A 139,368-nucleotide genomic window follows, 5' to 3' on the forward strand; every position below is an offset into this window, starting at 1 on the left:
TGGCTGTTTCCAGTATAGCTGGTGGCTCTTCACAGTATAGCTGATATGGTCAATCTCTTTAACGATGGATGGCAACTATCGATGTGAAAGATATGTTTTTTACGATCCCAGCACCAGAGGCAGGTAGGATGAGGTTTGCTTTCATCTGTCAGGGAATCCAGTATGCATTTAGTCACCTACCACGAGGATTAAACCACAGTCTCACTATATGTGTAGCTCATGCTATGCTGGCTAAAGAGCTGGAAATGTTAACATTTCCACAAGAGGTCACTGTGGGGCAGCGCATCTGTGATGTATGTCTTAAGAGGTAGCTACTTCGGGGAACCTGTAAACTGGCTACGGGCACTTGCTACAACAACATATCTACAGTCAACTGGAGTAGATGTACCAGAGGAACAGAAACAAGGGCCCAGTCACAAATTCATCTTTTGGGGAGTCAGATGGATAGCTGGGAGAAAAGCAGCCCCTGATTATAGTTCTTACAAATTAAAGGAATGTATCTTTTCAGCAATTACTAACGGGGGGATATATAAGCAAGTGGATTAGTACCAGGTCAGTCTAGTTTATACACAAAGTAATAGTGATTTAGTAAAGAAACTCCTAATCAGGAACTGCTGTCCTTCTGGAATTAATATCCTGGAACATGCACAATTAATTTAACTATGTTTTGAGACTCTCACTTTAGAGTGTTCTTAGAAGAATTATCTCATTATAACACAAAAAATCATGCCCCGGCCAGGTGAAGACCTAAACCATGAGCATGCATAGTACAAGAAAATGATTGTGTAACTATATTTAAATTACTAGCCAATCCTGGAAAAGGGGTGGAAACATGGGGAGGTACTAACGAAAATCAGAAGTATAACCGGTCTAAGCATTGTGAAGAAGGTATGCTAGTTTTGCAGTTTTACCACCTAAACCCCACATTGCTCAATTTCAGAATAAAACAATATCTTGGCTCTGTGTGTATGATTGGCAGATTGCATAGCAGGTAAAGAATCCTGATTTTGGGACAACATGATGAAGTGCTACAAGAAATCCAATGGTTACCCCTGCCCCAGAGTAAGAAAGGAGTTATGTGCCATGCTAGGGGCTTTAGGATCTCAGAGGGCACATATTCCGGGTTTTAGCGTAATAGCCTAACCATTCAAGAACTTACTAAAGACAAATGCAATCTGGTAATGGATCCCACAACATAATGAGACCCCCAGAGCTGTTAAAGAAAACCATAAATGTGAGTCAGGTACTGAGACTCATCCACCCTATTGCAGCATCTCTCACTACACGTCCAGGTGGGAGAGAACAGGTATTGGTGAGGACCAAAGCAATAGGGGTCACCTGGATGCGCACAACATCTCATCACTTCAGGCTCCAAATCACAGCAGAATTTTGTGTAAGAATGCAGCCATATATAACAAGACTATTATTAAACAATTGTAAAAATAAAACCTAATTTTGAATAGGAAACCAGAGATTGTCTTTGCAGGAAGAGTATGAAACTGGGCAGTGATATCATCATGAAGGTGATGACATTTCCTCTCTAGTAAAACTTTTCGAAAATCCAAAAGTGCATGAGTGTTTCTCTCCATGGTAAGCATGGAGTGCCTCACTCCCAAAGCTTTCTGTACTTCAGTGAAATCTGAATCAGAAGAGATGACAGGTATAGTCTCTCTCTATGCTACTTACTACAATTGCTTAACTGAAACTTTCATTATCTCAATCTCTGAGAACTGCTTGGGAAAATAAGATGTTCTTGAGAGAGCAAGTTGAGAGAGTAAGTTGTCATTAATAAAGCTTTTTTTAATTGTCTTCTGTCAGCTGTAGCAGAGCTAGGAGCTTTATCCATGAGGATTAATTCAGGGATACTAACAGTTGCTCCTTTGAAGACTACCTTTTTGTCATGATCATTAAAAAGCAATGCCTTTAATGCTCAGTATAGTTACATGTGTGCTCCATGCAAAAGCCTGCACACCAGCCCCAAGATCCTGGCAAAATCTCAACCCACTCCCCTCAGTGGGGGACAGGAAGGATCCCCGTCCTTCTCCCCTTTCCTGTGAGGAAAGAGGGGTGTCTCCTTCACATGCTCTCAGGTGAAATAGAAAACTGAAGCTGAAATTAGGGAAGAGAGAGAAAGAAGGGGAGAAAACCACATTCTGTTTAGTGCTGCAATGCTTGAAATACTCGTTTGGTGTCATTCTATCTGAACAGCCAGCATCTTCTGCCAGATGTTTCACAGACTTTTTGCAGCCTCCCCCTTCCCTCATCAGCTCTTTAGCATACCCACTCTAAAGAGAGGTTCCCACTCTGTTTCTCTCCCAGTCCTAACCCTAATCCTAAACCTACACCCTGGCTGCAAGTCAAGCCTTGTCCAAAACCCCCAGTCCTGGCACAAGGTGAAAAACTCTTTGGAAGGGCAGACTGCAGGCCCTCAGTCACATTTAGATGACTTGTTCTGGGTTGTGGCTTTTCTGTATAAAAACTGCAGTCTAAGAGAGCACTTGGGAATCTGGCCTTCTCAACAGGCTCAGGGGGGTTGGCTGCAGTGTAAGCCTTTGCCACAAACACCCCTGTCAGCTGGGGAGGAAGTGTCCTTCCTGGACCTAACTGTCTCTTCAGCAGGGCTCTGACTTGCTGAAGTTATTCTCCAGAGCCTCTCTTGGGTTTCCGAGTAGCTGGAGCAACTCGCCTGTGTAATCTTAATAGGTTTCTGACTGCAGGATGATACCAAGAAATGCACCCTCTTGGTCCTATCAGACATTAAAGAAGGATTTTGCCACTCACCTGGTACATTTTAGAGACAAACTGAGAAACTGCTCTCTTCTATAGTCCTTGCAAACTGGCACTTCTGCAAAACTTCCTGCTTCAGTCAGAGCAATTCCATGCTATCTAGGAGATAGCTTAAAGCCTGGAGTGTTACTCTTTTGCAAATGACCTCTCTGCCTTATGCTCAATGGCAGAGACAACAGTGCTAAATGCCAGTGTATTGTATCCCTATTTCTTGGTGCTCAGAGCCATGTTTAAAAATGTTCCTGGACAGCAACAGGAAATAAATGTGCTCATTTCTCTAAGTAAGGGTCACCACTGAGGTGTGGCACTGCACGAGTACTGCTACCAACAGCTCCATGCCAGAGCAAATAAATCATCTTCGCAGCAGCAGCTGCACTTCTTTCCTCTCACCATGCAAAACCTCAGCTCCTGTAAGCAGCTGGGAGATCATCAGCAGTGTGTGGCCAGAGGCAGACATCACCCTCTCTTGCAGAAGCAGAATTTTTTACCTGACACTGCAACACTAGGTGACTTTCTCATGGGTCTACCAAGGACTTGTACTGATACACAAATACAGGTCTTGAGAACAAATTTCTGTAGGAAAACTTCTTTTTGGAGCAGAAAGCAAATCCTTTAGGAGCAAGAAGATCCATCTCTTATAGTTTCTGAAGCTGAAAAAAGCATTGATGCAACCATCATCTCCAAATTCTCAGTATGCTCTCCTTTTTAAGATATAGATACAAATCCCATGCTAAGAGACTTCTGATCCCTGAGTTAATGAGAACTGACGATGGGGTTCCCATTCTCTGGGGCAAGTACCCTGTATTTGGTAGCACCTTCTGTGGCCTGACTGGCAAAGGCAAAGGGAAAGCATCAGCCCTAAGAGGAGCACTATCATCAGGGCACTGCTGCTCCTTGTGACAGGTATTCAAAGGCAGAATCATCGAATCTCCTGAGCTGGAAGGGACCCACAAGGATCATTGAGTCCAACTCTTGTCCCTGCATATGATGACCCCACAGTTCACACCATGTGTCTGAGTACATTGTCCAGCCTCTTCTTGAATGCTGACAGGCTTGGGGCCGTGACACCTCCCTGGGGAGCCTGTTCCAGTGCTCCACCACCCCCTGGGTGAAGAACCTTTTCCTAATGTTCAACCTAAACCTCCCCTGGCACATCTTCCTGCCATTCCTTCGAGTTCTGTCACTGTTCACTGAAGAGAAGAGTTCAGTGCCTGCCCTTCCTCTTCCACTTGTGAGGAAGCTGTAGACCATGATGAGGTCTCCCCTTAGTCTCCAGGCCAAACAAACCAAGTGTCTTTAGCTGCTCCTCATACAGCTTCCCCTCCAAACCCTTCATCAACTTCATAGTCCTCTTCTGGACACTCTCCAGTAGCTTAATATCTTTTTTATCCTGTGACATGCAGAACTGCACACAGTGCTCCAGGTGAGGCCGTACCTGTGCAGAGCAGAGCAGGACAATCATGTCCGTTGAGTGGCTGACAATACTGCAGAAGCCCCTGCTTATGCTCTTGCTGTGAGACAGGGGGCAAGGTCCAACTGCATAGTGAAAACTGTTGTCATTCATTGCAAGCTGCCGAAGTGACATATATGCCTTTCAAAGTTATCGCAGAAACCTCTGCCATGTCAAAATCCTCCATGAATGTAAAATACCTCGGTGCTACTTCTGTGACTTGTATTGTCCCACTCTCTCAAGAGGAAACAGTCAATAGAACGTAAAAAAGAAAACAAACAAAAAGTAAACAAAAACCCAAGCCCCCCCCAAAAAACAGGAAAGGTCATGTCTTTTGAGGAATGGACAGTTTAAGTGGCTACTTCCTCAGTTAACTACTTAGTTGTCTTTCATTCACTCCCTGTTCAGTTTGAGCTGCTGTTTAACCACATGTCAGCTCTCCACTCTGCACGGCACAGCTCTGCACGCAGGTGAAAGCTGGATCAATTTCAGCCAGTTCTTTTGGGTGATTTTTTGCTTTTATTTTGTCACGGAGGCACCCCGAGGTTAGTCTAAGGGACAACAGAGTCCAAAACAACTTTTATTAAACAGGTGAGAAACAGGGTTTTAGCACTCCAAAAGTGACTTGAATACAGGTTCAGATATCAGTTGAGGAAAATTATTAAGGGGCAGCAACTAATACAACAGGCAGTCCACAGAGTGCACGCACATGGCTTCACCAAAACAATGCCAGAGCCGCCCCCGAGTCCGGGAAAAGTACACACTTGCCTGAACACGGTGTGGGATTATTTTAAAGAGATACACGTACTCGTATGGAGTATGGAAAGTGTACGCTCACAATTCTGCGAGGGCTAAATTTACAATACACTCACAATCCTGCGAGGGTTAATACACGTGCAAATGTGCACGGAATATTACACGTGCTTATGTGGAAGCACAGGAGGAAAATACACTTGCGATTCTGTGACGGTTAATTTATACACGTGCTCGTATTGAGCAAAGTACGCGTGCAAATGTGCATGGAAAGTATAAATACACGTGCAAATGTGTATGGAAAGTAGATACACTCGCAATCCTGCGAGGGTTAATTTTACACGTGCTTGTATTAAGCACCGAAAGTATGCGTGCAAATGCGCACGGAAAGTTACACGTGCTTATGTGGAAGCACGGGAGGAAAACACACCTGCGATTCTGCGAGGATTAATTTTACACGTGCTCATATTGTGCACGGAAAGTAGATACACTCACAATCCTGCGAGGAGAAATTTTACTCACACCCATGGCAGCAAGGCAAGCGGAGTCTCTGTCCCGGGGGGGGGCTCTCGGCAGCAGCATCTTGCTTGTGCTCCAAGAGATCCGCGACAAGGGGCAGAGTCTCAACGAGAGTTCCGTTTCTTACTGGCTGATCAGATCTGACTGTGGGCATTCCAGAAGCTTCTCTGCACCCCCACCTTGGCTGTGGGGTGCCCCTGAAGCCTCCAAACATCCTCCACACTGGCTGCCGGCGCCTAGCGGCTCCCTGGCACCTCAGCACTCCCTTCTCCTAATGGCCCTGGCCAGGGTGCTCTGAGGCCGAACAAAAGAAACTGTTAGCCTCAAACAGCAAAGAGAGAGGTAGATGTGTCTTCTCCTTCCATGATGAAGGACGTAGGGGGAGAGAGGGGGGTTTGCATCCTGCCACACTTTTGCAACAACGGAGCTCAGGAAAGACAGGTGGCAGCGCAGCCCTCTGCTCTGAGACACACTTTACTCCCCAGGGCAGCTATCCTCTTGCCTCAAAAGCACGTTGACCTGTGGGAAAGATGACAAATTGCCCCGATCAGCCCAGTTTTAAGTCCAATTGTGGTGTTACTAAGCCAACTGGGAGGACTTAATTTCCGCTGCCCACACCAGTGGCAGGTTTCTGGTAGGGCAAGCCCACGAAGCTCCCTAGACACCCAGCTGCGCAGAGGCCCATGTCCCTGCACTCACAAGACCTGTGACAGAAGAGGGACACCCGCCCGAAGCGGTACCGGCGTAACGGTCGCTCGCCACCAACCGCCGCCACCGGTGTATGCGCATGCGCGGCGCTTGCTGCCCGTCTCGCGCGCTTTCCGGAGACGGCCGTTCCAGCTGAGGGAACCGCCCGCCGCGGGCCAGACCCTCCCGGCACGGCCCCCATCGATGCCTGCAGGGGCCGCACGCCCTGCCTGCCCGCCCGAAGTACCGAGCACAGCCGGACACCGCGGAGCCGTGAGTGACAGCTTCCGGCGGGCCGCGCCCTCCCGGCACGCCTGGGCCCGCTGCTCTCGCCCCCGGCTCCCCTGCGGCGGCCCTCGCCGCCTTTGCCGGAGCAGGGGAGTCTCCGGCGCGCTGCCGGCAGGCGGGACGCGCCGTGTTCACGACCGGTTAGTCAGGGTGAACGTGCACCCCTGGGCTCTGGGAGCTCAAATCGTTGCTGCTCTGTCACCATCTATCGATGCTTGACGTTGTAAAAAGAAGGAACGTGTTCCTCACACAAACCTCGTATGTCACAGGAGAGTAGTGGTGCGCAGCTTCGAGCGACCCTTCAAGTCCTCTAGGTACTGCTGTGGGGTGGAACGATCTGACCCAGCGTCAGTGTAACCCTCCCTGTTTTCCAGGCTTTACCCTTTTGTAGGGTAGTCAGGGCAGACCTGCTCCTGCGGGGATGGAAAACTCATGCTGAGGGTTTGACACTGGCACAGAGGCAGTGACCAGCATTAATGTTCAGGGCTGCCCAAAAGCCTGTGCTTGTCTTCATCCAGGGCTACACTTTGAGGGTCTGACTAACTGTGCCACCATGAAATCAACCCAATTTGGATTCAGCTCCTTCTGAGGGGAAATGGTCTTGATCCGTCCTAAATGGCAGATGCAATGGTATTGTATATATATGCATATATATAATATAAAATAAAATGTAATAATATTTAAAATTATATATTTTCTTCTCAGTTAAGATGTGAAAATCTACTCCTTTCTATACCTGCTGCTGCAAGCTTCAGGACTTCATACTTCTACATATTCTGCAGACCGCTGTGCAAAGGACTCTGCTGTCTGTGGCAAGACTGCTGCAAGGTAGGACTGTGAGAGTCTTTTCTGCCCCCTCTGGATCTCAAGTGCAGTCCCTCCATGCAGGAGCACTGTTAGGAAACACTCTTCAGGGTGCACAATGCCTGACCCTGGGAAGGGCTGCTGAACAGCGAGCCAGAACGAACCAGGAGACCTGGGTAGTTGCTGTGGTGTGACTGCACCATCTAGTGCTGCCTTCGGCAACTCGCTGCTTGTCTTTTGGCCTCAGATAGCTTCTCACAAGTCAACATGGATTGCATCCCCAATCTGTGTAGAACCATACTTCCTGCTTCATATTAACACCCCAAAAACTGAAGAAATTGATGTGGCAAAGGCAGCAGTTTCTTCTAGCAGCTATCTTCCCTGGTAGGTGAGTTTCAATCCAGCCTGTAGAGCCACTAGAAAGGAAAAAACATGACACAGTGCACAAGCCTGCATCAGTGATGTATGTGTACAAAATGCACACGCAGAATACTAAGCTGCTTCAGTGGGCTCTGAAGGGTAAGTGCAGTATCAGCTCTAGGTTGCTGTTATATTCAGTGCCAGGCTGAATCAAGCCAGGAAACGATAAGGCAACAGCAGAAATAAGGCCAAGACCTGCAGGGGCTGCTCACTAGGCTCCTGCTCATGGCTGCCCTAAGGCACAGCTCCTACAAAGGCCTGCCTGTGTGGGGAGCAGCACCATGTGGCTGCAGAAAGAGCAGCCTGCACCCTGGATACTGTGTCCAGAAAGAGGTAAGAGCTGCTGTCCCTGCAGCCTTACAAAAGTAATTGCTTGGTAGTTTCTGATGAGCAACAAGCCACAGGAAAGGTGTAGACCAGACTTCCAAGCCAGAAGGTAGGTATACACCAGCTTGTCCCAGAAAGCTTTTGGAATCAGATTCACCAGCAGCTGGGATTCCTGAGGTGACAGAGGGGACACTTGAAGTGAGAGGGATGAGGAAAGATGAGCACCCTCATCCTTAGCCAGGCGACTCTTCTGCTTGTAAGTGTGTGGTTCAATGACTTTGTACGTTAATGAACGTGTGAATTGTTGAAGCAATGAGATAGAAAACTGACAGTCTAGAGTAGTTTGTTGAAAGGAGATTGAGCCCTTGTTTGATTTTTACCTGGTGAACTCATGAAATAAAGCACATTTCACAGAGTGCAGTGCCCTGTGAATTTGAGAGGCCTGAGTGAACTGTGACAATCCACCAGATAATTCACTGGTGAAACTGGACTTACACAATAGAGTAGTAACAAAATGGAAAATGCTTTAGCCATGTGGTTGAGAGAGTAAGGAATAGCATTGAAGGAAAGAGTGCAAGAAGTGGCACCAGTTACTGACAGCTGGGCTAAGACTGTGCTGAGATTTGCATCTTGGCACATGTGATCTCTTCAAAAGCGTGGATGTATAGACAGCATGGCAGCAAGTCTACTGCAGAGGAAGTGTGTTTCACGGTTTTGGCTAAATTTCTTTAAAATACGTCATAAATATGTCATTTTTAATGGCAGGCTTGATAGAAGCCCAGGTTTAAGGAGTTTAACTTCTAGATGATCTAGCAAATATACATTGAGGTGTGCTGCAAAAGACTTCTTGCATCTTTCTGCCTTTTGTTCTGGTTTTGGTATGAGTGTGATTTAATTATCCCATGACAACAACAGGCATTTTTACAAACAAAAACAAATGAACAAAACAAGAGCTGTAGAAATGGAAACATACTGCCTCAGGTAGGACAACAGCTGGGCTTTTTAAACAGACAGCCTTTATCACCACTGGAAGTATTTCACCTAGATTTCATTAGGAAGGTATGCCGCTGTAGCTAACAGTGTAATATTTACAGTGTTGAGGTAGGAATGTTAAATGGAATTTGTTTTCTTTAAGCAGCCTAAATACTCCTAATCAATCTTAGCTATGAAATATCTTGCCACATGGAAACATTTATCGACTTTTAGGAAGCAATGAGTCAATGACAGACCTCCAAAACGAACTCTCCCATAGTTGTTTTTCTTTTTAAGATTAAAAGGTGTTGGAATACAATTGAGGAAAATAACTTGGTTAAGAATGAATCAATGTGGTCTTCAATTGCTTGGGCCAAAGATCATTCAAGATTTATGTTACTCTCCGAAAAGTTGAAGTACTTAAAAGAGGTAATCCTGCTGCTAAGCAGATTGGGAAAAAAAACATTGCAAGGGATTGTAATGCCACTGGGCACCATAGAACCTGCTCTTGTCTAACCAGGTTTCCTTTACTTAATGTAAAAAGTTTTTGTAATGTCAAATACGTTATTTAAAGCAAACAAAGAAATCTGCCTTTTTTTTTTATTATTGTGACTGACTACCTTTTGTGACTGAAGCTATTATTTTATGGGATTTGGAGCTACAGAGCCAGAAAAAAAAAACAGATTTTCTGAACAAGATAGCAATTTAAGGCCCTGCAGTGTAAGCTGGAGCACAGTTTAAACTATTCAATGTTTGTAACACTAGCATCTTCTAATAAATTCTCCCCCAGCAGAAGCAGAATTATTATCAGACCAGTGACCAAGAAGGTACTTGATAGAAAGTCAACATTGATTGATTGATTGGTTGCAGAGGACTGCAATCTTCACTTTCAGAAGTGATAATCATCTGTTATTTCTATTGAGCAGATAGATTTGTAGGTGTCTGGTACTTCCTGTCCTGTCAAGTGACACGCCCAGGAAATTAACTTTGAAGTTACTCCTTTGGAAATACGCTGAGCCTTGAATGATGGCAGATTTTCACTGATTATTCAGTAGTTCCTGCAAAGCTGTCTTCTTTCATTTGGTAGAACATTGACAACTTCAGAAGATGAATGGACTGAATGAGTAATGAGCAACTTGGTCACAAATTTCAGTCAAAAGTTTAAAGATAAAGCATGAAGTTCTCTCTGACTGTAATAATAATTCAGACGGGATTTAACAAAGAAGCTGGAACAAAACTATAGTTGTGCTGTAGTTACTCAAATTCTTGATGCATCTGTTAATAACCAGAACATACTTTTTCTAATTTGTTGTAGAAAAACAAAACTGCTCAAGCAATGAGAGGCAATGACTTAAACATCACTATGGAGCATCAGACAATAAAAGGTATTTAAAATAAACCATTATCATAGCTGAACACATATAAAAATAATCTCTTTATTGTGATTTTTTTCTCTTTGCCTGACAGTTATTTCTTAAGAATAAATATTAACAGGTGAAAGTATATCTGCTGAGCCTCCAATTTAATGTTTTTTGCAGCAGCAGCGCTTTCAAACAAACTTCTCCGCTGGCTGCTTGTTCCCTGCCCTACACCACCCCTTCTTTTTGGGCAGTACACGAGCTGGCGAGGCCACACTGCCCACCAGAGGAGGGACCTGCCCCAGTGACAGTCACTGCTTCCCACCCTCTTTGCCCCGGATGTTGCCAACAGCAACGCTGGCTTCAGTAAGCCTCTTCTCTGTTCATCTCTGCCCTTGCACAATCTGTGAGTTGTCTGAAGGCCTCTGCAGAGCTAAAATAGGGAACAGATTTGAAAGAAAAATAGCATTTTTTAAGACTGGTTGTTTTTCAGTGGCATCAATTCACTTAAGCCATTCAACATATAACTGAGCGAACATCACGTTCTCCTAACCATGGAGGTGAAAGCAAGAGTGAAGTAAGGACCCAGGGCTGCTGAATGTCTCACAAAAAATAGTGTGGCTGTATGTACTCTTCTGGTAGAACCAGCCACCTCGGGAGTTGAGCTAAACTGTTGTTCTCTGAACTGGAGCAGAGCTGGAGCTCTGAAAAAAAAGAAAAAAAAAAGGCATCTGACCAAACAGTAATTAATAGCTGAGGTGGCTACAGCACCTTTAGCAGCTGTAGTCATTTTGGAAATAAACTGGAGACTATCCTCTAAACCACAGCTACCTGAAAAGCTGAGCTTATCCTGATTTAGGAAGGATTTTTTTTTTTTTCCTGCCGTGAGAGCATTTCAGAGTACATAAGATGAAATCAAGAACACATTTAACGAAATTACATCGGTCAATGAAGATCCTAAAAAAGTTTTAAAATGGGCATCCTAAAATAGTTCTATAAGATGTTACTTTTTATCTCAAAACACTTTTATACTTTGAAGTAAAATCAATTGATTTTAGATCTATTACTCTAGTACAGAAAGATAATAAACTCAAAACCACTTACAATAAATTTTACAATAATTTTCATGTTATAATAAACTAGAAAAAATGAATATGTAGTGACTCTTGGTGCTAAATCCACTGTTTTCAAGCTTTAGTAAGCTATTAGTTCATCTGTATGATGGAGGTTTTACTCTGATACACAGAATACATTGCTTGGCTTTTAAGTTGATTCAGTAAGAAGTCTTTCATGAAGATTGAAAACCAACAACCTTCCACCTTCAACTCAATAAATCAAATCCCATTTAATTCAGTTTTTATTCAATGAAATGATGTATAAAAACTTACAAATCTGAGAACTTAACTATACACAAAAAGATGATATTCAGTTTAAACGTATACACAGAGAAGAGCTGTGGTTTTGACTTGCCCTCTCCCGCCCCTCCCCCCAAAACACACACTGTCTCCATTTATGATGGGGCACTTATTCTGTCCGCTTACGCCTTCTTTTGGCCCAGTAATTGCTCAGTGGGCTTCATTGCTGCTGTCAGTTTAGGTTTTTAGGCTACCAGCAAAAAATCTGGGCATCTATATAAAATAATAATTAGCAACTTGATTTTTAACACAAAGATGCAGTGCTACCATCAGCAGTAACTAAAACTACAGAATTCACCCTTTCAGTTTTCGCAGACTTTGTGTTGGCTTTGAAAATAACAGGACTCTCATAGAGCAGAATCTGTCTGTCAGCACTACAGATTAAAACAACCATGATCCCCTGTTGCTAGAACATCTCCGCACCACTTTTGTTTCCTCTTAACTCATGCCATTAGACCAAATAAAATCATGGACTTTCCTTGCCTAAGGCCATAAAGCTTTTCTCTCTCCTTTCATCCAGAATGACTCAAACCTATAGCTAAGACCACATGCACGTGCTGCACTAATGATGGTACAGTGCTCACCAGTATGTCACTTCTCTAGTTTCCGTTGTATAGCATGGGTGACAATACTTACCTATTAGGTTCTCTTCAACAGGCCAATAAAAATGCACACAGCTCAGGACATTTTAAATTTGATGAAAAATAACCTGTGCAGTGACTACTTTGGTCAAACAACTAAAAGACTTTCTGGGCTGAACCTGAGAGCAGACGGCCAGTTGCTTAAAAAGGATGTGTGCATTTATTTACCTGTACCAAATATACACACAAACACTTTCTATATATATATATAAATCTTTATACATATACAGTATTTTTATATATATATATAAAGATTGCCATCACATTATTATTACAGCTACTTAGTCAAAATTTGACTAAGTAACTACTTTGCTTAACTCAATGATGCTATCTGAAACAGATACCCAAAGGCATACTTGAAGGAAAACATAAGGCTAAAAGAAACCCAACACCCTCAGCTCTTTTTAAGTCAATGAACAGCGATTTTTGCACTCATTGAGGAAAGTTCCGAGGGTTTTAAGTTATAACCTTAATCAACTTGTACGTGGACTTTTAAAAAGCATGGTGTTTAATTTGCCAGATCTTCTCAAAATGCCTTTTACCAGGGAAACTAATATATATCTATATATATAGATATATGTATATTTGCTTACCAAACTGATAATCCGTTTCTCATTACACTCATCATTGTATCTAAATACACTTTTAAGCAATCTAAATTTTGTTTAAAATCTATTAAATTTGGATTAACTAATACTATCAACATAGCTGGATTATTTTTTTCACACGTTCCTTTGTATTAAAATCAATTGTGTTGTGGTTTGATGCAAGAACTTTTTGCTTGTTTTAGTGGGAGAGGCAAAGTCCAATTTCCTAATGTGCCAGTACAGTTCTAGTTGCTGAAGACAAAGGGTGGGAAGGAGGCTGGTGGAAAAGATGGCAGGGGTAAGTGAGGTAAGAGGTGGGGGGAGGAAAAAATTGATTTAATAAAAAAAGGAGTAAAGAAACTTTTAAAAAATTGATACAGGTTTCACATTCAGTCTAACAACACTGCTTCCTGCTCCTTTTTGATGGAGGCTAACACTGCATTATCAGTCTCTGTGGCTTCTGTGTCCCCACCACCTAGCAGAATGGAGCGATCTTCTTCTAGTGTAAAGACAGAGTTTTGATTTTGGCACGAATGTTTGACCACTTCATTGGGAGTTGAAAACGTTTTGTCACACAAGTTACATTTGTAGGGCTTGTTGGTCTGTACTAGCATGTTGTCCATTTGACTGCCTTCCTCAAAGGTACAGAGTTCCAGAGTCTGTTTGTCCACCATCGTGTATGTGTCCATGCTCTGGTTTAGGCACACATGTCTGGCAGCCTGGTTAGCCCTACAAAAGCTTTTGTCACAAGTGCTGCACTTGAAGGGTTTGCCAGTGTGTATGTACATGTGCTCCCTCCAGTGGCTTTTCTGAATAAATTTGCGACCACAGATGGAACACTCGTATTTGCGTCTTTTTACTTCCCTCTCTTGATCTGCCTGCTCCAAATTGTCTATGTCTGCAATATCAGAGGGGGGTGGTGTCTCCGACTGCTGCTGCCCATCAATTATTGGGGAGTCTGAGATCTGCTGCAGCTCGCTGTCACTAATCATCCCCGCTTCAGGCACTTCCACGGCATCTTTATCAGCTGTGTTGTTACAGAGAGACAAAGAAATATTACTTTCTCCTTGCTGGCTAGATGTGAAGGGAACTCCCGTGTGGATCTGCAGGTGTTCACGCAAACTACTTCGCAAATTGAACCGGCGACCACAGAGGTGGCAGGCGTAGTATTTTGGGAAGCTTCCATTCCTTTTCATAATGCTTGGCTTGACATGTGCTATTGTGAGTGAGGCAGGCTGTTCATCTGAAGAAGATGCTTCCATGTTGGCCTCTTCTCCTGAAGGTGAATTATTTCCAGCAGCAGATACCAATTCTGGAGATAAAGAAGATGGCAATGGGTCAGAAGTGGACATATTTGTCCGGGTCACTTGTGGCAGAGTTGTAGCTAACTGTGAGAGCTGCGACCCTTCAGAGACCTGCTCTTGGTTCATCCGTGATGTCTGTGGCCTTGGTTCTCGCCCGAGTTTGTCAGTCGCTGATGTAACCTTAGTGGGATGTCTTATCTGGTGATCTGCGATCTGAATGCCATATAATGAAGATGCTAATGGAAAAACTTGATCTGGGTGAGAAAAAGTTCCCTGACTTGCAAGGCTGGCCTCTTGAATTAGTGGATATGCATGCAGAAACTTTATTCCTTGTTCTAGCCGAACGGGGTCAATGAGTTGCGGTGCCATCTTCCCAGTGTACATCAAATGCAAAAGATAACTGAAGATATCTGGCTGTATGTCAGTCGCTTTCAAACGGACACATTCACTGAAAGGTGAAACAAAATGACCAGTAAGAGATAAGGAAAATATTTTTTTTTTTTTTTACTAGATCTAAGTTATTCAAGCATTGATAAAAATCAGAAGCATCTACTTAAATTCAAACACAGAATCTGCAATAAATACAGAGAAACACTTTAACATAAAAGAGCTAATCTTATTGGCCACTTGAAAGATGACATTTTTTTTCTTCAGTAACTTCTTCAAGTAACTGGCTTGAAAGACAAAGCTGGCCCATTGCAATCTACACCCTCCTAAATTGCTGTTATGTTACAGATTTGTTGTTACATATTAATATATTTTGTAAATTGCAAAGATATTTTTCCCTTTTTTTTCAGGTGGATTTAAACACATCTGTAGCTAAATTAGAACCTGCTAGCACTGGAGTCTAATTGACAATCCATTAAATTTTTCCCAGTAGTAAGTCTTGAAAACACATAAAATTCATCTGGCACTTGGTTCTTTGGCTTCTATGGCTTACTAGTGTTCACATCTACAGTTCTGCAAATGTGTGGTATCACCTTGTCTCAACTGCATTATGACCCAGAAACCATGCAGGATGGGGTGTGAATCCCCTGAGAGGATCTGATGCAACAGGTGTAGTCTGAGCACATCTATCCCGTGGAGACCAGGCTCCTTACAAAGCAGAGCGGTAGCTTCTTTCCTTCAACAGGGAGGAAGAAAAGGTAGCACCAGTGGTACCACCTGGTCAGCCTAACAGCCCCTTGGTTAGAGTGCTCAACAAAGTGAAATGCTTTGGCTGTGATGCCTTCTTCAGCCCAGGACTGAGACCAACACCGTCCTCCAGCTGAGAGCATGCCCTGTGCATCCACCTTTAGGATACTCTGGACTGAAACACCCACCACTCCCCTGGCTGAAGTTGGATCCCTGTGCAAAAAGAGAGCCAAGGCTCACAGAAGAAATAAAATGAGGAACATATTGGTTAGGCCAATTAGCTAACAGGAGAAGATCTGGGATTCAAATGGGTTTTTTTTCAGAGTTATTTGTAGCTCTAGTATTACACAAACATTAAATAAGACAGAAATCTTGAAACGGACGAGACTGCACAGTGTGGTCTGAATGCTCTAACCACAGTAGGCTACCAAGCTGAGGAGGAAATTACAGCCAATTCTTCTGTTTCTTGAGGTGCATCCTTCTTGAGCAATCTGACTGCTTTTGAATTGGGATATATTACTCAAAAATAAACTTTGCAATGCTGTCTTCCAGAGATGACTATGTGCTCCTGATGGAGCATGAAGACCGATACATCTGCCTGCAGCCCAGCCTCAGAAGTGCAAATGCACTTCTGTCCTTGATGTTTACTTTTAGCTAAGAACTCTTAGCCAAGGAGTTAAGAGTTTCACTCACTTAACATAAACTTTTTGAGATAGTTCAAATAACTGGGAAAAAGAAAAGACAAAAAAATTTCTTTAAAACAGTCTTACACTTTTGTTAGCTTTTCATTGCCCTCCATGTAAGGCTGCCTCTGTGCCCCCCCGCCAAAAAAAAAAAGAAAAAAACAGAACACCACCTTATTTTCTACCACTATGCAGTATTATTTAACTAACTTTAGTAAATTGTAAAAAAAAAAAAAAAGAACAAAAACCACAACAACAACAACAAAACAAAAAACACTTAACCTATTTTATAAGTTCATTTCTCAGAATCTCCTAGCAAATACTAATTGGGTTGTATAAAATGCTACGGAAATGTTAAGAATAGTGCCAAAAGAGAGAAGAGGGTAGTGAGTGGGGAAAGGAAAGTGGAACAGTAAAGACAGAATCCTTTAAATATTCAGTTCTAGGAATTCTATGCTTTTATAATGATAAAGAAATTGTGCTAAATCACAACATTAGTGTTAATGAATCACAGTTCAACACGTTTTCAAGTGAGATTCTAGTTTGCAGATAAAACTGCATTCCATATTCCTTAAGTCATAGCAAGAAGCAAAACCAACACTTTCAGGTTTAAAAATGTTGTTCGACCTCTTTAGCGTAGCTACTTGAACATTTGAACAGTGAACTTTTTTATAGTTACCTGGTTTGATGAACAAACAACATCTTGAAGTAGTTGGAGAAAGAAGCAAGGACCGATTTATGTGCTTTGAAGTAGACATCACCAATGGCAACTGTGCAGTCACACAGGAAACCAAACTCTCTCTGAGCATTTAGTTGCTGCAGCAGAATAAGTCCATGGTTGGCCAAATCCATTTTTTTACACTCTGAAAAGCAAATGACTTCCATGTAAAACTTAACAGTAGATGCATAGATGTAACAGTACTTGTCTCTTAACAGATATTTTCTTCTAAGATCTGTACACTATGCTTTTGTAACACCTCTTCATCCCAAGCTACTGTATACATATCTCACATGTAGACAAAGAATCTCTGGTTCATGATGGGTGATGCAATTCACGCAGGTGCAAGGGATTTGCTGAAGCTTGAAGAGCCAGGACTAAATAGCTCTGAAAAGGCATGGGGAAAACATACACAACAAAAGGGGAGGAAGAAATAAGTAGTAAAAACACCTATTTGTAATGGGAAGAATAAAGTATTTTGGCTGCCACTCGTCTGTTCCAACAGGAAAAATAAATCTCCCTTCTGGTATCAGTTACCCTCACCTAAATGAGTAGGAGAGACAAGAGCAGAACCCAAAAAAAGGCAAATTAGATGCTTTTAACCTGAATTTTCAGTGTCTCTGTCTATCTATTATCTAAAAGTTATGTGTCCATCCAGCTGAACCCAAACCAAACATTAACTAAGCATTTCTGATGGTTATGCCCTCTCCTGGGAAATACCAAATATATACCTGAGTGTCCCTGGGCTGAAAAAATGAAGTCATTCTAGGTGTTGGCAAGCCCTCTGGCCTGTCACAACACGAGGGGCCAATCTTTTCACTCAACAACTGTTTATTAACTGAGACCGGCTACAACAGCATTTTGTAAGGAGCCCACATGCCAGAGAGCCTTAGGCTTACCTAGCAAATCAAGGCACCCAAGGAGTGAGAGGTGCAGTTCTGCACATCACTGGCTGTTGGTGCAAAGGCAGGACAACTAACAGTGCAATATGGCACGAACCTGAGCCCCCATTAACCAGGGCTTCTGTGGACCCCCCTCTCCCTGCACCTCCTTGTACCGGCTGTTGGAGGCTGCCCTCAAAGAACTACCTAAGAGATATAAACATTTTCCAAAGCAGCCTTGGAAGCAAGAATTTATAACTTTGGGGAAAAATAGCTGGAGAAACACATTAGGACTGTTGCCTGTGGCTGGATGGATGAATATTTGGCTGGTGAGATCAAAAAGTGGATATAAGCTTAACCAAAACAAACACAGCTTTGGGCAGAAAAAAAGAAATTATGCAGTAATGTAGCCCCAAAGAACAGCACGAAAAGTCAACAAAATACCTATGCATATTGTGCCCAGAACAATGCAGATGCTCTAGAACAGAAAATAAAGAGAAAGTGAAACCAGAAGTGGATCAAAAATGGTAGATTTGTAAAAAGTCTTGGGTATTTCCTCTTCAAATTTAACAGTAAGTTGTTGAAATTTTAGGTAGGGTACAAACAGCTTATTTCATCTATACACTAACAGCATGGCTTTTTGGGAAAGAGAATAAAAATGTATTACACATATGCCAATACATTTAGTCATTGGAGAAACAAGTATTTCTACTTGCGGGAGAGTGAAGAATGCCCTCGTATTTAAAGCAATAACCAGACTGACCAAATGCATTCCTTTGCATTCACATGAGATCAGAACTTGTTTGAGTCAAGGGTGTAAGGGCAAAGAAATACAATGTAAGACACAGTTGATTATTTTCTTACAGTTAATAAGATAAAACAAAAACACAACAGGTTCCAACTCTCTTCAGTTTCACCCTCTCTTTTCTAAATTACTTTTGGGATAATTATGTTTGTACAAACAACATGCCAAAATCCTCTCTCTCCAAGAGGGAATACTTGCTGTTAGCAGTAGCAAAACCCATGTTCATTGTTATTTAATACTGCAAGATGCTCCACACAGGTAGACCTTGTGATGTTCCAAAAACCACACCAGAGTTGGGTGTTTGTTTGTTGTTTTGGCTTTTTTTTTTTTAGCTTTAATTTAGGTTATTTTCTGTGTGCTACATTTTTTAATTCATGAGCATTGTGTCTGGTTTGTACTCGGACAGCGAAGATGTCAGGCAGAGCAAACCACTGATATAAAGTAGCTCCAAGCCAGAAAGGCATCTTTTGTAGTTATCATCATACTAGATTTGTTTAGCTTGTAGTTTCACCTGTATCCAAACAACAGTCACTGTGGCAGTTGAAACTGTTACCCTTCATCAGAGACCTGAATTAATCTTTTCACAAAATGATACAGTGTTCCTACACATGCACAATACTAAGTTTTTGTGTGCATTTAAAAGATATTTAAATTTTTTGAACTGAAATTATATGGCAGGGGTAAGGAAAACGCTGTCTTTTGTATAGTACAGTACATTACATGTATGCATTTGTTCTGGAGTTCTACCCTTAGCTAATCACAACGCTGTGATTAGCACCAGCAAGGCTGTGCTTTAGCATTGACGGGTTTAACACCTGTGTACAACATTTCCTGTGCCCTGAAACCCTACAGGCACAGTCCCTCCACTGCACACCTTGACAGGCTAGCCTGGCTCCGCTTAATCACAGCTTTTGAAATTACCTAATTTGCTTAGCTGTGGGTGAAAAAACACGCGAGGCCGAGTCCTTTCGGAAGACGTACGTTTACTTCGGACAGCGCGAGGGGAGAAGCGGTGCCAGAAGTCAAGGGCGTGACTCAGAAAAGAGCCGGTACCGGAGCACTCTGGAGACGCCGGGAGCGAGGGGGAAGGAGAAGAGCGCGGAGACCGGCAGCCGCGCGGGCAGGGGAGCCCGTGCTGACAGGAAACAGCTGCCGGCGCGGCTCGGGCACAGCCCGGCGCTTCCGCGCACACCTTAGCGGACACCAGCCCTCCCGACCGCTCCTGGCGCTCCGGCCACTTCAGCGCAGCGAGCACCAGCCGGCCCCGACCGCTGACGAACGCGCCCCACCGGCGGGCAGCCCCTGCCCCCACGGGGCGGGCAGGCAGCTGCCGGGACCCCGCGCTGGGGCCCGCACCCGCCCCGCCCGCCGCAACGGGACCGCGCGCGCGCGCCGGCAGCGGGGGGGAAGACGAGGGAAAGCACGGGCGCGCGCCCCCCGGGCGCTCCCGCCGCCTGCCGGCGCCGTAGCGCCCGGTGGGGCGCCGCTGGCGGCGTGGGGGCGTGGCTTACCACCCACCCGCCCTCTCCTCCGCCCCCCTCCTCCCCAGAGTCACGCTCGGCCTCTGTGGCATAGGTGACGGCGCCTTCCCATTGGCCGCCGGGGCGGAAGGCTGGGTGACCGCGAGCCGCTTCCACTGGCTGCGCTCCTCCCCTCTCTCCGCCCTCCCCGTCCGTCCCCCACCCCCCCCGCGCACACGCCACGCGCGCACGCACGGACGGACGGAGACGGCGCGAGACGCAGCGCGAGCGGAGCCGCCAGGGCGCGCGAGACGGGAACCGCCGCTGCCGCCGCCGCCAGGGCCGCCCAGCCTGCCGAGGAGAGAAAGGCGGGGCCGCCCCCTCCCGCGCCGCGCGGCGCCCTCCTCCCCCGCCCTTCCCTGTGCCGGATGCCGCCCGAGGGGGGGCCGCCCCGCTGCGGGCGGGCGGGCCCCAACCGGCCGAGCCGAGCCCAGCGCCGGAATACACCGGCCCCCCTGCCCCCTCCTTCTCTCCTTCCCTCTGCCCCCTCCCTCCCCCGGCGCGGCCCACCCCCCCAGCCCCGGCCCTCCCCTCCCCTCGGCGCGGGCCCATCCCCCCCCGGGCTGTGTCCCGGATGGAGCCGTCCGGCCCGGCCCGGCGGGGGTTTGTCAGGGGGCCAGGCAGCCCCGGCGGCGCCAGGCGAGGGCCTCCTCCTCCGCGCCCCTCTCGGCCCGCCGCGGCGCGGCCGGGCGCCCCTCGCACACAATGAGGAGGTAGGGCCGAGCAGGCCCCGCCGCGCCCCCGCGCCCGCCGCCGCCGCCTCATCCCGGGCCGCGGCCGGTGCGGAGGGGCCGGGCGCACGTGCGGGCGGCGCTGGGATCCCCGGGGGGCGCGGCGCGGCCGGTGCTCACCTGGGGGACGCGGGCCGCCGAGGCGCCTGGTGCCGCGCGGGCCGCCGCCGTCTCCGCGCCCAGCAGCAGCAGCAACAACGGAGTCAGCGCGGCGGCGGCGGCGGCGGCTTTTCCTGTCCGGTTACGTTAGGGTCACATGACCGAGAGCGGAGCACAGAGGCTGCAGCGAGGAGCCCCCGCCGGGGGGGAGGGGAGGCGGCGAGCGCTGTGGCGGCAGCAGCAGGAGCCACCCAGCCCCCGCCCGCCCCTCCCTCCCCCGCCCGCCGCGCGCTGCGCGGGCCGCACCGGCGGGACCGGCCCCGCCGCCGCCCTCCTCCCGGGCCTCCGGCGGCGAGCGCGTTGTCTCTTTGAAAGTCCCGGGGGTTAGGGGCCGGTGCAGCCTCTCCCAGCCTGTGTTGCTCGCCGTCGCTGCCAGCGCCCCTTCGCCGCCCGGGCTGCGGAATAACGGGCCGGGCCGGGCTGCTGCTGGTTCCCTGGCGGGCCCGGCTCGGGGCCACGGCAGCGTGTCGGGCCGGTGCGGGGCGGCGCTGCTCTGTGCTGCACTCGCCGCCGCCTTCCCGGCGCCTTGCCGGCCTCGCCGCGGCGGTAGAGGCCGCCCGCCGCCAGCACCACCGGTGCCGCCGGGGGCGCCCGGCCTCGACGCCGGAGGACACCGGGTGGCTCCTGCCGGGCGGTGCTTGACGGCCGAGCGAGGCTTTACCCGGCTTCTCGCCCGGGGAGAAGTGGCGGGCGCAGGTGCGTCCCTGCTCTTCCCGCCGAGCCACCGGGCTTGGGGAAGACGGGGACAAACCGGCGGCCGTGCGAGCGGAACGGGAGGTGTGACTGAGCATCCCGGGACTCTCGGGCACGAGCTTTGTGAGCCGGTGTCCTCGTCCGTGGCTCACTGGCTTGTCTCCCGGTGTCGCTTACAGTACAGTCTTGGTTCGGTGCTCCGGCAAAGGGAGGCTGCGAGGCTTTGGAGGGCCGGTCTCTGTGAAGCTGTCCTGAGTACACTTTGGATGAACTGCCAGATGGGAGGTTACAAGTTGACTTGTCAAAAAGAGTGATTCAGAGTGGCAACGCGGGAAGCCTGGGTTTGCTGTTTGGCTGTTTAGGTGGACAAGTTATTTGAACTGAGTATTTTTAACTTGGCTTTTAAGGAGGGGACATAGCAGTCCTCTGTAAAAATCAAATCTGCAACTTTGAGTAACAGCTGATTGGCTTGCAGAGCGATGGCAGATGTAGCCAGGCCTCTTCAAATCCAGATCTAAGGCATGCTATAGAGTTCATGTGTGCTTATAAAGCTGCACAAATAAATGCAGCAATGGACGCTGTGATACATGAAAAAATGATTGGTCTTGCGAAAGTTATTTAGTCAGAGTTGCTAGTGCGGAGCAGGGAGGCCGTCTTCTGTGAGAGGCCGGGAAGTCCCTGAAGAAATGGAAGGGTGAGCCCAGTGTCGGGCTGGAGCATGTTTTCTCTGACTCAGAGAAACAGTCTGGGCATGGTCTGGACGGATCTGTGCCTTGTCATGGGGTGGCATCTGCTACCTGGAGCAGTGGCATGGACAAAACTGTTCTCAGAATGAAACTTTGTTGAAAACCTTGTAGGAAGATATTTGGCCAGCAATAGTTAGAGGGTTCCTTTGCACCCACTAGCCTGGGGGCTGCTCCTGCAGTCATTAACTATGCTTTCTGTTGTGCCTTAGGAACAGCTTGTGTTACGATTTCAGTAATTTGGATTAGGTCAAGATTATTATTACCTTTTTTTAAGATACTTAGCTAAGCAAGCTTGTAGAGGGCTAGCTGTAACTGGGATGATGATTCCTGTTTCCACAGTGATTAAGTAAGATGTGCTATGGAAAAAAGGCCCAAATTCTTTTAACTTAGTGTCTTGACAGGAGGCGTGCTGAGAGGGGAAGGAGGTGTTTTGTATCTTGTCTGGTTTGTAGATGGACAGATGATTGCAGTCATCCAAGGCTATTGTTATTTTTACAGGATCTATATTGATCAAGGACTAGACCAGTTTTATGTGGGTCTGACTCTGCTGTCTCCCACTGAAGCTAATTGAATTCTTGATAGACACAGCTTGAGTCTCTTTGTATTGTATAACATATGAATAATTATTCATCAAGGTTAAGCTGCACTTGAAAACTAGCTAGTTAAGTCATTAAAAAAAAAATCCCCAAACCCAACAACTTAATTTTAGTGGAGCTGAAAGCCGATAGTCTATTTGCTGCTGTTGCAGTATTTTGAATAAAGCAGCTGAACAGAACTGCATCTTTAGGGTGCACCTCAAGTACCTGTGATATGCTGAACTACAAGGGGCACATCTTTAACAGCTCTTTGAGTTCTGGTGTGTGAGTGCACGGCAAAAATTTTTTATAAAGTGTATTTAACCAGTCTGCTTGGCAAATCTTTTCCTTGTACATTTCGCTTGTGTTTCAACTCTGCAAACTAAATGCAAAATAAAGAGAGGGGATGGACTGAAGTTGCTTAGCAGTGGATGATTTGTCTCATTCTCATGGAAGATGGTGAAAGTGATGTAATGATTTTCAGTTAAATTGGGTGGACTGCCAATGGAATACCAGTGTGTTTCTAGCAGATATCTGGCAGGCCTTAGTGGCCTGTTTGTTCTCTTCTGTGTTGCAATTGAGTACTTCTGTGTTGGTGTTCATGTAGGGTTCTTCTCTGTGCTATCTCTGAAACTGGAGAAAAATTAACTTAGTTATGGGTTTTTTATTAATAGCTCATAATTCAGCTTTAAAGCACCTTTGTTTGGATTGCAGTACTTTAATCCAGCAATAATGCAATTCTAAATTTAAAAGTATCCCATCTGATTCAAGATCCATTGAAATCTTTATAAAGATTTATGTGTTGAGTTTAATGCTGCTGAACTCCACACCTTTGATGCTTGCACCTGAGATGTGTCATCTCTATTGCAGGGAGCAATAGGCCGTTCATGTGTTGCGTTTTGGACACCTGACTTAAAATGTGAATCTAAAATTCTACTGCCATCTCGTCTTTTTAGTTTTTTGTTTTTTAACATAGTTACAATCTGTGCAGCCAAAACTCTAATTAAAATTTATCTTTGTGTCATTAAGTGGTATTATTGGGCTTTTATTTTTTCTATGCTGATTTCAAGCACCCCCCTAGTTTCTTGTAGTACTTATTTAGGACTCCTTTCTTAGTTTTATGACTCTTTGAAAAGACTGTTCAGACTAATTCAGGTATTGCTACACACCTAAGAACTTTCTTGGTTGTGCTGCTGTTGATAGGATCAGTCCTTAGGTTTTTGTTTTGCTTTGGTCTGAGGGTACCCAGATTAAAGGCAGAATTTTGTCTGGTAAAATGATATTTTGCATTGTAAATAAGCATACTGCTGATGATTTAAGTTTTAATTGGACGACAAAGGTGTCTGCTAATCTGAGTAAAAATTCACTTGAGCAGTAGGAGGAACTTAATCCAGACAGAACCAGCTCCTGTTAGTGTGTCTTTTTGGTAGAGTTCAGTTGAAATCGGGAAACGAACGGTAGGTTTTTATCATTACAGTCAAAAACCTTAACAGCTCTAGTGGCATTATTCAGGCTCAAACTGCTGAGATTTCCAGTGAGTTTTTGAACTCCTCAGCATTTTTGAAAAATCGGAGCAGAGTCCTTGTCCTGAAGAGCTCTTTGCTCCCCGCTGCCCGTGGTGCTGCTCACCCCTCCCGCAGGGCTGTCAGTGGCTCTGGGGAGCTGGGGCTGTGTGTCCCCAGCCATGGGCTGGGACCCTCCCCGAGGTGTGGGGCACCGCTTCCATGCTGGTACTACTCTAGTAAAATGTGAGTTTATATCAATGCTGTAAATCCATTTTATTAGCACAGCTGCCATTTCTAACACTTCTGCTTCTGATTTATGGTGGTGAGAAGGCTCGGTGGGAAGTGGGACAACTGCTATAGCTTTCTTGCTAGATGAGTAAATATTGCACCTCTGTTAGTCTCCAGCCTTTTCATCCAGTGACATCCTCGCTCCCTGTTAGAATTTTCACACACTCGGTCCAAACCTCACTTGTCTTTCACACAGCTTTGGAAACATGAAGCACGTAACAGTGATCCCCAGGTAAAACCCTGACGTTCAGTTGTGGCCGCAGTTGCAGAGCAGCTCTGCTTTTCCTTGCCTTGGCTCCCTTGGCACAGGGAGGCTGTTTGGGCATAATTGTGATAGGTGAGTGGTCAGCCCCCAGGCACATCTGAGCTTTCACAGTTTTGTTGTGAGCAGATCTGGAGAACCAGGGTATGTAAGCCACTTTTTGTGTACATGGCATAGGTGAAAAAGTGATGAAATAGATCTTCGTTGTTCTGTGGGCTAAGCTGTTTTTCTGGTATCAAGGTGTTCTAATGAACTTGTTTCTACGCCTAGTGAATGAAGGTTTATCAACATCTAGTGAGTAGCTGCAATTTAGACCAGGGGAAAAAAAATAAGGATAAAAGAAAAATCCTTTTGCTAGTAAAATGTATGTCATCTAAATAAATGGTTTAAATGGTTTAACTGTATGTATAGAATTTTTCTTGTAAGGAGTCTCATCTCCATCAGGAGTTGTTAGTGTAACCGAGCTAATACACTTTCTGCAGTGTAGATTAGCCCTCTACTTTCTGGTTTTGCCTTAGTCCCAGATTAGCCCTGGCTGCGTTTAATGGAAAAGTTCAAATGTGACTGTGTGTTTTTGGCTGGAGTAACATTTTTAGTGGAGCATGACTATAAAGTTACAGTAATATATGTTCTTGCATGTTTTTTTACTTAGAAAGAAGGACTGAAACTGCAGCTGTAGTGAGTGCATTTTTAAAGCCCATGCAGTTGGGATATTCTGCAGAGAATGATACTGTAAGTGCAATAGCATTTATACTATGTTCACATTACTATGAAATATAATCTAAATGGTGACTTTAAGCTCATGAGATACTGAATAAACAGTTTTGAATAAATCGAGAGTTTGTCAGCATTGACTCAAGCTTAGTTAGGAAAATGTTAAAAAGTATTTGGGGGGCAATAATAATTGATGGTGACCATCATCTAGTAGTCATTGAACCAGTTTGGAAAATGTGTTTCGTGGAGCTCGAAGACAGACATAAATGGGCAAATGACTGAGCACTAACAGAGGGAAGCGGTGATACTGGTTGTAGCTGTGATGCCTTCAACAGCTCAAAATAGAAATAAGGGGGGGAAAAAAAGCTTGCTCTTGTTTTGTTTAATAAAGCTTAAAGAATCAGAGATGGGGGTGGTTGTTATGCTACATGTGTGGGGAGAGGGGATTTTTTTTGTTGTTCTGTTTCCCCGGTGTGATTAGGTCTGTCCAGTTCTTACTCTGTCAAAAACTGCGGAGGACCCAAAGCTGTTGGAATTGCTTAGTTTTCTGAGATTCAGCCACTGGGGTTTTATGTGTAGTACAGAGTATACAGGTGATGTCAAGAAGTATGTCACTGGCAGACACTCGGAGGATCGGGAGAAACAGGCTACCTCATACAGCCTATACCTCTGGCAAAATACTCTTCTAAAGCTAACAAAGGTCTCTGGTTTCTTCATGATTGTAAAGAATTACAGTCTCTTAATAAATCATTTTCTCAGCTGGGGCTATATACATTTCAAGACACTTTCCCCCCCCTAGATAGTTAAGACAGATAAGCTTGGTTTGTTTTATTTTTTTTCCCAAGACAACAAGTGGTTTTGATTTTTAAACCCCATGCGTATCACTTACTGTATCTGAGTACCTCAGACTCTGCATTTTTTTGGTAGTTGTCACACTAGTATCATAAACCAGCCTGTAGACAAGGATAATGAGGTGCTTGGCAGATGTTAAATGCCATCCAGTGAAGGAAGGTGGAACGTCACAGATCAGTAGTTTCCAGCCTGTAGGCTTTCCTTGGACAGTATCTTGATGATCTGGGGAAAGTGACTGAGAAAAGTAGACTGGCAAACTCAGTACACCAGTGCCTTTTGCAATTTCTAAATTGGTCTACGCATGACGGGTCCGTAAATTGGAAAAAGTTCACCATCACCATTATCACTACCAAGGACACCCATGGGTGTCTTCATGTCTGGTACATTCCTTTACAAGGCAACTTTGTTGCCAGTAAATAAACCAGTTAGGTGGGCACAAAGTATCTGGCTTATATTCTGCCATTATGAAACTTTGAGCTGAAGTTAGTTCAGTTCCTAGGTCTAAGGCAGGATGGGGTAGGAGAGACTCTTGCATGTTTGAGTGTTGTATTTTTGTTTCAGGCAGGTGCTAGAATTTGGTGAGAATGTCATCCTTCTCACAGAAGCTTAGACGTGCTGGCTGGACTGAATATACATTATTTTTGCAGAGGTAGAGGTGTCATGTATATGCGGTTGCTCATCCAGCCAGCAAGACACTACCACTGAGACCAGGGACTGGCTCTGCAGCCAGCAGAGCTGTTACCCCACAAAAATGGGGCTGGAAGTCAGGAGTCCTGACTCTCAGTGTTCTTTGCTGTTTTACGAATAGCTAGTCATATGACAACTTTCTAGCAGATCTGGAAAGAAAATAATCTATGAATTGTCCTTTACCTCAGCTGGTGGAAAAAAGCACAGATAGAAGCAGTCTGTGCAGCGGGGATCTTTATAAAGGATGGTCTAACAGAGATTCCATATGAACAGAATTTTGCCAGTCTTAATTTTGTTAAAAAGGTTAAAATGTTAGCGTTCCGGATACACTAGGATGCCTGTCTGGTTTTCCTTGTATATTCTGTATTTATTGCTGTTGCACCTTTATTTCTCCCCCCACCCCGGGTGACCCTTACTGGTCACACAAACTGTAGTGAAGATGGTTCTTTTCAGTTACGCTATGAAGGCGTGTGGTGGATAAGGCAGATGAAGATGGGTGTGTTCTCATGGCTCAGGCAGTTTTGTCTCACTTCTGGCACTGGAGTCTCATTTTGCCTCTGCCATAGAACTTCCTCCTGCTCAGGCCACACATACACTTGCTCAGGGTCCCCCGAGATCTCCAGGCTCAAGGAGAAACAAGGATTGCAGGTGGGGAGAGATTCCTGAGTGCTGCCTGGTCACAGGAGGGCTCTGTGTCTGTGTGAATTGCACTGTGAAAGCTCACAGTAGGTTCTTGACACACCCAACTTCCCAGGTTGGTCTTGGTTCCCTCTCCATGTGTAATATAGGAACAATAGTCCCATTTTGTAAGAGATTGCAGGATTAGTTGTTAGAAAAAACAAACAAACAACAAACCCCTCATACTTTGATACAGCTGGCACTGGGTACAGTGTGAAAAAGATGGATACAAAGTTTTAAGGTACAGTTAAGGCTTCACTGAAGCTGCAGAACTGCAAATAGCCCCTCAGCACAGTAAATGGCACTGCGGGCTTGGCAGGAAGAGAGTGTGATTTTTACAGCTATGATTTTATGTACTGATACAAACTGATTTAAGGTTTCAAAAGTAACCATGATCTCATTTTGAGTGTTTGACTTGGTAACTCTTAAATACAGAGCGCTTGAGATAATCAAGCCTAGGCATTTCATGCTTTTAAAGAACATATAGGAGTCCTAAAATTACTTTTCCTGATAAATGAAATTGGCCTGCAAATTTACATTTTGGCAATTTAGCTAGAATACTGAAACATTAAATGTGAGATAAATGGGTGCTTATGTTCTTGAGTGTAAGTATTACGCTCATATGAGGGGGAAAAAGCCTATATGTCTAAGGGGTGAAAAATGTTTGCTAGAAAAATTGCAATTAAAATGTAACCTAACTCTCTGTTGCTGGAATTAAGTGGTGCTTGGTAAATTTTTCTACTGCATAAAGGATCTAATGTACTATTTGTATTACATAATAACCGTGTGTAAGTCAGGAGGTGGGAGCTGAGGAGCCATTCCACAAGGTACTATCAGACTTAGTCACCAAGCTGTTCTGCTGATAGATGCACTTCCATGAGCCTGGGCTGAAGGTTCAGGCCTTCTCAGCAGTTTAGAGCAGTGGTAGTTGAGCTCTTCCACAACCAAGACCTCCAGGTATGACTTGTTCTGAGGAGAAAGCTTATTCTTCAGGGGATGCTGCTGCTTAAGAGGTTCTTCTGGTACTAGTAACATAATTTATGGCAAAAGGATGGGTTTGTAGTTGGATGTTTTTCCTAGGTCTGCTGACTCTATTGTCTTCCCCATGAATGTGTTTGATATATTCAACAGCAGTCTAATACCACACTGAGAAATACTGTTACCAGGTAAGAGAAAACAGTAAGCTACTGCAAACATAACTGCACTTCTAGCCTGAATTTAGTCATTGTGGCTCGCTGATGCTGCTTCAGGAGCTTTTAACGAAAGTCTTAGGTTATTTCCCTGAGGCAATACACTAGAGTAACCTGATTCTGAAAATGGTGATAAAATAGCATTGTATTGTATATTAGTTCCTGAAAACATGCTTAGAAACAGAAGTTGCTGGGGAAAAAAATTCCCTCATGCTTTCCTAAGAGTAAGTGGTCTCTGGAGAAAGCAATCTACAGACCTGTAGCTTAGGAATGGATAAAAAAAGAAAAAAACAAAAAACAAAACAGAAAAACCCCTTTTACCTTAGAGGATAATTAAGACATCTTACCCTATGCTAATTCCCTCCTTGCAACTTGTACAGCTGAAGTTCAGCTAGTTCCCCTTTCATATAAAGTATGTGAATATCTTGTGTGATGGGGTAGAACATAACATTAACTGCCAGGTATATTGAAATCATACCAAGTGTAACATAAGGAGAACTGTAGTGCTCTTTCCAAGCTTGGGACAGTGTCATCCAAGGAGCTGGGAAAAATGAGGGAAAACCTCATTGGTCAGAAACACACCAAGTAGCTAAGTACTCAGCATCTTTTTAGCTGTCCCAGGGACAAGGCAGTCACATCCTTCACCAAATCAATACAGTCAGCACAGAAGGGATCCATCCTTCTGTCCTCACTTATTAAGGAGACAAAGCCAAGTCTCTCTGTGCATCAGTCCTGCAAACATCCAGGCCTGGCACTAGAAAAATGTCCCCTACAAATGCATCATAAGTTTCTCAGCTTTACACTACCACATCCAGAAACTGACTTCTTTAACATCGCTAGTACAGCAGTTGGGAATAATGTTCAGAGACTGTTAGGGTATAGACTTAGCACAGACTGATTTTTTTTTTTTTTAATTTGTGTAGATGATGTACATATTTATCAAGACATAATTCCACTATTTTCCAGAAGCATATAATAGACAGGAATTTTCTGGGCCATGTGGTCTTTATGGTTTTGTCAGTTTTCTTCTTCCTGAGTTTATTCCATCATCAGAAAATTACCCTTGCAAGTTCAAACAGAACCTGTGGAACAGTGAACACATTGATATGAGTTAATGATTTAATAATCCTCAAAACAACTTACACTGTAAACAAGATAATCTGAAAAATGATAGCTGCAATTCAAAAGTTACTTGCAAAGAACTGAAGACTAATTCCCTTGTACAGTACATTAATAAAATAATACAGATTCTCAAATTATGAAGTATATACATTGCACTTGTTATTACATTTTGAGTGTGATAGCGGAAAAAAAACCCACCACCAACCTCTATGGTAATGAGTATTACTATCATCCACTCGAGACGTAGGGCGTGCTTTTCGTTCAGGTGATTTCGCATTAGGTCTGTCAGCTCCATGCAGTGTTGAAGCTTTTCATTCATTACCTGTAACAGATCCCAAATATATGGAAGTTCTGGATTCCATAAATGGAATGAGATCACTAGATAAAGGAACAGAATCCACACAAGGGATCGCTGAGCGGAACCAGAAAAGCGTTAATGCTCTTCTGTGAAAGAATAGAACAGAAAGTCCTGTAAGGCAACATGCAAGAGCAACACAAGTTTCAGTATGAGTCTGTTATTTCAACAGGTTCACAAAAATAATAGAAATTTAGATATGCATCTGCAGGTATTAAACTGCTTCTGAGTGATACTACTCATGAAAAAAGGCACAAGCAAAAGATGATGCAGCTTATAGTAATGCCTTGAAATTAACTAAATATTTAGGGTTGCTGTACCACAAGAAGAGGTGGGTTTTGTGCTGCTTATTCTGGTTTAGCAGTAAGAATTATGCCACCCTTCAATGAAGTGACCTGAATGATCATGTCAGTAAGAACACTATTTCACATCTCGTTTTTTTAACTTGTTTTCTTGCACACATTTTAGAACAAGAATTAAATCTCTTATAACTATTTAAAGCCTAATTCAGTGGCTCACGAAACACCCAATCCATTCACGTGAGGCAGTGCTGTTAAGCTAAGCTGGGTAAAAGGTGTGAGCGGGTTTACAAACACATGGAAAGGGGACAGTGTCTACGATCCTGTTATTTATCAAGTTTCTGCAATTAAAACTGACATTCATGGAGCAGTCTGTAACCCTGCTGAGCCAAAGACAGCTGATCGGAGTGTGGAAAATTCTCGTAACAGTAATATACCTACCTTAACTCGTCGATTAATGTTGAGAAACTGGCAAGTCTTGTCATAAAGCTCTTCTAGTTTCTCTCTATCCCAGTAGAAGTCAGGTGTTATTAGCAAGTCTGAACTCAGATTTATACGGTGTCTAAAAAGAATATGTACTACAATAGTTCAAGCTTCCTTTTGGTGAACATAGGAGCAAATATTTACATAGTAGCTAAAAGAAACAGGAAAATTTCCCTGTAATTTTAAGTAGAATATGAAAATAGTATCCTTTCATAATAAAAATACAATTGTAGTGATTGTTTAAAATTGGTCACATCTGCAACATTTTGGACAATACTGTGTAACAGGTTTGAGCATAAACGACTTTTGCCTCATGGCAACACTGCCTCTTCAAGTTGTCACTCTTGATATCTGCAGAGAAGTCCTTGACTATGCTAGTAGCTTGCTGAAGTAGTACCTGAATTAAAGTTACTGCAGAGACCCTTCACAGCTTGTTTGTATCTCAAAATTCCTGACTGGTGCTGCCTGCTGGCTATGTAAAGCAGAGCACAACCTTTCAGAAGGAGACTGTTTTCTCAACATTATGAAGGCTAAGAGCTAAAGTCTCCCACCTACAACTCACTGCTCACATAAATCTTTGGACCCTTAAACATCATTGTTCATACTGAATAGTCATTTCAGTAGGAATATAGAATCTAATGTTTAAAGTAGGAATTGCTTTGTTTTATTTACTTTTCTTCACTGATTTTGAGTTTTGTTTTTATTTTAGGTAAAAGACTGTATAGTGCTCTTTATTCCCAATCAACAAATTTCAGTTGAGAGGGGAAAAACCAACCAACTATTAAATTCTTACAAGGTAGCAGTGGTTTCTGATTAAGTCAAGGGAAGAACAGAACTCGCAGAAAAGTTTTACTAACTCTAGGCCATAGTTAACAGTTCTACCTCCTCCTGTCCTTCCTCCTGGTATCCTTTGCATTCTCTAGTATCTACTGTAATTACTGGTTATGAGACATACATTGCTGGACCCAGGCAGGCAAAAGGGTATGCAATCTGGCCATTTATAATATGCTGCTTAATGCCTGTCTGTAGTTGAGATGCCATTGGTGAGAGCCAGTGGGTCCTCTGACTAACATAACAGCATGCAGTTTCCAGCCAAAAAAAGGCTGAAGGACTTGTCCCCCACCCCACCTGGCTGTGTTTAGTGTGTATTCCGGTCTTTGTGTCATGCGTAACTTAAAAACTAGGTTCTGTGTAATAAAATGTCTTGGGTGTAACAAAAAAAAAAGTTACCTTAATGCAAAGAGTTCTCCAATTTTCTGCATTACATCTGCATGAGACAGTTTCACCTTCCTTCGTGACTTCAGTATCTGCAAAGTAACAAGCTGTTCACTGCTTGATCAAGTAACATGGACTAGAAGTTAAATTTGGAGTTCTACAGCCTGAAGTACGTATAAAATCTGAATGCATATCATACTTATTAACATTTCAGTTCTGTTTGCTGAGTGCCTTGCTTATTTAGCTTTGTAAGAGTATCACCATACAACTGTTCATCCAGGTTTTTCAATAAATCACCAAGTACATCACCAGAACCTATACAAAATCCTGGAGCGTTTCCTATGAATGACTTCCTGAACAAGAGGTAATATGTTTTTGCTTCCTACTATTGTTACTTTTAAGTCATGACAGTGTTGTTTTACCTTGCCACTACTTAGCCTTTTTATAGACTTTTTCCTTACAACAAACAATGTATTATCATTTATTTCCTTCATTAAAAAAAAAGATTATTAATCTTCCGAAGCCTAAAAATCTCATTTTTATATGTGACATCATATGGACTTTGTACTTTAATTGTCTCATGAAAAACTGTGGTTTAATTAATTCACTCAAACTTTGTTATATTCCAGTTCAAACACGTTACTTTCAGCCCAAGCTGACAGTTTGGCCAGGTCTTTAAATGCTGTTTGTCCTGTTAGGCATACATGTTCAACAGTGGCAGGTGACAGTGGCACAACACAGGAAACAATATTCCAATGCAGAACCCCACTCCCACTTTTTAAAGACTGATGATTTCTTGTCCCACCACTTTGCAGGTATTCTGAGCTTCTCTATGTTGATACCATCAAATGTGTTAAGCATTCAAGTGCTTTTTCCATATCCTCAGCTGTGTGGAGGCTGATATTTTACAAAGCATGGGAGAAAAGCAGGGGAGAGGCAGAAACAAGACCTTACCTCAGGAATTGACTGGATAGATTCCACAAAGTTATCCAGTAGTGATTCCCAAATAGCCAGCTTTACTGCAACACAGAGGTGACAAAGCAGAACACTGTGAGATGTATATATAATAATTTTAAATCTGCCAACATGCTGCTTCAAGACGCATTAACACATACAAACATTTGTAGCAAGTTACTGTCAGTGTCATACAATCAATGTTCATACATCTACAGACGAATCTGGCTTGGGCACTGACACAGCTCTGCACACAGAACCACCTTGAGTGCAGCTCTTCTCCAAATAATCAGTTCAGATCCTGGAGCGTTTTTGCTTCAGCTCAAAAGTTGATGTTTAAGTGGTCTACCATATGCACAAAACCTTTGCAAACTACATTCCAAGGACACTGGAGTCATGCTGACTTCATGTCATGCCACTCAAGAGCCTCCAGTGCATTTCTAGTGTCCTGCACAACTCTCATTCTCCTTTTGTCTAGTATTTGATGCAGCATACTCAAACCACAAAGAGTTAGCATGTATAGACACACCACCTGTACTTGTTGAATCTTCATTCAAACTTAAGCAACCTCCTGTTTTGTTTTTAGGTGAATATATTGTTCACTGGAGATGAAACTTCTCTCCTACAGAAGCTGTTCAGCACAAGCAATGGGAACACAAATTCTACTCTTCCTCAGCTTGAGCCTAGAAAGGTGTTTCGACAGGAAGATGATACATCTCAGGCCTCTGTTCTTTAGTTTGCAGATTCCCAGACAAGAATAAAGTAGTAACTGATCAAAAATTAACCCTAGTCACTCAGAAAAAATAATCAGGGAAGATTTAATTGTCAAAATCAACTTTTTCATGGTAGTAATCAATAGTATGATCTAGTCAGGACACCGATAGTAAATCCAATGCTGAGCATTTTTCACACTCCGATTTTTGAATACAGAGGCCCTATCTAAGTCAGTAACTTAAATGACATTTAATTTAGCCCCTGAAAAAAGCCAATAGGCATTTCAGCTATCACTGATTATTTGACCGAGGTTGATTTCTGCTGTGTCATAAATTTGACTTGGACTAGACTTGCATCCTTTATTTTTGTTGAACATTATTGAACTGTTTCCCTTTATGATGTGCATGTCTCACACTAACATGAACTGGCCCCAATTGTCTCCTGGGAATAAATCTGTTTCTCCATTATATATGGCACCACTCTTCCCTGCTTCCATGGCTTTGGGAATAGGAAAACTACAGAGAACAAAAGGCTTTTTTTCTCAATTGCTCTTCTTTCAATGCTCAAGAACCCTTTAGTTTTGCTGTACTCCATGACCAAGTGGTGTATCACTTCAAAAACATATTCTGTTTCCTGATGTCCATTCTGTTTAAAGGTGTGCTTCCCAAAATACTACAGGAATCCTCTAATTTACCCAAAAAGCAGTGGGAGTAGACAGACCAGATTTCTTTGGAAAGGTCTTTTTGAGGACGGCCTCACTGCTGCTCGCATCTACTCCTGCTTCCTACCTCATCTGAGGTCTGAAGCTGCAGAGATGTGTATTTCCTCAAGCAGCAGCACCAGGGCTGAGCCTGACTTCTTCCCAGTGCCTGCCACTGCCTCCTGGCAGAAGTACAGCCTGTGGCCCACAGCCATGCCCAATAAGCCTGGAAAACATGATCTGTGGCTCTGGTTCACAAGTCTGGTACCTGGTCCATCTTCCCAGCTAGGGATCACTGCTGTAGCTGGCATCTAGCTTTGTGTGTTAGAGGAAATGATGATGTCAGGATTAATTACCTAAGACCACTGATAGGTTTTTAACACTACACTTGGTGCTATCCTAGAATAGTTCTCAAGGGTAGGCAACGGGATGCTCAGCAGAATGTGTATCTTTTGCAAAGTATGTTTCTTAATGTGCTTTGTTCATCTTTAAGATTATTTACATTGAATGAGGTAGTTCCAATTTACAGAAAACAAGGTAAAAGCTTTGAAAAAAAATCCTCTCGCTGAAGCACAATCAATCTTTATACAGTTTGCCTAAATCAGACAGAGTCTTCTCCAACCTGTCACTGTACAAGTCCCACTTCTAATGACATCTGTCAAAATTTGCAGCATAAGCTTATATTACAAACAATATTAACTTACCAGAAAGACAAAGGGCATTTGAAAAGGCAAATTTCTGCAGAACAACTTCATCAATATCCAGCTCAGAATTCAACAAGATTTCTCCTTTATGAAGCTTTGACTGGCCTCTGTTAAAATAGGATTGAAGCACCTTCATTGATTAAGCCACCAGCAAAGGCACATTAAAAGAACCACAAATGCAAGAAAGGTTGGTTTATTTCTATATAGCATGCTGTATCTATATGAATATCATTCTCATCCTTGCATTTTACTCTGTTCAACCTAACAATAATCAAAAAAAATCACTGAAAATTAGTTCCTCAGTCTAAGACTAATATTATGACCAAATTTTCTAGGTTTAAATTAAACTGCAGCAAGCTCTGATGGTAGCTACAGCATTACTATATACACAAAGCTAATTCAGAGTAAACAAGATGCTGGCCTCTCATCTGTATCTCCTGTATTTCTGTTTCTGTTTTCCCCTTCTTCTGTCATTTTTATCAACATCACTCCCTCCCTGCTCTGACATTACTTTCCCTGAAACCTCTATCACATAGGAGGCCAGCACCAAAGAAAAGGAGGCATGAGAGTCCTGCAATTTATCATGTCAATTGCACTATGAAACTTGCATAGACACAACGCAATATGTCAGGGATCACAAATTACACAGCTGGATAGTAAGTGCAGTTTTCAAATGGCTAGGAAAAACCAGAAACCTATCCTCTTATCAGGTTACCTTAAATAAGCTCAACCTCTTTAACTCAGCTCCTAGTGTTATAGTGTCCTGTCTAGGAGTTGGTTTTTGGTGCTGTTGGAAAATTACAGATAATTTTTATCATCATTTACACTGAGCAATATTTCTGTAGAGATCATTTGCTCTCCATGATGGAAAAAAAAAAAATATTTAACAAGTCAAGACAACTTGCTGAGTTTATCATTTCAGAATATGCAAGTTACAACTTTCCTAGGAAGTGAAGTAAGTGCAGAATTACATCTTTATATACGAACCTAGAGAGCACTAAGGAAAGCTTATGCAAAAAAATCTTATCAATAATGCATATTTATTTTTTCCCATGTGTTTCTGTTTGGGATTGCTGAAGAACATGTCCAGTTCTGTGGGCATGGAGCTTCACAATTTACAAAATCTAATGCATAATCAAGTCACAAAGGCCATTACTTGCAAGTTCAGCAAAATTTGTAAATTTAGATTTACTGTTTTCTCCTTTCCTTATTTTATTCATTTGAAAATGGGTAAGAAGAAGTATATTTTTACTAGCTGCTTTTGCTTGAATTTGTTTTAGATGCCTGTTAGCTTTTATACCACAAATGCCTGCAAATACTTACTCTCCTATTCTATAGTTCATCTCTTCATTCTCCCAATGGACTAGTGCAACTTCATATGGCTGAATTTCATGCTGTTCTAGTACTTGCATGATATTCTTCATCTAAGAAAAAGACAATTGCACACACAGGAGCAGTTACCATGCAGCATACTATCACTCTACAAAGATCTAGCATACAATAGGTTGATGAATGCCACTTTCATGCTGAAGTTATTTAAATAACAGATAGGTGTGCTAAGTAATGAAGTGATAATTAGCACAGCTTACTTCTGAAGCTATCTGTAGCTGTGTGGCAGAATTTGTGGCTATGAACAACTGCAAAAAATCTGTAAAGAGTAAAATATCATTTAATGTCTTCATATAGAAAACAGTTTAGTTTAAAATAGTCATTCTGGAGTACATTTTAAAAACAATTTTGTCCATTCACAATGATTCCCTACATTCTCTTTTACTTAATTACTTTCATTTTTTGTTCTACGTATCAGTTTTGGTCTGTTTGTTTGTTTGTTTTGTCTTGTTTTGTTTTGTTTCATTTCAGTTCATTAAAATGTGTACATAAAAATAGCTCCTCTATTTGAGCAACTTGTTTGGAAGTTAAAACTTTGATTATGACTTCAATAATCAGAAAAAGGAGTTTTCCTCTTCTAAATAAAGCCAGCAAGGGATCAACTAAACACTAGCACTGACAAGAAGAACCTGGTATCAAATTTTCAAAGGTACTTTACCATGTACAACAAAACAAGATTTTTCAGAGTACTCCAGTGGGCAGAAGCGCCCAACTCTGAAAATCAAGAGGAGTTAGTCAGGCAGTCTTCAGTAATACCTGTGAATCAGTAGCATAGTGACAGCCACAGCATTATAAGTGTGCTACAGGTAAGGTTTGAAGGGAGAACTAGTATCTTTTTGTAAGCCAACTGATAATACTGAAATCCCCCAAAACACAAAGGGCATCAGGAACATTTCAGGTCTGAAACAGAAAAAGTGAACTTGAATCCAGAAATTGTTCATGTCTGGAAACAACTGCTCTGTATTTTTGTTTACTTAAGTGAAAATCCTCCCATGAACTTCTGTGCATCTCAGTATCATCTATTTAATGCACCATTTAATTTCACATACTCTGCTTACAGAAAAGATTGATACTGAAAAAAAATAAACTATAAATACAGTCATTAAAAAAGATAAGCCTGTGGCACATCCCTCTTGGTCAGCAAAGAGCACCCAATTATCATACAGAATATGTTATTTCAGTATCAACATATTTTAACCATTATACCAACCAATAAAATCTTCCTTCAGGAAAATCACTAACTGGTATAAACAAAAAGTTGCTTACAAATGTCATCTCTTTCAAAGTTATCCAAACATAAGTTTGGAATAGTCTTGACTTGAATGGCTTTGGAACAATCCTTTTCTTCTAATATATTTTCTGTTACATTAGTGCCTTTCAAACAACCATTCACATGTTGATTTTTCTGATCTACTTCTTCAGGAGGTAGAGTTGCAAGAATTTTCTTTTGTCAGTCTCACTGGATTAAAGTTTCAGATTTTTGGCCCTACATAGAAAATGCTGTCTACTTCATATGTTAGACATATATTTTGTGCAGAAAGTCAAGTTTCAAAGGTGATATATTAGCAACCCACACACTTGAGGGCAGCAGCAGGCAAGCACCTGCACCCATGAGGAGAAGAATCAGTCCTTTTCCTTCATGGGGAGATCCAAGCTCCCAAACCAAGACGGAGCATGCTGGGCTCTGTAGGACTGACAAAACATCCACTTATGATGTTTCAACAAATGGTTTTGCTTTACTTACACTTTTCTCTTCCACATTCCAAAACACAACAGCCCCCTCCCTGTGAATTCAAGGAAAAACTGAGGTGTAATTATACTGTTTTAGATGTATTTTGATGCAATACTCGAATTGTACAGTGGCAATTTCTGTCATTGTGAATCAAGCAATTTAATAGTATCTTCACAAAAACTACGTAATAGTTGCTTTTTAACCACACTTTAATGAAAAAAACATGAGAAGATAAGTTATTCTTTAATCATTTAAATAATTCTGATTTTTCATTTTAATCATTCTGATTGGACAGTTATTCCTTGAGTTTCATGAGGTAATATGATGCAATGATCTAGCAAACTGCCCTACGTCTTTCACACCATTGCTATTAATAAAGCTTTGGGTATGATTTATAACTTACCTGAAGAAAAAAATCATGCCGGGATCATGTTCTTTCGCAGATTTCTCAGTGCCCATCACCAAAACGTTTGCAGCATCTAGGTTGAAATAAATGAAAAAATTGAAGAATTATCCAAACTTCTATACATGATAGCTATAGGCATATAATTCTGGTTTAACAGTTACATGCTAACATGTCAGTCAGTCCCATATTTTATTTTTTGAGAGAAATGATTGCCAGGAAACAACTATAATATCAAAGTACAGTGCTTCTCTGAAGTGTCAAACTCTAGACAGACTCAGCCACTATGTTGAACTTCACTGGAATCTTTAGTTAATGAAATGTGACAGTTTTGCAGAACAAAAGATTTATGGGAAAATTGATGCAGGGCATAGTAAATAACTAGGAACAGATTACAGAAATGGACATGCAACGCAAGGGAACTATAGGATTTTTGCCACAGTTGCAGAGAAGTTACCATTCAGCTCTGCCTGCCCAGAAGATTTTTCTCTTTTCTATATAGTAAGGGACTAATCTGCACTCAAATTCTGCTGACTTCGCTTTGACAGTCAGAAACTTGAAAGAGCAAACCCACAAGACAAGAGAGGGTCCTTCTGCATTCTCCTGATCAAAAGTGTGGTTTTGAAACAAATCTTCCAGCCAACCTCACTTACCACACTTCTGATGTGCATGGCCGAACAGTGTCAGTACACAAATCAGATTTTTTTTTTGCATTAAACTGGAAGAGGAGCTCCAAAACTGCACCTGTGGTACTCCAATTGCTAATGGGTACTTGTTACAAAGGACCAGACCTGATCTAGCATAAGGAGAATGCCCCAAAACATACAAAATGGGGATGCTACGCTCTCAAAACATGGTGGATTTTTGTTTGTTTTTGTTTTTTCCCCCCTGCAGGTCTGGTCTACTGTACTACTTGCTAATGTAGATAAAGTTTTAGAAGTCCTGATGTGGTTTTGGCAAAAAAAGGTTACTTCCCAGCATGACTCACTTTGTTGCAGAACTAGTGGAAGCTAGACCAGCAAATTCCTCTGCAAAGAAGAATATGCAGGGTCTAACACCTAAGCCTTAAAAAGTTCAACCTCTTTGCAGAAAGGTCACAAGTCAAGCAACAAGGCATCGAGTTCAGCCTGTGTACGAATTCCACTCTCTGCTTTACTGCTCAAGCCACAGAGGCCAGGTAGACTAAGGCAGCAGAGAGATGACTAAGTATCCGATGCGCTTTTGCTAATACACAAATTGATACCACGCAGTTGGTCTGTCTGAACTCTTTAAAGACTCTTCTTTCACTTGCTGTTCCAGTTCAGAAACGCAGGATTTGATGAATCACTTGAGCGAGTTTGGGGTGTGAGGTTTCATTTCACAGTGGAAGAAACACTGGTTTCCATTTTCTCATTTGCCTTTTCAATATCACCTTTATTTATCCATTCCAGCTAAAACATACACAACTGAAGAGAATTTGGTCCATTTTAAGTCAAGCTACAGGACTTGCCTCTAAAATGTTTTTAAAGAAGTCAAAACCAAGACTAATGCCTAGAAAGAACACTAAAAAGCAACAAATCCACACAATAATTGCAGATTTAGAGTTCTATGTACAAACATTTTTTGATTTTCCAAGATGAAATGTTTGAGCTGGTAATCAACTAGTGCTACATACATACACAAGACAACCACCTCAAAACACATCTGCTGGCACAATCCAATATCCTTTCATCATCACTTCCTCCAAACTTTTGATAAACAGAGTATCTATTGTGAGGAATCAAAAACACACCATGAAAGACTTAAAGAACTGTGACAAAACCCACACTCCCAGGATAAAATACCAGCATCAGCAACATTTATTTGCCTTAGAGTAATTCCCAGTAATGCTGGGGATTGTACAAAGTTTCTACCCCAAAGCTGTGAAACCAGTGTTGTTTTTAATACAAAAAAACTACAAAGGAACATGAAGCCTACACTGTACAGTACTTTGTCTTTCCCTGTTTGTATTTCTGAGCAAGACAATCATTAGTAAATCTTGTGTTTAAGAGAGACACACTGGAGTATTATTGCACTTGGACTAAGTGTTTGAGAGGCAGCCAGATATTTGATAACCTCTACCGAAATGCTCATAAAAACTGTCATTCTCTTAGCTTTATATAATCTGTTCATTCAAAGGAAAAAAAATAGGCATTTTACTGCCAACATGTGAAAATCACAGCTGTTCTAGGGCATAAGATTCCTTCAGCTATAAAAAGCTCCATTTGTTTTTCCCTTGTAGTATACTTCTGTTATTTCCAAGCCATACTTTCCCAAGTCTTCAGAGATACTTTGTATGGAAACCAGAACCCACCATTGTCCTGAAGCCTACATAAGTGAAGCACTCAACAATTGCTGGGACATATTTGGCCCAATAAAAGAAGTATCAATTACATCCTCTTTACTAGAACTAAGCATTTATGTGTATGTTTATTTTATGTAGTCAGCAAGATTCTCTCATGCATACCTTCCTCTCCAACCCTTGGTGATTTACATTAATAGAAGTGTGGGTATGGAAAGAAGATGGAACACTTCAAATTACAAAGTTGTTTTGACAGATGAAGCACTACAGTATCACATTACTGAAAGATTAAAGAAAACTTTCAGAATTTTTTCAGTTAGTGAACGTCTATAGAAATGCTTTGCATCAGAATATTTCCAAATTTATCTTTCCTGAATGCACCTAATTTTTCAGTACTTTTAGTGTAATTGTAATTTTGGGAAAAATTATCATAGCGTAATAGCAAGCGCCAGTTATATTGCTATTCTGAAAGTTTTAGTTGTGTTTTTTTAAGCAAATAGAATTTTTAAGCCAAACAATATTTTTACAAGCAGTATGATATATTCCAGAGTATTACCAGAATAAGAATACGTGAGTTCTAAAAATTATGTACCTCACCCATATTTCATTTCCCAAGGTATAACATTGCTTTTAATATGTTTCAAAAAATCTACCTCTAGGCAAACTTGTTATTTCAACATATCCATGTGAAGTCAGGTCATGACACAGATTACCAAGATGATATTCATCTGCTGTTGCAAAGGCTGTGCACTGCATCAGATTCTGTGCCAAAGGAACAAAGATTTGAGTTAGGGAAAGGCTGAAGCAAGATGTTCATAAGACAACTGTTTGCCTCAAACTTATCGCAAGAGCGACATTTTCCATTTACGCACTCTTTGCTATGAAATCACTGCCATGCTGTCCACCTAGTGTACAGATAGTTGTGAGGCTACTTGCTCCCTGTTAAGCGGAACAGCAAATCACAGACTGAGATCAAACAAAGTGACATGAGCAAGTTGCACCAAAAAACTGTGATAGAGCCACAAAGTGAACCCTTCCTCCCTGAATGCCAATCAAATGCTTTAACAGTAGAGCTACACTTACTACTGCTCTCCCATCCTACAGTTTACGACATACTCGGCTGACCACTGAAATCAAAAGCAAGACACTCCCAATATCAGCTTTAAGATCTGTATTTTAAAGGTAAATGGAATTCAACAATCCCAGCTTGCTTGCCAAGCAGAGGCTCCAACTGCAAACAGCACATTCTTCCAAGCACAAGGGTCACTGTCCAGGTAAACCCCAGGGTATGAGCCACTACAGTGCCACAGCACAGTCACAGATCTTCTGAGCCAGTTTTAGGTGCTGCAGATCTTCAGTGTACCCCTGGAGCTGAATCTTGCACTAACAACACGGCCTCAACTGACACTGCAGTTGAACAATACACAACAGCCAGAGTTTGTCTCAGTATTCCACAATCATAAATAACTACAATGCCATATTGAAACAAATGACTGGAAAAATGATACTGACTTTCAATGAGACTGACTCATGCATGGCAAAGAAATCAGAAAGTCATCTGTGTGAAGATTTTCTTGATAAATCAAACAAGTCACAATAAACTGATCTACAAATTCTACTACTCATTTTAAGTGGATTTCTTTCTTCTGATACCATGTAGGTCCCATTAAAATGTTTTTCAGTACAATGCAGTGGAAGATATCCAGAAAGCAATGTGTCTCATTGTGGATCAGTCACTTCCCAGATTTTTGTAACTAATACAGATGGGGATGTAACTAACAACAAATGAACAAAAGGACTGTACTCATCTGCAAGCATTTATACCCACAATACAGTTCGACTTAGAATCCAGATTATATTATTGCAGCACTCGCACACTACCAAACAACAAGGCTTAGAAAGGTGTTCTACTCCCTGGAAGGCCTGTCACCTGTCATCAGAATCACTGCCACACATTTAAACCTTCTTTTCTCTTTAAATGTTAGCATTCTGTTATAACTTCCAAAGCTTTGCTTACACATCACTGTAATTCAGTGATCACTAATACAAACTTTAGAAGGAATTACAATATTCAGTGAGCAATTTTTTAAACATATTTCCATGACTGTGCAATGAGGCTGACAGTGGAACAGAATTGTTTTCAGTTCCCTTGCTGCAGTACCTTTGAAAAGTTGCATTATCACAGTTTCATCTGTATAAATCCATTCTCAATCTCTAAACTGCCAATGAGGATTATATATTTCAGATTCTTCCAGAAAGCTCTTGTTATTAGAAGTACACTCTCTGCCATGAAATTCTTCTGTCATAAGTTAAGGGAGCAAACTCCTGCCTTCTAGCTAGTATATAATCTGAAATTCTCCGTGTTTGCCATAGTTTATTACTTGTGCTGTCCTTCATTTCAAGGCAGTTGCACTACAGGACAGGTTTTCTGTCTTACTGTTGTAATTTTAGTTTCAACATAATGACTTTACATCGTTAGAACCGGAAGTTTGCTGCTAAAATTAAGTGCCTGAAATAGCATTTAAGATATGCACTAGTTTGGTTTATTCTAACAATGTAGTGTTTCACTTAAATTTTTACTAAAATCTTGTTTGATGGGGAACATTTCAGTTGGGTGTAATTTGAGATTAAGACACCTAAAAGACATGAGTCCACAGGCACTCTAGATGTCTAAACTGTGATCGCTGGTGAAGATACGGCCAAAAAGTCTACTCGAATGAGTGATTCAGCTAATCCCAAAACAGACACATTAACTGAACAACCAACCTTAACCTTCTGCTTTCTGCTATGTCACTTTCACCTGCAAACTTCAGAAAAACAGAATACAACATCTGTACTAGTGTTAGAAAGAAACTCCAGCTACTTACCACGTTCCTTCCTATCCACAGCTGGGTCTTCACTGACATTCTGTTCAGAGCACTACAACTGCTATCTGTAGGAGTAGTCATCCTAAGTATTTCAACACATCATTTTCTGTATCATCATGCCCCCAGCAACTGCACAGGTTCATGCAACCATAATTCTACTTAGCCCATCCTTTCCACTTTGAGCATACACAATTTTTTAAGAAAGACGACCTGTAGAATGAACTTAAATCCTCACCTCACCATAGGAATCAGTCTTCAACTTAAGGATAGTAAATACTCCATCTGCACTTGATTTCCAAGCTTTTTCTAGACTACATGGCTATAGCACTAAATATCAGTTTGGAGGCTTTTCATGCCATTAGACCTTACAAGATTAAACTGAGTAGCGGTACTACTCACTGATGGACTGACTAAACCAGCTAACTGCTTTCAAGTAACTCCTCCTTCTATCCTGAAAAACTGGTTTTACCACCATCTGTCATTGCTGGTGCTCAGCGGTCTGCCTGTAACAACACATGAAGACCAATGCTGGGGAGGGGTGGGAAGGACCTCACTCACGGACTGTTCTGCAAAAGCAAGGTGTCAATTGTCAGGCCCTTCCAGAGAGAAAACACCAGAGATTCTCAGGAGTGGGTCTAGAGCTCATCTTAAGGGGCAGACTCGGAAGATGATGCAGGAGCCTGCTCCTGGGTAATTGCACTGGCAATGGGGCCTGCGTCACTGGAGGGCTTTTGATTACTGCCCCCCTCCCCCTGCTCAAGGCAAGGGCAAGATCGGCTTTTTTATGACACCAGGATATAGAGAAAAACGATGGCACACTGAGAAAAACCTCAAGGATTCTCCATTTGCACTACTTCTGTTACTCATCTTGCAGAAATCAGTCACATATTTAAGTTATTTTTGTATACTACAGATCTACAAGGAAATATACAGATTTTTAAAAAATGCTTATTCCAAAGTACTGTCAGCCTGCAGTCAACACGATGGCTGGTCCATACCCCTGCAGATGAGGTTGTGTATCTGACAAAACCACACAGGGTTTATTAAAAAATAGCAAATGTTTCTGTTAGGTCTGAGTTTCTGTGATTTCTGGCATAGGTTTTGCCATGCGGAAACTTCCTCAGAAAGTGTATTATTGTTTCAATATATCAGGCAGGATTTTCTCAATTTTTTCACAATGGAAGAATGGAAAAATAGCAGTGCATATTGCTTGCATACATATATAAGAAAATGTCAGAGAAACTGTTTGCATTCTATGCTGCCATTTAAAAGCCTCAAGAATCTAACAAAAAAGTCACTTCAATTCATCCAACAACAAAAAGAAGCAACCTCTGAATGTAAGGTCATAGCATGAGCAACAAGCTTCAAACATCACATGGTGTTTCAGGACTAATATTCTTCACTTTGTTTTTTCAAAGCAACAGGAAAGTTCAAGTGCGAACTAAATTGTCTATAATGGAGTCTTTACATTACATTGAAGCATACTCCTGCTCGTCATACAAAACATTAAACAGAAGCTTAGATGACAAGAAGGCAAGCACTAAAACATCAGTTTCTGTGCTCATACTCAGTAGGTCACGTAATAGACATATTTTACAATGTGGAAGCTATTTCTGAGAACACAACACTTGTTTCAGTCTTATCCACAATACTATTTTATTAACAATACCCTGGAACTCAGTTATTATTGTAGCCTGAGAAGAACAGTTACGCTTCCAACACCAGGGTTTTCCTTGGAGATCTTACATTCAAGTATACTTAAGGTTTGCCTTGGCTACTATTGGGCCTTGAGAAGAGCCATCTTAAAAAGAAACAGTCACAGGTTTGCACTGTTTCGCTTAATCATATCCGATTTTATCCATAACCGTCTGTTGCTGCCATTACTCTGTAGACCTAGGAGTCTGGAGATCAAGGTGCTATTTCTGCACATGGAAAAATCTTCAAGTAACACAAACTATGTGTGCACCTCAGTTTCCCATCTGAAATTTAATCTGAATATAAACTTTGGACTGTTTACTTTAATCGTAATTTTTGTTTGAGTGAGGCCTTAAAACTGGGTAGCATTGGACAAGCAACGCTACCTACAAGTTACATTATTTTGAAGGCTAGACATTGTTTCTCAGTATTAAATGCAATTTCAGAGCACTGGTTAAAATGATTTTTAACGGATTTTGTCTTTCTGCTTCAATAATCATTTATTTTCTCTGCACTTTTGTTTACACATTGCTAGTACATCTCCACTTTTTCTACAAAATATCAGACACACTAGTTTCTGTTAAGCTTGTTTCTGTTTTCAGAGTTCCAACACTAGGATAAATAATGAAATCCTCCTCACCAAATAAACACATTAATTTCATTAAAATGTTATCTAAACCCAACTCCAAATCTAAATTAAATTGATCAAGTTCCCCTTAATGTTTATTGACTGTAAATGGTATACTTTACCTCCATGTCTGACAGTGGCTGGTTAGCTCTGGAAGGCTGTTTGGTCCTTGGTGCTTTCGGTGGCCTCTTAACTGTTTGGTTACCATGTTTTGGAATAATTTTACCAGCTGATACAACCGAGTAAAATCTTGATGATATGTTCCTAAGCTCTTTCATATGCTTTGTATTGAGCCTGCAGTTTTCCAACATCACCACACCAAAACGTTTCCAGGGTGGAAAAAAAACCTCCCCACTCTGATAATAAACATTTTTCCCCAAAGTTGATATATTTCCTTGGAGCAATTTCCAATTCTTGACTTGCACATATCGACTTGTCAAAAAAGACAAACCGGTTTTCAGAGCATACAAATTCCAAGAGTTATTCCAAGAGTTTGCTGTTCTGTGAGCTGTTCTGTCAACTTCATTATCCAGCTTTAATAGAGAACGTCCAGATTTATTAATGTTTTGGCTTCGGCATATTGTTGTTGAAGTGTGGAAAGATCTAGTCCAAAGGCGCAGAAGTTTCAGTCTCATTGCTTCCCTCAGAACTGTATTTAAAACAAACAGAATAATTTGTCAACCCTTTGGAAAGAAATAGAACTATCTTCCCCTTAGCTAAAAGGTGACCCATACTCCCTTTTGCACGTGTTAGTACTCCTAAGCAAACAAACATTGGTGGGATTAAGCAGCTTTTTTTCAATGCTATTGACACAATCTACTTACAATCAAAACACATTATTGAGCTGTGTGTTTGCAACACATGGTGAAAAAGTAGAACTGGTTGTTATGTCAATATGTAAGCAAGAATCTTTTCTCTCTGCTGTTCACTCTGTGTAGCTGTCTGCACTCTCAGTAACCCCACTGACAAAAATTACTCCTGAGCGAGCAGACACCTTAAAGAGAATATCAGACTCTGCGAATCACTATTTTATACATAACACAAGCAACAATTAGATTACTATGTGCTTGTATGGGAATGCCACCTATGGAATACACACAATGACCAGACGCAGATGAACCCACTGTCTGGCAAACAGTCCAGCATGGATGCAGCTCTGTTAGTCTGCTTGCAGATCCACTTGTGTTGATGGAAATGTGACAGTGTTCTTATTCCGTTATTCCAGAATAAAAGCAAGCTTATTATATTTATGCTATGTTATACGAGCTAACTAAATAAACTTTAAAAGTATTCACAGACAGTAGGCTGCATACCTCAATGGGTGTGTCACTTGTTGAAAAACTGCAGTGTCAAGTCCCTGCCCCCATTTCCCTCATGACACAGAATCCATCTGCAGCAAGTTATTAACAACAAAGAAGAGTCAAGTTGTGCAGTTTGAAAAAAAATCCAATTTCAGAATATTTTTCAAAAGGATCTTCAGTACCACCCATACTTTTAACATCATAGTTAAAATAAGCTTTTTCTTGTGAGAACAAATCATTGTGTGCCAACTGGAAAAAGCCCTCCATCCTGACCAGGATACCTAGATGTTAGCACAATACACACACGAATTGAGAAACAAAGCAAAAAACCAAAAACCAAACCCAAATCTTGCCCTGACACAAATTAATGGAAGAGGAATAAACTAATTCCAGTGAAAAAGGCATATAATTCTACGGACAAACAAAAAACCCATCTTTAGGCAACCACAGAATAAGTAATTGATATTAGGCATAACTTCATATGTTCTTCACTTGTAGCTTTTTGCCCAATTTCTAAGCCGTTACTTGCCTACTTATCAGAACAAACTACTTATTATTTTCATATTAAACTTGTCCCTGTTTAAAAAGGCAACCCAGAAGGCTCTGGCCAGGAGAAGGTACATGTACCCTTTTAAAGACCTGTTACCTCTGGATAACTAAGCAAGCTGAAAAACTCAGCAACTGCAACCCAAGGTAGTCGACATGCAGGACAAAGGGAAATGTCTCTGGTAGTGTGAAGCAACTAGTGGGAAGAGACTCACAAATGCCAGGTAAATCTGCACTTTCCTAGCCTACAAACACTGTGTTGAATTGCAGTGATCCCAGGGGTGATTTTTCAACTGCACAGGGTTACAGCAAGGAAGTAGTGATTTTATAGACTAAATTTCGTGGAGGAGCCTTGACATCAGTTTTGCAGCAGCAGAGACACTTAGGAGGTACAGAGTCGAGAAATCCAAGAATTAAGCAGGATGAAGAGCTACCGCAAGGTAGCAGCTGCCATGTTCGAGCAGCAAAACCAAATTTGTGCTTAATTTTCCAACGTCTCTTTAATACAAGACACACATATATAGGTCCGTTGCCCTTCCAACACGGACTCCAAGCTTACTGCAGCAGAGCCAGCAAATCGTAGGAATAAACCGGGCCTGCTTTGTCGGCAGACAGACCAGCCCTGCCCGGCCCAGGTGCTGCGGACCCCACAGCCATGAGACGCCTGGGCCTCATCAGCCGCCGCCGCAGGCCGGCTGTTCCCACACCGCCCCCAAGGCCCCACCAGCCGGACGCTGCTCTCCCGAGCCGCGCTGCTGGCCCCTTCCCAGCCCCCACCCGGCGGAGACGGAGCCTCCTGCTCTCCCGTCCCCCGAGGGAAACAGCAGTGACAGCCCACCCGCCCCCGCGAGAGCCCCCTGCAGTACGCGTGGGGGGAGGGGAGCGGTCCCGCTACCATTGGCTGCCTGCCGGGGCGGGCGGAAAGCAGGCCGCCAGGGAGCCAATCGGGAGGCGGCGGCGCCCCACCTCCGCAGGAAGCACGAGGCCAGCAGCGCCCCCGCTCGAGGCTGGAGCGCAGGTGCTCGGGCTCAGCCCCGCGGCTGCGCGCGGCTAACGGGCGCCCCTGGCGGTGGCGGGAAGCCGGCGGCGCGAAGCCGGGCGTCACCGTGGGCCGATCTCCGCCCGCCAGCGCGGGGGCCCGGCGCCTCCCCGTTCCTTAACGCTCAGCTGCACCCACAGCTGCGCCACCGCCGAGAAGCGCCCGGCGGGGCGGCGGGCAGGCTGCGGCGCCGCGGCATGAGGGGGAGGCAGGGAAGCGGCCAGGCTGCCCGAGGGCGCAGGAAAACAGCGGCAGGAAATGAACTCCCGCCCTCCTGCGGGCCGGGCTCTTTCTCACCCCCGAAACTGGCTCCCCTTGTTTGGCCTGCGACCCCCCCACTTGCGGCAGGTCGGGAAGGGCAGACGAGGCCGCCCCGGTTCGTCCACGGCCTCCCGCGGGCGCTGCGGCAGGCCCAGCCCGCAGGCGTCCGTGCCGCCACCCCCCGCCGTTGCGGAGGGTCCCAGCAGGGGCTACACAGTCTCCTGCTACAGCACAAGCGCCTATCGCAGCCCCGAGCGACCGCGGGAGCCGCCAAAAGCAGCCGCGCCGCCGCCCTTCCCTTCGCCTCCCCTCCCCCTCCCCGCGGCTCCCGCCCGCCGCCGCAGCGGGAGGGGCGAGGCGGTTCCCGCCGCGCGCCAGCACTGACCTGGGGGAGGGGGCGAGCCGCTCTCCGCCGCGCGAGCCGCGGCCCCGCCCACCGCCCGCCGAGCTCCGCCAAGGCGCGCGGGCCGCCAGGCCCCGCCCGCCCGTCCGTCGCCGTGCCGCGCGGCGGGCGCGGCTGAGTCACCAATAACGTCCGGCTGCCTCGCCCCACTTCCGGGGGGTGGCCCGCCGGCTCGCGGGGGCGGAGTAAGATGGCGGCGGTAACGGCGCTACCGGTCTCCCTCTCGGGCAGGTTTAAGGGGTCCGTCACGGCCTTAACGCGCCCGGAGCTGGCTGTGGGTTGGGGGGCAGGAGGGAGCTGAAGGGCTGGCTGCTGGCCCTGGGCCGGAGAGCGGCTCCTTTTGGGTGCTGGGCCTCTCAGCCGGGGTCTCCGGCCTAGTGATGGGCGCCGGGCGGGGGCGGGGCTGGGGCCGGTAGCCGGCGCTCGGCCTACTCGTGCGGGCGACGGCAGCGCCAGCGTCGCGCTGTAGAGGGCCCCGCTCGGCCGGAGGCCGTGTCGCCGGTAGGCGGCGCTGTGGGCTGCGTGCTGCCGGCTCCCTGCCGCAGGGCCCTGCCGCTCTCTGGCCTGCTGTTTCCTCGCCTCACCCCCGCTTACAGCAGCTACTGTTGTCCCTGCTAGTTACTGACCGACACAGGTTTCGGGAGGGTAAAAGTTGTGTCTCTGTTCTCCCTGGGTTTCTTTGGAACTTCAGTTCTGGGAGCCCGAGACTAGGGCTCTGACTCACGGGATATAAATCCTTAAATAAAAACAATTCTTCAAGCTCTCTGTAGGGTTGGTCATGATCTGCTCACTGTCTTTCTCAGAAGTAAGGAGTATTTGGTGAAAGCATAAATCAAATATATGGTAGAGAGCAGGTATGCAGATTTGCTGTAAAGGTGGTACAAGTCACACTTAAAAAATTCCCTGTGCTCTTAACTTTAAATTTCCTTTTTACATCTGGGTAACTGAGCAATCGGGGAATGCATTTTAGTATAGAATTAACTGCAATTTTTGCTCTTGGCAGGGTCTGTCACTTACAATTTTCTTCCCTGAAAAGGCTACCATTTATATTTTTCTTAAAAAGTAGACCTAAAAAACCTGACCACTTTTAGATTTTTAGGTTGTGGTGGTGGTGGCGAGGGGGTTGTTTGTTTGTTAGTGTTTTTTAATTATTATTTGTTGTCTACTGCTTTAAAGGCACAAAAACTTACTTTTAAGCCCTTGCATTTATTTAAAAAAATTGAAGATATTTGATAATTTCCTCTCAGTAATAAAATTTGGATCCTCTCCTTCTCAGATCCTTTGCATATTTCACAATTAAAGACAGACTGCCCCAAATCCTCACAAAAGTTATTGATACTCTGCATCGACATAAAAACGAATTCTTTGAAGAACATGGCGAGGTAAGAGTAAGGTCTCTTTTTGCCTAGGATTTCCTGCCTTCCCACCACTGACCCCTGAGACCCCTTCTCTGCCTTGTTTTTACTGGTTTCTTGCTGCAATCATTATTTGTCTGTCTTAATCTTTTAGTCTGTTGTGGAGGTTTTTTGTTTGTGGTTGGTTGGTATGGTTTGTGGGTTTTGTGTGTGTTTTGTTTTTTCTTCTCTCTTTTTTATCATCTCTTTCTTGTAGCTATTTTTCATTAATTTCATAACTCATCTTTCTGTCAAACTTTTTTCTGATCTATCTGTTCTGCAACTGTGTTGGTTTTCCAGGTTTTTGTGCTAATGCAGTGTTTAATAGACTGTAGCATCTTCTGAAGATGGCAGTTTCAATATTCTGTTCTCCTCTGATAAGCAAAATGTCTAATCTAAAAAGGAGTCCCAGAAGCAATTTATTTTAGGATGTTAGGTGTAAAGGGAGCTTCATTCACCAAAATGTGTTTGGTCGACTCAGGCTCTGATTTGTCAGGGACTTGTATTTGGCAATTAAAACTTATCACTTATTTATTTCATGAAAAATTGACCTGTTTCTTTACAGGAATAAATGTTCAGAATAGGAACTTTTGTTCTTCACTTATTTCAGAAGGGTGTTGAAGCAGAGAAGAGAGCTATATCTTTGCTTTCCAAACTGCGGAATGAGCTGCAAACAGACAAACCAGTGACCCCTTTAGAAGATGAGCTGCCTGATGCTGCACTGTGGAACCAACACCTAGACTACCAACGAAATTTGTCAAATGGAAGCAGAGAACCAAGTTGGTTTCAATCCCCTTGGTTGTATGTAGAGTGTTATATGTATCGAAGAATTCAGGCAGCATTAGCACAGAAGTAAGTACTTGCTAGTTGAGGATATTACTCTGCAAAACATTATTCTTGTATCTTTTTCTTTTTAGTTTAGAAGAAAGGAAGACAGCAGGGGAATAAGATGAAGGAAAATCTTAGGCTTCTACCATATTTGTTTTTCCTTATCTCACACCTCAGATTTAAAATTAATACTTCTTTCATGCTGCAGAATTTGAAGCTTATTACGTCCTTTTATGCTTCAGTTTCTGTGACTTGGTCTACACAAAAACTTAAGCTTGGCTGTATAGTTTGACCTTCTTGCAGACTAGTGAGATCTGAAAGTAATTTAGCATTTCTATAAGGCTTGTTAGTCCAGAATTATCTCTTAAGATGTATATTAGCCTAAAACACAGAGTGAGAGAGACACTAATTTGTTGGGCATTCTAATTTGTTTTGCTGTGCGAAATCTGAAGTTAGTCTTTGAAAACTGTTTTTTATAGCAGTAGTCCCAGCTTAAGCAGCCCCTGTTGTTCAGTCTACACTATCTTAGTTACAGCAGTGTTTGCAGACCGTATGTTGCATCAAATTTTGGGAGCTGATCCTGGTTAAAAATAATTTGGCAGGAAAAACTTGCTGTGCTGGTATTGTGGAGAGGTGCCAGTACAATGCAGTGGGGTAGGAATGAGCAGTTTTAAGTTCCCACTGCTGCCAAAAAAAATTTGAAAGCTCCTTGTTTACTGGATTTGCACTTAATATTACAGGGATGCAAACACAGTAATGGGACTGTTTCTACCTGTATATTGTGTAATTTGAACTCTTGTAGCAAAAACTTCAAATATGAGATGGATCTTCTGGATTGCGCTTAAAAAAATGAGCAGATACTTTTCATTAGTAAGTTTTAAGTTTCTGTCTCTATTATTTAGCTGCTTTTAAGCATGTGCTTCGATGGAGGTTCAATCATTTGTCATAAGGTGTACCTGCAAGTATGTCTTATAATAGATGACTCTATATTTTTTATATATTTCAAGAATTGAATTGTTTTGTCCTGTTCGTCATGTTAATTTTCTAAAGTCCTAGTTAAAAACTTGCATAAGAAGAACTATAAGACACTTCAGTATGGGAAGTACACTTCTGCCACACAAATGTGCTTAAAATTGGCCAAGCAATTAACTACATTAGTTCACTTGTATGTTAGTTTTAATTCTCCGTGTATGAAGACTGGAGTTCAAAATTGTGACTGTATTTGCAGTTCCTAGGATTATTGTGACTGAACACTTGTTCACTTTTAGACTATATTGCTGGAAATACAAAGGTGTCTTGTAAACTGTTTGTTTCAGTGATAGGATATCAGGCTGTTACTGAGATGTGTGAAAATCTAGTATGACAAAATAGAAGTGGAAACTCTAACGATTGCCCATAGTTGGGCCTAAAAAAACCGAGCTTTCAGCTTGCATTTTCAGGTGTGTTTTATGTGCTGTCATGGAAAATGTAGCAAGTATGTTAATATATTTGTTTTCCTATTTTTAGCCCACCTATTGACAACTTTGACGTTTTTAAGGAAGGAAAGGTTCAAAATTTCTTTGAATCCCAAGAGGCTGTTATCGCCTTATGCACTTACTTTCAGGAACTTCTTAAAAACATCAAGGATCTAGATGAAAAGCAACTTCAGGAGGAACTTTTTAAGCTATTGCAGGTAAACTAGTATTGCTTAACATAAGGATTTAAATTATCTCCCCCATTCTTTACAACATTGAGGTTGTAAAGAATCTGAATTTCATGTGGAAATGAAAATATAGCTCTTCTTTTTCTAAAAATATGATGAAATCCTGACAGCCAATACTGTATTGCTGCTACTCTGGAAATTTTAAAATTTTGGTTATTTGTATTAAATATATTTTCATTATATTGCTGGTCTTCATCATGTATTTGAAAACCGAGCTTATTCTCCATCAAAACCAGCATCTCTAAAATTTAAAGTCAAGTTTCAGGTGGCCTTTTTGTTATTTAACTATAAAACTTTAAACCAGTTCATTTCATTGATATTCTAAAAATGTTTAGACTTCTTTAGAAAAAATTTAGAAGTCAGTCTGGGCCAGAAGTAGTTTAAAAGCTTTATCACTCCATTTTTGTTGTAAAATAATGGCTTTGGGTAGAATACGAAGTATCATGGGATTACAAATAAGTCCATTAGCTTGCAACAGTGCGCACCAAGTATTTGATGAATCTTTATAAAGACTTTATTAGCGTGTACTTAAAACACAAGTTCTTGGCTGCATGTAATAATAAACCTGCTTTTGTAACTCCACTAATAGTTTCTGAAATTACAGTATGGAGAATATTTGTGTTGTAAGCTTTGTGATCAGTGTATTTATGTTGATCTAAGTCTTTCATCTTTGTAACTTCTGATGCACATTTCTGATGCCTGCATAAATACACAGAGCATTGTTCGTTTTCTTCCACAAATCTTGTCTATATGAAGATTTCTGTACAAGTAGTTGAATTTTATTAAAGCTTGGAGGAAAAGGTGGAGTTAGAATGTTCATGTCCCTAAAATAAAAACAAACAAAATATTTAGTGTATGTGAACTTTAGAATGTAACTATAATGAGACTTAGCAAATTTTTTTGTTTTTTCCTCCTTCTAGGTGTCATTGTGGGGCAATAAGTGTGACCTTTCTTTTTCAGCTGGTGAAGGCAGCTCTCAGAAATCTAGTCCTTTACTGTCCCTGGAGAACTTGATACCTTACATCTTAGTGAACGATATGGAAGAACTTTGGTCACTACTTGTAAATGCTAAAAAAAGAAATGCAGAAAAAAGTAATGTTAGAGTTGACATAATCCTGGACAATGCTGGATTTGAACTTGTAACTGATTTTGTGTTGGCTGACTTCCTGTTATCGTCAAAGCTTGCTGATGAAGTCCATTTTCATGGAAAAAGTATTCCATGGTATGTGTCAGATACCACAAAACATGATTTTAACTGGACTATTAAACAACTGCAGTCAGCCAATCATATGTGGATGTCTAGATGTGGGATAAACTGGGAGGGCAATTTGAAAAAGGGAGTTTGGGTTTACCGTGATCACATGTTTTGGACTTTGCCACATGACTTTTCCAGTATGGCTGAAGTTGCTCCTGACTTGTATGCTGATCTACAGAAGTCAAGCTTGCTTCTTTTCAAAGGCGACTTAAACTATAGAAAATTAACAGGAGATAAAAAATGGGAATATACTGTTCCATTTCATCAAGCCTTGAACAAGTTTCGTCCTGCACCTCTCTGTAGTTTGAGAACACTGAAATCTGACACTCAGGTTGGCCTAAAACCTGGACAAGGTGAACAAATTCAGGCTTCTGAACCTGAATGGATGACAAGTGGAAAATACGGGGTAGTTCAGTTTGATGCTGCTCTCTAATTAAATGGTTCTTAACTTCTGAAAGAGAGATTCAGTCTGAGTTTTAACTACTCGCTCTGTTCCATGCTTGGTTTCAGCAAAGATTCTTTTTTGCTTGCACTTTTTCCTCCCAAGTGATTAGTTGTTTTTGTTACACAAAAGACTTAAAAGTTGTGCAAATGTTTACAAACTGTCTGTGTATACATAAAACAATCTGCATTTCAGTATATTTTGTTTTCCTAATGCTTAATTTCAGCAACTGTTAACGATGAATGTTTAGTTGTCCACAATATTTTTTTCTTCATCAGTTGGTATGAGAGTTTATGGCTAACGCTTCAGAAACCATTTCCTCAATCCCATATTGGCATGTATTTACTTATTTCAGGATAATTTGTGCTCCATGTGCTGTGCATTGCATGAAAGTTAATATTGTAGAGAATGGACAAATTAAATGCAGATAGATTCTTTGCAACCCATTGCAGGATCATATTTTAAAACTGTTGAAAATTGAGTTGACTTCTGCCAAGACTTTATTACATAAATTGCTTTTTACTTGTTTCTCCTGTCCATGGACAAATAACTTTTAATGTTTTGAGTGTAGTTTGCTGTACATTAAGAAAAGAGTTTTTGAGTGACACCTTGTGAATAATAATTTAGAATTTGAAAATGAAACTTTAATTTTGAAATACAAGTGGATGTTGCTAGCTGGTTTGCCTGTAAGAGGGAGTTGTCCCATCTGGTAGGAAGATTAGTGGGACAAAAGACAATCTCATACTGTTTATCTAAGAACCTCTACCAAAAAAAGCCACAACACCCCTTCCCCCCGCCCCGCAACAAACAAAATTCAACCAGTTACATTAATTGGATTTTAGATTTAACATGGATTTGTTTTAAAGGTGGTCTGTCAGCAGTGTTTGCGGTTGAAGTATTGCTGCTTCCTTTCATTGTAATAGTTCTCTTTATTTGTCCTTTTTTTCTTTTTCTTTTTTTTTTTTTTTTTTAAGGATGGTGCCATAATTTTAGTTGGGGAAATACAACCCCAGCTGCACTGAGAAGTATATGCTAGAGAAGCATATGCCACACAGGTCACTGCTAATTGCAGTTGTTAGATGCCCATTTCTTCTACCCTGCTCTCAAATTACTCAGAATTTGTGGGAAAATTTGGGGAGATTTTAGTGGGTTTTTTTCAGAGTGAAGTGACATGAAAGTGCAAATGTGTCATGCATTTAGAAAGGAAAAAATAAAAATAGATTCTGTCAAGTGTTAAAGTACTTTTATGGATTGAAATAGGTCCTTTGATAAGGGACTGATGTAGTGCCCATGATAATCACAGGTTTGTTAGAAAACAGTGGCAGAATTACCCACAGAGTCTGACCGGGTTATGCTCTTGTCTAGAGCTGCTAAAATGAGGTGAACTTGCTCCTGGTAGCCAACGTAGCTGTATTATGGAGAACAGGAGTAGCCAGTAGAGAAAATTCCATTTTACATACATTTTACACAGTGAAAAGGAGGGTCTAGAAGTGGCCTTATTTAAATATGTTCTGGAAGTGGTGCTATGGCAAGGGAATTAGAGTGGCTGTGTGGTAGAAAGTAGATTTAGAAAGACTTTTGCACTTATGGTTAAACAAAGGGTAAGCTTTGGCAGACCTAAAGAAGTGGGAGAGGGAAGATGGGGCAGTATTTTGTACCTAATTCAGGCTTTGAAAATGGAACTGGATTCCTCTTCTGGTCAGTGAACTCACTGGCAAATTGTGTCTTCTTAAGTTGAAAGAATCAACTGCTGCTTATTGTGTTCATACAATAAAGATATATACAATGGATAAATATGCTCCAGCTGTTGGTGACTTTGATTATTTGTGTTTGTGTTCTTCTTACATCTGGAAGTGTATTAATATTTTAAAGTTGCATGGTGAAGTATTCAAAAATGAAGATGCTAGCAATTTCAGGAGGCAATGTTATATTGTAGGTAGGGTTCTACTTTAAAGACCTTGCTTTAGTGTTGTCTCCTTTTTATCTCTGGCTTAGTACTCCTAAGGTATGAATTCATGTTCATCCTTAGGCACCTGATTAAACTGCATAAATCAGAAAACCGGTCAAGAGAGCTGAAGGATAGACTGCTGAAGCTGTCTTTGACTGGAGAGAGCTCAAGGTGACTCCATCTTTAGTGCTTTGATCAAGTACGTAAATGACATGATGAATCTGGGCACTGGAGCCTCAATTTCTCATCTCTGAAAATGCTGTTAAACTTGTTTCAAATGCAATTTGAAGCAACAACCTCGAGCCAAGAACAGAGTTACGGAAGTTATGAAATATGTGGTTTCCATTCTCATTTACATACAGAAATCATTCAGGAGCAGATGTTTAGGAACCTGCAGACCTATCTCAATTTTTGAGTGCACTGACTAGTGGACTTGGGGTTTCATAGCCCAGGTAAGTTATAGCATCTTTCTTCAACACTAGGCTCATTCAAGGAGGGAAAGATTGTAGTAACTTTTTTATTATTGTTTTCTGTTTAAAAACTGGAGTTACTTTATTAGGTACATAGATTCAAGAGATTCTGCATCATTCTTTGCTTTAAAAGGCTGAGAACATCCTGTCCATGTATTTTCTGTAACATAAAATGAAGAATCTCAATCGTCCATGAAAATGACTCCTTGAAATGATTTTTTTAACCAAAAATGCTGAAGTAACCCTTCCTAAGTTGTTATTTCCTGCCCCGGTTAAGGAAAAAGGAACACTGAGTCATTTTGAGAACTACCTGTAGTATTTAGCAAACAAACCTAAAGCATTTTAAAGTGTTGGCATCCTGTAATAAGATACCCACTCAAACTCTTTGAATAAGTATTGCAACCCCTTAAAACAGCCCAATTATTTTCAGAGTGCTATAAGAAATTCCTGCTTTTCTTCATCATTTTTTTTCTTGCCTCTTTTTTTGTTCTGCTGCAGTACATCAGCTTCAGCATTTTTGTAAAGCCAAATATCTTACCGTAGATCTATAAAGTTACAGCTGTAAAAGCATTCTCTCCCCATCACCCAGGGTGTATAAGTGGCTGAAGTAAAGCTCTTGAACCAGCCGTGGCACTGCAGGACCAGCGATGGGGAAGTACACTCAAGCACAGGCTTAAGAAAGTTAGGATGAAGTTTCACAGTCGTTTAATCTGCATGCTGCTCTGGTAATGTGATGGATTAGGCTGTAGTCAGATGCTGTACAAATCCAGGATGATATTTTTGTCCAAATTTGCAGAGGATTTTAGAACTTGTGTCAGATTTTTTGCTTGTTATATGTAAGATTGCCAGTACAATTTTAACCTGTCAAAAATACTGAATAGATTTGAATTGCAGAATGCGTTTACACTGGATCAGCATTTTGTGCCATGTGGTGGTAGCAGCTTTGATCCAGTACTGCGAGTCGTGTGTTTGAAATTATAAACACCTCTGGTTGGGCTCCCTTATCATCAGCATAGTATTTGAGGTACCTCATGAAACAGAACAGTCACAGACATAGAAGAGAAAAAAAAAAAAAAAGGGTCAGGAATGTTATCCTTCTAAAGTTATTAAGGCTTTGTATTAATTGAAATTTATATTACTTTGGAATAAACTTTGGTTTGGGAACAGAATTAAACTAGCAACTAGGGATTGCGTGGGCCTTTCTCCCTGAGCTGTATGGAGACAGCCTGGGTGTGCAGTTCCCCTCTGGCCAAGCTCCCGGCTTTTTTCCTCTGGCCACTTTCTTGCCTGGCTCCTTTGGACAGTTCAGCACCATGCACCCAGGTCTCTCCTCCCATTTTTATACCCTCTCTGCCACACTCTGTTGCTTCACCCCTAAGGATGAAGTTGAAGCATGCCACCAGGGAGCTGACGTCCCCTCATGCACTGATGGTGATTTTGTCTTTCCCCACATGCTCCCTGAAATGGAGGCATGTGGCTCCTGCCACCCATGCTGCACGGCCTCAGTCCCACACAGGTGTCTATTTCACCTGGTCTGTGCCCATCACTGCTTCCTCACATTAAGTGCTTTTTCTCCTTTCCTTATGAGTTTAGTGGCAGATTTTAGCCGAGGTACGGCATTGTCTAGCCCTATCCTTCAGCAATGCAGCATGTTACATAGGGTGATAGTCCACACTAGCACTCCTCTGCTTTGGCAGGGGTCTTCTCTGTCCTTGGCAGTAGCAGTGAAATGGCAGCAGGCACACAGAGAGCAAAAGAAAACAAACAAAATAAAACAGTGTTTTCCCTAGCTTTTCCACTTGCTTCTTCAGAAAACATGGTTAAGTCAGCGTTCCTAGGAAAGGTGAGATACTTCTTGACTTGCGAGTGAGTACAGAAATGGTGCCAGACTGTGCCATCCCCAGAGGTGCTGGGGCAGGACTGGCTGAGCAGTGCACAGGGTCTTCAAAGCAAACCATGTGCAGCACTGACACACCTGAAGATTTAACTTGGTTTTACTGCTAGCTGCAGGTTATCTCTTCCCATGTTTATCTACTTTATTGGGAAGGGTGAGTGAGGAGGAGGTCCCCTTTCAGCTGGAGGCATTTTAGCAGTAATCAAGGCAACCAGGTTTCTCTGGGAGGACAAACCCTGCCTGAGTAAGAGTGTGCTGCTGTTCAAATTCCATCTGCTCTGCTTGCCTATGTTTTGACTTTTCTGGGGGAAAATGTTGAGGCAATTTTCTCAGGTTTATCAAGTTTTGTTGTGTAATGTCTATTTGAAATTAAAAAATCCATTTATGTGACCATCCCTTTGTGAAGGCTGTTCGTCTTCAGCCACTGAGCACTGTTACCCACTCCCCTAACCATGGAACCCCATTGCGACCGTCCGTGTCCGCTCCGCCGCCGCCGCCCGGGCAGGGAGGGCACAGGCCGCGCCGCCCGCTTGCTGTTGCCAAGGGGACGGCGGCACCGCGGCGGCCGCCATGAGCGGCTCCAGGGTCGGCAGCGCTGGGCACCGCGCGGCCTCCGCCGCCCCCCGGCTGGCTGGCAGGGGCAGCAGCGCGGCGGCGGAGGTACCGCGGGGCGCTGGGGAGAGGCCCGGCCCGCCGGCGGCTTCTGCGGCCGAGAGGCTGCAGCCCGCCTCGGCACCGCGTCCCCGAGGGACAGCGCGGGGGAAGGCAGAAGGCAGGCGGGGAGCGGCTGCGGCCGCTGCGCTTGGCGGACTGCCGGCCGCTGGGTGGGGCCGCGCCGCTGCAGCACTCCCGTGAGAACCCCCCGGCTGCCCCGGCGCCCAGCACCGGGCAATAGCTGGGCAGTAACAGTGGGACGCAGGGGAAGACAGAAAGGGCAGAGGGGTGGGGTTTGGGTTGGTTTGTTTGGGGCTTTTTGTTTTGTTTTTGTTTTGTTGTTTTGGGCGGGGGTCTCTCCCTCTCCTCCCTTTCCTTTCTCTATTAGAGAATTTGGAAAAACTTTGGGAAAATCCACTCCCACCCCAGTCTCCACTATCTATCTGTCGGTTGTTTCTGTGAGGGTGACCGACACTGAGGCTGACTGTAAACCCCCTTGTGAGTTATCTTGTCAATGTTAAATTTAATTTTGCTTTTTTTTTTTTTCCGAAAAAAACTTCTTCGGCTGCAGAGCTTTACCGGGTGGTAGGCGTGGGCTTCAGTTGTAGATCAGTGAACTTCAGCTGATCCTTGTAGCTTATCTGTACAAATTCAAGGACAAAGGGTTTTTTAAGTGTTGCAAAAGGGAGGATTTTTTATGAAGTAGGAATTTATAGTTATCTAGGAATTTATTCTTCGTATCTCTTCTTCCTTTGAAACCAGTTTGCTGGCTTTGGTGTGAATTTAAAGGAGATGCTTCAGGGTATTGCCTGAAAGGATCAAACTCTTTTGTACTAACTTTATCAGAAAACTTGTAACAGTTTTGTATTCCAAAGCGAAAACAATTTATTATTGGTTGAATAGTTCAGTATCTCCTTAGCAGTTGGATGTTAGTTTTGTAATTATGTTATATTGTTCTGAGACAAAAAATACAGATTTTTGGTAGTTTGCAATGGCAAAATTAACTGCCATTATATTAACTACAACTGTTTTGACCCAGTTACAAAGTTTTTGTTAGCACTGCTTAGTTACAGAGTTTGCAGAAGCCTGTTCCATATCCTACCAACCTGAGGTCATTTGTGAAGGTTGCTGTCATGATGCAGAAGCACATTAAAATCTGTGCATTTATAAAATGCGGGTTACAAACGGCAAATCAAACTACAGCACTTATCACTCTTGATTGTGTGTGTACCCAGACACTTAAATGTATATAAAATGTTTGCCTTTCATTGTCTGCAGTAAAGTATATTAGGCATTGTAGGAAAATTACAAGAGTGTTGGTATGGCATGATGGTCTATTTTTTTTAAGCTTTCTTTCAAGCTATTCTCTAAAAAAGTAATTTAACTCTATTCAGCACTGGTAAAGTAAAAACAGTAGAACAAGTGCCTTGCAAAAATCCCTATATAAGCACTTAATTTTGTCACATTTTTATCCTAAATTTTGCTTAGCAATTTTGCAAGCAATTTTTATTATTTTGAGACTAGACACAGCAGCTCCTTCATGTTATTCATTTTGGAAAAGCTGTGAGACAAAGTGTCAGGGGAGATTCAAATTCCTTAATTTAGCCATACAGACAAAGGATGGAGTAAAACAAAAAACATATCAAGTAACATTTACAGTAGGTGATGTGTCTCTATAAATCGCCTTGAGATAAATGCTGTATTTCATCATGTCAAATGCATCTGTTAAATTTAGATGCAAAATCACCTCATCATAACAGAGAGGAAAATGAAAGATGAAAAAGCTTTAATTGCTGCTTGTAGTAGTAGAGGGTAAGACAAAAATTTTGGTTGTCATGAAACTCTTGTTTGGCCCCATTAATCAAGCTTGAAATTGGTGTCTTCAGTAGATGAACCAGACCAGAGAGTGACTTTTATCTTTCAGTAATACCTTTCAATGATTACTGCAAAAGGAGGAGGGCAGTGCTAAGCAGTACCCTCCTGAAAGGAATTTAGAAAATCTCTTTGGTAATTTATTTGAGCTGTTGGGAAGACTTTACATAGTTTTACGTGTTTCTGGAACAGTACGCTAGTGCACAAAAGCTCCACAGGCATATAATAACAACAGCAAATGAACTTTTCAGAATTGCACTCACAAGAAGTGCAAGCAATGAGTCGGGCCTAGTTACAGGCAGCAATTAGAAAGGGGAAAGAGGGCTTCACCAGGTGGGATGTGATCAAAAGTAATTGCATATGTCTGGTACTTTATAATGTGAAAGAGAAACTGGCAGAACTGAAATGATTTTGAAATGTTACTCACAAATTTTGAAATTGATTTTATTAAGGCGTTATCAATACAAACATTTTGAGATGTCTGATCGGCAAATTGAGCCAAAATATTATCTAGAAAGATATCAACCTTACCCAAGCCCAAAATATCCATACAAGATGGTTAAATTGTGACTAGTTGGTTTTCCGGGTTGTTATGGGGTTTTTTGTGTTTCGTTTGTTTGTTTGTTTTGGTGGGTGTGTGTGGGTTTGGTTTTGTTTGTTTTTTTCCTTTTTTTCCTCCACATTACTCCAATTCATGTGAGTCTGTTTCCACATGAGGTAACAAAAACTGGCTTTCTGTGTACCGGTGGCTCATCCTTCTCACACTCACTGGTGCATGTAGCTGCTGTGGCCATTCTGAAGTGATGTGCATGCTGGCTGGCTGCTGCTACCAAGCAAAATCTGCAGTAGCCAAGTGCTACCTGCCTTCCCTCCATTTGGCTCAGAAATGTCTCTCTAAAAACTGTCCAGCACCCAATATTAATGTAACTTGTAGTTACTGTTATAAAAATTTGCTTTTTATCCTGCAGGTTTTATGAAAAAATGGTATCCTAAAACTAGCCTGTCTTTATCCTAGGCTAGATTGTTTTGCAAAATAAGGTAAAAACTGAATATTCCTTGCATGCTGAAGTAGAATATTATTTTATTTTTATATCAATTTATACAAGGCAGTTTTGAAAGTGGCCTTTTTAGAACATGTTTTGATAGTTTAATCAGAAAATTAAGCTAATTAGCTTCTAGATGGAAATGAAGTTTTAAGATTAAGTTTCTAGCTGTTGATAGAAAAGTTACAATCAAAGCATAATGTTTAAGCTCCATTATCCAGCAGTTCAGCCCATAAAAAATGAATTCATCTTCATCCCCATTGTTCTTCCACTAATGCAAGAACAGGTTTGAGGTCTAACATTTTCTTGGAATTTCTTAGGGAGATAAATTCTGCATGGAAATTTTTCAACTGTATGTTCTTCCCAGTACTTCATTCTGGTTTCAGCTGCATTACATTTGCAGAAATTAGAACAGTTTTTATGCACATATACAGCCATGAATATTAATTTGTCTTAGGAAGAAATATTATAGATTCAGGATGTTTCATTTTGTTTCTTTTCAGAATAAGAACTGTTACGACACTGAGATTCACAGAAATCATTGAATAGCTGACTGAGTCCAACCAGCATACTAAGTCCTGTACCAATATGTAGGTAAAAAGGGCCTGCTAGTTAACTTAACATGTGAGGAGAAAAAAAGACGTAGTTCGGTTGAGATAGATTATGTGCTTATTGCTCAGATTTTCAAAAATTTATCGATGTAGAAGAGTTGCAGGGTAAAAGGAGAGATGAAATAAAATTTTGGAGCACATGAAAAGCAGTGTCAAAAGGAAGCGATAACTGCACAAAGCCTGACTGTGCAGCTAAACCAGTGAATATAACCCAGAGAAGTCAAAGTTATAACATATGTTTTAGTTAGATGTGAGTTTAAATATCGTAGAAGCCATCAAAGCTTGTAGCCCACTAGGCAAATGTTCCTATGACCTGCTTTGCTGACAGTAACCTATGACATAGTTTAGTAAAGCAGGTCTCTGAAAAATTAATGTTGTGTGTCATCATATTGCAAATCTATTTAATTTTCAACTTCCCCCCCCCCACCTCATGTGTTCTGTAGAACCAAAGGAAGGATGGACTTTACAAAGGTTTGTAAGTCATTATTTTTGCCATCCCTACCTATGTGCTTAGGTGCTCTGGAAAGGGGAAGAAGAAATCCCTACCCTGAGCAGTGTCTGTCCCTTATGGGCAAGAGGCAATGCATTGACATGGCACTCGGGGGAATGGTCAGTGCGTAAATGCTTACTGAGGGCTTTCTGTTTCAATAGAGTTTTTTGTTTTTTTTTTTAATGTGTATTTTGGGAAAGAGGAGGCAGTGGTAGAAGCCTTTGCCAAGGCTGAAATAAGAAATGTAGCAGGAAAGAAAAGCCAACAAGAGCAGAACGGGAGTGAGTGACTTGAATGGTTGGCCAGTTTCAAAGTAAATGGTGAAGTGTAAAAGTACTGAATGTTGTAGAAGTTCTGTTGTTTCTGAATTGGGTGAAGTTTACCAACTACAGGCTGGATTCCAGGGAGGTGAAAGTAGTTATTTGGTTAAAAATGAAAACAAAAAAAACCCCACAATAACAACAGTGGCCTTATTTTGTTCATTTTGCAAAGAATGCCTATTGCTATTAAAGCCAAAGGTCCACGTAGATACTACTCTTAAGTACTGTAAATATAGGTTTAGCTTTTGTTTAGCATTTGAAGTGAAATGAAAACTTCACGTTCTTGTAGGTAAATAGAAAGTAAGCAAAAAAAATTAATAATGTGAATGGGAAAAACACCCAAAGCCTGGATTATTTAGAGTTGATTGAGTGTCAATACATTAAGGCTTCTCCTGTCTACTGCCTCGTATTCTTTTAACACTTTTTCCATTCTATTTTCTTAACAGTAGTAGTCAGTGTAAACTACATAGTAGTCATAAAACATTACAAATCTGAATTTTTGCAGAGATAAAAAAGTGTCACATCTGCATTACAAATGTTACCCCTATGTGTAAATTCATGTGAAATTAATTACATTGTTATAGGTATGATTAATAATTAGACTTGTGAATGGCTGCTGGCAAAACATGGAAAAATATTCACTTAAAGCATGTGCATTCCCTGCCAAAAGTATGATAGTCACACCAACCTTCCTAGCGTGGTGTCACCATGTATGATTAGCTTTGTGCTTACTAACACACTGGAGGATGTGGAGATTTGCTTCTGTAAATCTCACTAAAACTGTAAATGAATGAAATGGTAATTCCCATTGACTTGTGCACCTGGCTTCATTTAAAATTCTTTTAAATCTTTCTGGATGTGTATCCACATCTTCAAAGTGCTCATGATTTTAAAATCTAGATAGCTATGATAAATGTACATTTCAGAAGTTCCAGCTGTAAAGGGTTTTCTTATGTTGGTTATTGCTGCTGAACAGGGGGCTTCTTTCTTCAGCTATGCTCTCAAATTTTTGTATTTCATCAGTTCTGAGATGTATTCCTTCTTTCTGTAGGGTCAAAAGTGGTTGTGTTTCTTTAGGGAATAAAATGAAAATATACATCAATACAGTAACATAAATATAATAATATACATAAATAACATACACAGTGTTACTGTTCGCAAGCTCTAGCCATGGTTTTGGAGCCTTGGTTTATTGCAGAATGGGAAAAAAAAAGCCTCTCCACATCAAAGAATTTCATGTGGTTTGCAATGTACAACAAATGGAATAAAGTAACAAGGAAGACAGAGTAGCAAAATGAGGGGACGTGCCTTCCCTCACTCCCTTGGAATGGTGATAAAGTGTTGAGAAAATTAGGAGCCCTTTTATCTCGGAGATTGTGTGCGATGTTGCATGTGGCCATGAGCTGGACTATATCTGTCAGTTGGGCTCAGTGAGAGTGACAGCTCCTTTGAGAAAGAGCACAGCTGAGTGTCTTTGAGGGAGATGAATGCGATTAAACTTGATGGATCTAATCCAGTGTGGACTAGTGCATTGAAGAAAGATTAAATACAAGAGTTCACAATGTTGTAGAAACTAATCTGAGGTAATTTATCTTTTGCCACAGTCCAAATTAGTAGTGTTGCCTAATTACCCAGGCATTTCTGTGTGCATTTCTTGGTGGAGGCTTATTTTATAAATGTTCAGCTATTTGGGAAGCTTCCCCCCGGCCTCCCCATTTAGAACGGGTAGGAGCTGCCCTTGTAATTTATCTCAGCCAAAAAACAATGCTGATGTAAAAGAGCATGAAGTACAGATGTCTCTGTCTCCATTGGAATATCTTGTTTTGACAACAGTCATTAGCTGGGGGAGATTTGCATTTTGTAGTGCATACCTAAATGCATTAGGATTGCAGTTTTGTTTCAGTCCTGTATGGGAGCTGATGGAATAAAAATGTCCTGTCTGCTGCTTTGTGTGCTTTCAGCATCATCTAAACACAATTCTGTTCTGAAGATGTTAATTTTCATAATTTTTAGTCACTATCGATTGAAAACAAATTCTGTTTAATGAAGCTCCTATCAAGATCTCAGGTCCGAATTTCCATATTAAAAGATTTAAGTAACAAAGGCCAAGAAATGCAATGCATTTCTGCTCTACTGTAGAAGAGCAGAACCACACAAACATGAGAAATCTTACTATAAAGACCCTAAAAGGCACAGCTGAAAGAATTGTACAAGTGGTGTGAAGAAGACTGTGCTAGAAGCACAGAGCCGGTGCTTGCTGTCTTCCAGAAGGGCATGAAAAAGGGTGAAAGGAAGTTGGTGTGGGGATGAAAAAGCATAATTCAGACACCTGAAGCTATGTTCAAGTGAATAAGTTCAAAAGGATCTGTAGCCTTGGCAAGCAAAAAAATGTGACTTGGAGGAGCAGGTAGGGGTATGTGAGTAGGCATGGACTCTTCAACCTGGTAGGGAGACTCTGGAGGTGAGCTATGATAGAAATTTGCGAAATCATGAGTGGCATGGAGAAGATTGATAACCATTGCACTTTTTCTCACCATTTCTTCCAAAATAAAAATGAGGGTGTGTGTGCAATGTAACTGAAGTTTAAAAGCCAAAGTGGTTCTTTACTTAAGAGACACCTGAGGTCTCTCTTTGGGTTAAAGTTTATGTGGGCAGAAGGAATGACTGGATAAGTCTGTAGAAGAGAGACCTTTTGAATGTTGCTAAATACATAGAAAGTGCTGGAAATAACCTGAGCTGAAAACAGTGGGAGACAATGGGATTGATGAGGGGGAATATCTTACATGCCGATATACGTTAGCACTGGTATTGGTGACTGAACTTGCAGATGAAAGTGGAACCTGGTAGAAAAGAGACTGTTTATCCTATTTTTCAGTAAGGATCAGTTACTCTGGGAATAGCGTATTAGGAATAAATGCCCTTGAGCAGCTTAATCAAACAAAAATGTTCAAAAAATGAGACATCTAATGGTTTTGTTTTCCTGCTGTTTTCCTAGGAGTCTCTTGATCATGTTTTTTCGGATGTTCCTGTCACTAGAGAGCAGATGAATCGCTATCGAGCTGCAGCTGAAACTGCTCAAAGTGAACTTGCAGCACTTTCAGTGAAGTATGATTGTGCCCAGTCAGAGGTACATTTGAAAATACTTCCAAATCATTTTCCAAACCTGAGAATTCTCTACAGTCACTTTCTGCAGAGAATAGAAAGTCCAAAACTTATTGCCTTTGATACACAACTTTTGTTTCTCATAACATTCTTCTTTTTAGAATTTCCATGAGATTTTTACTCTACTTGCTTCTGTGTTCAGGAACTGATTATGAGTTTATATTTGAAAGACCTAGAGCAGCCTAGCTTCTTATCCTCATCTAAATTCAATCTTTTCTAATGAAACCTGAAATTTAATATTTCTAAACTGTGATTGTATAAATGTTCTTATAGGTGTCCTCCAGTTGTTGCTGGTGAGTTAAGATCTAACTGCCCATCTTTTCCCATTTCTCCATGTTATTTGAGTTACAGCTCCCCAACTTTGCTTTGCTTTCACCACAGGTTGATTGTAATTAGAAAGGCTGAAGAACACATCTGCATCCTTTTCTGCTGTCCCTGCTGTGCAGGTGATGCTTCTCAAGAGAGAGGATTTATTAAATGATAGTTTTTAGAGTTTCCATGTTTTCACAAGTAATATTTTCTTTTTTAGCATATGACTGAATAAGGTTGATTTGATCCAATTCAGCAATGTGGGCAGTGGTCAGTTTTAAACGGGAGTCAAATTTGCCTTTAGGAGACATGAAATGCTTACATTAGTTTACATACATAGATTTAGGTGTATATCTTAATAAATATACATAGATACATCAAGTTCAATAGGAACTTGTGAACATTCATGCAACAAGTTGTTTAAATGTCTGTACATTTTACAGATGTGTATTTCTATTGTACATTGTAAAGTGCTTTGTGATATAGTTGCATAGCACTTAAACATTAAAAAAGGCTCTATCAATTAAATAAAATTTCTTTGAATGTGGATAGCTGCATATGGGAAACAACAAGAGCCTGTACAATTACAGGAATAGGAATTGTTAATACACTATCCAGCTGGAACTACAGGGATAAGTGTCCATTGGCTGAACTTGAAGTTGACTAGTTGGTCCTGAAGTTGCTGCAGAAGTCTCCTACATGTAATGGCTATCCAGGTTCCATATTTAAATTTCAATTTTAAAAAGTCATACAGAGTCTCATGTTCTCATAGAAAGAATTTATTACTGGAAATGCTGAACAGCTTTATTGGCAGCATGACTGTCTGATTTATAGATCCTTTCAGCACTGTGCTTGCAAAAGTGAAAGAATAGTCGAGAAACCAGCTGTTCATTCGCTTGTTAATAAAAACCTTCATGACCCAGCTGAGGTCAGAGCCCTGTTCTGCTGAGTGCCCTGTAAATTTCATGATATGGGATTTTTCTTGCTTTTTCTGCTATTGGAACTGACCACAAAGAAAATGGATGGAGGAAAAAATATCATATTTTGCAGATAGGGAGTTGAACCACAGAGGAATTTTAAGGTTGCAAATGCTTTAAGTGACCATAGCTTGGTCCAGCTGCCAAGCAAAGCAATCCTATTGTTCCTTCAGCTGCTCATTTCCTTCCCCACACTGCCCCATCCTGTGTCTTGGCACAGATGTATGTGTAGTTTTATGGTGCACTGTGTTGGGTAACTGATGCAACCGAAAAATAAACCTGTCCTTCGGCGTTGTTCTTGAGCCAAATCAGTTTCCCAATCTTATTTTGCCTCGTAGCCATGTAAGTGCTTCTGCTAGCCCAAAGACAGAGAGTGAAGTGTGGAAATGAAGCCCATGAACCTGGGAAAAGGCTGAGCTTCTTTTCTCAAAATCAGCCTTTTCTCTGTGGCATGGGCAGCTCCCCTTCCTCCTCCTCTGTAGAAAGAGAATTCTTCTCTGTCAGCTGCGTTAGTTGTTTGTGGAGAAGTCAGACAAATACCAGAGCTGCTGTGGGGGAGAGGACAGGTGTGCTGACTTGGGAGCAGGAGAAACAAGACCTCTGTTTTGCAAGGCAGTCACCGTTCAGTCATCTCACTGACCTCCTAGAATCTCTGAGTATCTTGGGTTTGGTCACACTGGAAGGCATGAATTTTTTGATGTCCTGAATTGCAGCTTAATGTTTTAAATATTTATTGTCTTAAAATGTTTGCCACAAGTTAAAAGCCATAGCACATGTCATAAAGAGCAGTTAATGTGGCTTAATTATTTCCCTGTTAATTTTATCTAGTAAGAGATAAATGCTTTGGATTGCATCTCGCTTCTCATGATTGAAATTGTCAGGAATGCTGAAACATGTCTTAACACTTCTTGTGACAAAAAAAAAATCCACTTTAAACCACTTGTTCTTTTTAATACCATAAAGCACACCAAAATTTTTTGTGCCTGGTGTATCTGCCTCAAGCCCAGTCTTTTAGAGAAGCTCGTAGCAGAAAAAGTTCAACAGAAAATGGTATTTTTAACTAAAATAAAAAGCTGAAAGAAAAACAACTGAATTCCCTGAACTGTTGGGAAGCTCTAGTATAACCTCTGGAACCGGTCATTCACATTTGGCAGTGATGTCCCCCCTCCCACCCTTCTTAAAAGTCTCTCTTGCTGTTTCTGTGCAAGTCCAGCTATATTTGGTTGGATTATTTGTCCAAGAAAATAACTATTCACATGAGTTGACAAGAGGTTGCTTACAGCACAACTCTCCAAAAATTTCTTTGCCTCTGAATATGCTGCAAATCATCAAAAGGCTCCACCCTTGTAAACCAGGATACTTTACTGTCACAACTCCCCACAGCTGTAGATCATCTGTGGAATTGTGCACCAGAACTGGGAGCAGGGAGGAGGCAGGTGAAAAAGAGGGAATATTGGTGCTAATGACTGTATTGTAATACAGGTGTGCAAGGGAGATGAGTTAAGGCTGTGCAGCAGAACTTAAGGTGGGCTCTTCCTAAATTCTGAGTTTGTAAATAAATTTATCCTCCTGTAAGAGATTATCTTGAAAAGCTGTATTGTATTACACAACAGCAGCTTTTTGTTTTACAACCCTTTTCTTCTATTGCTTTTTCTTAGTTATATGAAAATAAAGTTGCATACCTCCACTCAGTCTTGTAGTGATAGAAGACTCTTAGTCTTTTGCTCCAAAATATGCTTCTTGTCACATTACTAAACTTGTAATGCAGTCATGTATTCCAGCCTGAGCAAAGTTATTCTTTTTTCTTTTTTTTTAATGAGTTTTCTCCTTGTCTGTCTATAGCTTCTTGAACTCAGGTCCAGAATTGTCTCTAAAGAAGCCTCTTTTCAAGAGCTGAAGGCTGAAGCTGAAAGCTACAAGGAAAACAATGCTAGACAGATGTCTCGGCTACTGTCTCTGCAAATCCGAATTCAGGAGATGGAGGAAGAGGCACGTGTCCTCACCTCTTCTACAAAGCAAGCTGAGGTGACAGCTCAGGCAGTGTCCAAGGAAAACTGGGAGCTGAAGGAGAAACTTCATGAGCAAAATGCCACACTTAAGTAAGATTCATGTGAGATGAGATACGATTTTTGTTTGGAATGACAGGGTGGTGCAGTTGTCAATGCAGAAAAATACGTTGGCAGACAGACTTTCTTGCAAATCTGAATTCTGTTACAATGCCTTGCACAGCAGTTGTAACTAAGCATGTGGAGGGTATTGAAATTTGAATTTTGGGTTGAGTTGTTAGCCCATAAATGGGGTTATGAGGGTTTTGTCCTTTGGATGAGAAATGATTATATGAGTCACTTCGGTGTAACCTCATTGTTTACAAAGAATGAGCACAGAGGGCTGTTTGTCTGGGCACAGTAGAAACAATATGTGTATTTTCCTCATTCAGGAATTGCCGTGGATGGCACTGAGGCAAACTTCATGCCTTTCATAGCACGGTTATGATGGGCAGTACCTGTAACTATGGTCTAGTGCCCTGGTCTTTCCTTATCATGTGGTGATGTTTACCCATCACTTGAACAGGCTGCGTGGACCGTGCGGTGGTGAGTGACTGTCCTGCTGCACCACTCCCGTCTCTTCCCCTCTTCTGTGTCACAGCTGGAACCAGAACAGTGTGAAGTGAATTTCCACCTTAGTGTAAAGATGTCTGTTAGGAGCAGTACAATAAAGCAAATATGGTATAATTCCTAGTTAGTAGTATTCTAGAGAGAGCATGTTAATACCTGTTCAGCTTTCAGTAATGTTAGCTTTGTCTGACTTTCCTTCTGCTTTCTTCTGGACATTGCTGTGTAGTGTGTGTTTGGTGTGGTTTTTTTTGTTTGTTTTTGGGTTTTTTGTGTGTGTGTGTTTTACATACATACTTATAGCATGAAACTTTTAATACAAGATAGTATCCTCATCTATACTGTTCTTACCATAGTGTGTCAGAACACTGATCTATCAGTTCTGCACAACTGCTAATACTTCAGGTCTGTGGGATTGGAAACTGACAGCAATGTTTATCATAAATAAAATTGATTGATGTGAGAACGTTCTGAACTCTAAAATTCCAAAATCAGTGTCAGACATAGTATATTAATAAACACCTTATAGACTTTCATAATGTGTTGGTTTTTTTGCTTTTTTGTTGGTTGTTTTTTTTCACCATTACAAGGCTAATATCTCTCAATATTGACTAGTTAAGTGCAAGGTGAGTGTTCACCAGGTGTCTGTATTTCCCAAATCGGTATTATCACAAAGCTCTTTTAGGCTTTGTGAGTTAGAGGGGGATAATTAAGTTATTTTAAAATCTAGACAACTCCATTGCAGTGCCCTTGTCTATTAGCAGCTGATTTGCCAAAAGCCCTGCCTGGAGAGTGCTGATGTTGATCGCCAAAGATTTTTGATATAATCCTCATATAAGTGAGGATATAGTCAAGCCAAGAAGTCTATTATGCATCCTAGCAACACAGAAAACATCACACTCTCTGAGATAATGGTTGTTAAGATTCTTTAAAATGATACTTCTGTTGGGAAAAAAGGAAGAAAAACCTCCTGTCCTGTTTACCTGATTCACTTGAGAAAACTGGCAAAATTCTGTGTATCTTACTAGCCTATCGTTGCAAGGATATGATCAATTTTATGTGGCACAAAGCTGTGCCGTGTCTCCCAGTGTGGTCCTGGCTGCTGTGTTTTCTCCATGACACTTGTGTCAACAGTTCTGTTTGTGTTTCTGCGTGGTGATCTGAGACCAGGGAACTACTCCCAGAGGGAAGTGAGCAAAATAAAAAGCTTGATTTCCAGCTCTACCAATTCTAGCTCCAGTTTGCTGTGCACCTGGAGTGCTGGCAAAAGGAAAGGGACAAACAGAGGGTGAGCTTGCTCTTTTGGAGGGATTGATTATGAATCTACAGTGTGTTCTTTCAAAGCTTTTCCTCATCCTCAGCTAATGGTTACATGTGCCACTTAATACTAGTCAATGTATTGACTTAGTGAACTTTAGTTGCTTAGCCTGACCACTTTAGTAGTATGTGGCACATGACTAGTCCTAATTAGGCATCTGCTGCGGTATTCAAGAAAGATTTTCACTGAAAACTACTACTAAAAGTGAAGAGCAAACCAGGAGGCATGAAATGCACATTTATATTCTATACCTAGAAATACAGAATAGGGATATAGAAAAAAATGTTTAATGATTTCTGTGGTTGGTTTCCAAGATGTACATCTCTCCTGTTGAAAATGGTGCTTTTCTACTCAACAGGTCTATTGCCAAGGTATTTTTAGAGCCTGAACTGTGAAAAGCTTCCCCCACCCCCCGCCCTTTTCCCTCCCCTTCTCTTTGCTCATTAGTTCTGAAGAGCTAGCAAAACTGTGAAAGAGCTGCATTCTTCTTTTTTGTATCTGATTGCCTATTTTCTAGGTGCTCACACCTCACACCTTTAGGGCCCTACTGGAGGTAATTAGGTTATTCGTAGAGTTGTCAATTATGTGCTTTGTACTTCAGATTTTTTATTTTTAGAAGCAAGCGTGGCTCCGTGTGTGATGTGCCTCAATTTTTCAGAGCCACAGAGCAGTTTGCGAGGTTGGTGGTCAATCTGATACAATATTCTAACATATAGACATGCATGTATGGTATGTCTCAAGCCTTATGCTGTTTTGCTTCGGACATGTCCCTCCTTGGGACAGCATTTTAGCGACCATCTCACAGCTTAGTTTTTATGGGCAATCGAGGAGAGGAAGGTGCCTGGAGGTGAGGAAACTGTGAGGCACTTGTTTTCTGAGGGCCAGCACCTGCTGTAGAAGGCAGAGCTCTTTAGGCTCCTGATGTGTGCTGTGCATAGAACCATCTTCATCCTGTCCAGAGCAGTAATTAATGTTTTCCTTTCCCCTCTGTTATTCTTCCACTCTCTTCCACTTTGTAGTATTGACAATAACTGTCCTGGTCTCCCTCCTAAGGCAACATCTTCAATTTTTTCATGGACCATCTGTTTTGCTTAGTGACTTATAGCCGTTTACCACACTGAGTTCACTGAGTCACTGTGTGTTTCCCATAAGAGTCTCATACTGCTTTTTGATTATGGAATGATGCTTTGTTGTCTGTTTGATTGCCAGCCTAGAGAGGAAGAAATCAGAAATGCGAAAGAACGAATCATAGAATGTCCTGAGTTGGAAGGGACCCACAAGGATCATTGAGTCCAACTCCTGTCCCTGCATATGACAACCCCACAGTTCACACCATGTGTCTGAGGCCATTGTCCAGTCTCTTCTGAGTCCAGAAATGTCTAGCATGCCCACCTTGAAAGCTGAGAATAGTGCTATGCTTTCATAAGCAAATGAGTTTCAATACAATATTCGCTCTAGATAGCTGTTTGGTGATATCTCACATCTCATTCTATTCTAGTGTTCAAATCTTTGTGAAGGACTTGCTTTAGAAAGTACCTTGTTTCTCAACTGGAAGCTCAATAGTTTTGTTTCTTGCACTGTATTTTTACTACTGATGAGTACCTCTCTAATGGGTGTTATCTGAGAGGTATGGGAGTTGATATTTGGGTTACGCTACTGGTCATTTTGAGCTTGCTTTGGTTGTCTATTTTTGTTAAGCTGTTTCTTTGTAGTTTTTCAGTTTTTTCTTTGTAGTTTTTCAATGCTCAGCGTTGCAGCATTGTGAGCAAGATTTAGATCTATACATTTGCTACCTGTACAGACTGTGGCAATGCTTGTCTGCTGGACTTGTCTCTGACCCTGGCAAGGGAGCCATGTAACCACATTTATGCCAATGAATTAAACTGACTACTGTTATTTGGTTGTTTGTTCTTACAGAGCATTTACAAACCAGTACCTGCTGTAAAGGCTGATAAGAGATGCTTCATGTGAGATACGTATTTGCATGATAGGCACCTTTTGAGAGTGGTGAAACTGATGATGAAAAAGTTGCCTTTTCTTCATACTTTTGTGTTAGTCCCTTGTAATTTTCTTTGTTAATGGTTTTCTTCAGCCTGACTCTAGTCTACACTTTTTTCCTCTCTTTCTTTGCCTTCATGTGTAGTGTTATGCTTCAGAAGACTGGAGATACAGCAAAGTGTTGTCTCCCATCTCTGCTTCTGCTCCTTCATAGGTACTCTGGGTGTCCTGCACTTCCATAAGTCTGGAGAAGCTTATCTTTCCCTGGATTTTGTTCATCGGTGCCATCGGCTTCATTAGAGAGAGAGGGGATGTGAACTGCTTTTAGCATATTTTTACTATAATTTGATAATTCTATTCCCCCTCGCTTTTCCTAAGCTTTTGCTTGCAGCCTCCGTTTCTAGTTTCTTGAGGGCACTGTTTATTGATATTACTTGATTCTTGTGTTTTATGGAAATCTTGTACTGAGAATGAGGTTGGGATCATAGATATATGGGATTCTTTAAAGTGCTAATCAAAAACAAAGATAAAGAAATGTTTACACACAAGTCAACAACAAAAGTTATATGTATTAAATAACAGATATGTGACTTTAAAAATTCATTTTGTGGTACGCAGAAGCTAGCAATAATCTCAGGATAATGTCTTTTATTTAGAATTCTGTTTCAGAGAACATTCATCCTGATGTGTGTTTTTTTTTCTGTCTATTTAGTAAATATTTGAATCAGTGTGAAGAAAGCATGACTCAAGCTTCCAAAATCAGCAGAAAGTATGAAGAGTTCCTTGCACAGCTTTCTGGATTCTTAGACACAGACATCAGAGAAAAAGAGAAACCACAGGAATGTTTAACATCAAAGGTGATTATGTATAGGCAAAGAAATGGTTGTCAAAGAAATGAAGCAAATGATGAAGACAGGAATCTTTGTGTTTAAATAGTGATTGGCAGACAGTGCTATAATTTAAGAAAGACTTCTTTTTTTTTTTTTTTTCCCCATATTCGGCCATTTTTGTATCAACCTGTAGTTCCCAAGAACAGCCCTGATTAAATACTTAGTTGAAAGCTTTCCTGAAAACTTCGACACTGAGAGTCACTACGTGACATGTAAACTGTACCTCTAGATCTTAACACTTCTTTCAAGCAGACTTACCATTAAATAGTAGTATCTGAAATAGCATACACTAAAACTATGCCCTGTAACAAAATGCTGTAAATAATTGTGTGGTGGTTTTGAGACTTATTCATAAAACTTCATTATTTCTCTTCAGAATGCTTCTGAAGTTTCAAAAACTAAGCTTCCATTTAGGAAAGGAAAACTGTTCATATACTCTTAACCTTTATTGATGTTGCTGGAGGGGAATTTATCCTAATTTAATGGATTTTTCTCATGTTCATCTAGTCTTTGCTATCCCTGATTTTTTTCATGATTTTTTTTTTTTTTTTTGGAAATTCTGTTTCATTATATTCATATCATTAGAAGAGTCTTGGCTGTAAGGAATACTTAATAAATTAAGATTATCTTGGTACGTATCACAGTAATTTCTTACAAGAAAATTGAAATTGTAATAAATACTCTAATGAAAATTGGCTAATTGTCATTAGGGGCAAAGATGATTGTACTAAGTTGTAACTCTCACATTCTTCAAGTTAAGGAAATATCTGGAGTTAAAAAAAAGTATACATTAATGTCTTGTCTTAACAATTTAGTAATAAATCTATTTGGGAAACCTAATTTGTGCTGAAAATTGTGTACATTAGGAAAACTTAGCAACTCATTTTTCTATTTGGGGTCACGGCGCATCTATTTAGCTTCTTTTCCACCTTACGGTTTTATTTAAGACAGAATTGGTCTGGCTTAGTCTTAAAAAACATCTTGCCAGTGGGAGTCAGGGTATATTTTTTACCTTATGCACTCCTTGAAGTGCTTGCATTCATCTATTCTACTTCTTGGAAACAGCCCTAGAGTCCTCCTGGAAATGACTCCCTTTTTCCAGGGTGTTGGGTGCTCAGAACAGCAGCCCACCAGGTATTTGGCCTTGTCCTTGAATACGCTTATGAGATAGCTGTTACTAACTCAAATCTCCCCATGCTTAAGAGGTTTCAAGCATAAAATGGGGCTTTCAGTTTCGTGTTCCAAATGAGATGCATAAATCTTAACAAACCAAGTGGAAATGGTCTGCTTTTCACATGAAGTTAGCTAAATGATCTGTTTTCATCTTCTGACCTGTTTCGTGTCATGCACAGATATGGAGCGACAGTTGCTCTCCACCTGTTTAACAGATCGTAGAGACTGCGTGGGAGTAAATCTGAACCACATTACACTAAGATGTGGGTTTCTAGTGAGAATATAGTTCTCATTTTAATTGTCTTTCTACTTTTTTTTAGAAAGGAGAGGTAGAGTGTAATTATAAATCTGACCTAGGGGTTACCAGAAACACTATGTATTTATTGGGATGATTAGCAGCAGGTGTACTGGGAGGGATATATGCAATTTTAAGTGCTTTAAAAAGTTACTAATATTTGAATTATTTCTTTAGGTTTCTGAAATACGTAAAGAAAATCTGACACTAAAAGACCAAGTTGCTGCTCTTCAAGAGGCAACCAATGTCTATGAGATGGAGTCCAAAGCTAGTAGAGAAACTATCATGAGGCTTGTTTCAGAAGTGAGCAAAGAGCAGCAAAAGGCAGCAGGATACTATCAAAACGTGGAAAAACTTAGTAAGGTACATAATTACATGATGTGTATAATTATCTAGTATTCAAATGCTTTCCTGAAATTTCAAATTACTTTTCAATAGGAGTTGTATGAGGAAAAATGTTTCTGAAAGACTTTTGGTGATTAGGGTCTTTCTTAAAAAAGACATTTTTCTAAGGTTATTCTCAACTTTTTTAAAGCTTGAGAATATCTGGAAGCTAAGCAATAATATTGTTTAAAATAGGTCTGATTTAGATTTGATGTCTTCCAAAGATGCTTGCAAATTTGTATTTTTGCTTTCTTTGTATTGTTGTAGTCTTTATTGTGCTTGCACAAACAAACAGACAGACATTTTTTAGAGCAGTGCAAACATAGAGAGTTAATGAGTATATCTGAGGCACAAACATGGAACAATGGAAAAATGCTCTTTTAAAGAATACTGATGTGATATTATAAGTTTCCTGAGGATTCTTCTACTCAGTTTCTTTAAAAATTCTAAGGAGGAATTGAAAGGAAATGATAAGATACTATTCTTTTGGAACTGAAAGTAAAGTGTCTTGGCTTCCAGACACGCTATATTATCTTGTTTCACTATCTTATAAACTTGTATTTCGTAACTGTAAATATTCAACTGACTCATACCCCAAAAGTTATAGGCAGTAGGATGACTCTTGCAGGAAAGCACAGTTTTGCTGTGGGGAGTCCATAGAGGAAATCCATGCAGCAGGAATGATGCTGAAATGAGAAATTCAAGTTAAGTTCTAAGTCACGTATTCACAAAATTAGCCTAGGTATGATTTGGAAAAGGTTGTGATTTAAGGATTTAATTGCCTCAGGAGAACTCACTGTTAAGAGTTCTTGTACAGTACAAAGGATGGACAAGCAAAGTGAGCTTCTGTAGCAGTTTTCCTTTTTACTTTTTATTTAAGCGATAAACGTGGAAAGGGAGCAGTTTACTAAAACCACAATGAAATTTCCTGCAGGTACTAGAGCAATGTAGTTGGCTAGGAATAAGAAAAAAATGAGAAGAAACTTAGACTTTTAAATATGTAGCTGAGCTGTGTGTGACTGAGTTTGTAGAAGTTTTTAACATAAAAGCAAGCTTGTGCAAGTAGGTTTGTGAATGTAATAGAACATTTTCCCCACCTCCCTGGCATTACTGTTTTCCTGAACAGAAGATCACCAGCATACACTTTTAAGGATAAAGTGTTCTGATTTGTTTGCAGGCTAAATACTTATGACATGAGAAATAGCCAACAGCATGCTCTGGAGAAGAAAGAATTTGTTGTAGGGAAGATAAATGTGAAGTATCACAAGGGTCATAAATTTTACTTATTGCTGAAAATACTTCTCACCAAGCTGTGTAAAATTTTCTAAGACTTAAGTGGGACTGAGAGAGAACCTGTACCAAAAATTCAACAGGTCCCTTTTGAGAACATTTTCTTCTCATACTTCACTGCCAACACAGGAGTGTGAGTAAGGGCAGAGTTGCTGGCTAATTAAGCCAGAATCAGGTGTTTTAAACCAAGATGAGGACTTCATTTGTAACATGTTTTGCAGGTTTGCTCTGACTGCCAAAACATTTCCAAAGTTGATCTAGTTGTATGAAAAATATTTTCCTATGATTATTGTGCAGATGCCAAATACATAATTTATTTAACCTATTTTATAGAAATGTATTGCAAAATTATTAGCATTGCCTTTCAAATTAAGGGTTTGCCATCAGGGCTTACCTAGAGGTCACGGATGCCTGCAGATTCTGTTCAGAAGGTTTTGTGTTCATAAAGGCATGTTAAGACATTCAGTATTCAAAACATAAGTAAAAACCCAAAAACGGTTTGTATCCACACATCTAAAGAAGGATGTATGGCATCCTCTGTTCCCTTGATGCAGGTGTCTTATTAGGCTACAGGAAAGGCATCAGTGGTATAAAGTTGGTTTGACTTCGTCATATACTTCGCTGTGCAGTTTAAATAAGCACATGAACAGAGTTGCACGTGTGATGTGTTTCCCTGTGAAAGTGGCAAATGAAAATCCATACCATTCCCATGCCAGAGAACACGCACACACACGGTGGCTTGTTCCTGGACTGTTTTCTGAGCTTTAATGAATGGAATTGCCTGAAGCAGAGTTTATCCAGCAGAGACTGAGCATGACTGACTCTTGCCTGAAGCTCCCAGGGCCAAACATATTGGCCGTTTTGTGTATTACAGGTTGAAATGGTGGCCCATTTCCCCTGGTTTTCTCTCAGAATTCTTCCTGAGTCTCTAAGAGGCCATCAGACAGTTCTGTCAGTCTCCTCCAGCAAAGCTCAGCCGTGGCACTGTTCCCTGCCACCTCTCTGAATCACTGCTGGTGTTTCTTGCTGGGTAGCTCTTCACTCCTGCTCCTCACTTGGGATTTCTCTAAACTCCCTCTCTTGACCAGCTGCCTTTCCTTGTGTCCCAGGACAAGGCAGCTGTCCAACGATTGCTTAAACAGATCATAGATTCTGAAATTCTTCATGTAGAAAATGAAAGCCAGCATAGTTACATTCAAGCAATATTTTAGCAGGTTATAAGGTTAATATATGAGAATAATACAGAATGTTCTTTAGTACATTTGATACTTAAATATTTGTTGCAGTTAGCTGGTTTTCATTTGAGTAGCATTAGCAAGTGAATGATAATCTTATCTGTTCCCCTCTTAGCCTCACTGCATCATATCAAACAGCAATCAAGAGAAACTAATATAATCTCAAAACTAATATAAGGAAAAATGGCAAGCCATCAAGCTGTTTTGGTTGACTTTTCTTTAAGAATTCTGAACTTCTCACATTTTTGATCGAATATTGCAAGAGCTTGCTTCTGGAATTTTGTAGATATTGTGCATACGTTTATTCTGGCAGTGCTGGATATCACATTGGCATTTGATGCAAAATAATTTTTAAATGTTGCCCAGATTTCTAGACTGAGAATCAGAATACCTGTTCCTTCTTTCTGTATGCCCGAACAGTGATTATTGATTATGATAATTGTAATTATAGAGTTATTACATTCTTTGAGAATGTAGGTCTTCATAAAATGTCTTATTTGCTCTAACCAAGTTTCTTTTTAGTATTTAATAAATTCCTATATGACATTTATTTAAGGTATAGAGGAATATGCATATATTCTTCTTCCAGGTGATTTGCCTTTCATGGAGTGTTGCCATTGATGAACCAAAAGAACTAGTAAACTGGCTTGTTCTGTTCCACATCTTTGCTGATGATTCAACATAGAAATATTTGTGTTTCCCTCTGAAGTGTTAGTTTAAACATCTGTTTTTCAAAGATGTGCACCATACAATGTCTTTAAATAACAGATTTGAAATACAGTTGAGCAATTTTAATTAATACTAATATATCTGCATATACTAGTGATGTAAAATTAACCATTAAAATATTTTTCAGTATTCAATACTGACTTGTATTAAATTGTTATTAATGAATAAAACTTAGATAAATAACACCCAATCAGTATGAATTTAACAAAATTGATTGTGTGAAAACATAATTAAATGCATAGTTAATTAAAAGATAAACTTATTATTTAAGGAAATTGTCTAAACTTGAGAAAAGTGCCTACATTTTGAATATACCAAATCACTTTGATTGCAGGAGGCACAACCAAATGGTTTTAAGTTTGTTTTTTTTTTTTTTTCCCCCAGTAGATAAATAAAGCAATGACTTTCTCAGTCAGAACATGGATTTTTTTTGTTGTTTATAGGACATTCTTATTAAGAAGGTACATATTAGGGACGGGTTTCAGCAGGCATCACAAATATTTCCAGGTTGAATTATCAGAGAAGACGGGAGACAAGAGCAAGCTAATTTAGAGTCCTTGTGGTATAACAGTGGTAACTGGAGATGCAGCTGGTGTAAGAATTCATCTGGAAGATAGCTTCATTCCCTTTTATACCTTATTATAACTGTTAATGTATTTTTTTTTTCTATGTGTGTTTAATTGACTCAGTATGTTGAAAGCCTGATGCTGATTGAGGTACCAGTATTAATAATGACGATGTAAGTTCAAATATCCTTCTCTGGTCTGAAAACTCTCTCATTTTATATAACAGAAATAATCTGCTCTTCAAGACAGATGAAAGCCCAAAATCCCAACGTTTCCTCTGGGAGGGTAACAAGGGCATTGGTTAACACATGGCAGCTCCAAGATACAAAATGGAGGAGGTGGACTTGCGGTTGTGGCAGGGGTTGTAGAGTGCTAGATGCTGGTGAAGGACAGCAATTATGTAGGGATCTGCAACGTCAGGCCAAATAACTGTTGTCTGAGCTGTGAGAGTGGTCAGTAGCTTGAGCGTGAGCAAGCAGACAGAAATACTTTTGGCCACGTATCCTCTGAACTTCCATCATTCTGGGGCTTCCTGATTCAAACGTTGCATCTCTGTTAACAACTGCGGCTATATGATCTAGCACGAATGTTTCGCATAAAATCTGAGGAAAGCCCTTTAAAAGATGGCCCTGTCATTGTTACTGAATTTTGACCAAAAATAGAGGAGGTAATTAAAAGCTCCAGAAAACTGAGTTTGAACACCTGAATCACTTTGGAGTAAGTAGTGTTCACTCAGACATTCTAGAGAAATTCAAAGCTGAAACATATTAATTGTTAGTATGTGATTGACACTTAAAACTGCCTCAGAAATAGTGGCTAATTTGATTAGTATTGGATGAAATGACAGACCTTATATGTGTATAGGACATGCTAGTTGAAATATTGAGAAATGTGAAAGAATATAGTATATTAAGGAAGAGTTATCACTGCTTTTAAAAAATGCATTGTAAATATGGAGATCAACAGTGAGCACATGTATTTATAAATATTATTACTTAAAAGATCTTATCCCTTCTTGATCCTCTCTTTCATTTGTCTGCCTCTTTAATGTGTTCATACCTCCTTCACTTCATTCTACAGTGTTAAATGCGGCTCTTTTAGCCTTTCCTTACAGAAGAGTCCCTCTCTGCTTAAAAGACAGGAGTAATTTCCCCCACCTGTTGCAGTTGAACTCATTCTCTGTGGATGCAGCTGATGTAATGTTGAACACAGGATTTCTCCTGAGGGGGAGGCCTTGCCACTGTTTTGTGCAGAGGTCTGGGTGCTCCCATGTCCTCATGCAGGTGGGGTGCCAGCAGGTGAGTGTGGGGAGGCTGTGTCCCAGCCTCAGTGAGAGTCACTTTAAGTGCAACACTGTGCTGTATGAGCCCTTTTGCTATGGTCTAAGGTAGTTTTAAGAACCTTTGGTGGTGCTTTCTACATCTGCAGGTGAGCACTGCCATGGTAGATCTGCCATACCTCTTGTGTCTAACCATCAGTCATTGACACAGTCTGCCCTGGGTAAATCCACCTAACGTCTAATTCTGTTTTCTTTGAACATCAGTTTCCGTAATTATTCCCATATTCAAAATTTCTTGTGTATCAGTGCTGGGCAGCTTTTTTGAGCGTACAACCTGCATACTAAAACCTTCATATAATTCAGAGCCATGGGATGTTAGCCATAAATGTTGAGGAGTCAAAGAGAAACTATGAGCTGCTGCAGATCTATCCTTTCAGTCTTCTGGTGTGGAAATTGTTTTATTTGCCTGTACTGATCACTTAGGCTCTTAGGGGTTTGCTTGTACTTGGGATACCACTTTCATGTGTCACAGTCCCTAAATTTCCAGATACTGTTCAGCATTCAGGCTGACCTTGCTGAAGCTAGACATTGTAAATGCTCTCCATTCAAGAGAGGTTTCAGTGAAAATTGTTCAGAATTTTAATGTTTTGAGTTTTGCAGCTTTTCATTCTGTAAATTGGTTGGGTTTTGTGGTTGTGTGTGTTGGGTGGTTTTTTTTGTTTGTTTTTTTTTTGGGGGGGGGGCGGGATTGGGCATCAAGAGGCTTGTAGTTCTTTATTTTATGCTTTGATCTTTTCATTCAGCTGTGTGTGTTTGCAAGTGTTCACAGTTTGAAACAAGATTGTAATTAGGTAAGCTCCTTGGTACTGGCAAACTAATTTTGCACTACCTTTCTGAAAGGAAAAATACACAGTGCTGATAACTGTAATTGAAATAAAACACTCTATTCTTTGCTGTAATTACCATAATGTAATTTTGAACATAGGTGGGAATTTTCTATTAATAGGACTTTTTAGAATAAAAAAGAGAAAATGGCAAGGAATCATGCCAACATTTGTTTCCGAGAGAGTTCTACAATTACTTTAGTAAGGGGTAGCAACAAATAATTTCCTAAATGACAGGGTTTGTTTTGGGTTGTTTTCATTTATGTGTTCATATGTTTGCCCTTTTGAAGCTATTCTAAAATGTTAGTATTTTTAGTATCGTATATTTATATTTCATTGCCATGGGTGCCTCCCAAACTCTTTTTTAAATCCATCCTCACTGCTGATCTACATAAATACTCCTTGATTGGCATGTATTCCATTCATACAAATTACTTACTATGCTATACAGCAAGCACATGTAGACCCTGAGGGACTCGAGTGGTCACTGTATTCACAGCTGCTCCAGGAACAATTCTTTAACTCCAATGTACATAATCTTAGTTGATATCAATCCCCTTACAGAGCCTCTACTAAACAACTGAAACTTTCAGAGAAATTCACTCACTCTCTATAAATATGCCAATCTCTGGGATAATTTTGTGTCTTGTGTGAAGTAATTTTATTTCCCAATTTTTCCTATCAATTAGATAATACCCTAAGGAATGAAAACTTAGTCTTTGCTGTACTTTTAGTTGGTCTCACTGCAAGTTTTATTCTTGTATATGAGAGTATAAGCATGCTTGATGTTGGTATTGTGGGGTAAGGAGGGAGGTTCACAAGATGACTGAAGCAGATAGAGACAGTTGTCAGCTCTGCAGAAAGAAACAGTTCTTCATTGACTTTCTTTTACTCCTCTGGCAAATTCAACCTTATGGTAATAAGAATTTTGCTCTCTTCAGAAGATGACATAGCTCAGAATAATGCCCTTTTTGAATTTTTTTCTTAGTGCTTCACGATTTCAGAATTTCTTCTTTGAGGTGAAATTGGTATTCAAGCATTTGCATCTTCTCTTATGCTATCTTAACATAATTGTTTGTTTGTTTGTTTGGTCCCCCACTCCCCATTTCTGTGTATAAATAATTTCAGGACTTATTGTCACACTCAGGTAAGCGCATCTTGGAGATCACCTCTAATTCTGCTCTTAGCAGTATATTCAAAGAGTTTGTGTGTATTCTTTTGGCCAGGCAGTTGGAATAGATGATCATTGTAGGCCCCTTCCACCACTCTGTGGTGTAGTACTTTTGCTTTATTTGTGTTACGTGTTGTTCACTGTTTGTTTTCCAACTCATATTATCTGAATGAAAAAAGAAGATATCAATAGTTTTACAATTAAAAAAATGGTTCTTGTTTACCTGCAGAGTTATTAATGTATTACTTCTTGCAGGCCATTGCAAGAGGTTAGTCTGTAGTGTGGCTGCAACAGGCTGTGGGCTTTCATTAATTTCAGTGGGAGTTCTCCTTCGGGGCCTGGATGTTGAGTGTATATGAGCAATATGGGTCCTAATATTTCCATCTGCAGTACCTGCTTCTGAGTCATTCCCTGCTTTGTGTGTGGAGAGGAGGCGCTATGACAAGTTTCAAAAGCCTGGTTTAATCTTTCATGTATTTTAGGATCTTGACAGTGCTATAATAAGGAAAGAGAGTTTGGAGAGGGAGATCAGAAACCTCCAGGATAAACTGACTGCTAACCAGAAAGATCTGGACGCCTCAAAGCAGGAACTGCACAATCTGAAGAAATCTTCCAGTGAGCTGAATGGAAGCTTGAAGAGCAGCAGAGAGGAGGCCAGGACTGCTCAGAGCTCTTTAGTGGCTTTTAAAGAGCAAATTGCTGCCCTACTCAGCAGAAGATCTGCAATAGTTAAACCTTCTGAGAAGGCTATTTTGGAGAGGATCCAGGAAATAAATTGCAAAGAGGAGAGTAAAGAAATAGTAAGTCAGCAACTACTGCACTCGCCCAATGTGTGTATTTATTCTTTTCAGATTCTTTTTCATTTTATTCGTCTGTTAGTGTGTTGGTTCGTTCTCCTTACGTTTTGAAATTACAGAGACCTTTTGTTTTCCATTCATTTGACATAATAGGTGAAAAGCATCTATGTTTTATTAGGTAGGAAGAGGTCAGAAATGAAATTAATAATAGATGCTGTTAACAAGAAAAGACAAGGAATGCTCCTTCAGTTAAGACACTGAAATTTGGTTTCAGTGCCACTTAAGCGGACATCAAAAATGGCTGCATGGTCACTGTGATTTAGCGGAACATGTGAACAAGTGTGGATGTGCTGCTACAATAGTGACTTCAAGGACTGACCTGTTTATCAAAGCAGATATAATTGATGATTTGCCCCAGGTAACTTTTTTCCCTCCAATACTCTAAGCATGTACCTAAAAAGAAAAAAGTATTTTTACACTTAAACACTGTTGAAACTGTAACTGTTCACCATGCAGGAGAATGGCAATATGAAGGCAGCTGAGAATTCTAATGCTCTGGCTGGAGGTGTTTTGGCTGGTGGTGTTTGCATGTGCAGGTAGGGAAGGGACAGCTCAGGAAGAAGGTGAGCCAGAATATGGTTGGACCTCTGTCAGTATCCTGACGCTGCACTGAAAATGCTTTCAGATTGAAGTCTAATGAGAATTTTACGTGCGTGTCTGTTTGCATTATTTGGTGTTTTGGTGTGCAGTACACTCTGTTGAGATGTTGGTTATTTTGAGAACTGCTGAGAAAGGGAAATTTAAGGTGATTGGTAGCAATTGAGTAAAAAGGTTTTGCTCCTGGGAATGCTTTTAGGTGACCTCCTGCTTTTGCAAGATTCAGTTGTGGTTAAGGCCATTTGTGTACTACATTGAGCAGCTGTTGGACTCTTTGTGGATATACATCAATACATGCATAGTGTGCGTTACTTATTTCAGTTCTCATTGTTCCTGAATTTATTCCTTAATATTAGCTTTACTTGCTGGGTTGCCCACTTGATCATCCTGCAGACAGGGAGCATTCAGGAAGATTCAAACTTGGTCTCTATTTTGTTGCAGATATGAACACTTCCAGAGGCTTGAGAGGAATGTTACTGTTTTTCCAAGTAGCAGTGTTGCTTGGAGAAGTCATGTTCTGTTACAGAGAACTGTAAAATATACAATAATCAACTTTTTTGTTGTTGTTGTTGTTGTTGTGAAGATGTGTTTATTCTTATTTTAGAGGTAAAGAAACTGAAGTTCAGGAAAATGGGTAGTTTTCCCTAGCAGTGTTAATTTATTTAGGTGCCATGCTCTAACCTCTCTCTGTCCCTTCCTTGCCCCAAGAAAGCCCTATCGACTTTTGCAATGTAAAATGACACCTTTTAAAATGTTTTTAGGGGTCTGAGGATGGAGATTTTTTTTTTTTTCAGTACTATTGCTATCAAAATTAAATACATGTGCTAAAAGGAAAACTTTATTACTAAGACAGAGCCTAGATCAGCTCCAGTTTGCTGCTGCCTAAATCTGTGCTTTGGAAATGCAATACTGGTCTTATAGTTGTCAGATTTTGTTGGTTTATTTTTATAAAATAGAGGAGCTCTGGCAGGTATGTTTAGCATAGCATTCTGCCTCTGCTAGCAAATACAGCAATTGTCTGCTATACTTCTAGCAATATTCCTCCAAAATGCTAGTCCTTTATAAACAAACAAACAAAAAGCAAACAGCTTGTGGCTCAGTTTCCTGAACCATAAATATTAGCTTTAAATTTAACATTGCTTGGTGAATTTGGTTATTGTAGTTGGATGAGGAAATGTGGATCACTGTTTGCTGAGCATTTTAAGTGATGAAGCTTTAATATTTTACTGCTATGACTCATTTGGAAAAAAACATTTACATTTCCCCAAAGTGAACAGTGTTATGAAAGCAGTGCTGGCATCTATTCTCAGAAGAGTTTCTACATTAAGATTAAGGGCTTTGAAATAACTGAGCTAAAATGCCAATATTATGCACCTATGCATCTGTTTCTAATAGAACATAGACTTTTCATCAAAAAGAAGTTTTACAGTGAACTGCTTTGCTTGATGCAAATCGGAATTAAAACAAATGTTTTCTAAGGTTCCATTTGTAAGGAATATACATGTTGGTATATATGTGTTGATCAGATTCCTATTGCATCTCTGGGTGAATTTCCAGGATTTTGATGTAACGTCGGTGCTAGCATATGTATGCTTGCTAGCAGTCAATCAAGAAAAATGTTAATTGTCTAGAGCTAGGATTTCTAACAGACTTTTCAGTAAACTGTCCAGCCTTCAGAAAAAAGACCCAGAAAAGTGAGTCATTGAACTTCTTGACAGGTAAATTAGCCCGTAGTGTTGCTGGTGCCCAATCTAGCTTGTTTTGAAACAGCCCCTGTGTATCTGCGATCCAGCAGCAGTGCCAGGACAGTGACCTATGAATCCAGCAGGTGAGTGCCTTGCTGCTGGAAATTCAAAATGTGCTAATGAATGTGCTGATGTGTAGTGGGAGGAGGAATACCATTAGGTCTTTCCTTTCCCTGAGTAAAGATTGTTTCAATTATGTCAAGACATTGCTGTAAGCAACTTGCCTTTGCAAGCTGGATTTGTGGGATCAGGAAAATGCAGTGCAAGAATCTGGGAGAAAAAGGACCCTCCCTGTCTGAGTGTTTTTGTGCCTTCACTATACAGGTTTTGGTTTTTCAAGTTTAAATCGCCACTGCAGCTGCTCTAGGAGTTCTGTGTACAGGATCGTATACACTAGATGAAATGGCAAAAGGTTCATCGTTACATCCAAGACCAATCAGCTGTGTCTGGCTTCTGCACATGCACCTGTCAAATAGAGCCGTGAAAAGTCTAAATTTTAGAGGGTTTGTGAGAAAATTATTCACTACAACTGCTATAGTCAGGTTTTCTGTGAAATCTCAAATGCTCTTGCAGATTATGTCTCCTGGTTATTGTGATTTTGGTATCTGAAGGGCATCTGAGTTAGCCTGTATACTAGCACTTAACATTAGCATTAGCAAAAATTGTAATTTCATTTGAAAAAAATCAGCATATACTGTGACAATGTCAGGATTGCAGGATTAAGAAGCTCCTTTGAATCAGTGTCCTAATGATCTTTTCAGCAGTTATAGTAAGATGTGTATAATCTGAATATATTCGGACAGCTCTGGGGTGTTTTTGTCATGTATTATTCGTAACAAATGAGACGGGTTCACGGGCACCTGGAGTCCAAGCCAAGCAAATACTCTCAGTTCACAATGAGCTCGGTGCTGGTTATGAGGTCTCCCGGTTCAAGTCCTTCCTGTTTGACAAGTTCTGTCACAGTTCTGTTGCAGCAGATTAATTTCATACAACCAAAACTGTTTTTCTTGATTACCTGCCCATCTGACCTGAGATGGGAACAGCTGATCTGATTGTAGATTGTCTTAATTTTGCTAGTTTTTGCCATTGCATATTGATATACAGGCTCTTAAATGCCAAAATTAATTAGGCTCTACTACTGCTCCCATTAAAATCTCCTTTTGTTCTTGTTTCTAAAGGATTATTATGGCAGTGTAATAAATGCATATTTAGTTTCAGGGATTTATCCACTTTATTCTTCCAAACAAAAGAATTGAGTGGAAAATAATTTGCGAAATTAAAAGCAGAGTAAAATATGTATTGACTTAGGGATGACCAAGAAAACCCCAACCAACCAGAATTTGAGAAATTATCGAAGAAAAGTTGAGAACAAAATGAAAACAATGATTATGACACTGTATAAATCTATGTCTGTTGCATTCTGAGTAGTACGCACAAATTCAAATTTAAAAAGTACTGGCAAGAGCCATGAGAGTGTCTAGAGTCTTCCATGCAAGGAAAGATTCAATAGAAAAGAGCTTTTCAGCTTGGGACAGTGAGTGCAATGCAGTAAAGCAAAATACAAGTGTGTAAGTACCTTGATAAGACATGTGGCAGCTTTAATACTTTTCAGCCAGTAGAGATTTTAAGAAAAAACTTTACACTAGGTGCACACACATGTTTGTATGGGTACATACAAAGCAATGGAAGTTCAAGATAACATCTTACCAAACCAGAACAATGTATCTTATTGATTGTCAAGGTAATACTAAGATGAGAATATTTAGTTGTTTTGTTGTAAAAGAAGGGGAAAAAAATTGCCGCTGTGATGTGAAGGTCCTTGTAACGTTATCCTACACACTGCTTATTTACACTCAATCCCAAGTCCTCCGCGTGCCCATCTATGTGACCTTTGGGTTGTTGAGGGAACTGACAGCATCACTGTAGCCTGGTTTCTGTTCTGGTGTGCTGTGGAGCTGGGCCTGGTGTTTGCACATGCCCTTTTCTCAGCACAAGAGGAAAATAAAAGCTTAGCACAAGAGAAAAATAAAGTTCAGAAAGATTTTACTGAGGGTTATTTAATTGCAGCAGGGATGAAGCCTCCTGTCCCCAAGGTAGGAGCTACCTCTGGAAATGAGTATTTGCAACATCTTGTAACACAAGGAATGAAAGGTTTTCATTTGAAATTATCTGGTGTCCACATTAAAATAAGAAGCAGGTGGTGGGTTTTTTGCAGTCTGGTGGATCAAGCTGCACAAGTGGTTGGCAGAGGAAATTGTGGAGGTCAGAGGTGCAGGACCAAAAACGCAGCGTTTGTAAGTCTCTGGACACAGGCATGGGTGGGTAATAAGGGTACAACTCTGTTTTAGGAAATCCCTAAGTTGTTGATTGTCCCTAAGGTTACTCCAGGATGTTCTGGATGATAAATTGACAGCTTGGTGGCTTTGTGGCCTCACCTTCTGTGGTGTGATTCCTCACCTTCTCATGTTTGTTTGAAGCTCGTGAAAGCCCCACGTGGCTTGGCAGCACCCAGAGCTGCTCTGCAGCCTGGTAAAGGGCTCTGGGTTCTCCGCAGCAGCGCGTCTCTGTGGGCACCGCTTACTGACAAATTTTTTTCTTTTTTTCCCTGCTGGGTGATATGTGATGCAGAAAAGCACTGAATGTGTCTGTGGGTTCTTGCAGTTTTATTATCATTTAGTATTTTATTCCATTGTATTAGCAGCAGTAATTTCTCAGTGTTTTTTAGGCTGGTTGGGTGCAAACTATTGTTTGCATTTAATTGTGGTCTAAGTTGGAAACCTTTTTGTGACGTTAAAATTAATGGGAGTTTTGTGTGCTTATTGTGCGTTCATTGTTTTAACAGGAGGCAAACAGATGCTTAAAATGAAGAGACTGGTTGGGGATGAGTGTCTGAACACTGACTTACAAATACAACATAATTAATTTTCTTTAACCAAATAATTATATGACAGTAAGAAGAAAAGAGAGGGAAAGAGGGAAGCAAGCAACTTTTTTGAGTAGAACTGTCTTTCAGTATTTGGCAGCAGTGCAATCAGATAGTTTCAAGCATTTAATTTATAAGTAGTTTACAACTTAAAATCCATTAATCACATGTAGGTGTTGCAAAGTTAAGAGCATAGAAGTGTTTTCAGAATTTTTAGTCTCGTTTCTTGTTATCTTGTTATGAAATCTTACCCTTCTAGATTACAGATTTTTGATTTTTTTTTTTTTTTAAGCAAAATCTTTTAGATAAACACCCTTTAACAGTTACAACTAGGAAGCATGTCACTGAGACTTTGTTATCGATATCTACATTCTCACCTACATGCTGCATGTATTTCCTAAATCACTTATTTGTTTTTTCCACTCAGCTCCTTGGTAGACTTAGTGCTACTATTGGCTTATTTTAAAGAATGTTAGTTGACTGCTAGATATTGCTGGTTTGCTAACATCTTTGGAAAATTTGTGTCTAAAATACTTTGTATTAACTTTTAAATATATATTAGCCCCTTTTAGTTAGTTGACTCATTTTAAATACAGTTTCTGTCATTCACTTTTGGATGTCTCACATGTCACCAATGGCAGACCATTTTCTCCTGGTGATTACAGGAAGTGTTTTTCTTTTTGTCTTTTGAAATGCATGTATTTTAAAGATATTTTACCCTCTTTTTAATAATTTGAGGATGCATCTTTTATATCCACCTAACCTCATATGTCTTGTTGGTTTGCTTGCTCCCTAGATAGTATCTCAGCTTGAAACCCAAATAGCTAAATTGACTGAAGCTTTGGAAAACCAGACCAGATTGTACCAAGAAGCTCTGAAGAGGAGCAGAAAAGCAGAAAAATGTTCTGAGACTTTCCAGGATCAACTGAAACAATTGGAAGATGAATTACTGTCTGTAGATCTGATACAAGATGGTTTGAAGCTTGAGAAACAAAAAGTAGTTGCATGCATTATTTTCTTTCATGTAAAAGTCACTAAAGACTGAGATACAGCTAATCATATTGCACTGATCAGCTGGAGTATTATTCACAGTACTGCAAATAATGCAAATTAGACAAATCAGGCATCCTGTAGGGAGCAGTAATATCTTTGAGCAAAGATTTTACTTGGAAAAAATAGCTAAGCTTTTGACTTCAAAGTCTATTTAATGCAAAAAAATAAAATCCCCAACAAAGCAAACAAACACAACGCAAAAAAAAAACCAAACCATCCAACAAAAAAAAAACAAAAAAACAAAAAAAAACACACCAAAAAAAACCAACCCAAACCAAACAATAAAAGCAACCAACAAAACACCAAAACAAAACCAAGACAAACGCCCAAACCAACAGAAAAGCCCCAACAGATGGAAAGAAGCCTCTGTAGAATGAATCATAGAATCATAGAATGTCCTGAGTTGGGAGGAACCCACAAGGATCATCGAGTCCAACTCCTGTCTCTGCATATGACAACTCCACAGTTCACACCATGTGTCTGAGGGCGTTGTCCAGTTTCTTCTTGAGCACTGTCAGGCTTGGGGCCGTGACACCTCCCCAGGGAGCCTCTTCCAGTGCTCCACTGCCCTCTGGGGGAAGAACCTTTTCCTAATGTCCAACCTGTAAATAGGTCCTTCCAGGATTCTCTGATCTCTCCATCTTCCTCTAATACATCATGTGGTTTGCAGTCTCTCAAGATCTTGCAGTCCGTGATTCTTTTATATCCTTAGGCTACTGTGATTACTTTTTTTATTAATTATATGAATGAACACACTGTTGGCCTACAACACATCCATATATTAAGAGTTTGAAAAAGGAATTAGTACCCGGAAAGCTAAACCAGCCATCCAATACAGCTAAGAATAGTGGAGTTGTAGCATGTTATCAGGCTAAGATCAATGGTTAGGAAATTGAATTTGCAAAGAATCAACAATTTGGTTATGCCTGTTTTGCATTAGTTTATGGCCCAATAACTTTTATGAAAGAGGCATCCACTGCATTGGGAGCAAAACAGAAAATGGAGCTGTTCCTTCCCCTCTGCTTCCTCTGTGAAGAACACGTGGCCCTAGTTTAATTTCTCTCTATATTTTGCTGAAATAAAGAGATTGTTGTTGTCTGTGGTGTTTTGTTGTTTTTATTTTTTTTTCTCTTAATAAACAACTTCAGTGCTTGCTGCTGCTGTTTTTAACTTTTTCAGCTAGAAGCATCATGAAACAAAAAGATTCTTGCTACGTTTTATCATCTTGGGCTCAAGCAACAGTTATTGAACTGTTTTGTTTGTTTTCCTTTTTTTTTTTTCTTTTGTTGTTTCTTTGCAAAGATTATGACCTACAACAGAAGTAAGAGAAAACAAAGGCAAACTTGGATCTTAGTGAGAAGGAGAGCTTTGGATTTTGGAAGAGGCTAATTGAGACCAGGGAACTAATGCAATTTTTAAAGAGCTAGCAGGGCAGGACAAAAGAAGGAAAAGACAGATAAATAATATTTGGTATCTGTATGTGTTTGCATCAGTAAACCAGATGGCGATGCAATTAAAATAATCTTTAAAACAATTTGTAAACCAAGAACTGTTATCTCTAAACTGTTCCAAAGAAGGGTAAAATACTAACTGTTAACATTCCTGCAGGCTACATCAGATCTCACCCATGGCATCCCTGGTACCAATTTTATTTGTTTCTGAGCTCACAGCAGTGGGCAATCACAGCTAATCACAAGTAATTGCAAATTAGTTGGGATGTAGTTGTTGTTTCTCACTTCTCCCTGCTGATGTGTGGTCGTGTGAAGCAGCAGACACACATACCTGGTGCTCTTCTTACTGCTGAGGAGCAAAAAAAACCATCTGGTCTTACTAAGAAGATAAATACTGTAGATCCAGGGATGTATGAGCAGAATAAATGTTGACTAAAAGGGGACAAATAGAGAATTTGCAATTGTGTCAGGACTGTGTACTATAAACACACCCTTTCAGTACAGTATTTCTTGTGAACAGTGGACTCAGCTATGTGTAGTTGGTTGTCAGTACAGGGGGAATTGCCTTTAAGTTGTGCTTCAGGACTTTTAATGGAGTTTTATTATTCTTTTACCCACTTTACCACATCTTATCTTAGTATCTGAAATTTCTGGAGCAACTTAATGAGAAGATGAAGCTGGACAACCTAGCAACAGAGGTTGGATTTGATATGAATGTGGATGCGATTCTAGCCCGGGTAGAGCAGTTGGTGAAACTGGAAGGTGATGCAGTGATTGAAAACAAGACTATGGCCTACAGCCTAAGAAGGAAGGTAGGCAAAAAAGATGTACTGTTTGTTTCAAAGATAAACATTGTTACGGCTGTATTTTTATAGTGGCTTGCTAGAGGCAGCAGATTGGAGCTTTGTATATATACAAAGAATTTCAAAGATTTCCATTACATACAAAATAGTAAACATTGCAAACTGTGCAAACAGACTGCAAGTTACAACAACTAAAACCACCAGTCAGGTAAACATGTGATACTGCTTTTCAAAACTTCTTCAATAAATATATGAGTTATGCATGTTTATATGTGTATATACGTCTACTTTTTAATACACATTTGTAATACTTCCGTGAACAACTACTGCTGATATGTAAATCTAAAAGGATCTGCTGGGAAGTGGGGCATCTTACACAAATTTCTCTAGAAACAAGTAGGATGCTGGTTGTACTTCACCAAGAATTTCAACATTTCCAAAAAGAACTGCGCTCCTTTAGGAGCAAATCTCTTCAAATTTGGTCAGACACCCCTCCATCATCCTGACAGAGTGAAATCTTCTCATTTTAGACTGACACTAATGGTTTAGAACTTAGAATTAGATCTGTTTAAGGTTTAAAACAACGGTGTATTTTTTTTCTGGAAGCAACTGCCTCTCTAGCAAGGAGTATAGTATGTATGTTGGTACTCCTCAGATGTTCCAGAGTAAAGCCTGGCAACTCAGCCCAGTTAAAAAGAAAAGAGGTGGCTCCCTGAGTGCCAAAATTAAAAAACTAAGCTCCTGGGCCTTATATTGGAGCAGTGGATGAAAGCTTTCTTATTTCTATATGTTGATTTTCCTTCTTGCACACTAGCCTTAATTAACTGATTAAAGATGGAAATGTCTTTTACTACCACCATTGAAACCACTGTCTCCTTAATGAGTCTCTCTCACCTCTTGCATTTGACTGGTGTCTTGTACTTCAGACAATCTCTGATGTTATGAATGATGCACAGCTATTTATGTTCCAATAAGGTGCAGTCTTTGTGTAAGTTTATCCTAAAAGGCAGTGCACAAATTCAGGGATGGAGAAGCACAATGAATTGGTAATATAAGATGTATCAAGTTAGTGTATGTATGTTTATGCTGCTTTACAGAGTTTTCAAGAGAGGAGTAGGACCTCAGGTTAAACTTAGAACACAGAGATTAAGTTTGAAAATCACTCTGTGTAGTACCATTGTCTTTCACATATGTTTTCTTCAAATATCCTTGTGTTTGGAAAACTAGTTGAAGACTCAGAAAGAAAAACTTGAAAGCAAAGAGCTACACATGAACCTTCTGCGGCAGAAAATAACCCAGCTGGAAGAAGAGAAGCAAGTAAGGACCGCCCTAGCTTTGGAGAGGGATGAGGCCAATCTCACTGTCAGAAAGTTACATAAGATGACAGAGAGGTTACAGAAGCAGCTTGATCTGGCAAAGGAAGCGAATACTGATCTCAAAGCCAAGCTGTCTGAAACCAATGAACTTAAGGTGAGTTAAAAGGTTTTATTTGTGCTTCTATCCATTTTCCTATTCCAGGTGGATACAGCTGGAGTTCATTTACAATAAATGTGTTCACGGAGAATGGCTGAAATCCATCTAGGTGGGGAAAGCAAGTATAATATTACAGTGTTTGGGTATTTTGCCATTTGTCTTATTTGCAATTTGTAGTATCTGGTAAGCTTAATGTAAATTTTCAGGCTAGTGTAAGAAAAATACAGTACATGTATCCCTTTCTTTACTGTTAATATGGTTGTAATTTTATATTTTCTCATACATTGCTCACAGAAGACCTATTCTGAAAGGTACAAGGGGGAAAAAGGTTTTTTTTTCAGTGCAAAACAGGCAAGATGCTAAATTTTAATTGTTCCCATGCTTTATTACATCACAGCAGTAATAAATTACCTGCTTTAAATCAGGTGAATACGAATAGTTTGCAGTCATTGATAGCTTGCCAGCACTGGAAGAAAGGAAGATAGATTTTATGTGGGTTTATGTCTTGTGGCTGATAGAGGGAAGTAGATAAGTAGGTGCATATTCCAAAAGAATGGTTTTTGCCAGGAAAACATTTGGCAATACTTTTTCATACCATTTTTCAGGGACTAGCAAAGAGTGAACTCTGGCTGAGGTTTTTTGTCTGTCCAGTTACGTTTTGTCACAAAGCCTATAGAGAATTTGTGGTCTTTGAAACAAAAATATTTTTGTTAATTGAGTTTAAATTGGCCGGACTCCTTTAATAACTTTTAAGTTCACATGTACATGTGATTTCATCAAGAGCCCATAAGAAACCACATTGAAGTGCTTATTCTTGATTACTCCTGATATTTTTATTGTTTGTTCAAGTTAGACGGAAAAGTGTGACAAATTTAACATTACTTTATGTTATTGCAGATCAAAACTTTGGAGCAGAGCAGAACAATAGAAGAACTCAGTAAGTCTCAAGGCAAATTGGAAAGAATGAAAGAAAAAACCGAGAAACAACTTACTTCTGTCAAATCAGAACTTCTTTTAAAGGAGCGTAAAGCTACTGAAGATAAAGAAAAAAACAAAAATATGTTAGAAGCAGTAACTAGCGAGATAAAGGTGCTTAAAACAACCCTTGCAGAATTAGCAAAAAGAGAGAGACAGGTAGGTGTATAGGTATTTGACAAGTGCTAGCTGTCATTTAGAATATAAGAATGTGGTATAGGTGGAACACTTGTCCAGCTGTGCTGAATACTTTCGTGAACATTATTAAACAAGGAAATTTTAGCTCATACTTGTGATTTTGAGAAGCAAAGCTTTTCTTCAAGTTATATATGCAAGAGCATGCATACTAAATACAGGCATTATTTTATTTGTTCATTGCAGAATATTATATCACCTTTTGGAGAAGTAGAAAAATGCTTTAAAATCCTAGTATCTTTTTTTAGCACTGTTTTGTTTTATAATGAATGTTGGAAATTTGGCAGGAAAATTTGATTTCTTCATATGTCTCATGAGCAAACAAAGCATCCTGCACACAGAAGGAGGTGTGATTAATATTCAGGAAATTATTCCATGGAATCATATACTAGGTACTTACTAAAACCACACATGTTGAATTTTTACTGTCTGAACCCAAGGCATTTCAAGCCATTTAAATACTGTTGCAGTATTCTTTGGCCAAATTTGAAGAACATGGGAAAACTGGGCTACAAAGTGCAGAATGCTCAAGCACAGGATATACTAGTTCTCATGCTTTTTCTGACAGTGAAAGAAAAATGTCAACTTATAATTCATCAGTATCTGCAATCATCTGCATCACAGGAAAATTTCAAATACATTTTGGGAATATGAGAATTGCCAGCAGTATTCAAAGTACACTCTCCTGTATCTTAACAGTTACTTAGCTAAAATCTGTACTTAAAAAAAGGTTACAGTTGCTAATCAGAGAATTTGTTCTAAACTCTGTCTCTCACAGTTAACATGTGAGTTTTTTCCTGACTTCTCCTAAACCATTATGCAAGAATTCCTTCCTTATCCCCAACCCTGCTTGGACTTGCTTGTTCTTCCTTCTCAGGGAAACTAAACAAAACCAGATTTCTCTCACTCTCTGTAAAAGGTAGTGAATGCAGATGTTAAATACTTCTCTGAGCATGTATGTATATATTTAATCTGAATATAAGCACAGCTGTGTCATCTGTGTGTGTACGCATGTTAAGAAAACTACTAGCAACTGAAATTGCTTATACCTGATGGAGTTGTTGATGTGGTCAGGTTGACTGCTTGTACTGGCATTTGTGTGTTTTTTTCAGGTATTCTCTGCTTTCCATGGATACCACTATGTGTAATGCTAAATAACGTTGTAATACTGTGGGGCAATTTTCCATGCTGTAAAAATTAAGAGTATGCAGAATTGGACCACTGCCAGGTGGTTAAGGCATTGATTTGTCTTGTGATCATAAAGAAAGTCAAAACAAAGCCAAGTGAAGACAGAAATTAAGACTGGATTGAAATAATTCTAAATTAACTCATAATTGGGATGTAACACAGTGTTTCTGGTTGTTCTTTGCTCTTTAGACTAATAATTCCTATTAAGTTTAAGAAGGAAAATTTATCTTTGGCATTTCTGCGTATGCGGGGTTTTTTGGGGTGTTTTTTTTTTTGTTTGTTTTGTTTGTTTGTTTGTTTGTTTGTTTTGAGAATGCCCAGAATCAAAGCATCTGAGTTGGTAGAAGTGAAACCCTGTCAGCAGGGTGCAATAACACTGCTAGTCTGCTTTAGGATTGACAATTGGCTCTGGTGGCTGCAGCAAATAACAGCAAAGCGTGCATGTTCTTGGATAGACATATAAAACCATTTAAAAAAATGGTGTTCAAAGCATTATTAAATCATACTGCAGAATGAAAACCACAGAGACATAAAGCTACACATGAAGAGTCAAAAAAGTATAGATTAGAATGGATATATATTGGGAAATTAGTGGGTTATACTGACATTTTACAAGAGTAAGTTTACAGAAATCCTTACTAGATTTCCTCTATCTGTGGGGTAAACAGAAAACCTTCCTGACTTCATCTATAATTATTGCATATTTCTGAATATAAATAAATAACAGCATAGCTGACATTCAATTTAATAAGACCGAACAGAGTATGCATAATGACTGATGACAAGAGGATGTTCACAGGGACTGATGACATCAGCATATGACCACTGCAGTCAACTACAGATTAAAAATGGATTATATTTTATTTTTATATCAACTTAACTCAAGTCCTTATTTGCAGTAGTACTTGGAGTAAGAATATACATGTCAATAATTTGGTTGAGTTTTTGATGGTTTTGTTACAAGGATTTTTTTGTTAGTTTCCCTGCCCCCATCTTTTTTTCCTATTGGAATAAAAGCCTTCTATTTTCCTATAGGTACAGCATGAAAATAAAATGCAGTGTCTGTTGTTTTGCTTCTGCTCCCCCCTCCTAATATCTTGGGTTAATGCTTTAAATTGCATTCACTTCCTCCCTTTTACTTCCGGTAATTTTACTCACTGGATGTAAGGTGAGAAGAAAATTTATTACAAGTGCTTACTGTTGTAGCAAAACCTTTGGTTTTGAGTCTTCAGTGATGTTTATGTTTTATTATTTCTCTCTTGTTCTTCAAATTGTGACTACCTTAGAACAACTGCTATTGAAGAAAGCCTTAAACAGAGTTATGTGGTACATTAGCTTCTTGTATTTCAGCAGAGCTGTTGTGTTCTTAATAACTCTGTTACACTGTTTTTAAAGCTGAAATACATCTCTCATCTATTTTTTTTTTCCTAGGTCTTATATGTTTTAGTTAAAGATTTAAAAAAGTCATTCATGATGTGCCAACAGCACTGTATCCACCTTAGAGTATAAACACGCGTCTTGCTCCACATGAGACAGGCCATAGCGTTCTAAAGAGTGTCCAGCCATGTATCGTCTGTTGCTTTTGTTCGGACGTTTTAAAATTCAGATTGATGTCCTGTGGTGGGGCGTTTTCGTATCCAATATGGTTCTCTTTGTCAGTTTTGTTGTCAGCTTTTTTTCTGCATTTTCATGGAACTGCAGCTTTGTGTGCACTGTACTTTATATGCCACAATATAATAGTCAGAAAAGTTGTTTCCTGTCTAAGTGTTATTCCACTAAAGTGGAAAAAAAAATCCTCAATTTAGAATTCACATAAATGAATGGCCTAAAGGATTTCTTTAAGGGCTCCGTGTGCTTTCCAGTGTAAGTTATTCACTGATGGAAGTTATTAAATTCTTAGCATATTTATTGTCCATTCAGTATAGCTATGGCGTCAGGGAATCTACGGACCCACCGTAGTCCCCCACAATTGCTTTTCCCATCAGAAATAAAGAGTGAGATAATTGTGTGTACGTTTTAATTTGTATGTATTCCCTCTGGCAAAATCATACCAGATCAATAATCTGGGTCAGTGCATCAAATTTAATTTGATTGCATTTGATACATGGTTGTAGTGCAATTGGGTTTGCTGACAGTTGTTGTAAATGAGTCGGAACAGCTTGCAATAGCAAAGGTATGAGAGCAAGAAATTTGGTGCAAAGGACAGACCCTAATGTGCTCCCAGGGGATCAGGTGGGTTTGCTGCATACATGTCTTGCAGGGGTTTAATTCAGCCAAAGACTGATTTTTGCAGAGTTTCCAGTTGTTTGTGTAGATTGTAATCATGTAGGTCAACTACAACTCTTCGTCCTCTCTTTTCCTCAGTTTTCACTGTTGAGTCAGCGGGGAAGACATGCCTTTGAAGGATACTAAAGAATACTTGAAACTGTGGTTTCTGTTCCAAGATCCTTAGTACTTCAGCTGTTTACTTGTTTTCTTGTTTGAGTTACGCCCCAAAAGGTTGTTTCCATCGTTTGCAGTTCTCTGTATTGAGGAACAGTATAAATCTCTATATCTTGCGCTGCTAATACAAATACTTGTGTTTGTCTGTATGCATATTTGTGTGTGTTTCTCCAGGCATCTCCTTTGCCTGGTATTTGATTTATTAGTAATTCCTTGCCACTTGCTCCTGCAGCTGGCAGACTTCCGAGAGGTGGTCTCGCAGATGCTTGGCCTTGACATTACCAGCCTGGCTCTTCCCGACTATGAAATCATCACACGTCTCGAAGGGCTGATTCACTCCCATCACCACCACTACTTCCCCTGCGTCTGCCTCCAAGACGTGGCAAGGGCACCAGGAGAACACTCGCAAAGAAACATGCGGCTTCTTCACTAAAATGTGCTTTTTGCAAGGAGACAGAAGAAGGCAAAATATTGTTTTCTGCTTCCCTACCTGCTAGACATATATAGAAAACAGATATTTAGTTCTGTTCCCTACTTTATAGATACCAATATGGGCTGATTTTTAGTATTTCAGTAGGAAGACTAAGCTGAATGGAGAGAGTAAAGCCAGCAACCTAGAGAGAGCAAACAGAAAACCCCTGGGCAGCGTAATACTTCAGTTATGAAAATGATAGATAATATGTGAATAATGTATAGCCCTCCAGTCTCATCACAGAGGCCTTAAAGGTATGGGCCACCTGAGGTCAATTCACAGTTTTGGGAAGTATTTGCTAATGAATGTCAGCTTTGGTGACATTCCTTATGCTTTACCTCTGGGTGACAAGGATGGAACAAAGTAAGGGCTGTCCTGCTGCTGTTCCTCTTGCAAAATGGGACTGCTCTCTGCATTTTTATGCATAAGGACTTTATTTTCAAGACAGCTAGAAATTAGACAGAGGACTATCACGATTTTGGATCGAGGGATTTTTTTCTTCTGTTGTTTTCTGGAGTCTGCTCTTGTGCCAAAACAAAAAGTTATGCTTTTTCAGCAAAGGCTCTTTCACAGGGTCCAGTCATGTGTCTGGCGCAGGTGTACTTGGTAAAATCGCATGTTGCCTTTGGTCACGATGCCTTGAAAATTTTTCTTCTAGCTGCTGTATTCCTTGGGCAATGAATCCATAGGCCAAATAAGTGGCAGTTCTTCTGAGTTAATAAAAAGTTATTTTAAAATGCTTTTCTACTACAGAAAATAGTTGAATTACTAAAGTCTTTATTTTCAGAAAAGCAATGATGAGGTGCTCAGAATCACTGTTTAATCATAAAATTTGCTTGTCTATCACCCTCTCTGAATGTTGTTAAACTTCATGATTTTTTAAAAGAATTTTGAACAATAAATCTGTTTTAATAGCACACTTAAACATGATTCTGTGTTTTTAGTTGTCTTTTCTCCATTCTATGTTTTATATGGATGTGAGAACAACAAAGATGACTTATTCATGTCCTACCATTGTGGACTTTCTACAGTTTCTCAGGAAATGAGAAACGCCTCACTAAAACTGAATGCACTATTTTGAGAAAAATGAGAATTTTCAAGTAAGTCTGATAATTCTGGTGTCTGGCTAGGGACTCAAAGCATTATCGGTTGCTTTTATTTTACTTGCTTCTGAAGAATTGTTTCTCAGTGAGTTGTTAGTAAAAAAACACCCAAACTTTCACAAGATCAGTCATTTGAGGAGACATGGTAAATTCTTATGCTCCTGTGGCTACCTGAACTAAGATAAATTTCCTGTCTTGTTTCATAATGTAACATTGTTTTTGAGGTAAAGTTTAATAAATGGACTAAAAGGAGAAGTTACTATTAAATTATGTAGACTTAAACTTTGGAAAGCATCACAATTTCAAAGTAATATAAAAGACTAAAATATAAATATTTTATAAGCATGATATGTTGGTTGGGAATTTTCTAATTCTTTGTGAGAGAACACGACTAGTTTCAGCTTGTGTTTTCTGATTCTACAGACACTTGTCCTTGAGTTATTACTAAACAACAAAACCTGTTTTCTTCATCCACATTAATACACATTATACAAAGCATATTTTGCAAGATCAATACACTGCATTACAAAATTAGTCCACTCAACCCACATAATACATTCATAACTTTAACAAATAATCTCTGAAGGTGCCAGTCATACTGTATTTAAGAATATTTGGCCGTATTTTATGGTTGTGACATGATTTCCTAATGTCTGCCAGGAGACCTAAAATCTCCTGCCATGTTCAGCAGTCCGGTGTCCTGCTGCCCTGTGACCAGCTGTGGCACCAGTCGTGAAGTTCCAGCCCCACAGAAGCCACCAACAAAGTTTTCCAAATTACTTCAAAGGAGGCAAGTTTTCACATTAAGTTGGTAGCAAAACTTAATTACTGTCTTACATGTTAAGCGAAGAGAAAGTAAAAAAAGGGGCTTCTAATACCTTTTTTCTTTCCCCCCCCCCCACCGGATCTCTATTTTTTAAATTATTAATGCTAATGTTCATCAAGGCATATGACCTCTTGGCTGACTATTAATATTCCCTGTATTTGTTTTACTTTTAGGAGAGTACTGACATCTTTGTTCATTTAGCCAAAGCAAATAAAAAAAAAAGGTAAAGCAGTAATTTGACATGAACAAAGTTCAGGTGATTTTTGACCCATGTAATTTAATTAACCCCTGAACAAAGTTCAAAATGACTTGCAATTTTTTTTCAAGGTTTGTTTCATACAGCACTGAAGTTAGTCTTAATTTTGGGAAAAAAAACAGACCAAACAGGCTCATGAATGTTTTCAACACTTGTTTCAAATGTGCTTTTTTTTTTCTTTTAAACCCGAAATGTATTCAACACAAGGCAGATCTGATAGAAACCTGAAAGTGTGTCTTTAGGCTGTGTCAGCAGACACCTCTCTTTCAGTACATTATTTTTATTAGGTAGGTTTTTATTAGTAAAATATATGGAATTAAACATTTGCTATCTTTTCATAATTACTCTTTTATTGTGGTAAAGGATTATTGATTTATCAACAGAATACATGCAATATATGTGAAATCACAGAATGGTCATAGTCACAGGGCTAGAGTTTTTCCTTCAAATAATAGATGAAATAACTCCAGTGAAAAATTTGTTATTTCAGATTGGCAGTGTTAAAAAAAAGGCAAAACAAATTAAAATGTTGCAATTATAGATATTGAAATTGAATTTTTTACATGCCATAAACATTGCACTAATAAAATCACAACACAAATAGAAAAATAGTGTTATAACTTCATGAGTATATTAAAATATATGCAACTGAATTTTTTTTTATACAGCATATTTTTGTAATGCATTCTTGGAAACACAGGAATTAATGCAGTAGAACCATGATTCCTCAAAGAAGGTAAGTGTGAAAGGCCTTTAAATGCTTTGCTGAATTAGAATGAAGAAGCATAAAGACAGATCATGTTAAATTACTTGACTTGCGACTTATATTGCTTTAGAGTTTATTGTTACTGTATAAAGCAGTTTGCTTGCTTTTCCACATTTTCCTTTTGTGGATGATGTGTGCATCTTCCACATTTTCCTAAGGCTGTTCAGTTACTGGATTATTTTATATATTATGATGGTGCACGGAAGGGGAAATACGGATGGCCCAAGTCATAACAGAATTTTAAATTAAACAAAAAAACCCAAAACCAAACTGAAACAAAAAAATACCAAAACAAAACAAAACAAAAAAAAACAAGTGGGGAATCAGGCACATTTCTAGAGAAAAAGACTACTGGATCATGCATTCTCCCAAACTTTTCCATATGAAATAGAAGTATTTTTTAATACTACAGATGCTGACCATTTCTCTTGATCATCAAAGTGAAAAAGGGGGAGGAACAGAACAAAATGAAGTGAAATTCTCTGTGAATTTAGAGAAAAATGGATTTCTGATATTACTGAAGCATGAAAACCAAAATTAGTTAAGTATGTGGAAAATAGAAAAAATGATAGTTTGCCAGAATAGAAATTGGAAAGAGTCTTCAAACATAATCCTTTTCAAATGGAAGATTTCAGATTGCTTTAGCCTTCTGTCAAAACAAGTAAGAATCCTCCATGGCAATGTGGTTTTTTTCTGGAAGAAAAGGAGGATGAGTTTATTAGAGTGTATTCATAATTACTCCAGAATAACTGAGTCAGAAATAAAAGATCTACAAAACAAGACAATTTGCTTGAATAAAACAGGCAACTTTTCTGACAGTTTTAGTGTCAGCTAATGAGTCGTGAGACAGAGAATACTTATTTTCAGAAGGCAATAAATAAAAGGAAGATTGCAGTGTGAGCAAATGGGGTGGAAACTATTAATTTCCAAGTAGTCCCAGGTAGAGAAATGAGCTGTGAGGTGGCTTTTGGAAATGGTGAGGATGGGGCTAGAGGGCAGGAGGTCCAACCAAGCCGGGAGCTGGATGGGATTAGGTCCCTGGATATGTACAGGTACACAGGTGTGTCCATAAAATGATTATTTTTTTTTTTTTTCTGGGAAATGGAATGTTGGTGTGTACTAAATATTCTTGGTAGCAACACCTTGGTAGTGACAAATGCTCTTTAGGACACTGATTAAGAGGCTTGAATTTGTTAAAAAAAAAGTTTTGTTTCTTTTCCCCAAATCAGGATGCTGGCTCCAGGCAGCCTGTCCAGATGTGTGCACACTGGTGTGCAACATCTGTGTCCCCACCAGCTGCCACGTCCCCTCCTCAGCCACCGCTGGGATGCTGTTCTGCTCATCAGGCCCTGGGCTGGGAACTCTATTTACAAAACAAATAGGGGGTGGTGACTGTGGGATGCTGGAAGAGCTTCCCCAGTGTTGCTGTAAAGGCAGCAATGTGTCAGCAGAGCTGACAGCAGACACACCTTCCATAGACCAGGTTGCTCAAAGCCCCATCCAACCTGGCCTGGAACACTGCCAGGGATGGGGCATCCACAGCTTCTCTGGGCAGCCTGTTCCAGTGCCTCACCACCCTCACAGTGAAGAATTTCTTCCTTCTATCTAATCTAAATCTACCCTCTTCCAGTTTAATGTCATTACCACTTGTCCTTTCACTACATGCCTTTGTAAAAAGTCCCTCTCCAGCTTTCTGGTATTTCAAAGCATTTCTTCTGTGCATCCTTCATACTGCAGTAACAGTGTAAAAACATGCAGCAGGAATTATAAAACAGCAATTTAAACTGACATGGCCAGCCACTCTGTCTGGCTTCTTGCACTTCGGGGTGATCAGAGACTCACAATTTACCCACCAGGCATTCCAAAGGACAAGCAGAAATACAGTACCGGCATACAACTCTCAGACCTTTCTTTGAAGTCAGTTGTTGTTTTTTCTTATTCTCCACATGCTCTGCTAAGTTTGCTGTTATTAACAATATCTTTCTCACCTTGATCTTTCACAGATCACTTATCTGCAGTGAAATCTCTGTGTCTAACCACGCTCTTCATCCAGCAAGGTTTCAAGTCTGTCCCTTGCAGGGATCCCCAAGTGTCTGCTAGGTTGTGTAGAGCTCCTGGAGAAACCTGTCCAGGCTCTTGCTCTGCTGCCACTTTCTGTCCCTCAGCCCTGGCAGCTTCCTCCTGTGTTATACACTTCACCTCTAGCCAGGGTGTCATGGGATCTCTGCAGTATTTTGTGGAGATCAGCAGACACCAAACTACAGTTCACTTTCTTGTGTAAGACTGCAGAGTCTAAAAGGCTGCTGCAGATGCTTGATACTTCATACCCCCTTTAGGTGGTTTTCTGGAGGTGCTGGGGTGGGGACAGCAAGTATGCTCTTGTGTGGGGAGAAGAAAAAGCAGGAAGGTTTTCATCAACCTAAAGGGACCCTATGAAACAGGAAGCCTGTGTCAGACATGTGACCATAAGGGGACAGATGTGTACTGCTAGTTCGAAGTAGGGAAGATGGAGATGCAAGAAGAAGGAGGACCATGAGGGTAAAATGATAGCTGACAAACCAGACACGTGCAGATGGTTGTGAAGCACATTGCAATAATTTCTATAGCAGAAGTATGATGGCCATCAGTGCAGGAATTCTGAAGGAATCCTGCAGGTTATGGCATAAAAGCCAGGCTGTGCAGAAAAGTGTGAGACTGGTACTGTGATTATCACAATAATATTAATGTCTAATCATTTTGATATTGCTTGGTATTACAGATAGTTAGACTAACACTTCCATGGTGTCACTTCAGTGTGTGACACCACTAGCTAGGTCTGGTTGCCTTTCACAATATGGATTGTGAACAGCTGAACAGAGGATAGATAACAGTGTTTGGGACTGTTCAGCAGGAGTGGAGAAGTAGTGTGGGGCTCATATAAAATTTAGAGATCGAAATCTGAGCACGTATTGATGATATTTAGCTGCCTGAGAGTTTGTGGAAGGAGGTGGAGACACAGTGTATGTGAGATGCATCTCACAAAGTCATGGAGCTAAAATGGATTGATTCATGTGGCTAAAAATATACTTGAAGATAACTTTTCTTTTTTACTATTAGCAACTATTCGTCTTAACAGTTCAAGATAGCAGGCCATGGAGATCATGGGAATAAAATATAAGAATAAATATTTAAAATTTGAGAAACAACCAGTAAACAGAGATGGATTTTGACTAATGACCTAAACAGAATATAATGTCATGGGTTCAGAGTTGTGCAGGCTAATTCTCTAGTGATGAATCTTAACTGCAAGGTTTTATAAACTTACCCTAACTAGGGGATAAGCTTCAGGATAGAAACAAGGACTAGTTGCCATTGGAAATCTGCATATGATGTAGAGGGAAAGAGGGAAGCTGGAGCAGGAGGCAGTGCTGACGAAGTGTCCGAGGATTGCTGCCCAACTAGATTTCGAATCAAGGTAAGTAAGCTTCCTGTCAGTCTCATGAAGCTCTATGAATGGCAATGCCTGCACCAGCAAGTGACAGAGATCCAAAATCCCCCTAACCAGGATAACAATATTTTGCAGCACCTTTTTGATTCTTAAGCAGCATGCTTTCAAATACTTTTAATATAGTTCTTTGTAGTGGCTTCCTGGCTTGAAAGCCAAAGAAGAGGTTGCATTTCTCCAAAATGTTCCCTCTGTGGTTTTCCTAAGAAATTCTTGACTAGTTTGGGAGTTCAGTTTATAAGTGTGTTTGTAGCACTAGTACCACTGCCTGTAACAGAATGTGATGCTTTGCAATTATTTACAGGAGGAGTGAAGTCTTCCATGCCAGCTGACTGGATTTATTTGTTTGAAAATCCAAGCCAAAATGATTCACTCATTCCTAAGAACAAGAATAATGGAAAAGCCATAATTTGCCTACATCCAGAAATAAAAATTGGGTAATTTGGAGCAATTCAGGCCAGAGTAAAAAAATGACCTTCTTTATACTGAGTGTTTCTGGCTGCTCTGGGCTGGAGCAAATGTTGACACATCTCTCTGCTTCCAGTGTTCTTTTCACTAGAAACAAGCGGGAGTGGAAGGAGTGGTCCAGCTCAAAGCTACAAGGAAGACAGACAGACTGGTGAAGGACCTGGTTATGGCAGGTTTCACAGTGAAGAGAAAGGAAGTTTCATGGGAGAGATACAGGAAAGGTAGGCTGCAAGGAAAACAAGAAAATTGAGAGTAGTTGGGTAGGGATGTGGGAATGAGTGCTCATGAGAGTTGAAGTTTGAGAAGCAAGCAGTGGGTAGCGCTGAGGGGGATGGGAGCAATTTGCAGCTTCCTAGTCATGGACCAGGATGAAGGATGGGTGGGAAGCAAAGGAGGGAAACTGAGGCTGAAACTGTTGGGTGCGGTAAGGGGAAAACCCATGAATGGTATGAGAAAATCAGCACTCATATGTCAGGATAAAGGAGGAAGAGTGTGAGGAAACAAGGTGACATAGGATGAAAAAAACTATGCAAAAAAAAAAGGTTTTGCTGTGCAGGCACTTTCTTGCTTTGTGTGCATCATAGTGATTGCTACAAGCACCTGCTAGCAGCAGTGTTCGCTGCAGGACCACTGTTTGGCAAGTGCTGTTTGCTTCCTTGTCTACCTCTCCCAGGGGCTGTCTTGAGTCAAGTCTGTTTTCACAAACAGCACTGCTTCCAGCATTCAACACCAGTAGGACTGGACATGTAGTCTTTGTAAAGTTCTTCCACTGTGCTTGTGCACATGCATTCTGCATATGGGAAGGGCTTTAATATCCGGGATTTGGAGTTGCAGAGAATGCAGAATGGCTGTTAAAGATCAGTTGGAGTTACAACGGTCAATATCCTCTGAAACTTGGGAACACAAGTTTGAAAAATAGGTACAAGCAAAACTAAAATAATATGCTTTCTGCCTCTGGCAGACTTCAGCAATACTGTCAAAATGAGAGGAAAAAAAGAAAAAAGAAGAAAATGCTGGCTTGAAAATTTTCTAAATGGAAGGGCAAACAAATAAGTTTTTGAAATGTAGGAATTCTGAAGACAGAAATAATTGTATTTCCCTCACCTAGCACTTCTTGCTTACCATAATGGCAATGGCTGTTTAATTTTGAGGAAGCAGGAAATCCCTCCCATTTCTTGCTGCCATCCCCAGAAGCCTTTCACCCATTAATACGCAACAGATGACTAGGCAACCGTTCCATCTCGTGGCAGCAGGACACTGCGGTTTGACTCTCCCCAGCCAGGCTCCTGGTCCCTGCCTGCCTCCAGTGCTTGCCCCTTGCAGGAGATGAATCTCCCAAGGACACAGCTAAAATGCTGGTTAACCTGTTTGGAAAACTGCAAAATGTTCAGAAGGTGGCCTTTTCCATGAAAAAGTGTTATCACAAAAAAAAGTCACTTTCCCCACCGGAAGAATTCCTGGTCGTTCCCATTCCAGTGGTGGGAGAAGCAAGAGCATAAAGATGTCGCTTTTGACTTGTGGCCAGTGTCTCAGTGAGTTCACCTGGCTTCGATTAAGCACTTCACTGAAGGATTTCCAGTTGGTATGTTATTATACCCAGAAATGGGAGGAAGTGCAGCTTTGGAGAACAGCTGAGAATCCTGTTTCTCCTCTGTATAATAGAGAATTTTGTTTTATAGTTCCTAAATGAAACAGGCATTTTAAAAGTAAATGTATTCAATGAAAGATAAATATCACAAGGAATATGCTAAACAAAATAAACTACTAAATTTAATAAATTAATGCTTCTTACAGGAAGAAAAAATTACTGGTGATTACCACACGTCCTTAGCAGCATCAATGGTATAATCCACACAATATAAAATTACTATTTGCACTACTGTTTTGAAAAGGAAAATTTAATTAATGTCAAATATTTATTGTTCCATTTTACAAATTCCAGTGCTCTTGTAACTGGATATTTCCCCTTTGATACCCCAAATCCTGCAAGTTTGCAGCTATTTAGTTACAAATGTGTAACAATATGCTTTTTTACATACTTTGGCCTTTATCTCTGTCATAGTTAAACCTCCAAAATACATTTGCAAGCTATCTATCTGCCAGAGAAAAAGGTATTTTTTTTTTTATAATAGAAGAACATTCCTTTCTACCCTATGGTCCAAGGTTCCAGTTCTGGAAAGGTTTAGCATTGAAGTGTTTATTCTCTTTAAAAGCAAGGTAATTATAGCTGCCCACCCACCTTTAGAAAGTTCTTTAAAATTTTCACAGATGAAGCACTAGAGAATTGTGATTTTATATTTGGTTACATAAAAGACTCCCTATAATTTGTTGATTTTTTTTCTTTAGAATAATTTGGAAATATAGTTCTATGTTACTTGCTTCTAGTTTTGCTTTTAGCTCACAATGAACTGTAATGATGCTTATTTCTCAGACAGACTGTAATTTCCACATCCCCCAAACTGCAATCTTTTAATTTTAAAAAAGTCCTTGCTAAAACTGTTCTGAAAAGTCTCTTATAGATGGCCACACACCTTCTGTGGCCTTGGAGAACAAATTTCTGAACCCAGTACACTTTAAACAAATATTTCAGAAGTGAGACTACGTTTGTCTTAGGGTTGTAGCCAGAAATTTGTTTTTACCACTCCACTGTTTCTCAGCCAGGCACAGGTTAGTGATCTTGTTATTCAATGTTAAGCAGAAAAAGCCTTCTCATTATAACATTCATATTTTCATAACAATAAGAGTGAAAAATAGCAGCAGCAGCACAACTGCTTGAGTCTCTGCCATTACCTCTTGTGCATTGGGAAGCTGGAATTTGGCTCCTGGAGAAGAAGAAAGGTTTGCAAGGGATCTGAGCGTGATCAGTTGCCAATATTTGTTTTTTGATCACCTTGATTACTTTTTGAGAACCTACTGCGAAAGCAACTCTGTAATTAATGAACACGATGGTGATGTACTCCCTTAATCAGTGCCTATGCTATAGACTTTAAGCACAGGTTTAGCACCATTGCTCATATGTAAATTAAATTAGCATTCTAAAGAAAAGCGTCAGAATACAAAAATACTATGATGTCATCAACAGAAAATAAACGCTGTGCTGTCCACCAAATAATAGTCCTGTTGATGACAACAAAATCATAATGTGGCTTGTTTCTAATAAGCACATTTATTTGCAAATGTTTTAAAAATAACTTACTAATAGCTACAAATATAATTAGACTATATTAAATTTCAGTAAAATAAATAATAGTTACTTGTGATTTATTAATTGTTAGTAATAAGACTGTGCTCTGACATGGTACTTTCTATGGCAGGATCTAAAAGTGCTTGGCAAAGGACTGCTGGCCCAATGTTTCTGTCATTTTACACAGAGAAACTGCAATAAAGTGAAGTAACTTGCTGAAAAATGCAGCAAAGCACAAGGTAAATGGATCGCTGCACCCTCTGATTCTGTCCTGGTGCTGAGCTGCACATCCTTGTGGCATCTGGACCTGATCCTCCACTGCCTTTCTTGGTCTCCTTTTTCAGCTGCATTTCCTGATGTGAAGTTATGATAGAGCATAGACTTTCCTGCACTACAGTAAAACCTCCAATTTAATAATTGCCAAGGGAACTACATGTTTGCTTCATGGAAACAAGATGCATTTCTTGATGAAACAAGGAAAGCAATTTCACTCGCAGTCTAAGTACCATCACTTAACCCCCAGTCTGTTTGGTAGACCGTGTAAAATTGGAATTTTGCAAGCTTCGCATTTAGCAATTTCAATATTACTTTGATCCTCCATTGTAAAATATCTGAATATCATTGTCACAAATATTTGTAAATAATCCTAAATATAGGGTGCTTATTAACATCAGTAGACCCAGAAGAATTAGAAATATAAACAGGAGATATGATAAAATCCAGTCTACCAAAAAAAAAAAAAAAAAAAAGGTATTTATTCTTCAAAGACAACTGAAACAGGGTTCACAGTTTAGTGAAAATAAATATTTTGTCACAGGCAAGAAATTGGAGACCAAATGATAGAGAAAAATAACTTCTAAAAAAGCAATATATATTGATGAGTTCCAAACCATGTAGCAGGTGACTCAGTAAGCATTGTTAATTGTAAAGGGTCTGCAATACCTCTGAAATGAGTACAAGCTTATATAAGGAGTCGTAAGACTAATGTCTGGAAAAACTTACAGGCATTCTTAAATCAGAAAATAGTCCTTGGAAAATTTTGGAAAGCTTCATATTTACATGCAGAAGTGCCCTTGAAAGAAGTGGAAGCAAGTTTACATTTCATAGTGGAGTTTACGAGCCACATCCAGCAAAGACAGGGTTAATTCAGGCAACCATTAGTGATCAGATGATAATGGGCCAAACAGCCATCTGCAAAAGAAGGGAATAAAAGCTGAATGCATTAGGAGAGATGAAGGGCAAGGGGACAGGATCTCTGGTGGGAGGGAGGCAGGCTCTGGCTGTGTGGTGGGAGGGAAAGGGTCAGGCAGGTGGATGAGAGCCACAAAACAAGCTGACAAATGAAAGGTTAAGGAAATTATATTGTAGTATGAAGTTAAATACTTTGGCTATCATGGAATTTCTTATTTAACTTTTTCTGAGAGTTCTTTCCTCTGCTCAGAAGTCTAAGTAGTCCAAAATAAGTGAAATATAAAATCCCTTAAATTTTTCAGTGCAGTTTCTTTAACATATTACGTTGTATGTATACTTATATGTTTTAGTCTGTTACTAAATACTAGCAGGAAACTGAAATGAGTACTTAGTGTGGATGCCATATTTTACTGGCTAGGCTAGTGTGAAATGCTGTTGTGAAACAGGGAAATGTGCTACTAATGTAAGAAATAACGTAGGAAGGTGAATGCCAGTGTACAAATACAATCCAGGAGTCGGCTGTGTAGGAAAAAGCCTAAGAACTCTTGATATGTTTTCAGAGATGATGCACACATTTGTGGGAATTTTCAACTAAACTAAATTAGATAACAGGCACAAAGTCAGCACAATGCTATTATTTGGGAAGTAGGCAGCAGCCATCACTGACACAACACAAATTAGAAAAACTGACAGGAAAATACTGACTATATAAATAAAGAACAACCAAAAGAATCAGGAGACAAAATGCTACTGGTGCTGTTGCTATCAGGCAGCGAGACTTGGAGGTGCTCCTGAGGATGCTCCGCTGGTGCTTCAAAAGATTGCCAAACTAATTCTATCAGTTGGCCACTAACGCAGAACTACAGGATCAACAAATTTTACATGACATATCAAATAGCTACTTTTTCAATGCCATTTGATTTTGATCACCTATCAGATGCAAAGAAGCGAGCCCAGCATCATTAGCCAGAGTTGACTGGCCATGTAGTGTGGGTACCTCTGGAAGGAGCAGCATCCTGAAGGGCTGAAGGCATCCAACCCACAGGGTGTCAGAATTTGCCCTGGTAAGGCCTGGTGAGTTTAGCCCAATGAAAACATTAAACTATGTTATCTGTCAATGTAGGCATCAAAAAGAGTTCTGTTGTGGAGTCTCATTCCTTGTGTTAAGAAAATGTGGGCATTGGTAAGAACAGCCCAGTTATTAGTGTAGTAGAAATTATCTTTGAGTCGCTTGGTTTTTAGTCCCTGTTGGAAATAGCCCATAGGACTGGGTTCTCTTTATATCTTTGGTACAAATTTTTTGAATGCAATTATTGATTTAAACTTACTTTAATTTTATTGCTACTAATTTAGTTAAATACCAAGATAAAGAAACTTAATTCTAGCAATAACAACAAAACCAGCAAAAGGGTATTGAACTGTAATAGTGCCTGATATTCTGTTAACCAATTAACATTTTTATTCTGGGGCCAAGAAATACACATTTGCCTTTAACAGAATGACCGACAAAATTGCTGTCAGTCAGCCAATCTGATAAAGGTCAACTATTGAAAACCCAGCCTGTCAGTACACAAAATAAGTGACCTGGGCAGTCAAAAGTTCATTCGTTGTTTTGAAAGGAAAATGCACTAATTTCATAGATGCATCTGTTGTGCATCAATTACAAAACTTTTAATGAAATTTTATGGTGGAAATATTAATATCAGTTTTTCTAATGATACTTCTTGTTCATTGGGTATTCTTCAGGTACCTTGACAGCACAAACTTGGTTTAAATAAAATGATATGTTCTAACCCCTTTAAAATGTTATTTATTTTTGCTTCAGTCAAACAACTCTTCTCAACCCCTAAACTGGCTAAGTAAAACTGATACGTGGGGATAAGATTAATATGGAGACTATTCCTAAGACAGGCAAAAATTTTCCATAAAGATTTACATTTCAGATCACAAAATAAAACTTTACCTGCTTTTTGTTTACCTAAATTGGAAAATATTTCAAACTGGTTTAACTCTATGTAGAGATTTGGGCTAGACACTGTAATTGAGGTAGCTGCTGCAGCAGAGCCCATCGATGCTGCCTCATGGCTGATGGTCTCCCAGGGGAAGGGACAGTGCTGGGTGCCACAGGCAGGGGACAGTTGTAGAGTAACTTTCCTACACAAGGAATTTTGAACTGAAATAACTTGTCAGTACAAAGAAATTCCTTTATGTTCTTGCTTAGGAGGTGATTTATTTATCATGGTCTTGCTTGTATCCCTTTAAGAAAAGAATTTTTTAAATGTCACCCTCTAAATGCAATTGCTTGCAATACCATCAGCTGGACACAGGTTTAACTCTAGAGTCAGCTTAAATAGTTGCATCAGCACACTGATCTAAACCTCTCTGTGCCACGTCTGCCCTGAGGGAGTATTTTGTGTCTGCTGCAGCATTCCTCATACCAGGGAAAAATTGTATTTCAAGATGTACATAGCTCTTGTTTAGGTAGAATTTTCAGGAACTCACAACTCCTAGTAAAACTACCACACAAACTAGATGTTCTGTCTTAATAGGTAAATTATGCATTTATTCTTTTAACATCCGTTTTTCTTTTCTAAAGTACCAGACATGTACATTCTTTATTTGAAAGACTGAAGCTGCTCCTTCTACTAAGCTGCAAGAGTCTGTAGCTGTGTCTTTTGTCCTCTCACTTTCCACAGTTCTGGCATCCATTATCTGCAGTCATGTCTTTTATAAGGATGATGGTTTTTACATCCATGCTCTCCATTTCACATAAAAGTGAAAACCACTGTCATGATTTTATGAAGATTTTAAAGGACTGAAGATTCGTTCTGTCTTTAAGAAAGGATACAATAATCTTTTAATAGAGGTGGGAATTTCATGTGTGGCTTTGCAGAATGAATTACATGAATGCAGTGTGAAAGCACCTCAGTAATAATGCTAAATACTTCTGCTTACATGATTCCTGTAAATAAATATGGTTAGTGAAATTGCCTGCTAATTCTTCTATTGCTCAAGTGGTGCCAGTTTCAGCAGTTTGAAAATACAAGTTTATTGTCTTTTTTAAAATCCTGATTTTATGCTTATTTTATTTTCTACTTCTGTTCCCTTATTAAGCTGGAGAACAGCAGAAGTATTTCTGGTTTATGTGCTTGTTTGTGAGCAGAATCTTCACAAATGTCAGCATTACTGTAGAGAAGATATTGACACCTGTAGGTTGCCACACGAGCAAGATAATATTTTTCCCCAGTTTATATAGTGACACTGTGCTATGAATACATGGGAGCACATACATACGTATTAGCAGTACTTGTATATATACCTGTGGCACTGAGAAAATAATGTGTGTGAAGCTTCAGTTTTATCTAAGGATATGTCAGCTTCTCTGTAAGTGGTTTGACAGGAGTGAAGCTGGCCGTATTTTGGGGCCGGAGGCCCACAGTTTTAGCCATCACCTCAATCTCTTTCTTTCAGTGTCCCTGGATGACACAGCAGACGTTTGTCTGACAGCTTGCTCTACCCCAGTTTTCCACTGTCCAATAGACGTCTGGGGCTTTGTGCGATCTTTCTTCCTTTCTTTCCCATCTTTGTCCTTAGTGTCACCAAGGGGACAGGGGGAGAGAAGCCGAATGTTGGTACCTTGATTCCTGTCCCACAAGGACTCGCCCCATGTGGCTGTGAAGGAAGGGTTTGGTTGCCTTAATCCATCTAAAAGAAGTTGGTTTCTTGGAGTAACACAGCTTTTCAATTGCAATTTTATCTCCTGCGCCAGCCCCAGAGGTTCAGGAACATGTGGCCTCCCCCAAAAATCCTGAAGTGAGGCAGAAAAACCAGCAAAGGTGCAGAAGCTCCTGATGACACATTTTTTAAACCTGATTTCTGATTTCCTTCTGAGTGTATGTGTGTGTGCATGCATGAGTGCAAGAGCGGTGATGGCTGCAGCACACTTTCTTGAAAAAGAAAAGGACAAGAAATGAACAATTTTGGCCTGGCATTGGGAAATATCACTACCTTCTTATGGTGTGGAGTATGGTCATTTACAAACCTTGGACTTCACTCCTGGTTTTCTATTTCATGGTCCCTGTATCTTTTGTGCAGGTACTCTGAGCCATTTTAAAATGTGTTTTCCATAGCTGACCTATACCTCAATATATTTAGATACGTTATTCTTCAGTAATAGTGCAGTTGTTGAAGAGCAGAAAGAACTACAGAGACAATCTAAAAAATATTTAAAAAGAAGCATAAAACATACAATGCTATACCATGTTTGTCTGTGGTCTGCCTACTTGGAGAATATATGTGAAACTGTTGAACAGGGAGAATGATCATTGGCTCTCTGGATGTTGTAGTCACATCTGAAATGAGTCAGGTCTGAATAGACTTACCAATGATGCAAAAAAACAATCAGTTTGGGAAATAGTAAGTGACAAATATGTCTGTCAGCTGTCACTCGGGCAGAGGATGAAAAATTACGAAAATATTTGAGAAACGTGGTTTGAGGACTTTCCTACAGTTTGAGGAAATTGGAAGTCACAGTGAGGATGTGAAATCAACATGTAATTGAAAGCACACAGTAATTCTTCATGATTTGTGTTGGTTTGAATTGTGTGAATACAATTTCTTAGTCAGAAGTGTCTGAGAGAAGAGTAACTGTTCAGAAAACAGAACCAGAACAAATGCGATGATACTAAAATTGTAAAATGTGTTTAGTATTTCGAAACAGTTCATGACAATAAGGAGTCTGCCAAGTCCTGACAATACTGCACAAGTCGGATAAAAGATATGAAATACTCGGAACTATGTGATCCAAAAAATCAATTTTAAAAATTGGCCAGTTCTTTCTTGCCTTTTTTATTGTGTCTATGTATAAACAATAGAAATATTTTTCTATCCTTTTTTGTATTCAATGTAAAGGCCTCAACTTATGCACAACAAAGTGGTTTCTGTTAATTTTTCTAGGGTTGTGCTGGGTGACACCAGCCAAATAGGAGACCATAATTAATAGCTCTCTTTGAAGAACTTTTTTCTCATCTTTGTTCTGTGTCACATAATGTGCACTTATTTAATGTCTTAACTCTGTGTATTATAAAAATAAATGTAGATGATACATTATTAATGCAAGTAAGTTGAGGTTCTAACAGTTGTTTAGGGATTGGATCTTCAGGTGCTGGGGAATCAGAATCCGCAATAGTACGTGAGCCTTAGCCCATGTGGTAGCTTCAGGTATCTGGTTTTTGAAGCTTTTGGATGATAAAATTATTCTCTTTGTGGAAAGACTCAGCAGAGGAAGAAATTAAACTACAGATTTGCAACAATAATCTTGGGGTCGTGACCCTAGTCTAAATAGTTTTCAGGAAGGAGTTGAAAAGTGGAGGAAGAAATACTTTAGTTTTTCTTCCTCACTCCCCTATTTCTTGCTCTTGACCCCTTTCACTGATCTTAAGGTAACCTTTTTTTTTTTTTTTTTTTTTTTCAGGAAAGAAGGAACCAAAGGAGTTAAAAATGTGCTTTAAAAACTTCGTAAAAGGGACATTTACTAGGTCATTTGGGCCAACAGTGATGTCTTGATAACAGAAAAGTTTATCAACATATTTGTGCAATAGAAATGTTTCTATTAATTTTGTATTTAAAAAAAAAAAATAGTTTTTGAGCTATTTTTGTCCCATGTCAAAGCGTTTCCCCTCCGTAGTAGTTTTTCTTTGAAACACTGAAAGGTTTAATGCATCAGTTTTTAGGAATTGATTTGATGGTTGTCATTTATAAGAACTACATCTGTTGCTCAAGAGGAGCAAAATAAAACTAGCAGACAGCAGAGAAGGCAGAAGCAAATAAGATTTTAAAAGTCTACGTCAATTTTCATCCCATTTGCACTTTGCAATACAGGTGTTGAAATCTGTTTCTTAACAAGTATCTTTTAAAATTAGACTGTGCTCCTTTAAATTGCTTAAATAAGATTTGTGTTACTTTTCTGCTTCACAGACCCCCTCTCTCTTAGAAGAAAATGTAAATTGCTTCAGGAAACAGGAGGTAGAAATGGAAACACCATGTGAGAGGGGGGAAGGGCCCCACTGGCAGAGGAGAGCTCATCCCCTCCAGGGTCGCTTTGCTGAAACCCCACATTTCTCAGTGTTGAGATGGCAAGGAGTAACAATAAAACGTGTTTTCCAGGGCCATAGTAATTGTCTTTAACTGTTTCAGTCCACCCCTGCCAGCCACTGTATGTTCACTTCCAATATATGGTTAGCTCTAAGTAATACTTTTGTTTAACTTAAATAACTGAAAGAAAACCCCTTGTGTGAAACTGTTTCTACACTTGAAGATTTATAGTGCTGGGAATAAAAATAATCATCTGGACTTCATTAAGATTTTCCTGGCAAGTAATTAATGCTGAAAGCATGTTTTGATCAAGCATCTACAATGCAGCAATGGTGAGTTAAAAGCAGCTAGCATTACAGAAATAGGTCTACATCGCCTCTTAAAGTTTCTTTTAGTTTTTCCAGCCCTCAGCAAATGGTGGTGCTAGTACCTTATTTTTCATTCACTGTGTTTCCTCATTTCATGGTCATATCAGCCTCTTGGTGACTGCCAATGAGAGGATCTCATCATAGCTGAAAATTCAGGAACATGTGCAAAGAAGCCACCCAAATGGGCAAGAAATTAGAATATTCTCTCTCCTGGCTTTTTGCTTTAGAATGAGAAGACTGCAGGTATGAATCTGTCAAAGTAGGTATTTTTTTGTTTTAATTTGTTTCTGTTATGATTCATATCTGTTGTGACTTAATTGCATGTCTATATTTATATGTACAGTAAGTCGATGTATGTTTTTCTGTGCTGCACCTATTGTACATTTGTGTTCTAGACTATGAGAGCAGGACTCTGTTTCAGTCAGTTTTTGGGAGCATTGGCTTCTGGAGCAATAATCAGTAAGATATAGGGTGCCCTTTTCCCAAAGCAGCAATGACAGCTTATCTACTGTACTCCAAGCAAAATACATTTGTGTACAGCTCCCTGTGAAGTTCCATGTTGCAGAAATGCTGAAATACCCATTGGCACCAGAATAGTCTTTTACATTGTGCACTGCGTTGGGGAAGTACCTATGAGATAACATTACCCTTAGTAATACATAATAACTATTTTCTAGATTGAAAGTGTGTTTACTGAGTATATCAGAAAATCTCTGTCAGCTTCAGGGTTACGTTTGGAAAAATTTCCAGAAATTATTGATGGTTTAGAACATTTAATGTAGCAGCAAGTGCACAACTACTGTTAATTTCGCCCATTGAAAATCACAAGCTGGTAAAGCCGTTATGAGTTGTTTTGAGAGGTTCATGTTTTATCATCGGCTTGAAATTGTGTTCCTGGCTGTTAGTCGCTGGGCTGCCAAAATTCAAGTGTCCTGAAGTGTGGGAGCTACTGGATGTGCAGGGCAACAACGAGAAGGAGGTTATTTCATGGCTGATCTCCCTGCATGTGCAGTGTGTTTCCCTATGATAAAGTGGTTATATCAGCCCCACCTATTATTAAAGTTGCCTGACACTTCCCATTATGGACTTTGTTTTCAGATGCTTATACCGTAGTCAAACTATAACTGTCTGAGTTGAAATCTGACTTCTCCTTATGCTGAGGTGCATGACTGACACAGGTCTTTTGGGAAAATTCTGGCTGAAATGCTTCATGTAGAAATGAATCAAAATTAGTCCCCGTCCCCCCCCCCCCCCCTTTTTTTTTAACTAAGACTAGAGAAATTGTTTTGCACAGTGAAGATAATATCTTCTTTGCTGAAATCTAAATAAAGCTGTGAGATCTTTGATCTGTAGGTCATCATTTCATGATCTCATTAGTGGGAGGAGAGTCAGCGTAGGCTTTGCATTAATGTACAAAACATGGATTTTTTTCTTGTACGTTGTGTGGGCTGCCAATGGTATTTTAAATTTCTGCTTGGCCCTCATTAAAGGAAACTTTCTTGCCTGAGTGCATCCATGTTTTCTGAATGGAGACTTGACACTTGGAAGCGGCCATGGACTAAAGGACAGCTTTTATCTCTGTGAAATCAGCCCAAATCTGGCCAAGCTGTAAGCTGCTTAAAGAACACATAATGCAAAAATGCCCCTGCTCACTGGATGTTTTCAGCCTCACTCCCTAAAGTTTATCTCTGTGTGCCCAGGCTGGGACCACGTGGGGCTGAGCAGATCTCTCCTCCAACTGAAGTTCCTGGAGTGTTGCTGGCTACACTGGCTCTGGACATCACTGTGAAGAACAGGGGTCCTTTGTCTTCATTACCTATGTTTTATAAAATTATAACATAAAATTATAAAATTGAAAAGAAAAACAGAGGAAAGCCTGACATTGGCCCAGGGACCAAGACAAGAGACTAGGACAGGGGATCTCTTTGCAGAAGACCAGGAGCTACAGGGAGTGGAGGCTCATGGGGAAGTGGAAACTGTGACCTGGGGCTACTCTGCTGGGTAAAACCTCCCAGGATTTAGCAGTGAGGATCAGGGGGACAAAGAGATTAGGGTAAAGGATGAGGAAGGGAGTTAAGGTGCAGGTAGCCAGAGGCTGTTTTACAAGGCTTGAACAGAAAAAATGGGACTGGCCTGGCTTTATAGCCTAAGCAGATGTTTCCTGTGGGAGGAACTGGAAAGGTGAAAAAAATGTTCTATGTCTATGAGAAGATTAACTCTGATCAGAAGGCTAAGGAGTAAAGACAAAAACTGTCTAAGAAAGGCAAAATGGGAAGAGTTATGTGTGAGGAACCACCAGCCTAAGAAAACCTGTAATAGTTGGTTTTGTGGTCAGTCTGTAGTTCTCAGTTCTCCACATGAATTGAGCGTGTCAGAAAGCAGCACATAATTAAAGTTTCGTGAAAGAAAGGGCATTAGTCTGTTTTCAAACAAAAATAAAACTGTACATAACATCTGTTTCAAATGCATTAGCAACTCTACAGTGTCAGAAACTCAGAATGAGTAGATTCCAGAGACAAAATATCCCGTGCAGCCCTAATTTTGGTATTGTTTATTTACATCCTGAAAATATTTCTCTTTGCCTAACACACGCAGAAAATATGAGGATCAAATAGTCTGTGAAAGGCCATGCCACTGTAGTTTAATGTTATTGTAAGGCCAAGAGTAAAGGATTTTAATAAATATATCACACTGGCTGGTAGTTTCAGTCAAGAATTACCAAATATGACACCCATATATAAAACGGATGGACAGGAGAAGGTGACAAAAAGCCTCTTGTTCTGACCTAAACAGTATTGTCAGATTTTAGAACCGACTATGAAAGAAATAATTTTTAACACTGAGCTATTCAGTTGGAACCAAGAGGAAAATGAAATTGATGTTAAAATGTGTGCAAGGAAGTGGAAATGCAAATGTACAAATGGAAACAATAAAGACAACTGGTTTTAGCTTTGATGTTCCTTTACTTTGAATGTCTGACTTTGCAACTCTAATCACATTCTTTTAATTCTCGTGTTGGAGGAAATTAGTTGGTTTTCTCCACAAGACAGTCCAGCAATGTTAAAATACGCATGCAGAGTGGATGAGAGTGGATCAGCACCCAAGAGTGAAACTGGCAGTCACAAACTGCCCCTGTAGACACTGTCTAAAGCTGTGTAAAAGCTGTGCATAGCTACCATGTGAATTTTGATTACTGCCATGATGTCTGATGAGTACTTTATTGACCACAAGATCAGTATTTGATTAAAGCATATTAAAATATGTTGCTATTTATTTATTTATTTATTCCTCACAGTATTGGCAGGTATCCATATAGTTTTATTTTCTTAAATCTGCTTGGAAGAATAAATGGTTTTGCGTACCTGATTTTTTGCAAGTGTTTACCTAGATCTTTATTCTTATTGTTACCTCCTGGGTGGTTTACATCTGTTTCTGTTAGAAGATTTTGCCTGCTTAATGAGCAGAAATAAGCTTCCTGGTAGAAGAAAACCCTCATATTCTACAGCATTCTTTACTTGATGGTGGTGGCTTGCACCCAAAGGATCATGATTTTAAATTAAAGCACCTAATGTGGGTCCCTGTCAGGAATGGTCTCTGGTTGCCTGCTCAATGCAAAGGGTTTAGTTTGTAGTTTAGGACCCACTTCTTTTCACTAATTATATGGAAAGCTAAAATGAGATACGGATATAAAGAAAAAAGGTACATCGTCAAATTAAATTTCACCAGTGTGATACATTTCATTAGTCACCTGTTAGTGTTTAGTGAGACAGTCTTGTTCACACTTACCACTGCAGAGCTGTCATGAGAAGGCATTAATGATGAACCTTGTTTTCTTCAGATGCAGCAGCCAGTGCTCATATACTTCTGCTTGTGAAATCAGAGAAAATTCTGCCACAAGCAAATGGAAGGTGTGTGATTTTATAATTTATTAAGAAATGGAATGGTTATAATTTTGGAGAATATGCCGAAGCTTGAGTTCCCATTAGGTCATGGTAATTGTAATGGTAAGCAGAGAGAAACAACAACCCAAAAATATTTTTCAATTGAAACAAAGTTGTGATTATGCCTATTCCTAAGAGCAAATTCTGGCTGCAGTGTGTTGAGAGCCCCTTGATGCACTTAGCAATACCGAAAGTTAGAATTGAGAATAAGAGCTTCAATTATGTTATTTCCCCACTACGTATGCCTTAAACAGACAGAATTAGCAAAGACTGAATAGACAAGATTTAATTTTTTCAAACCAAGTAACACACAAATGGAACCATATGACTATGAACAATAGCTCTTGTGTCCTATTCCTGCTGTTTGCAGGTCCATATATTGGTCCTTTGGCTAGCTACCAGAACTCATAAAATGCTTTTAGGCAGCTGTGTCCCATTAAAGCCACATGTTACATCAATAAGAAACCGTAGAAGTGCAGAGCTGACAGGGATTTTAGAAGATCACTTACTTATCTCCATAGGCTGGGAAAGGATCAAGCATGCCACCCTGGAAGATATTAAAAACCCTCAGAGGAGGAGAGTCCAGATCTCTCTAGATAGACTATTTTAGCTCTTTGTGATATCCAGTCTGAGTTATTTTGCAAATTTTCTTTTTCATGATGGACATCGTAAGCTATTGATTACTGTCCTTTTATAGTGCTCTTTTATTTATTGTAAGACCACTGTCACATCTTTTCCCAGCATCCACTTCTTCAGAGAAAATAAACCAAATTAGTACAGTCTTATCTTTTCATTACCTTTTCTGTTTAAATTATCTAATACTGTTACAGTCCTCTGGATTCTGATTTGTTTACTTTTTTCTTGAAATTGTATTAAATTAATGCTTCATCTGAGGAGCCATCAGTGACAAATATAGCAAATTAGTGGCTTTTATGGATACATGGGATGCTTTGATTCTCTAGCCAAATATTCTCCGTATTGTGTTTGTGCATTTTATTTAATTGTATTCTATAACTTAGTATTTCATAGTTTAGTTTTCCTTAATTTAAAATGAATATAGAACATAGAAATGAGTATCTGCCCCTTGGCTATGGTCTAAATAAAAGGAACTATAGAACAAACAGGTCTGACTATTAAAAAAAATCATATTTTGTTAACAATATTTTTGTTAAAAACCAGAACTATGCACCTGCAGAGAGGAATGTTATTAGCAGTGTCTCTTAAGTCACAGATTTCTTAGTTTTGTTCCTTCTCTGAGATGAAATGGGGAACACTTGAGTAGGTTAAAACTCATCACCCTGAAAACAGATGAATTAGGGGCATTTGGTAGAAATATGCAAAGTTGTGAGTGGAATGGAGTGTTTATAATTTCTTTCAGTACACCAAAGCTAACAGAAGCCAGGTTCAAAACAAACAAATTAAAAAAAAGATATTAATTTCTTTTTATGCAGCAGTTGATAGACTTCAGAAATTTATGTCCAAGCATGTTACAGATGATTCTTATGTTTGATAGTTTACATATATTCAAGGGCAAGTGGGTAAGTATGTGGAAAAGAGTAAGTACATGGTTAGTAAGTGGATAAACCAAGGTCACTAAATGGATAAACCAGATCCACTCCAGGGAATACCCTGAGATGAGAATAGCTGGAGGGTAGTAATGTACTAAGAAGTATCCTATGTACTTGTTCCTTGAGCATCTGCTTCTGATCAGTGCTGGAGATGAGACACTAGGAGAAATGGACCCTCTGTCTGAATCAAGGGACCACCTCCAATACTGTCATGCTACCAGAAATCGAGGCAGTTTCCCAACAGCACTGCAGAATTTGCAGCTTTGCCACATTTGCATCATTGTCTTTTCACCAGAGCTTTAAAAGTGACTTTTTTTTTTTTTTTCACCTGAGAGAAGAAATACTATCTCCCTTTCAGTGCCACCTCTGTACATTATTTCATTAGGCTCTCTTTTAACCTTCCTTCAGGAGACAGTCCAAGGTGAAAATGTTTAGGCAAACTATGAGTGGCATAGAATGAAATAAAATATGTGAAATACCATTACGATTTAGTGGAACAGGAAAGAAAATGCTCCCTCCTTCAGAAAAAGAGTTAGTATTGCAGTTTAAGAGGTATCAAGAGGTATACACTAAAAATCAAGAGAAACTGGGAGGATAAAACCCTAAACATATTGGTTTATTCTGTGCAAGCTTTATTCAAACAAAGGACAGCATTTCTGAGGTAGGTTGAACTGCAATATACATATCATACATGTAGCTCCTAATCTGTTCTCCCAAATTTTCTCTGCAAAATACAGAAGCAATGACAAAGGAAGGGAAGGGTGAGAAGGGAAGGTAAGGGAAGCATGATTCTGTTTGAATCAGAAAACTTAGAAAGACTCAAAACTGAAAAGGAAAAATAATGTTTCCTTTTTCACTAGTTAAGATCCTCTATAATGTGACAAGCGGCTGTATCTTAATGTACACATCACTTGTTGAAAAGTGAAACAATATCAAGACAAAGTCTCTAAATGAAGGCTTGGAATCAAAATTATTTTCTAAAAAGAACTCACAAAAAACCACTTTACCTAGCAAATCATGTCTGGATGGTGCACCAATGGAAGCCATCAACTTTACAGTGAGGTCAATGGCACGCAGCATTACCAAAAAGAGACATCTGTGTTTCAGACCTTGGAAAACAGATAGCACTTTAAAGCATTTTTCTGCACTCATTAGGATTGTTCATGGGTATGGAGGAGTCACATACAAAGATTCTTTACAAAAATCCAGACAAAGTAATGTTGTGTCAGTAAAAACTCAGAGAGGGCAGTAAATCATCCAAGGGAGCAGGCTTTTTTTCTGTCTGGCATAAAGGACTAACGGATTGGGCCTGCCATACAGCACAAGGTAGAATATTTGGATAGAATTTGTGGAAAAGAGAATATTTTTAAATCCAAGACAGAAGGCAGAGCTCAGGATGGCTATTCCTCAGCAATCAGATAAGAGGAAGATTGTTCGTTTTTATATGAAGGTTGTGGGAGCTTTCAAGTTTAGAACTCGAGGTCGTAGAAATAGCAAACCTGCTTTACAGAGCTTCAGTGCAAGTTATGTTTTAATCCTGCTTATAACAGTATTCAAACTATTTAAGTTAATAAGAACTTGTTCCTAGACCACTGTTTGGTTAAGGAGTAATGTGGTACTGTTTTGAATGAAACAAAAAAGTTAAGAGATGAAAAGATTTTCCAGATAGTTTTAAGTATCTTCAGGCATATTTTCCATAAGTTTGATTGTTTTTAAGTGTCTGACCTGCTCAAGAGTTGGAAATCCTAAGACATTAGCTGATGACTGGTTTGGAAGACTTCTTCGAAGCCAGGACTTTTTCATTAATTCATAAGGATTATTCCTACCTTTGCCTTTTAATTTCACTCCACCCTTTATATTTATGGTTCTTTTCATGATGTTAAATATATTTGCTTCTTCCTTGGTATCTTTCAAATTTCTGAAGACAATTGAAGTGATCTTAAGTCATCACTTAGCCAAGACACATTATGTGACATTTTATATCTCTCCTTGTAGGTCACCCATGCCAGCACCGTTGTGTTTGTTTGCTTGTTTTTCTGGTGCCGGGCCCATGCTGCCCCCTCTGCAGGCAGTACAGAATGCAATCCTGGTGTTTTTTTCTTTTTCTTTTTTTCTTTTCCTACCCTATTGTTTTCTGCTGGGTACACTGACAGAGTTTGTGGTGAGCAGGTGGTAACCACAGACAAGCTGGGCTGAACCATCTTTAAACCAAAGGCGAATGGAACATAACCGGAGAATTCAAGATATTTTTGCCAGGAAGAGGTTAGTACGTCAAGAGGTCAGTGCATGGCTCATGGGTCCTAGGAGGAACACCACTATGCAGTGGGAAAACTCAGAGTGGAATTGTGTTATGTCTATTTACACAGGGTTTAAAGGAAAATGTTTCTTTTATAAGGTTGGAAGGGCATTAATTCAATAATTAAACAAGTATGCTGTCTTCTCTGTTTTGTGTATGTTAAGTTGGACATATCTTAAAACTTACCCTATTACAGATTGCCTTCTCTGTTCTTTCTAAATGTTAAATGGTTAAAACAATGTAACTATAGATAACTTCACCGAATTGGGCAATATTGCTATCCAGGTCAGCTGGAATTAATTTTTAAGTTATGATTTTTATAAGATATCAGAAGCCTTTCTTACTCTTACATGATAATTCATTCCTTTCACTAATTTTATAATAGCTTTAAAAAAAAAAAAAAAAAGAGTAATGGATTTCTGGCAAACCTTTTATTTTATAATTTAATACTGTTTGATTCACACAAGCATTTACTAGCCAGTAAATATTTCTTTTAGTATTGGTTCCATTTGTTGTTTAACAGTAAAGATAAATTTACAGGAAGATTACCAGAAACACTATGTTGCCTTTTTTTTTTTTTAAATAGTACTTCTTTTTATCCTTTCTTCCAGTATCTCCCGAGATACTAATAACTTTTTGAAGAGATTGGCAGCTCTTCTCTACCAGACAATTCTCAGAATTTGCTGTGGGGCTCATTGTCTGCACTCATGTACAGATGTTATAAAATTTCCACTTACCTCCTACTTTCTAGCAGGCCTTACTTTCCAATTGCACAACCAGAGAACTAAAGAGCCTGTAGCCTTGGGAAAAATGGGGTCCTGTGCTCTATGGGAAGCTGAGATCCAAGATCCAGTGTGAGTTTTAAGATGGATGTAGCTGACTGGGAAAGTGTGGCTTGGGGAAGAGTGGCTGGGAAGCTGCCCAGTGGAAAAGGATCTGGGGGTGCTGATTGAGAGCCAGCTGAACAAGAGCCAGCAGTGTGCCCAGGTGGCCAAAAAGGCCAACAACATCCTGGCTTGTATCAGGAATAGTGTGGCCAGCAGGACTAGAGAACTGATCGTTCCACTGTACTTGGTGCTGGCAATGTCCCATCTTGAATACTGTGTTGTGTTCAGTTTTGGGCCCCTTATCATAAGAATATTTGAGGTACTATAGAGAGTGCAGAGCACGGTGACAAAGTTGGTGAGTGGCCTGTAGCACAAGTCTGATGAGGAGCAGTTGAGGGAACTGGTGCTGTTTAGCCTGGAGAAAAGGAGGCTGAGGGGAGACCTTATTGCTGTCTACAACTACCTGAAAGGAGAGTGTAGCATGGAGTGTGTTGGTCTCTATTTCCAAGTAGCAAGTGACAGGATGAGAGGAAATGGCCTCAAGTTGTGCCAAGAAAGGTTCAGATTGGATATTAGGAAAAATTTCTTCACTGAAAGAGTTGTAAAGTGCTGAAACACGCTGCCCAGGGAAGTGGTGGAGTCACCATCCCTGGAGGTGTTTAAAAGACGTATAGAAGAGGCTCTTAGGGACATGGTTTAGTGTTAGAGTTAGGTTATGGTTGGACCCAATGATCTCAAGGGTCTCTTCCAAACCAAATGATTCTATGATTACTGCAGTCTCAGCTGCTTTGCTAGATAGAGGATCATTATCCCCAGGTTTGGAGCTAAAAGGCTGGAAGGGTATGTACTATATTCATGCTGTTCAGACAGGGTGAGTTGAAGAGGAAGCTTGGTTACAACAGTGGACTCTTTAATACCAGGTGCTTAAGTGTGGCTAGTAACAGAAGTTATGCAGAATGTCTTGAACCTATGCAGAGTCATTATTCTACAGGATAAACCCCCCCCTTCAACCACAGTTGACCTGCATTCATAGATACTTTTCATTGGCTTTCACTAAGCCTAAAGTACTAACATCTGTGAAGTGACCAAAATCTCTGTATGATGACCAATTTTTAAATCCTCTGCATATATTGTCCTCTGAGACTCTACTTCCCCATCTCTGATGAATAAATGTGATCAGGTCACTGCAGTGTGCACAGATGACTGCGGAAATTTTCTGAGAAGTGCCAAGAAGTGCCAAGTGTCCTTTGGAACTGCTCTGTTGCTACATTAGCAAGCCAAAGATTGCTTTTGCTGGCTCAAACTGTGCCCTTGGGTACAATCTATCAAGTGTTTATCTCTAATATTTGTTATTTAACATTATCCTTAATGACTAACGGATTTGAAAACTCTTTGTTGTTATTGGTTATACAAGCACATCATTCTGCTTTTTCTCCTAAGCTGTTCTTCCTAATTATCAATTTCATCATCTTCAATTGCATTCGGGAAGCAAACAAAAAAAAGTCCTTAAATCTCGCTGTAATCCAGAAGGATTTTTCCCTGAAATCTTCAACTTGTTTTGGCACTTCTCTGCACTTTCCTCTCCACACAATTAATTCCTTCCTCTTTGTCACTGTTTCCCAGTGCTCCTTGGAGGAGTGGAAGGAAAAGGAGGAGCAAAGAACAAGAACTGATTTTTTTTTTTCTCTTTCAGCTCTTTCTCCTTTACGCTTAATCTGAAAACCTGGCACATTTCTCATAGATGTTTGACCATCAGCTCAAAGTAAACAGAATTCTTTTCATTCTTTTGTTTCTTCTTCCTCTTCTTCCTGGTCCCTGTGTCATCCTTTCTGGTTTGTGGTTTTTTTTTTTTTGATCATGGTGGAGAAAACCCTCATACTCCATCTTGCTCAGGCCAGAAAATCCACTCTGCCACAGTGCTTTGAAATTTGCCTTGAAATGCCCTCTCCTCTGGTATGTTAACCCAAATGTGAGAGCAAGCACGTGCTCAATTGGAAAGGTGAGCAAGATGAAAGCAAGAGGATGAGGGGCTTGAGGAGATTCATTTGGGAATGAGTTTGAGATGGAATGCTGTAGAGTGGAGGGACTAGAAGGAGGATAGGACTTCTAGCAAGTGGAAGACACAGAGAGTGGGCTTTGTGGTGAGCTACCTCCGGCTTTTATTACAGGTTACACAATATGGGGACTTTGTTAATTAAAAAAATGCAGAGTAATGTGATTACAATATGTTCCTCCTGTGTTTAAGATGGGCTTCTATTCTTCACAAATGCAAAGAAAAGTTAGAGAATTTTGCCCCAAAGGTGAAAAAAGGTGAAGATAAGTTACAAAACAAACAAAACCAAAATGAAAACACCCCCAAATCCAGGTTGTATGTTTTTTGAAAGACATGACTTTTGGATATTGAAGATTGTCAGTCATGTGGAATGACTGCTCTGGGGGAAAAACTCCCAAAGATTGGGAACAGGATGAATGGGGAGCTTGTTTTAAAGTAAGAAATATGCTTGAAGGAAAGGAAACAGCATAAGGACAGAGCTACACCATCTAACTGTGTTTGCCGAGATGCACACATGTTGCTCTTTGTTTAACTCTTTGGTCTGTGTGACATAAACTATAATAGTATTGGAGAAAGAGCCTATTACTACTACACTAGTTGAAATTTCAAAGACAGCATTTCTGACTTCTGTATGAGTTAGATCATAAGACAGGGCAGCTTGTTGATCTGTATTTTGTCTAAATAAATAAGCCAGGAGCTCTGAGTTTACATCCCAGTAACTGCAGTCTGCCTGAACTCTATACCTGACTTTAACTTGTACAGTCACACTTTAAAAAAATCCACATTAGGGCTGACTTAACAGTTCTGTTTTCTGGTTTTCCTCTGTTTTTCCGTGAGTTTAATTTTTAGCCCTTTCCTACCTTTTAGGTAGAATTTAGCCATAGATTTCAGTGCAGACCTGCAAGGGCAATAGTGAAGCACACTGATTGTTTTGTGAGTGCCAGAGCTCTGCCAGGGCAGGGCAGCTGCTGCCACAGCCACCCACAGGAGGAGATACCTGAGTGGGCAGAAGCTGTTACTGGAGGAAGATCTTGCAGCTGGTGCTGACCAGGCTCACCTGGCTATCTCGGTAGCCAAGGAGAAGCATGGCTGGTTGTTTAGGGCTCTATGTTGCTTTGTCTCTCTTTGCCTTGTCCTTTCCTTTCCTGTCCTCCTTCCTGCACATCTGCCCACACACTTATCCTCCCTTTTGCAGAGCCCACTTGCCTGTGTTTCTGAGAAGCCTTCAGGCAATTCTTTTACAGGGTTAGGCGTGAAAAGCAGAAAATTGAATTTGAGAAAAAAGATCTAAATGAAAAGGCAATGTTATGGTTGAAGTGGCATGCCATTGAAGGATTCACTACCTCTGACAGATTCCTGTGTAAAGATACATGTGTCAGGGTTGCTGTTGATCGAGTGAATTTGCCTGAGTTGTGCTTGATAGGATCAGTTCATCATTCAGCAGCCTGGTGGGTTTGCTGCATTCACAGAGATGTGTAACAAACCCAGACCAAGGGTGCTGTTATGTTCATGTAGTGGGAATTAACCTATTAGTGTTTAAGAAGCTTAATACACAATTCCCCCCTTGAATTCACCTTTATTTCAAACACAGAAGTATAAATGAAGAACAAGGATTTTTTTTTTTTTTCCATCAGTAATGACTTCGTAGGGCACAAGATTCAAAGAATGTTCTTTGCTTCTGTGTTAAAGAAGCATTCATTGCTTCGTTGCAGTGATTGCTTCCTATTACTTAGAATGCCAAGTACAACAAAGTTAGAAATCAGCTTGCATGTCTTTGTAAATTTGTATGTTCCTTTTTTAAGTCCCAAAATAATTGGGTTTTGATTAATATTTTTATGTAATCTCAAAATGAGAAGATGGTATTTTTTTTTAAGAGTAGTATTAAAACCTAAAAGCAGTTCTTTTTCTTCTATCCTACTTTATATATATATGGGGGTGTCAGATTTTTTTCCATTTTTAATAGGAAAAATGCTTTAATGATATATTAAAATATAGAATGCTTTTAAGGATAAGCTTGCTGATAGTTTCTGCCAAATTGTTCTGCAAAGTAGGACTGAGAACAGGACAGAAGATCCTTATTATAGTATCACAGTATCACAGTATGTTTGGGATTGGAAGGGACCTCAAAAGATCATCTAGTCCAATCCCCCTGCTGGAGCAGGAACGCCCAGGTGAGGTTGCACAGGAATGTGTCCAGGCGGGCTTTGAATGTCTCCAGGGAAGGAGACTCCACAACCTCCCTGGGTAGCCTGTTCCAGTGCTCTGTTACCCTCACTGAGAAGAAGTTCTTTCTCAAATTTAAGTGGAATCTCTTGTGTTCCAGCTTGACCCCATTACCCCTTGTCCTATCATTGTTTGCCACTGAGAAGAGCCTGACTCCATCCTCATGGCACTCACCCTTTATATATTTATAAACATTAATAAGGTCACCCCTCAGTCTCCTCTTCTCCAAACTAAAGAGACCCAGCTCCCACAGCCTTTCTTCATAAGGGAGATGCTCCACTCCCTTAATCATCTTTGTTACCTTACGCTGGACCCTCTCCAGCAGTTCCCTGTCCTTCCTGAACTGAGGGGCCCAGAACTGGACACAATATTCCAGATGTGGTCTCACCAGGGCGGAGTAGAGGGGAAGGAGGACTTCTCTTGATCTACTGACCACCCCCCTTGCAATACACCCAAGGATGCCGTTGGCCTTCCTGGCCACAAGGGCACAGTGCTGGCTCATGGTCATCCTGTTGTCCACCGGGACTCCCAGGTCCCTTTCCCCTACACTGCTCTCTAATATGTAATTTCCCAACCTATACTGGAACCTGGGGTTGTTCCTGGCCAGATGCAGAACTCTACACTTGCCCTTGTTAAATTTCATAACGTTATTCCCCGCCCAACTCTCCAGCCTGTCCAGGTCTCACTGGATGGCAGCACAGCCTTCTGGCGTGTCAGCCACTCCTCCCAGCTTAGTGTCATCAGCAAACTTGCTGATAGTGCACTCAATTCCCTCGTCTAAATCGTATTTTATTTATCTTTCTTGGTTTTCTGTTACATTTTGGCTTTTTTGTAGATTTTCTCAAGAGGGTGTTTATAGAAAATACAGCATGTTAAGCTAGAGTTAAGAGGAAAGTTCCTGGGTTCCTGTTCTTCTTCTTCAAATAACCTTTCCCAAAGACATACACGTATGCTGCTTGTGATTTACAGAAGCTGAACTGGCTCAGGAAGCTTCCATAAATGAAAATAGCAGGAAATTGGCCAAGTATAGGGAGAAATGTCATGAGTCCTTAAGTCCCTACCTGTTCCTTTTCTTCTAAAAACTCATGCACTACTTTTTTTTTTTTTTTTTAAGAAATGCTCTTACTGTTCTTTATCTGTGAACTCTCTGTTCTCCTTTAACACCCCTCTTCTAGAACATAAAAATTTCAGCAGGGCTGAAAATGGTGTGAATCTGAAGTAGGAGGGGCAGTATATGCCTCATGCCAATGGAAGGAGGCATGGGTTGCTGTTGAAAACTCAGCCCATCCCCAGGAACAGAGGAAGGGCCCAGGTGGGTGAGGTATCTGTCCTGCTGGGTGTCATGGCTGCTGCACACATCCTGCCCTGACTGAAAGGGCAGAAGAGCTGGTAGCACTACCAGTAATGCTGGGAAAGAAATAAAAGGGTTTGAAGCCTCTCATACAACCCATAAACAGGTAAATAAATGTTTTAGAAATGCCTATATTTCTGTGAAAATAAAAATAATTAAATCCAAATTTTTTTCTGCTGCATGTTGGAGGCTATGCTAAGTGTTGGATGTTGTGCTGTGTGTTGGTGTATTTATTTTGATCAAATTATTTTGGAAACTTGTACTGTTTTTCATTTTAAGCTGATCTTGTCCTCTAAATATTGGTCTAGGAGAGACAAATTGAATAACAATCAGAGTAACAGAAATTCCTTTTCACCTAACTGTTGACCTTAATGGCTAGTGACAATTTCCTTCTCCTAAATATGCAATGTGAGTTTAATGCACTTTATTTACTAATGTACTGCTGTATTTCTGGAGTAATTTGTATTTACTGTCTTAACTCTGCAAGGCGGTCAACTTCTGCAAGAGTCATCTTGCTGTATATTGTTCTGGGTTTAACTGCCTTTGGCTTGGAATAGTATGCATGTAGTATGGAATGCTTTAATTCTGTGCCTGATTTACAGTCACATTGTACCTAGAATTAGCCTAGCATGGAAGAATGGAAGGAGGGAGGAAATTCATAGCAGAAAAGCTGGTTGTGCTTCTCAAAAAATATTTATAAAATTCCTCCTGGTTCCACCATTTTTTCCAGTTGAAATAAAAACAGGAAAAAAGCATTGTGAAAAATCTGAAACTTTGTTTTGTTATTTTCGTGACAAAACATTTTGATAGAAAATCAGTTTTCACTTTGAAATTTCTTTAATGAAATTTAATGGGAAGTGCTTTCCTTTTTCAACTATTTGACAGCAGCCACTTCCTTTCTGTCAAACAAAATGTTTTTGATGATCTGTTGATAGTTTCTTCTGGCACCTGAACATTTTCAGCTTTTCTATGTGGTGGTCATATTTAAATGAAAAGCTTGAAGAGTGAGGACAGAAAAGAGCAGTTTCTTTGCTTCTCTTTAAATTTCTCCTACCAAACATGTAGTCTATACATTTTTCATCTTTCTTCATCTTCTATCTTTCTTTTTGTTCACCTTTATCCCACACCAAATCATAAAAAGAAATAATTATTTTTACAGATTTGTTTTGCCTTGACTTCACTAAGCCCTCTTCAAAAAGTAGCTACAAAATTGAAACTGACTCTGTTATTAAATTGTGCTACTAATAAAAAAGGGCTGGTAATCAAATGAAATAGTTATTTGAGTTTCAACTGAAAAATACTCATCTTAAAAACAAACCTTGGTTTTACTTTACTAATTCAGTGGCTTGTGTGGGTTAGTATCCCTGTTGCTTAACTGGGAATTCTGATGCCTGCTCTCATCTATTTTCTTAAAATGTCTTCTAGAAATGCAGGAATTCCCTGTTAAATCACATGTTCTGTGAATGTTAATGAAGCCCTAACTCCGTTCTGTGATGTGTATTTCCAGTGTAACATTTTGCTTGCTCTGTTTTGTAGACTCCTGTATCCCTTCTGAAGAAGGGATCTATGTTTAAAATTGTATGAAAACAAGATCTACTTTATCTGTGCTTGATTGCGTACTTGTATTTAAAGTACTAAAAAATCACAAGTGTCTGATGTCTGAGTAGGCCTCTGGGATTTTTTCATAGTGACAATGTGATTTATAGACTCGCTACATCAAACAGGACTGTATTTACTGGAATATCAGTTTAACACTAGGAAATGTTTTCACAGTTTACGTGTAATCAAGTTTTTGTGGAAGACAATGAAGTTGATTTTGTTTTGAATAAACACTGATGAATGAAGTGGGTGCCCTGGTGACAAAAGATACAGAGAAGGCAGAGTTACTGAATGCCTTCTTTGTCTCTGTATACTCTGCTGGAGGCTGTCCTGAGGAGCCCCTTACCACTGAGGCCCCAGAGGAAGGCAGGACAAGAGAGGAGTTTGCCTCGCTTGATGAGGACTGGGTTAGGGAGCAGTTAGGCAGTCTGGACATCCATAAATCCATGGGTCCAGAAGGCATGCACCCATGGGTGCTGAGGGAGCTGGCTGAAGTAATTGCTAGGCCACTGTCCATCATCTTTGCTAAGTCATGGGAAATGGGAGAGGTGTCTGAGGACTATAGGAAAACAAATGTCACTTCAATCTTCAAAAAGGGCAAGAAGGAGGATCTGGGTAACTACAAACCAGTCAGCCTCACCTCCATTCCTGGGAAAGTGATGGAACAACTTATTCTTGGTGCCATCTCAAGGCATATCAAGGATAAGAGGGTCATAAAGGGTAGTCAATATGGCTTCACCAAGGGCAAGTCATGCTAGACCAACCTCATAGACTTTTATGAGGACACAACCAGGTGGCCAGATGATGGTAAAGCAGTGGATGTGGTCTACCTTGATTTCAGTAAACCATTTGACACAGTCTCCCACAGCATCTTTGCTGCTAAGCTGAGGAAGTGTGGACTGGGTGATCAGGTAGTGAAGTGGACTGTGAACTGGCTGAAGGAAAGAAGCCAGAGATTCGTGGTCAATGGGGCAGAGTCCAGTTGGAGGCCTGTATCTAGTGGAGTGCCTCAAGGGTCAGTACTGGGACCAGTACTATTCAATATATTCATCAATGACTTGGATGAGGGAATAGAGTGCACTGTCAGAAAGTTTGCTGATGACACAAAACTGGGAGGAGTGGCTGACATGCCAGAAGGCTGTGCTGTCATCCAGTGAGACCTGGACAGGCTGGAGAGCTGAGTGGGGAAAAAATGAAATATAACAAGGGCAAGTGTAGAGTCTCGCATCTGGTTAGGAACAAACCCAGGTTCCAGTATAAGTTGGGGAATGACCTGTTGGAGAGCAGTGTAGGGGAAAGGGACCTGGGGGTCCTGGTGGACAGCAGGATGACCATGAGCCAGCACTGTGCCCTTGTGGCCAAGAAGGCCAATGGCATCCTGAGGTGCATAAGAAGGGGGGTGGTTAGTAGGTCGAGAGAGGTTCTCCTCTCCCTCTACTCTTCCACAGTGAGACCACATCTGGAATATTGTGTCCAGTTGTGGGCCTCTCAGTTCAAGAAAGACAGGGAACTGCTGGAGAGTGTCCAGTGCAGAGCCACAAAGATGATTAAGGGACTGGAGCATCTCCCTTAAGAGGAAAGGGTGAGGGAGCTGGGTTTCTTTAGTTTGGAGGAGACTGAGGGGTGACCTCATTAATGTTTATAAATATATAAAGGGTGAGTGTCATGAGGATGGAGCCAGGCTCTTCTCGGTGAAAACCAGTGGTAAGACAAGGGGTAATGGCTACAAACTGGAACACAAGAGGTTCCACTTAAATTTGAGAAGAAACTTCTTCTCAGTGAGGGTAACAGAGCACTGGAACAGGCTGCCCAGGGGGGTTGTGGAGTCTCCTTCTCTGGAGACATTCAAAACCCGCCTGGATGCCTTCCTGTGTAGCCTCATCTAGGTGTCTCTGCTCCGGTAGGGGGATTGGACTGGATGATCTTTTGAAGTCCCTTTCAAGCCCTAACATTCTGTGATTCTGTGAAAAATATGCTGTAGTTGGACTCTACAGAAGTGAAACCCATAGGACATAAATCCTGTTGATTCACCTACTTCAGATAACTGTGCTAAAACCAATACATATTTCTGATTTCCTATTAGGCACTCACAATCTTAGTGTTAGAGGACAGAAAATGTGTATAAAGAGCTTCTGGGTACTCTTGAGGCCATTATAAAGCCCATTGAAGGAGACAGGAATCTGTCCACTGACTTGAATGGACTTTGTCTCTCTTAATGCTCAACAGCTGTAACAAGGAAATTAATTTGTTTAACCTTTTGATTTAAACCATTTCTAATATTATGTTTCTAAGAATTAATTTGTTTATATAAATCCTGACCTTTCTTGAACAGATGGTGATAATGATGACAATGAAATTGTTATTGAATGACATATGGGAAATGTGGGACCAAATAATATTTTTGATTACTGGTGATCAAGCAAGAACCTAATTTGATCACAAAGACGTTTTATTTGAATAAATCTGTTGCAACCTGAAGTTTTCTGTAAAAGTTTCAACACTCTTGACCCCGACTAGGCTCTTAGATATGTAGTTGCTTGGTACATACTCTTTGGATAATATTTTTCTGAATGTATATTTTTAGTGCTGTTTTAAAGGCTAAATTTCAGTTATAGAGAGTCTAAACAGATTTGAAATATTAAGTGACAGAAAAGAAGTGTGTAAGGACCTTCCTTATTGAAGAGACTTAATTTGCATGAGTTACTCCAGCAAAATATCTCATGTAATTGCATTGTATCAAAATAACCCAAGGTTAACATCTCAGTTACATTTAAAATACTTACACCATATATATCTTTTTACTTTGTTTAATTTATTTGAATGCAAAATTAACCTGGTAGCAACCTTCAAAAATAATATGAACCATAGATCTCGAGTCTTTGCAATAATTTTGGTGGAATAGATTGTAGTTGTGACATACCGATGGCTGATACAGCGGGAAGTGGGTATTACGACATAATCTGACATTTCCCAGCTTTTTGCTATTTACCTTAGCAGAAATGAGGACTACATAAAACTGTCTAATCTATCAGGAATACTAGCTGCAAGGTGGTGGCAAAGCTGTTGCCTTTGCTGTATGAAGTATTACTATGTATGGAAACAGATTAAGAAATGTTTCTTATTTCCATTCTCTTCTTACTTAGAGCACAAAACTACTCAATTAGTGTTGGGATGAAAATTTAGAATTAGTTTTAAACAAGAAGAAAAAAGTCTATAATAGAAGCAGTCATGCCTAGAGTAAGAGGGTTAGGCTTTATTATTTGGTTAGAACAGATTGGATAACTTTTTCCAGGAGGGAGGGGATAGAAGACCACTAAGTGGGTTGAAACATCTTACATGAGGATGGTGTTTTCCCAGAAGCAGTTTGTGAGTAACATATGCATGTTAGTGTTTAGACCAGATATCATCAGACAGTAGTAAGTTTGCAGAGATGTGTGTGGTGAATTTAAATAAATTAGGGGAGCCATCTGTTACAGAGGATTACCTGTAGGCTCTTAAAAGTCAGTTTTAACAGCAGGATTGCTACAGTTTATTCAAATGCATGTGGATTACAGTTATACACAGGAGAGATTAAAAACCAGTGATATAATTTACTCCTGTTTGTTTATTATTTAAGACTGAACTAGATTTTTGCTCTTTTATTTTTGGGAGGGGGGGGAGGGCGAAATAAACAGCTCTCAACTAAGTGCGTAAGGAAGGTTGAATGTGCTATTATTCTGTTTCTATATATTTGTACTGAAATTTCCCACTAACTTTACAGAAAACTTCCACTTTAGGATATGTCCTAGGAACTTGAGGATAGCAGTAAGATTTAAACTTTTTGAGGGTGATGAAGAAAACTTGTTTGAGGATGTGTTAGTGTTATGAATAGAAAGGGGTCCAAATACTGTGCTTAAAATCAGATGTTGAATAACCTCCTGACTCTGCTGTTTTGCTAGTTAAGTATTCTATTAATTATGAATTTATTTGTTCAATGTAGTCATACCTCTGGGAAATAAGTGAGCCCACAACTTGAAAAAATGACTTGGTTTCTTCTGGCTCAATACTTAAACTACCTACCAAGGAGATAAAATAAGGATATATGTTTCTAGCAATTTAAATTGGTAAAACTGTTCTGCACACAACTTTTAATAGTATTC

The 139,368-nt window shown here is 40.1% G+C and overlaps 3 protein-coding genes and 1 long non-coding RNA gene across 18 annotated transcripts; 2 read left to right on the top strand and 2 right to left on the bottom strand.

The window, feature by feature from the left end:
• Positions 1 to 6,326: 6,326 nt before the first annotated feature.
• Positions 6,327 to 16,330, top strand: LOC136100267 (uncharacterized). Of its 8 annotated transcripts, none has more exons than XR_011738353.1 (5): positions 6,327 to 6,469; positions 7,190 to 7,312; positions 10,323 to 10,392; positions 10,546 to 13,306; positions 15,110 to 16,330. It is a non-coding gene; the product is annotated as an uncharacterized lncRNA (long non-coding RNA). The 8 variants fall into 8 exon arrangements; XR_011738350.1 differs by lacking the exon at positions 15,110 to 16,330 and adding an exon at positions 13,389 to 13,845; XR_010651169.2 differs by lacking the exon at positions 15,110 to 16,330 and adding an exon at positions 13,389 to 13,845 and having other exon boundaries at positions 13,212 to 13,306.
• On the bottom strand, positions 11,710 to 21,040 carry ZBTB2 (zinc finger and BTB domain containing 2). 2 transcript variants are annotated; one of them, XM_065835193.2, is made up of 3 exons: positions 20,905 to 21,040; positions 16,809 to 16,992; positions 11,710 to 14,760 (listed from the first exon to the last, which is right to left on the bottom strand). In XM_065835193.2, exons 2-3 carry the CDS (start codon positions 16,979 to 16,981, stop codon positions 13,398 to 13,400), a joined length of 1,536 nt encoding a protein of 511 aa, XP_065691265.1. In that variant the 5' UTR covers positions 16,982 to 16,992; positions 20,905 to 21,040; the 3' UTR covers positions 11,710 to 13,397. The 2 variants fall into 2 exon arrangements, with proteins under 2 accessions (XP_065691265.1, XP_071662528.1); XM_071806427.1 differs by lacking the exon at positions 20,905 to 21,040 and adding an exon at positions 19,455 to 19,767.
• An 8,988-nt stretch (positions 21,041 to 30,028) lies between these two features.
• Positions 30,029 to 50,371, bottom strand: RMND1 (required for meiotic nuclear division 1 homolog). Of its 5 annotated transcripts, XM_071806428.1 has the most exons (13): positions 50,246 to 50,342; positions 48,027 to 48,103; positions 46,836 to 47,362; positions 42,177 to 42,285; positions 39,204 to 39,279; positions 38,813 to 38,852; positions 37,003 to 37,103; positions 35,680 to 35,786; positions 33,562 to 33,626; positions 32,623 to 32,699; positions 31,351 to 31,471; positions 30,461 to 30,577; positions 30,029 to 30,215 (listed from the first exon to the last, which is right to left on the bottom strand). In XM_071806428.1, the coding sequence occupies exons 3-13, from the start codon at positions 47,346 to 47,348 to the stop codon at positions 30,183 to 30,185; spliced, it is 1,359 nt and encodes a 452-aa protein (XP_071662529.1). In that variant the 5' UTR covers positions 47,349 to 47,362; positions 48,027 to 48,103; positions 50,246 to 50,342; the 3' UTR covers positions 30,029 to 30,182. The 5 variants fall into 5 exon arrangements, with proteins under 5 accessions (XP_071662529.1, XP_065692049.1, XP_065692047.1 ...); XM_065835977.2 differs by lacking the exon at positions 48,027 to 48,103 and having other exon boundaries at positions 31,351 to 31,414; positions 50,246 to 50,371; XM_065835975.2 differs by lacking the exon at positions 48,027 to 48,103 and having other exon boundaries at positions 50,246 to 50,371.
• On the top strand, positions 50,341 to 102,557 carry LOC136100655 (damage-control phosphatase ARMT1). 3 transcript variants are annotated; one of them, XM_065835982.2, is made up of 15 exons: positions 50,341 to 50,503; positions 51,540 to 51,645; positions 52,268 to 52,509; positions 53,992 to 54,157; positions 55,108 to 55,848; positions 68,182 to 68,313; positions 71,477 to 71,733; positions 76,275 to 76,419; positions 78,098 to 78,283; positions 85,941 to 86,258; positions 92,377 to 92,577; positions 94,723 to 94,896; positions 96,115 to 96,357; positions 97,258 to 97,494; positions 101,393 to 102,557. In XM_065835982.2, the coding sequence occupies exons 1-15, from the start codon at positions 50,454 to 50,456 to the stop codon at positions 101,591 to 101,593; spliced, it is 3,399 nt and encodes a 1,132-aa protein (XP_065692054.2). In that variant the 5' UTR covers positions 50,341 to 50,453; the 3' UTR covers positions 101,594 to 102,557. The 3 variants fall into 3 exon arrangements, with proteins under 3 accessions (XP_065692054.2, XP_065692052.1, XP_065692055.2); XM_065835983.2 differs by lacking the exons at positions 50,341 to 50,503; positions 51,540 to 51,645; positions 52,268 to 52,509; positions 53,992 to 54,157; positions 55,108 to 55,848 and adding an exon at positions 60,767 to 60,856; XM_065835980.2 differs by lacking the exons at positions 50,341 to 50,503; positions 68,182 to 68,313; positions 71,477 to 71,733; ... (6 more) ...; positions 97,258 to 97,494; positions 101,393 to 102,557 and having other exon boundaries at positions 52,223 to 52,509; positions 55,108 to 57,678.
• Positions 102,558 to 139,368: the final 36,811 nt, after the last annotated feature.

The sequence above is a fragment of the Patagioenas fasciata genome, chromosome 3, assembly GCF_037038585.1.
Source record: "Patagioenas fasciata isolate bPatFas1 chromosome 3, bPatFas1.hap1, whole genome shotgun sequence".
Lineage (NCBI taxonomy): Eukaryota > Metazoa > Chordata > Aves > Columbiformes > Columbidae > Patagioenas > Patagioenas fasciata.

What these genes read in the sequence shown, in the direction of transcription:
- ZBTB2 (XM_065835193.2), bottom strand. Translation starts at nt 16,981, where the DNA reads ATGGATTTGGCCAACCATGGACTTATTCTGCTGCAGCAACTAAATGCT. An exon ending in TTGTTTGTTCATCAAACCAG is followed by an intron (nt 14,761 to 16,808) that starts GTAACTATAAAA and finishes TTCACCTTTCAG; the next exon opens with TGAATGTGTCCGTTTGAAAG.
- LOC136100655 (XM_065835982.2), top strand. Translation starts at nt 50,454, where the DNA reads ATGGCGGCGGTAACGGCGCTACCGGTCTCCCTCTCGGGCAGGTTTAAG. An exon ending in CTCTCGGGCAGGTTTAAGGG is followed by an intron (nt 50,504 to 51,539) that starts GTCCGTCACGGC and finishes TCTCCTTCTCAG; the next exon opens with ATCCTTTGCATATTTCACAA. An exon ending in TCTTTGAAGAACATGGCGAG is followed by an intron (nt 51,646 to 52,267) that starts GTAAGAGTAAGG and finishes CACTTATTTCAG; the next exon opens with AAGGGTGTTGAAGCAGAGAA.
- RMND1 (XM_065835975.2), bottom strand. Translation starts at nt 47,348, where the DNA reads ATGAGACTGAAACTTCTGCGCCTTTGGACTAGATCTTTCCACACTTCA. An exon ending in AATAACAAGTTTGCCTAGAG is followed by an intron (nt 39,280 to 42,176) that starts GTAGATTTTTTG and finishes ATTTCAACCTAG; the next exon opens with ATGCTGCAAACGTTTTGGTG. An exon ending in GGAGAACTCTTTGCATTAAG is followed by an intron (nt 31,472 to 32,622) that starts GTAACTTTTTTT and finishes TATTCTTTTTAG; the next exon opens with ACACCGTATAAATCTGAGTT.